This window comes from Lepisosteus oculatus, chromosome 1 (assembly GCF_040954835.1).
Source record: "Lepisosteus oculatus isolate fLepOcu1 chromosome 1, fLepOcu1.hap2, whole genome shotgun sequence".
NCBI lineage: Eukaryota > Metazoa > Chordata > Actinopteri > Semionotiformes > Lepisosteidae > Lepisosteus > Lepisosteus oculatus.
In genome coordinates this window covers 67,435,667-67,579,845 of record NC_090696.1, presented here as the reverse complement: position 1 = coordinate 67,579,845, position 144,179 = coordinate 67,435,667, and the positions used below count along the sequence as shown (strand labels likewise).

General features: G+C 42.4%; 2 protein-coding genes across 9 annotated transcripts; both read right to left on the bottom strand.

Annotated features, from left to right (window-relative positions):
• Positions 1-26,788: 26,788 nt before the first annotated feature.
• Positions 26,789-120,614, bottom strand: tbc1d1 (TBC1 (tre-2/USP6, BUB2, cdc16) domain family, member 1). Of its 8 annotated transcripts, none has more exons than XM_069191694.1 (23): positions 120,370-120,614; positions 119,341-119,448; positions 117,814-118,349; positions 81,753-82,274; positions 76,255-76,344; positions 74,897-75,001; positions 72,926-73,058; positions 72,352-72,443; positions 70,347-70,463; positions 68,894-69,013; positions 68,643-68,735; positions 67,470-67,732; positions 65,707-65,865; positions 64,351-64,479; positions 63,257-63,396; positions 52,478-52,663; positions 42,897-43,058; positions 38,710-38,868; positions 36,167-36,411; positions 35,299-35,458; positions 32,059-32,228; positions 29,443-29,619; positions 26,789-27,550 (listed from the first exon to the last, which is right to left on the bottom strand). In XM_069191694.1, the coding sequence occupies exons 3-23, from the start codon at positions 118,261-118,263 to the stop codon at positions 27,335-27,337; spliced, it is 3,888 nt and encodes a 1,295-aa protein (XP_069047795.1). In that variant the 5' UTR covers positions 118,264-118,349; positions 119,341-119,448; positions 120,370-120,614; the 3' UTR covers positions 26,789-27,334. The 8 variants fall into 8 exon arrangements, with proteins under 8 accessions (XP_069047795.1, XP_069047797.1, XP_069047796.1 ...); XM_069191696.1 differs by having other exon boundaries at positions 117,814-118,255; XM_069191695.1 differs by lacking the exon at positions 119,341-119,448.
• Positions 120,615-122,107: 1,493 nt separating this feature from the next.
• pgm2 (phosphoglucomutase 2) lies at positions 122,108-143,468 on the bottom strand. The gene is made up of 14 exons (XM_006629916.3): positions 143,019-143,468; positions 135,740-135,907; positions 135,509-135,615; positions 134,907-134,991; positions 134,339-134,422; positions 133,127-133,320; positions 132,237-132,426; positions 131,331-131,428; positions 130,280-130,460; positions 129,603-129,696; positions 128,611-128,740; positions 127,576-127,765; positions 126,080-126,213; positions 122,108-124,970 (listed from the first exon to the last, which is right to left on the bottom strand). Exons 1-14 carry the CDS (start codon positions 143,091-143,093, stop codon positions 124,868-124,870), a joined length of 1,833 nt encoding a protein of 610 aa, XP_006629979.2. The 5' UTR covers positions 143,094-143,468; the 3' UTR covers positions 122,108-124,867.
• Positions 143,469-144,179: the final 711 nt, after the last annotated feature.

The window sequence follows — 144,179 nt, the reverse complement described above, 5'->3', positions numbered from 1 at the left end:
CTTTAAGTACTGAGGCCATGTAGAACAATGTGCTTTAGATGCCTGAGCAAGCTCAATATAGACAATAAGCCGAAGAAACAGAGCTAGTCTCTGTAGGTTCCTATATGTTACGAAAATCCAATCTAGTCTTGGAAGACGCTGTCACACTTTACTTTTATTACCCTTTTTACCAACTAGACCAACTGGGAGGGGGCAGAAAATTCTGAGAAGCACCACTATGATTTATGTTAAGGAGGTGTTGTTAGCAACCTATTGCAACAGACATCCAGGATATCTCCCAGCTAAAGGCACTCTATGCTTAATGGTTCTATAGACATGACATGGATTGTGAAAAAAAATCAAGCTGTCAAAACGTCCCGGACCACAGGAATGCTGCAAGTGTTGAAGACAGTTTTAAAGTTCAGTTTCTGAGTTGCTCATACAGGAGGTAGAATATTGTGTTTAACCAAAGCCATGCTTCTTATCTGGCCAGATGGTAGCATGTGTGGGAAGAAAAGAAGAACCGCATGCAGATCTTGGAGGCATCGAGAGTGGTTGTGCGTGGAACTTGGCCCCCCAAAGCATACATGCAGGATATCAAAAGGTCTAGAATAACAAGATGAAGAATGATAAAGAGGGACAATTATCCACTAAACCATTCTAAGGCTATGGTTGTGTAACATAGGACTCATGGAAAGACTGGTGTTCTCTAATCTCTGTAGGCGCACAGATGCACAGACAAATTGCATCCCGCCCATCCCTCTAACCTACATACCATGACATCTGACGAAGGACACACAAACAGGATCAGACAAGACCCGACAGAAATGCTTTTTTTTTTTAAGTCTTTGTTCTTTATTTGAAAAATTTACACATTTGCAGAACTGAAAACAGATATGCTACATCATCCTTATTCCAAAATATTTACAAAATGGTTATTAAAATGTTGAAAAAAAACAAAAAAGACTGTTTTCTCCCTTTCATGTTTTTTCATCATCTAGAAATAAGGTTCGATTTTAACCCCGTCACAGAAAACGGATATATGGGCCACTGAAATATTGAGTGAATTGATATATGATTCAATTCAAGAGCAGTTTGGGCTCATTATTGTACACTACTACCATGCTTGATCTTAAAGCGGACAACAAAATAATAAGACGGCAATTCTTTGTGTAGCAGTGCTCCTATCCAGATGCCTCTATAGCTTCTCTACTTGCTCAAAACTGCATGGCTGTCTCATGACATTCATCTCAGGATAAACGGTTGGTCTATATCTAATGTGATCCATAAAAATCAAAGGTATCTGGAGATTCAGAGCTGTGGAAACTGTGACTGCTGTGGCAAAAAGTAGTAAAAAAAGACATTTCAAAGTGCAAGAGTTACAAAAGAGCTCTACAACTTCTGTTACAGAAATCCCACAAGTTAATTTGCATTACTGATATTCTGGTAAGGATTCTACCAAATCCTTGTATTATTGTTTGTGTTAGCTGATCTTTCCCAGTCCAGATTCCTTTTTTAACTCAGCGTGCATGATCGAGCTATCGGGGTATCGTACAGGCAAAGGTTACGTAGTGGAGTACCACAGGGATGTGTGTAAGGAACAACCATCCATCCATTTTCTAACTGCTTCTTCCAATTCAGGGGTACAGGGGAGCCAGAGTGTATCCCAGCAAGCAACAGGAGCAAGACAGGGTACACCCTGGAGGGGACAGCTGTCCATCATAAATTAGGAACATAATTTATGTCAATGATCTAGACTCTGGTACGGTTAGTAAACTAATTGATTGTGAAAATGAAACCAAAAAAAGAACAGTCCAGAGACTGGACAAACAGATGCCATTTTATAAAGACAGGTGCAAAGTGTTTAAGGTAGTGGCAGGTACTATAGCTGAAACTAACTCAAGATATCAGATGGAATACATTGATCTTGAAGAAACCATCTACTAAAAATGCACACAACAGGTGATTTGTATTGACAGTTGAAAGTGTAGAATTTAAATTAAGGAATATTGTGTTAAAAATAATCTAATTTAAGAGAGACATGTAAGAACTTAGTAGTTCAGGTGGGTAGCTGCGTCAGCATGCGTAGGCTGCAAAGGAACAAGTAATAGGTTTATTCCATGCTGAAAAGATGGAATGTGTAAGGAACAGAAAAAGAAAATGTAAGAACTTAGACCTCATTTAGAATATGTTATACAATTCTGGTTACCCTGATACAAATATCCATTACTGCTTTGGAACTCTTCCAGAGAAGAGCCAACAGTACATACTGGAGCTCAAAGGAATCTCCTACTCTGACAGGCTAGAAGACGTCAATCTTTCAAGGCTGGAACAGAGAAGACTGCATGGGAACCTGATTCAAGAATTCAAGATCCAGAAAGTCTTTTAGGTCAAAAGATGGTGATGTCTCAGTGCAACTGACAAAGCAAGAACTGTCTGCTTTCAAGATTGGAAAACTTTGAAGATGACTTTTGATATCCAAGTCATAACACAACTGTTCTACAATAGGGGATAATTTATGCTCCAGACTATTAAAAATGTCATTCGGCACTCTCAAAAAAATAAATAATTAACATTTTCTTTCAAGAAAGTATACATTGTACTTGGGGATTGGTTTACCACAGGAACAGTAAACATGGGCAGTACCTCATAGGTCTTGATACAATATTTTAATAAATAATAAAATGATGAAATATTTAAGTTTACTCATTAAAACAAATATTTCAGAACATTTGCTACTCATTTATTTTCCACTATTTTTGTGTGAGCTTTATGAAACAAGATCTATATTGTCCATCCTTCCATTTTCTAACTGCTTTATCTAATTCAGGGTCACAGGACTTAGCAGAGTATACCCTGGATGGGAACCAGTCCATCATATATGATCTGAATTGTTATTAATGGGACAAACCACTGTCCTCTTTATGAAGGGGTCTTAGTTTTCAGTTTTAAAATTCCAGCTGCCCATTTCCCTTTCAATAGCAATTACCACTCAACAGATTTTAAACTAAACCCCAGTTTAGTATAACTATGTGGTTAGGGTAGGTAAGGTACTGTATGTGGGTAGGTTAGGTGGCATATCTGAATTGTGCCATTTGTGTGGGTGTCCAGGATGTATCCTGCTTTATGTCCCTTGTCTGGCTCACTAACACCGAGTACTGGAATAAACAGCTATTTTATGAGGATGTGAACCTGTTTCCTTGTAGACTTATGTTGTTTGCTATGCCCTTAGCCTTTTAAACTTTGTCTGCTGCATGAGTCTGTGTGGGGTTGGCTGTGTTATGTCCTTACTGGAATTTCCAACATCTTATTTTAGAATTAACAGAATTGTAGTGCAGCATTTAACTGGGGAACAGCTTTGGCTCGTGAAAGTTTAAAACAATGCCACATGATCACACTGAAAACTAACTAACCATCTTTCTGACATCTAAAACAGCATCTAAAAATCTAGGGTACAGCTACAGTACTTTGTGATCAGTAGAGTAACAAACACCCGAAGGTTGTAGGAGGAAAATCAGAGCTTAGGTTTTCAGCACTGAGAAAAAGAGGTGCTGCTTTATGCAAAGGTCTCTGGGACAAAGTACTGTACCTAGCCAAGTTGCTGAAGAATATTCTTTGGGCTCATTAGAAGAGAAGGTGGATGAGAGTCTTGGATCAATACAGTAAATATAGCCAAAAACACTTAATCTTGCTTGCAAATATTTCTACATCTTTATACTGTATGTTATGGATTATAGATATCTTCAATGCCAATCACTGGGTACATTTATGATAAATTGTGAGGACAAAACAGGAGGAAGTACATACTGTAAACAATAGATCATCCTTGCAGTGTCATTATTCCCTAACACTAAATTTATCCAGTTGTACCCGGAAACAAAAGTATCCTTGAACATTTTTTCTTAATATTTTTTTACTAGGTGCTGGGAAGTATGGTTCTTTGCATGGCACAGTACACTGCTGACTGGAGAGAAAACGAACAGAAGAAACAATATCAAGGGGTGGCACTTCATCAAGATATCATGTTTTCCATCGTTTATTGGTGAAAGGTTTAATCTGTAAGGCATCATCATAATAAATGGAGGTGTTACAGATAGACGTCTTCACACGCGGTCATAAAAAATAAATTGCCTTATGTTTGTTACAAGAAGATTATGAAACCATATTTTCTCAAAAATTCAGGGATGGTTTTCATAGTCATACTGAAACATACATTATATTGTACAATAATAGTAATCATGATTCGGCATATATAATCATCTTTGTCCTGTACAAAAGAAACATCACAAAAGACAAAGCTGTGCATGTACAGATCAATCTTTGATGCCAGTATGAAGAGTGCTGAGAAAAACATTTGAAACTCCAGTGATGATGTTCAACCTCCCAGTGCTCGAGATAAGTTTTTTTCTTCCTAAGCATGTTGGCGCCAGTTGTTGAGTTTTGCAGACTGGGTGCTCTGTGTGCATACTCTATACTATTGCTACTGTATTGAGTGCCTCCCAAACACAGTGCATTTCTTTACTGTTCCCTAAATGACTTTCACAACCATAGCAAAAACATTTACCTTCTGTCTGAGCATCTGCTTCAGGTTCTGTATAATGCACAAGGTCAGCTGTGTTTGTGGAGTTCATTGTGAATACTGGCTGCTCAACTTAACATAGTTATTTTTCAACATGAAGGCTCTGAACAATTACGGCTTGAGCTTCGAGATACTGTACCTGGATGCTCTGTGGGAGTATTTGCATTGCATGACTGACACATTCAATTTTTATAACCTCTGTTTTATTGGACTCTCTGTCCAGAAAAATGAGTGTTGCAACAGAGACAGGCTTGATGATTTTGGGCCTGCTTTATTCGGGAAGAAAATCACCCCACAACAATCGCATCATGACGTGGCACTAAATTATAAGCAAAGCTAGCTCAGAGATCCTCTCGAGCCTCTTAATTTTATTAGCAGTGTTTAAACCTGAAAACATCACCAGTACAATGAACCCACGATTGATCTAGCTGCAAGGCACTTTCAGACTGCTGATGAAAAAATTGATTTACCTATTCCAGCAAAACACTGCTCCCATTTTACACAGCCTGCTCTTTTGTTTTGATATAAGCTCTCTTACGAGCTTGACAAGTTCTCATTAAACCTCACCACAGGTATGCTCCCAGTGTCAGAAATCAAAACTGTAATTTATTAAAACTCTTCTCCTTAATTGAGAAGCTGTTTCGTCTTGCGATGACAGAAAAGGGTGTGGGAGAAGTCTATACTACATGCAGAGGTTATTCCAGGAAATGTCTTGATGTTCCTGGTAGTCACCCATGTTTCTTTCTCTAAATGTGTTGTATCATCTTTTAAATATGCGTGAATTCATCAGACACACAGTATGTTTGTCTGTCATACCTTTGATGAATTGTAATTTAAAGTTGATTAAGCAGCAGAACAGTAGATACACATCAGGAGATGCAGAAGTTCTTAATTAATATGCAAAAGCAATACTCAATACAGCAATAAAGTAACCAAACAATAATTACATTTAATTTTAAATACACAATGTTCATACCCTGTACTGTATATACATTGAAAATAAATGCTGTGATTATTATTCCTCCATTTTAATTATGTGGTGGTTTCACAAAACTTCAGAAAGTTTATAGAAACTTCTGTATGTCACCTTTATTATTTAATTGTATCCAATATCCAATATATAATGTAATCTTAACATCCCTTAATGTAAATGCTTTGCTTTTAACTATACTGTATATCCTGACAATTTATCTTTTGTATTGCTTCCTCATATTTTCTAAAAGCTGTAAATGATGTGGCTACATAAACACCTAAGTATTTTTCATAAGTAGCATCTTCAAACTCAAAGTGTTTTCCATCTTATATTAGTAAATATGTTTGTGTGCACATAAAAATCCTTCCCTTGCTTGCTTAAGATGTCATCTGTCAGGTGTTTGCTTAGTCTTGAATTCTATTTAAAACTTTTTGTATTTAATTAGATCTTTGTACAGTGTTTGCAAATCCACCCTTTTGCTATAGTAATAGTATTTATTTTATACATATTTTATATTGAGATATTAATGACAAGTTTTGTAAATATACCAGAAACCCAGAAAGAAAATAGTTAGAGCAATGGTCCTAGTACAGTCTCCTGTGGTACTCCACTAACTACGTCACCCCAATTATAGCCCCGCCAAGGGTACAATTATTGACAAGCTTTACTCTCTGATTTCCATTATCCAGGTCTCAACCCAAACACAAGTATCCCTGCATGTGTATCACCTGTAATTTGAGAATTCATCTTTTTTGAAGAACTTGACGAAACAGCTCTTTTTATGCTCTGTGTGTATCCACTACTGTTGCTGCTCTTCAAAGAACTCTGACATGTCATAAAGGTTAGCTAAGCTAAAACAATGTCCATGTTGACTATCCTGTAAGATTTTATTTCCATGTAGGTGATGCCCTAGTTTAGTTTTAGTTTTATCCAATAACATGGCATGTAATAAAAAGTTAGTTATCTTTAAGCGGGCAATGCATCAGTCATTCTCCAGTCCTTACTGTAGGTAACAGCAACCCTGTGTTGAGCGAGTGTTGAAAGAGTTGTGTCTGATGGCCTCTGAATAACATCTCGTCTTCCTTAAGTATAATTGATAGCATACCGTTGTTCCTTGGAGATTTATTAATCTTGAATGCCTCTGTCACACAAATATGCTTACTCCTCCTTTAAATAATGAGTCTCAAGATACAGCTCTCCCTTTCATACAATTTTCTCAAAGATGTCTCTACTGATTATTTTAATATTGTGACACTCAATGCGGAATTGAAACCACAAATTGGGTTGGCCTGCTTAGGAGGAGATTAATCTTAGTATGTCAAACAATTAGTCCTTTATTTTAGTTATTTTCCCTTTTCCGTCTAAGCTATTTTTGTTTGTACAGCTACGTCATTGAATTTATGGTTTTCCCTTCAACAGCCGTGTTTCGTCCAATTTCCTTCACAGAAAACGTCTTTGTCAGGGCTAAAGTCATTCTAGGAACACTTTCACATGGCTCTCGTGACTTCATCTTTAAAGGGTCAAGAAGCTATCTGAAATAACGACGAGCTAACAGTTTCACCAACACAATGTGTCTGCATCATAACGGTCTCCAAAATGTTGTAAACCTAAGCTCTAAAATCATCGGTGAGACTTTAGGACTCTGTGAAAGATTTCCCTTTTAGATAGCGTGGCAAGGGGTTTCTACATGAACCATAATTGTCTCTTCCCTGGATAGCAGTGGCAATAACCTCTCTCAGTCAACACTGGTTGGCCAGGTGCGCTCATTTACCGTCTTCTTATTTGGTGGTGTCACAACCTGGAAAACAACCAAAGCTGCTATCAATTTTATCCTGTTATAAAGCCCCCTCTCCGTCTTATAGTGCTCAACAAAAACCTTTATCTCTGAATTGCCTTTTTTAACTCTCTGTCTTACTAAACAATGAGGGTCCATGAATAAACAACCTCTGATCGTCCTAGGAACTGCTTTAGGGAGCTCAAGTCATCAGGTGCAGCCAAGTTAGTGATTTCTCTGTGAGAATCCAAAAAATGTGATTCTCCTAAATGCGATGACCCCAGCCCTGGGGAGTTCACCGTGTTCCCAACTGCTGCTTTGCTACAGACCCCTGGCACAGCTGTCTGCCCAGCAGTACTGAGGAAGGCCTGTCCCATCATTGAAGACCCATCTCACATCCTTCATCAGTCTTTTGAACTTTGCCTTCAGAAAGACATTTGCGCTGTCCAAAGTGTATGAATTTAGCTTCATTCCAGAGGCCATCAGGGTTGAAAAATATGACCGTGAAGAAATCTTATCAATATGATGTCTTTTAGACAGAGACCAGTCTACAAATGTGCTTGTACCTTCTTAAATACTGTTCTACACACTGTAACTTTCAATCACTTCTATGGTTCATTTTTTATTTATGTATTGTCCCCCAAAAAGTACTTTGAATTAAATTGAAGCATAACCATGATGGGAATTATTGTATATCATTTTACCTAAATAAATGTGAGATATATACAGTATAACCATTCTGAAAATCAATATTTTATCACTAATGTGAACTGCAGAAACAGTCTATATACTGTATAAAAATCAGTGTCAGTCAGGCATGGAGTCTGAAAGTCTTAAGACAGACATGAGAAATCTTTTATTTTGCAAGGAAGTGTCAACACACATTTCGTGTGAGGGTTGGATCATCTCGGTCCTTACAGTTCCTCTTTGCTAGAGATATTGAGATCTTGGTTCACAGAGTGTGGTGAATCTCGTAAAGCCGATCAACAACAATACAGGTCTCTAGAGAAACTAAGAGTGAGAACTCAACCATGGTTAGAATCCCATTCTTACTTTCTGGATGTGTATGAATGACGAGTGCAGTTTTGTCTCCACCAGAATCCCGTCATGCCTCACAAAGACCACTACTACGCCAAAGACCCAGCCTCAGAGCATGACGGAAATCAGCTCATCTTGTCACCAAGAGGGAGATATCACCCTCTATAATTTGCTCTGAGCAACAGTTACATGACTATCCACAGGTCCTGGAATGCATACACATGTCCAGGCCAGTTCGAATCATAACCCTAACTCTACTGCAACTACAGTATAACTCCACCCCTAAATCCATGCATGACCATGAAATATTAGTTATGTGTACAGATTTTGGGAGTTGTGTGTAATCAAATACCCTTATATAGTTTTTAATTTGAGACTGTAACCTACTGCTGACCTAGATGATGCAGTACTGTTACAGAGGGCTTCGTGATCATGAATAACCCTTGTTTTCTCTAACGCAACTGGATACAATAGAAGATGTCCTGCCAAGACTTCACATCAATGTAAAATTGATGTGATAGGTGTGACATGCCATGAGGGAAAATGCTGTTCCTGTAGGGTGAGCTCAGTGTACCAACAGTTACAGCAGCTTGTTTGACAGAAACTAATACGTTTTTTCTCAGTCTTGTCTCCAGTGTACAGTGTTGTACTGGGAGGTACGGTCTCCAGTGTACAGTGTACCCCCATTACTGGGGGAAAGCACAGTTATGCTGGGAGGTATGGTATCCAGTTCAGATTTTCAATATATTGGAGTTCCTTAGGAGTTTCACTTTGTGTACAAGCTGAGTAAATCTTGCTCCTTAGCTCACAAGGATACATTTTCATAATTTACTGTTTGCGTCTTTGGTGAACTTTGCTCGGATAAAAAGGACTACCTGTAGCTTTTTTTACCTGAAGCATTATTTTCTAAACAGTAGCTTGATTGCTTCATACGTAGCCAACAATGAAGATCATTATGTACTTTTCCGTAAGATGACACATAAATTTGCTTCACTGACATGGTATTATTCCTCAAGATATAGTGATTACATTGTCTCGATAGATACCATTATTTATAAGAAAAACAGCCCAGCCCATATATTGTGATTGAACAATCAGGTTTTTTAGTTCCCTGTAGAACTGGTTCTCTAGTTTTAATTATTGCAGCACTAAAAACATACAAATGTCAATTTTCTTCATGTGTAATTATCCAATTTATGCAATGGAACAGGATGTATATCAAAGGTAATTTCACACTGTGCCTCATATTGAATGGCTTATTATATTAAACTGCTGAACATTACACATTACAAGCACAAGGTGCCTACGCTCATTAATCAGGTTGACAACAACAGAAAGTGCCACATCTTGCTAACAAAAGTCAGGAGCACATTTTCTAAAGAGTTCCATGTTGTGTGTTCACACAGAGTCAGCACTGTGGGCGGTTGCCATGGTAGATAATAACACTTGACCATTCCTGTCCTAGGCATCCCATTATGCCCTGCTACTCAATGCTGATTCCTGATAAAGCCACCCCAAAGCATGTGCTTCCATTTAATGATAAGGAGGGAAGACTCTTGCTTGTGTGAGCCAGTGTTGCCACCAAACAATTGGTATTCAGGCCAGTTGAACCTGCTTAGACCTTCACTATCCCATTGAGAAGGCATAAGACACCTAGACTTGTTTACTGCTGTTAGGTACCAAGATGGCTGTCCCTGCTACAGGAAACTGTTGGATTTCATTCCAAGTGTACAATTACTTATCTGACACTGCTTTTTAACTGAAATGTTTCATGTCAGATTACAGCAATTAAAAACATCTAAATAATAAAATTATTACTCGAGCTAATATGTCATTTAAATTGAATAAAAACATTAATGATTTGGGGGGTTGCCAATCACTCATCATTATTTATCCTGTTATGTATTCGTGTTATGAATGCCATAGGTTTCCCAAGTTATCTCAAAGTTCTTTTTCTGTCTTCAGACAGATAAAATAACAATAAATAAATGTAATTGCCGGTTTGCAGACAGGAATACAGATCTAAGACAGCACTGGTTTTACAAAAGGTTATAAGAGGTGCAGTGGATAGCATTTCTGCCTTGAAGCGCAGGTGCCCTGGGTTCGATACCTGGGGCTTTCTGTGTGGAATTTGTATGCCCTCCCTATGCACATGTTGGTTTCCTCTTGTTTCTTCCCACAGTCCAAAGACATACTGGTAGGACACTTGGTTTCTGGGAAATGTGGCCCTGGTGTGAGTGTGTGATGTTTGTGTTTGAGTGTGCCCCATGATCTCGGCCTGGGTGTATCTTGCTTTGCACCTATTGCTTTCTGGGATAGGCTCTGACTTGCCCCTGTGACCCTGTTCTGGAAAAACAGCTTAGAAAATGGATGGATGGATCTAAGGTTATCCTGAGGGGCCAGTGATGACACCCACCAGCACAGCTTGAGCTCTAAGATCCTGACTTTGCAAGGTTGAGGACTGGGTCATGTGACTAGGCGACTGTGACTGGAGTCCACAAACTATTACACACAGTTGGCCATGTGTGCAGCCTGGAACAAAGCTGGGATTGATCGGCCCAGACTCTCTTGGCTCCTGGTGATCCAACAAACCCTGAAACCTCCCAGGAGCCTGCGCTGATGGTGCTGAACTGCCTGTACATGGCTGTGGAGGTTGTAGCGTGTCAAAAGGTGACGTCACTTTCTCTTTCTGTCCTTATGGGTACTGAGGTCATTCCTGCAAGATGAGACACGCTACTGGTGGGCCTATGCTCAGCAGCTATGTAATAAAAAATGATCGATAAGTGTACTATGCTTGAAAAAAAAGGATATATAGGGTTGACATTTGCCAAACATGAACACGTGTCTTTTGGTAACTTCAGCCCCTACACCAGAAACTACTGCCCCGGGGGCAAATCAGTGTTATGACCCTGGCAACAGTATCTCTCTATTCCTTATTTTTACAGTGGCCTGAGCTGCTGCACAGACTTTAGAGGATTATAATACCTGAACAGAGACATGGGTATGGCGAACGCTGGCAGATCCTGGAGGAAGCAGAACCTGCATTTTTGTCCAGTCTCCCCATCTCTAAAAGTGCAATATAATTTTAGAAACCACAGAAAACTGTTGTTCCCAAAGTCTGCAAGGAAAAAGAAAATACCCCGCTACTTTCTGGAGTTGTCTCACTACCAACCAGTCAACCGTTTTACTTTGTCACCATTGTCACTCATCACTCCCGTTCTTTTAAATTTAGGCTACCAAGAACACCGGCACTCTTCTTTAGTAGTTCAGCAGCCAAGGAATAAAAATAAATCTCAAACACATCGCAGATCGTAATCACGTACTGTAGCAAAACAATCAACAATCAACTGTTGAGCTGCAGCTGTAAAATTCCTCTTATCTTAAATCAAAATATTGTTTTGCAAAGAAATCGCAATAAGATTTATTTCAGATTTCTAGAAATATATAAAGATATGTTCAAGATGGGCACTCAGTAATATTGTAGGCTGTTTCCAGTTACACACTGTCAAATCCTCAGCTGAACCCAGATAACTGCAGCACCAAACACCTAAAATCCCTTTCCAGCTCTGAAGCAACACATGAACACACCTTCAGTTCGATTCAAAATATCTGTAGGGTTTACCACAGGAAGCTCAAGGCCATAATAAATCATATAAAACACTGTCTTAAATACCTTTAATTATTTGCATGGTGCATTTATTCATGGACTTAGTCCAATTTAATTTTTGCCAAATTAGAAATATAATGTGTCTGATGAGGCTACTTGAAATCTAGCCATATTTCTCAGATATTTACAAAACCAGGCTTTCACTTCCATTTTTAAATCAATTATTGTGCATGATGGATCTTTGAAAAAAAACCAGTAAACTCTTCCTTTTAGAGGACAAAGCAACATTTTGCTGAAGCAGAAAAACTGAAAAGAGGTTTTTGAATATGCTATAGAACTGATTTATGCATGTTTTGTTTTGCACCTAGTGTTAAGAGATCATAGGACTTAATTACTAGTGCATAAAAAAGTTAAGGGTAACTTACTTATCATCATTTTTGATCTACCGAACAACTATATATCCACCTACGGATTCTTTGTAGATTTCTTAAAGGGAGTTGGCACTGCACTGTTATTCCAGAACACTCTTGAAGATACCTGTCCCAGAAGTATGTAGCCCCATTTAGCACAAGATTAACCCCAGGACAGGTTCCAGTTTAGCACAGGGCACATGTGTACATATACACAAGGACACTTTAGAGAGACCAGTTAACTTGGCGAGGTGAGAGGAAACTGCAGCACCCAGAGAAAAACCCATGTGTGGACAGGGAGAGAACACACAGGATCCACACAGAAGACACTCCAGTCCAGAATCGAAACAAAGAAACAAGAGCTGTAAGGCAACTGTGCTCATCGCCGTACCACCCTCACGCCTAGTATTACCTGAAAAGGGTGTTGCCCTTTTATCTTTCCCCACTTTGTTTTGACAGAATATCAACTCCTTTGACCTCGTCTTTAAAGTGCAATCTTCATTCCGTGCTTTACCTTATATATACCGTATATACTTCTTACGTGTCTGCGGAACAGATTTTTCTGTTTGTATTGGCAACTGCTGAAGCTTTTGTTCGTGTCAGGTGTCAAGGTGCTGAAAGGTTTGCGCTGATGTGAGGTCAGATTGATTACATGAATCAGCTCCCTGTCAGGCAAGCATTGTTTTTAATGAAGGATCCTGTTGCTTTAACTTGTACTCACCTCCTAAATGGTGCTGGTTCACTAACGCAAGGCTCTCAGACTTTTGTTAAAGCCATTTCAAATGATTCTGTTATCGCACAGACTGCAGTTCTTAAACTTTAGTGCTGTGGTACATCTACTTCTGGTTGACACTTTTCACAAAGAGTGTTTTTTATTCTGATCTGTCTTTTTTACAGAGCCATAACCTAAATTGCTTGTATGTAATGGTCATGAAAATATCTGTACCCTCATGTATCTGTAACACTGGATCGAATCCATTAAATTCCTGCACTACAACTAACAGGTTTCACAAGGGTACAGGCTAAGCAAACGTATTGGCAGGAGATTCAGGAAATCTTTTGCACAAATCAACTAATGACCCACAGAGATAAGTGCGAGGGACAAGCAGGGGTTAAAGGAGACCAAAGGGCTTGGTGAAGGGTGGGAGGCGAGTGGGCGAGAGACTAGCAGGTGAGAGCACGCTTTCAAACTGGAACGTGAGCAGAGCTCAATATTATCTACAGTAGGTGCTAAAGGCATTTTGCAGACATAACACTCGTAGTTACGGAAACCTGTTGCAAACACGCCGTTACAGACCGAGGTCCAAGCACTTCAAGCAAGTAATAATGTTCGGTTCACTAACAGAACTAAATGGATAAAACCGGGCAGACTTAATTCCTCAACAGTTCAACTTCTTGGTCAATCAAATTTAATTGCTGTGCATTTACTTTAGTCTCCAGAGCTACTCCTCCCAGTATGCAGAAAGTCATTCCCACATAGTGTGTTTAAAATGAAACATGTTATGTTTCATTTTAAACACACTAAAGCATGTCCATATATCTTCGAAACTTCAACAGCCCATTATACAAGCAGAGGAAGCCATCCAGTTCTCTGGTTGTGCTAGAATATGTAATCGAATAGGAGAGAGAATATGAGCTTTTTCCAGGAGGCAAAGTCATGATGCTTCGTGAGGTCTGATCTGGCTGATCCTTTGGGTTTTGTGGTCATCTTAAGAAAACCTCCAGGCTTATGGTGTCTTTTTGCTTACCAAGTATGCTCCATCAAAGAGTACAGTCTTTTCACAGCTGACGAGAAGTAGCACAAATCTTCTGTTTAACTGAAGCAGGACATTCATTGTTATGTTTTCTTAAATTAAATAAATCTGTTCATGATGGAAAATTAAAGTTCCTCTGGGAAAAGGAACAACTGACTCACTCAACGTAGCTGACAAATCCACAACCAACACCCTGGAGTTAAGCTTTATAGTTATGAAATGAGCCACTGTTTTTGTCTACAAGGTATTTTATTTTATTTATTTTTTTAAAGCGACCACAAAATTTGCCTATAAGCCCGCTTGAATAATAAAATCGGAGAAACTGAATACGGGAAGCAATAAAATAAAAAAAGATAACTCAAAGTATCTGTCAAATGTCTACAAAACACACCTCTTTGAACAAGTATATTTTAGAAACAATATCAAATATGCTACAAGAATGAAAAAAAAAAACATACATCCCCACCTCCCGGCCAGCAATAAACTTACGTGAGTGGTGTCATGTTGCCTGTTGCTCCTCGTCTGTATGTCCTTCTCTGTTTTGTGTTGTGGGCTTTTTGTATCCAGTCTGTCTTTTCAGCAATTATTTATGATCGACAAGTGCTTGTGGACATGGGGGCTCACACTGATGTTTTTTTCTCACACTGCTTGTCTTTTTTTAGGTTATATGTTATTTAACTTGTTGCTGCTGCTGCTGTTCTGTCTTTATGTTTTAGGTTATTCCTTTAATGTCTTCAAGTATAGGAGCGTAAAAGCAAATAAGCATTTAATTGCACTTGTGCATATGAAAAATAAACTGCACTGAACTGATATTAGTTCTACTAAAGCTGTTTTTCAGTTGACAACATTGAAACTGAAGGACCACAATGCATGAACTGTAAAGCACAGCAAATTGAGTTTTATGGCAAGACCTTGCCCAGTCTCTGGCTCTCCTGTGAAGAATCGACAACATACACAAACAGCGAGCATTGGATGACGTCTCCCTGTCACCAACAAATCTATGACTTCAACGATGAATAAAAAGATAGTGGGACATATCACTAGGACATGGTGAAAATCTCATGGAAAATATGAATGTAAAGAGCATAAGGAACATTTTTCACCCCACATTTCCACGATAATTTCAGCTTGGTCTTGGTTTTCCAAAACACTCTACATCACTGTAATCATGTATTACTGAAGTTTCAAAATGCTGTTGCATGCATCTAGTATTAGGGTATTAAGAACTCCTAAAAATTGACCGTTAGTAAACGGAGAGGAAAAATCCTCGCTATTTCAAATGCCTTGAACTGCAGAGTAGTACTGGAGAGGGCTCACAATGCTTTCAATCCAGACAAAAACAGCAAACAGAACACCCTTGGTGTATCATAGAAAATCAGCCACCAGTGCTGTCAGCTCCGTCACGAAAAGGAAGCTCTGCGATTTGACAGACATGTTGCGCCTGGACGCTGTGGCAGAACTGGACTAGCTTTGTTTTTGTACTTACGCTTGTGTTCAATAAAGAAAGAAAGTAAAAACAGCAGAGGAAAAAAAAATGCACTTTTGTTCGTAGACCAGAAGACATTAAAGGGACTTTAAAGAGGTGAGTCTGTTTTCACTCACACACAAAAAAAAAATCTGAAGGTAAATACAACTGACATGTTGAACACCCATTAAATGGGCACCCATTGCATGTGATATTTTTTAAGAAACCATAATAGAAAAAAAGTGATGAATATGGGGAAAAAAGTAAGACCATGTTGACATTGAAAGCACTTAAGGAGTTAAATTTGCAGCAGAGGAGAGGGAGCACAAATGGAGTTTTGGTTTTAGTTTGTAACTATGAACTTGAGCAGTCTTATTATTATGGCTAAATGCCTTATAATTATCGTCTCCTACGGGTTTCAGTACGTAAGGTTTATCAGCATATCTGATTTCTTCTGAGGAATACCAGTGGAGCCACTCTTTCACAATACTGTCTCTTAGCATTTTTTATTTCAGTAACAAAGCTAACATGAACATTGGCTCATTGCGAGGGGACAGTGGCAAGAAAGCGACTCTGTGCCTGGGAATTTGGTTCAGTCACCAAAGCTTCACCTTTGAATTCTCCTACAGGGCGTGAAAACCATTTGCCAGGAGTGCAGGTCGAGCCTTAGAGCCCCGATATTACGCCATTAGTCAACCACAACCGCCAGTGCCAGATTTCCCATTAGGCACTGTAGGCACACAGTGGCTAGGTGCCTAGGGCCTACAACATTTTTAGGGGCTACAAAGGAGGGAAACACTAGTGACTAATGAAAAACGTTAACAACATGCTTGCGATCGACTCTAGGTGCTCCAAATCAATAATCCTACGCTATCTAGCAGCTGCTCTAGAAACTAGAAGTATCGAAGGGATGGCTGCTCGACTCGCTCCATCAATCACCTGGTTTTGCATCATGTCTATCGACATAATTCAATTGAAGTTTACCCCTCTTTTGACAAATTTCGGAGTGAAAGTGCCTAGGGCCTGCGAACACCAAAATTCCTCAAGCAGTGGGAATTACTGGGAAAAGGTGGGATTGACTCACCCAGTGCTTGCACCTGTCTTGTCATGTTACACTCAGAGCTCTGACCTGCTCTTGGATTTGCAGTGTTACCAGTGGGCGCTTCATCTCTGTCTGATGGAGCGCACGCTTCAGAGAATGTGTGCACATTGGCTGCCTTCCTCCCACGAGGGTACGAGAGACAGGGAGAGCATAGGAAGAAATGCGAATAGATCTGCTCAGGATCAAAAGGAAAATCCTTCAATTTGCGCGCGTACATTTTTTGGATATTGATTCAATGTTTCTGAATGTTCGATATTTCGAATAACTGATCAATTGAATGACCGAATGCGATACAGGAAAGCGACTACTGCATAAGCATTCAATCGCTTTATCAGTGAAAAAGTTGAAAGGACTCAAGGAAGGAGGTGGTATAACACATTAAATGTCAAGGCTGAAGAAGAAAAAAAAGAAGAAAAAACACTCTTAAAGAAACCAATGTGTCCCTCTTACCAAGAAAACGCTACCTTTGTGTCATCGGTATGTTGAAGCAATGCCTCAGGTGGACTGGCCAGCAGTGGAGTTGAGTCCTCTTTAACCAGTGAGTGCGCACAGATGTGGCACAGAATCCCACAGACAGCATCTGTAACCTGGTGCACAACATCAGTAGCAGAAGCTCAGCTTGTATTATGATGGCCACACACAGTGCTAGCGGGACATTTTCACCGCTGATAACTGCTGTAAACCGTGTTAATTAATTCTCCCGTGTCATGACTGTCTAATAAAATATTGGCATACATACCTGTTACAAAAAGTGTCATTTTGTGGATATCTTTGTGCATTTTTAAACAGCTTTAAGGTATTTTATGCTTAGTTTAAATGCATATGGAAATTAAGACCAGCGATTGTTACTTTTAACGTAATCCCCATCAATGAATCTGGTATTATAGAACAAACGCATTGTTTAAAATAAAGTTGATTTGTTCCTTTCGGTTCTCAGTCTGAGCTGACCTTGCAATGAACTATCCTTCCTGGGTATAGAAATCAAATGTACTGTACGAGAAAATACAAACATGCCTAGACTTACCCATACCCTTGCTTGGGTTAAGTCCAGTACATGCCAGTATACAGTATGTTAAACTTGTTACATGAGGTGGACTCAGGTGGTATAAGAATCCTACAGTGTGAGATGCCCTTTACACATCACTACAAACCGTACTGTGGTACTGATTTTTACAGATAGGCTAACTGAAGCAAAGGACCAAAAGCGACAGCAGTGACTGTACTACAGCCACAGTCCGAGAACTGTGGAGAAGGGGGTAAACTGAACCAATTGTGCTTTAAGTGGATCAATTGAACTCTTTCCCTCAGGTATTGTACCTGCTGGAGATTTATCAAATCAAATCAAGCCAAACGTGATCTAAAATGTTCCATTTCACGCCACTCCTCTCAGGACAATGTGGAAGAGGTGTTAGTGGGGCCAGCAGGGGGCGCTCACCCTGTGGTCCACGTGGGTCCTAATGCCCCAGCATAGTGATGGGGACACTATACTGTAAACAGGTGCCGTCCTTCGGATGAGACGTAAAACCGAGGTCCTGACTCTCTGTGGTCGTTAAAAATCCCAGGGCGTTTCTCGAAAAGAGTAGGGGTGTAACCCCGGCGTCCTGGCCAAATTTCCCATTGGCCTTAACCAATCATGGCCTCCTAATAATCCCCATCTATGAACTGGCTTCATTACTCTCTCTGCTCTCCTCCCCACTAATAGCTGATGTGTGGTGAGCGTTCTGGCGCACTATGGCTGCCGTCGCATCATCCAGGTGGATGCTGCACATTGGTGGTGGTGGAGGGGAGACCCCATTACCTGTAAAGCGCTTTGAGTGGAGTGTCCAGAAAAGCGCTATATAAGTGTAAGCAATTATTATTATTATTATTACAAAAACACACATTGAAAACCAGATTAAATATGTTTTTTTTTAAAAAGAAGAAGGCAATTAAAAGCTAGAGCATAAAAGTAGGTATTGAACCGGGTTTTAAGAAGATTTAGACATTGAGTTTCGTATGGTCAAATGTGGGACTTCCACAGGTTAGAAGCATACATAGGAAATGCTTGGTCTCCCATAGTTTGCAACCCAGTCTGTGGCACATACAGCAGACCCCCGTGGGTTAAGACACATAGATGTGTTTTGCTTCAGTGGTGTCAGAGAGGGTTAGGCGCCACAGAAAGGGTGTGACCCAGATGTCCTGTCTGCACATCCGCAAAAGTCAGGCCCTCCCTTCCCCTTCAGTCTGAGGTGACAGCCCATTTCCCCTCCGGCCTCTGGCGGCACCACAGCCCCACCAAGGGCAAGACTCTTCACCTGCTGAATCCAGAATAGGCTACCCTGAATGAGGAGCACATGGGCTCATGTTTTAACCCAAGCTGTCAACCTCCTGAGAGCATGTGTTTCTAACATTGCAGACAGGACACTCATGCTCTGGTTAAGTGCTCTTAATAATCCTTTTCGCAGTAAAATAAAAAAAAGATCTCTTGCAGTAAAACAGAACATACTTTCACAAGATGAACGCTGGCCGGTCAAACAGAATCTTCCACATGGTTTCTTTGTTTTTGTTTGCTCCCTCTGTAATTGGCATTCCAGTGTTTGGGGCTTTAGCATGTAAATACAATTCCTGATGATCCTGAAGCATTTCAGAGTATATTTGAGCATTGTTAACGGGTTAGAAGCAGACTCTGTGAATACATACAGTGCAACATATGCCAAATATAGTATATGCAATGATTCTACATATTGTATGTATCTTCTTTTAAAACAAACAAAAAAAATGTTCAAAATGTTTCATTTGATTTTTTCGGTGGCAACTATGCAACATATCTTAAATCATGTCAATCGTCTGTTTTTTGGTGTAGCCTACTTTACAAAAAAGTGTGGGACTTCACTCCAGAACCAGCACCTTAAGGAACATTGGTCAATTGGGTTAACTTCTGGTCTGGCATAAACCTGATCTTATTTCTTTGGCTGCTCTCACACGTTTTCATCCAAGGTGTCCAATCCTCATCCTGGAGGGGTCGCTGTGTCACCAGCACCTGAACAGTTGGGAAGAGCTGCTAAACTGCACCAGAACTGAGCTGATGCATGTCAGAAATCTTGCTATATGTTTGTTTGTTTTTTTGGAAAAGGAAATATAAAGTATGATGTTTAGGAGACCGGAAAAAAAGAAGGCTTTCTTCACTTCAAAGATTTCAAAGAATTTCAGGGTTAGAAAAATAGCTCTGGACTGCACCCTAATTTGATTTTAAATGATTAACTGCATTGTTTGTTTTTTTTCCAAACCACAAAAGAAAGAAACATTCGTAGATTCACCACACTCCAATCTTCAGAGTTTTGAAGATCTAAATCTTCAGCCTCCTTTCGTTGCAACTAAAATTGAAACCCACTGCAGGCAACAAAGTACAGGATTTATTGAGCAAGACCTTAACTGATGAGTGAAAAAAGGCTTTTTTTCCCCCAGGTACGAATTCAGTTTTCTGGTGATTTTTGTGACTCAGTCAAAAATCTAAGTCACAATACAGTGAACTCAACGTAAAGGTAGTAGTGCTGGGGAACTAAGCTAATGGAATGTTACTACTGTTACAAACATCCAGAAAGCTTAACTACTGTAATTATTTAACTGTAATTGTATTACTACTGAAATAGTGCAGCATTATAAAGTAAATGAACAGTATAAAGAAGAAAATAAGAGAACACTTTGTAATACTACCAGGCAAGTGCTGAAAGCCATGAAAAATGTAAGCATACTTTTCAGGAGGGAATAGGACGAATATCAGCCACAAAGAAGGATAATACAGCTCGCATGGTATGTGAGAGAGCACATTCTTTTTCAAACTTAAATTTCTATCATTGCAAGCACAAAGCTCACCATGTTCAGAGTTCATTGACCGAACAGCTTTTCAGCAAATGCAGTTTGTTGGGGAAAAAAAAAACAAAGATCTCTACAATCACCATTTTTGAATTCGTAAGTAGCATATTCACCTCAGGATAAGCTTTTTGCTGAACTTTCTGAACTTTGGCTGTTCAGATCTGTTTGGGAATTTGCACATTTTCCTTATGATCTTTTGGATTTCCTTCCATCTTCCAAAGACTGCTAATTGGGTTAATTGACACCTCTAAACTGTTCCGATATCATGAAGTTTTGTGCCCGTGTCCTGCGATGAACTGGACTGCTCTTCATTAAGTAGTCTCGTCTTGTACCTGTCATGTTAGAAAAGGTAAAGCTTGAGATGAACCTTTCTGGAAATCGGCCACTCTCTGATAATGGATGGATCTGAAAGTCTTACATTTTAGCCAGTTTTGATTATTGTCTTTTTAATTTGAATACTTTAGCAGTGAAGCATATGCAAACTTGAACCAAGCTGGGATGAGGCTAATGGCAGCAAATGTTAAGGTCAATCGCTTTAACGATTTCTGAGACAAAAATATTTGAAAGAATTATGGAATAAAAGGCGAGATGACCATCTTGATCAACGCAGGGAGTTTGTTCACTTTAATTCCAGTGTCCCGGACATGATGCCCATTGCGATCAGAACTGTTCACTTACAGGTTTTGAATAGAATTAGCAGTATCTTGAAGTATCGTTGACAGTGCTTAAAAAACACCTTTGCATTTTTAATAGCTTTGTTTTCCCCGGAGGCCAATGGTGGTAAAACTATATTTGCATAAAGCCCACATGCCAAGATTTCCGTTTAGTGTACTTGAAGTCATAAAACAATTTTGTTTACAGTTACACTGTTTAATTTGAGTCTGGGCCTTACATCAGGCCAAGATGTCGTAAAATGTACACAGTCCTTGTTATTTCAGCTTTGTGTATCTGGGTCGGTCTCATTCTTTCACTTCCGAGAAATCTTTCATTTAGCTGTTTTCTGGCTTTCTTTTTTGCTTTCGGCAAAAAAGAGAGAATGAATATTTCTTATTGCTTGCTCATCTGACACCTTCCACATTCTATGGCTATGGATCTATTTAGGTTGGAGCTTTGTGGTAGGTGAAGATCTCTTCAGTTTTGCTAGTACTTAACTACACCAGGCTGCTGAGGGCTGGCCCATATTCTCACCGAGTTGAATTTCACAGCATAAAGGAAACAGGGAGGAGTAGGCTCCTAACAGTAGCTTTTAAAAAAATGGGAGGGGTAAAACACTTTTAAGAATACAGAAACATAAGGAAGGTTACAAACAAGATGGAACTATCCGATACACTTTGAATGCACGCAGTTTGCTGACAAAGTAATCTCCTCTGGCCATTTCCTGTCTAGGAATTCCATGAATCTAAACTTCTGCACTGTGAATAAGTCGTTTGCTCCAGACCCCTGTAGTTCTTAGTAGCAAAGTGCCTCCTATTTTCAATTCTTAATGCACTTAATCATTTTACACAGGAATGTAGACACCTGAAGCTGTAAAGGCTCCTGTTTAACCTGGAAAACATTAATCTAATGAGTCATTTCTGGAAATACACATGTGTGCTTGATTGTGCACAGCTCATCCCAGATTCAAACCTGGTCTGTCAGAGATCTCCAGCTCCAAATCCCACAGCACTTTCCGAGAACAGGGAATTCTGCCATAGGGGAAGGCTGATCCTCCATTACATGATAATTCAAGGCTCCTTTAAGGCACTGTACTATATACATATATGCAGTATATATCCTTTGTGTGTATATATACTTATTTAAATACTAGAAACAAAGAAGTAATTGTCTTTGGTGCTGGACAGCGTGAATATCCTTCCCCATATCCATGGGTCTTTTAAGCAAGTTACTGTACATGCTGGAAAGATTTGGGAATATACATACTGTAGGTGCTTATCTGTTTCGGAAGGTACATGCTGAATTATTTTAATAAGGAAGGTAGAACAGCAAATTCACTTTTTAAGCAGGTTATGTTTTTTTTTGTGCCAGTAGTGAGATTGTCTGTTTTTCAGTTCTGTGGTTCAAAGTATCATGCCGTATGGCATAACCATCTGATATAACAAGTCTTTCTGTGAAACAAAAAGCTGAGGTGTCCAGACTACTGGGGATGTGTTGTAAAACAGTGGGACAGCCACTTGAGCAGAACTTTCATACTGCTTACATTAAGACTGTGTTGACATTAGCTGTTAGTATCTCCTCTCATCCCTCACAGGTTCTGCATGAAAAATAAAAACTGATGCCTTCAAACAGATGCTTTAGAGTCCCTCAATACAGATGCAAAATGAGGTATAATGTTATCCCAAATTCTATCAAGCTACTCTATAAATAAGTTCACAATAAGGGAGTATAGGTTTATGGGCAAGGGCAATTAGTGGTTATGTGCAAAAATGAATAGTGGATATGCAATAATAATATAATATACTGTAAGAGCTTGGGGTGATTGTAAAGTAAACTTAAAAGTTCTGTGTAGATTCCTATACGAATGGTGCGTAATTATGTCATATGGATATGGATCTTTTATGTAATATTTATCTTTAATGTAACGTTTATTTACACAATTTGTAGGCTTTTTAAGTCACTGTGTGTGTATAACAGCTGCTTGGAGGCAAAACAAAATTACAGTATTATTGTATCATATCATACTCAGAGCTTTAAAAGAAAATCAGTCTGTACATGTAGGGTTTTAGAAAATAAAGTACCTGTATCTGGGGTATTGAGCTTTCTTGGTGTCATTTTAATTAACTGATCACTTATTTTTTACGATCACACACACACACACAATTAACTTTGACTCATTTTGTATCACACAGCACTAGCAGGCCATGTTTCTCAAGACCTGGCTGGTGTTTCCACAGGGATGTTGAAGTGTGTACACACCCAGTGCCAATTGGGTAAGAGCTGGTCTGCATCGGTAGTGTCTGAGAACTGTACTGATGATGCTTATTTGCAACACAGGCAGTGCATCTTAACAAAGATGTTTTGAAACATGCATTTAGCAAACAATGAATAATATGAATAGCTAAATAGACTACAGTATGATTTAATTGTAATGTTTGGCGCTTAAGCAGTAAGCAAGAGCCACATTAATGGTTAGGGTTCTGCATTCCTGTCCAACAGGTTTTAGGCTTAAATCCCAGGAAGGAAACATGGCTACAGTAACTGAGCACGGCAAAGCACCAGATTTTCCAGATTGCACCAGCAACCCAAATGTATAAATGGGGCACCAAAAATCAAAATATGGGTAAATATAAGTTGCTTTATAACAGAATGCTGTGCTGGAATAAGACTGAAGAAATTGGGGCTCTGGGCCCACAGATACTGGCCTCTGCAGTTGAAAACAATGCTGGAAGATGATAAAAGATCTTCAGCTGGGAGACTGGTAGGCTAAGCTATTGCCAACCATGGTTGTGAACCTAAGGTTTTTCTCATATCGTCTCAAACATTTCTAGAATAGGAATCTAGAATAAGACGCCCTTCCAGAGTTATCACAAAAAACAATGATCACAACTGAATTCGGAGAGCCCTGGTCCTAGAGCCTACAGTCTTGCAGAAATGACAAATACCCTGTGTAATATTTAAATACCCTTCTACGCAATGGAATGTTGCTTTGGCCAACTTGAATAATTGAGAACTCAGGTGGAATGAAAACGAAAGAGACAGCGTGCCTCTCTCTGAACAGCAGTATCAGGTCCCGATTGCAACAGGTGAACCTGGCTTCCTGTATCGCAGGTTTCAGGATGATCAATAAACACTGTTCGCACCCTTAGGGAGGACAATTAAGATGCCGTTTCATTTAAGAAAGTGACAGCACCATCAAAAATCAAGTTTGAACAAGAACGACCAGTTTTTGTTTTTGTTTGAACTTGTTGTTGAAATTGTTTTGTGATTTATTAGTTATTTTTAAATGCTGCTGCTGAAGAGACTGGGCCAACAGTACCACAGAAGCGAAGGCACTCCTACAGTACGTCTCAGAGCACTGCTAGAAACAGTTCAGCATTACCAGTGAAGAATGTGCGTAGCATGTAGGGAAGTACCAAAGACTCGTGGAAAGGAGTAAGTCAATAAGGAAAGGGAATTCTCCAATGATCCACGAAATGAGCTTTAGAAGTGGAGAAGTCCAGTTTGCTTTTCAACATTTCGACATCCAGAATTACAGTAGCCTTGGCGAGCGACCTTCATCACACGTTTTCTGCCCCAAGGCAGATGACAACTCTTTGAGTGGTACAGGACATCATTTTGCAAAATGACGATGTGCACTCCAGTACAGTTCATACCATCTTATTCCATGCTTGGCCAACAGAGGGATGTCCCAGTTTAGATCTTCAGTGCTGGTAATGTGGTGCATCTCAGGGACATCCAACATCACGGTATTCTTAAGGCATCTAGAAATTTCTGAGACGGGGGGGAAGGATATGCAAGGACACTACAAAACTCTTCCGTGCCTGTGAAGCACATTTTGTGGATTGTTCACAAATTCGCCTTACTAACTGACTAACCTTCGCATCTTTTTTTCCCCCACTTTAACAGGGAATGGACATGCTTCATCATGCAGAAGAGGAAAAAAAGACATGTTATGCCACCAGCTCGTGTGTAATTTTGCCGACGCCATTGTCATTTCTAGTAGGGGCTGCCATTTGACTTGGAGGGCTGAAATGCTTTGGCCCCAAATTCAGCTTCTAAAATCTCACAGTGGGGATAGTAAGATGAAGAAGGCAAATATTTTTATTTTACTATTCGTAGCAATCTGTACCGGGGTTCTGAGACTCAGTTCCTGGAGAGCTTTGTCCCTTCTGGTTTTTGTTACAAACTTGACAGTCGATAAAACAATTAATCTAATTATTTCCTACACTAAACATATTGAGAATTTAGCCTTGGGGCTTTTACAATTGATTATAGACAGACTTTGACTTTATTAAAGGCACAGTTACCTGTATATAACCTGGTTAGACGTATTACAGTTACACAGCTGGTCCCCTCCAGGGACTGAGCTTGACATCCCATGCACGATATGCAAAACGGATCTATGCAGATATATTTGGCAATATATATATATAAAAAGTCTAAAAAAATCCAAACGCCTCCTTTGTTATTGAGCAAAAACATTCAGTGTCTTAATACAACAATTTTAATAGAAAAAAAAGTCATCAAAAGCAAGCCCCGAGTAAACGGAACCTGTCTCTCGGGTATCACAGGCTTCTGTACCTGTGCTCTGGAAAACACATTCTCTAACGCGAAAAAACTTGGGGACAAATGTTTTATCCAAGAGTCATTAAGATGAACCACCCTTTAATCATGAGATTATTCTAAATTTATGGGATAATTTCATTATCTTCAAATGATGAAGAAAATATTCATATGATGGTGTGGATCACGGCTGCTCAGGCCTGGTCCTGGAGGTTGTGTCTTGACCCTTTAAAATCTTTAAATTAGTCAAGCTAAGCCAGTAATTAGATGGCGTGGCTGAAATGACTTGGGATGAAACGCTTCAGAACTGAAGTCCCTCCACAGGGCTAGAGCTGGACAGCTCTGGAGTTAATTAAGAGGACTCAAATCTCTGGCATACAAACACAAGACTGAAAAGAGTAGCAGAAGGATGTACAGATAAAAAAAAACACCTTCAAACCTGAATACTTGTATCAGGTCCCCTCGTAATCTTCTCTGTTCAAGACTAAAATGTTTAATTCCTCCATCCTGTCTGTGTAGGACATGCCTTTAAGCCTGAAATGGGTGCTCTCCTCTGGACTGATTCCAGAGCAGCAATAAACTTTCAATATCATGCTGAATAAAGATGTTCAAAGTGAAAGTATTAATGTTTCCATGACTACACGGTCTTTTGAAACCAGCATCATCAACTTTCCATTTCCAAGAGGGTGATTATTAAAATACCGGGCTCTTGTACACATTTTGAACTCCCTGTCTGCACACTAAAAATGAAGGTTTGGCTGATTTCAGAATGCAATCTAAATGGTCATTTTTATCCTTTTGTCTTCTTGTATAACAGGAGAAAGCCAAAGCTTGTAATACACAAACATTTTAGCAGCTTTTTTCTTTCCACACTGCAAAGCACTGTTACACTACTACCCCCTCTCTCTCTCTCCAGCACAACGCTGTAACGTTTTAATAGTTTCTGCCTTGTGAGCCTCCTCGAAGGTCAAAAACCAAGAAGCAGAAAAGAAATGCCCCCTCCCCACCCACAAAAAAAACACCCTTAAGACTGACCACAAACAGAACAGATCTTTACTGTGATTTCACTCACAAAGAATACAAAACGCATATAAAAAAATAGGTGCGAGTGCCAGATCACTTAAACTGGAGAGGCTGCGATGCTGCCAGCTCCCCTGCAGGACAGAAACAGCCGTCTCCCTCGACTGCACTGCTCCGCCTCCCCTCCTAAAGAAGTAACCGGCTTTCTTCCGCGTGCTATTGGTGTGCTTAGTGTAACAAATGGTTATATTCAAAGGCATTTCTCGAGGTGCGTTTTAAGGTTCGCCGGAGCTTTGCTTGAGGTGACAGTCTACAGCAGTGTTCGATTCGGTTGGGACGCTGTCAGCGGCGGTGAGGGAGGGGGCTGGCTCTCGCAGCTCAAAGTAATTTTTATTCGGCGGGCCCCGTAGCCGAGAAGCTGTGTCCCCAGAAATGGAAAGTGCACAACTTCCTGTCGTAGCGTCGCCATGGAAATCTGGGGTAAAAAAAAAAACGCCTCCCTCCCTCCCTCTCTCTCTCTCGGCAAAAAACAAGGACACACAAACACTCTGCCCAAACACTTCAGGACAGGTCAGTCTCCAGTTTCTCGGGCCCCGGCTGACCGGTGCTGTCCTCGGCGGTATTCAGCGTGCTGATGTACTCTCTCAGCTCCGCCACTGTGTCCAGCAGGGCGGCTCTCTCCAGCTCCAAAGTGCGCACCGTCTGCTTGAGTTTGGCCTCGCTGGTCACCAGGTTCTCCACTCGGGCCTCCAGGCTGTGGATCTTTGCGTGAGCCATCTTGAGGGAAAGAAACCAAACCCGGATCAGCCTCTCTGGGTGAATCTCTTCACCTTAAAGTCAAGAATTTCAAACAAAAACGCAGGAGAAAAGACAAGCCTAGGACCTAAGTAAACAGGGTGGTGACATTCGTCTGGCCTCGGTGACCTTAAAAGAAAATGAAGCGACTCTTCAGAGGATGCCCACTGTACGATGACACTGCTGCCATATCTAACAGAGCTGTCTAGATCTAGAATCATGAGTGTTACTAATAAAAAGCATGCTTAGTCTGTGTTTCTGTGCACTGTCGGTTTATCTGGGACAGATTCATCTAGCACTGAGTAAAAATCAAATTTGTACTACATGAATTCAAGTGTTACTTTCAGAACCAACTCCACCCTTGCAGCTGGTAATAATGAAGAACACATAATGCATACATTCGATACTAGGCCTCGGGACGTTTTCAGTTCGCTGTTTTATTGCATATAATTCAACTGGAGACATCTGAATAGGGTAAAACCTCCAATACCTAATGAATACAGTATCTCCGGCTTATCTCAGACAACGCCTGTATCTGTTTCTGTACCATGGCCTTCAGCACGTTTTATAACATATAGTATTGGTAGGATTTTGACATGCTAATAAGCCACAAACTGCAGGAAACACTGATATTTCAGATGGCTGCTTTTACCATGAGCTTCTATGTGGTAAGACATCTGTGTATTTTTTGTTACTTCATTACAGTGTTAAAAACATTCTTCACGGAAAACTTTGTAATCGAACAGTAGAACACATCTGAACTAAACAGCAAACGTCGGTTTGCTCTGTTTGACTTCAAAAGCTCCTTGCAGGAAACAAAGTACAAATAGCTCGCTAAGGCTAAAGCTCTGGCTCAAATCTGTACACAAATTTGATTAAGTACGATAATGAGAACAGGCACATTGGAGGTTTGGATTGTTATTCTTCAAAAAACTCCAAGGATGGAATCAACTGAGCAGAAGCTAGTCTCTTTTCAGGTGTCGTAAGGCTTAGTTTGTTCTACAAGGCTGATGCTAGGATATTAGCATGTCCTTTCCCTCAAGCTTGCAGAACCCAAAATGGCTCAAATAGTTTCACTTTCATTACCAATGCCTGATACCAAAAAACACCTGGGATGAAAAGCTCTCCAAGCTGTTTCGGGTTCTCCGGTGGATGAAGGTGGGGGAAGTGCAGCCGGAGAAGAACAGGAAGCTATGTACTGTATGTGAAAATTCCGAATGACATGAAATGAAAGTGTGAATGAGGGGTGTTTGAAACGGGAAAGCAGCTGGTCTTTGTCTAATATTTGCACAAATCAAAACCTTTAGCACATTCCGTTTTCCCTTGTCTCCTTGTGCTTGAAAAAGGCTTACATCAGGGGTCCCAGACTCACTTCCTGGGCAGCTGTGTAACTTCTGGGTGTTGTTCCAAACTCAGTTGACTCAGTGTTTTTCAATTAGACATGCACAGGATTTTTAAAGGCCTTTTACTGCTGATTACATAAGACATTCACTGCTTTACCTATAACTCACTTCAGAGCCTTGTTAGATTATACTGTAAGTAGGCAGCTAAATAATTAGGCCAATTATGTAACAGACAACATGGGTGGAACAAAACCCAAAAGACACCAAAGCTCTCCGGGAAGTGACTTTCAGAGCCCTGGTTTACAGGACGAAACCAGCCCCCTTTCTCCGGCCCTGTCGCATCGATCTGCCAGCTCTGTGACTCCACTCTCGAACAGATGCACACAGACTTCATACAGCTCAGCTTACACCAAGCTGACTGGATGGCTGTATCCAGCTCCAGACTTGCTCCACTTGGCAGCACATCTCCAGAGCACCAGCCACAGCTGCAGCACATTGACGCTTATGGCAGACACCTCCACCTCTTCTAACCTGTAGCTCCTCCAAAAGGTCCAGGTTTTGCTGCCGCAGGCTGCTGTTGGTCTTCTCCAGCTTCTCCATCTTCTGGTTGTCGCTCAGGGGTAGCGGCGAGTCCATCAGCTCATCCTGTAGGACGTGGTACTCCACCTCGTAGGCCTGGAGCTGCTTGGAGATGTCCATCTCAAACACCTGATGACAACGCAGCACACGCCATGGGTGACTACTTGAGAACACCTGTTGGATTTACTGTGTACCTCTCCAAACACAATGTCCCTTGGATGGAAGAACCAAACAAGTTTTTATTTGGAAGGAGCTTCTAGGAATACCCATTATATTTTAAATAAAAATAGTATTAAATATATTGCTTTTCTGCTTTGTTGTTACAGTTTGTACATGAGCCTGCTGTTGAATCCCTTTTCCCAGTAATTATACCAGGAAGCATAGTTAAGAAATAAAGCACATACAACACATACTGCATGATGAAATGACCCCATGATTAACTTTAGGCCACATCTTCAATATGTGGAGTGTTTTCCTGGATCACAGGCATGCAATCTAAAAGCACAAGCGAAAAGCGTTCCATCAGACAGTCTTTCTTAAGACTCCTGAGTCAGATCTGCAGAAGCACTATATTTTCCATTTAAGGATTAATCCCCTGAAAGCATGGCTTAGGACAATCTTACCTTACTTCTGATTATAATGTGTTTAGACGAAAAAGTTCCAGATTGCACTTCTTAAGCTGTTGCAAAAATCTGATTCTTGACTCTACAGACTCCTGCCGGAGACACACCCTACTCAGGAAGTGTGGAACGGTGTGTTTGGAAAGGGCTAGTTCCTGCATGCTTTCTTTAAGTCCACACCACATTTAGAGCACTTTCCTCCACGCAGACCACATCTTGGAAAGCACAGTATTGGAGCAGGAATTGAACTGCATTCATTTTCAAAATTCACTGATTTTCAAGGGCAGCTCCTCTTTCCTCTAGTTTTCTACATCGTGAACAAAACAATCACATTTACAAATGCTGCAGTCTAAGACTTTTCTTATGGGAAAAAAACACCAAAAATAGCTTTTGCTTTGGTTTGAAAATTCGAAGCTTTTCAAGCGACAAGCTCAAGGTTCTCCAATTAAATGAAATTCCAGACATTTCTGGGGGTATTCCCACAGCTTTATTCTATCAATATGTGGAGATGCCTGGGGAACAGGAGTGGGCAGATTACAGTATGTATTGGAGGACTCCTTGTTTCATCCTGTCTTTTCAGCAGTATCTGCACAGCTGTTTTGGGAAACTGTTCTGTTGTATTTGTCTTCACTCCCCCAGCTCTGTTTCTAAATTATAACTCTGTAATGTAAGGGCTTTACTGGTTGAACTGTAAAGCAGTAGGCTGTATTTATAAAACACTTCAAACGTTTTTGTGTGTGTGTGTATAAAACATGACATAACATTTTACCTGACTATTTTAACAGCAAAAGAACAAAAGGAGAAAAAACAAAAACGAGAACAAAAGAAGGAATTTTCTCCTGAAACGGGAGATTAAAACATTACGTCAGTTTGGCTAGGACAAAAACAAACATCCACATCTGTACAAGATCTAATCTAAAGCGGTATCTGACACAATAAAGGATTCTGCCCAGGGTGCACAGGAGAAGTGTTTCAGCAGTGTGTGTTGACAGAAATTTCTGTGTGCAGCTCCAGGCCTCAGACAAGCAGGAGAGTTGTGCATGAGGTCGCAGTGTCTCAACATGTCAGGAGCATGTCTCTTTTTTAGGACGCAGACCTGGGTAGTAAAATCGATTGGCGCCACATGAGCCTGTTTGTTGCACCGAGCTGGTGTAAGAGTTCAGTCTCACAACGTTGGGTGGCCGAAAACAAATAATAACATCACTGCCATTCAACGAGACCTGCCCCAACTCTTCCTTCATTCCCTCATCTGAGGGGAATATACCTGTGCTGATTTGAACTTAAGTTTCATACAGTATCTAGAATACCGATTTGTATCTATATACCCATTAATACTTCTAAACGATGTTGGGAACAAATGTTAGCCTCTCATAAGAATGACTCTTTGCTATTGTTTGTATTTAGTCCACATTTCATATAGTTGTGACTGACTGTGACTGAGCAGCACAGGTGAAACACTGTAGATTATAAATTGTCTGTTTAACTTGGCCAGTGCCAAAAGTTACTAAACAAATCATTAATGTCACCTGCCTTTAAAATGGGAGAAATAATGTAAATGTTCCTTTTAAGAGAAATACCTGTTTATCTAGTAAACTCTTAACAAGAGTTTAGGAAATACTGTTAATAAATTGGTCTTTCCATATTTTATTGCTATGCTTAATTTTGCCAAAACATGTTGTGCACCTTTGCAGAAACGCTTGGCATTTAAGTTAGATCTTAAGGTAGCAAAAAAATATACTGAACAACTGCAGATGTGCCTGTTTAGAAATGGCATAGCAGTAAGGCAGAACATCACCTGGGGCAAAAAACAATCCATTGAAAGGCTTCCCCAAACCACATCTCTTTCTCAGAATCGAACACGCCTTTGTTTATGAGTGTTATCTTTATATCTTGACTTAACAGACCAATTATGACTTGACTTAATATAACAACAGCACGCACCACCTACCTGGTTAATGGTCTTTTCCATCTGTACCAGGCCCAGATTGGGCAGAGTGGTTTTGATGAAATCCACAATGGCCTCCAGGTTGTCGTGTTGAAGGATGAGGGGCTTGTGGCTGCCCAGCAGGCTTAGCGCCACCTTGAAGATGACCTCCGCCCCCTGGAGGAAGAGCATATCTGCAGAGAACAAGACGGAGCTGTGGTCACGGCCCTGCCGCGGTGCCCAGCTTCACACAAACAGGCTGCCACGTGCTAACAATCCAGCTTTCTGTTGTGCTGCGCCTAATGAGCTCTTGCGAAGACAGCGACAATGAAAACAACATTCCTGCGGTATTAGCACAGAGTGAGAAAGAGGAATTCAAAGCGCCAAAGACTGAACACAAGAAGATGAGGCACACTGAACTGAATACAGAGCGACAACAGAAGTAGAAGGAAAAGGCTAACGGGTTATTCGTGCACAGAGAAAATGAAATGCACGGAGATGGATGAGGGAACATTTATTAGAGGGCAATGTGACCTAAACAAACATTTGTAAAAACCGACAAAGGAGACCTATAGAACAACAGAGCAAATGTATTTAGGTACATGGACGGCGTGCCACATTCCATCTAAACAAAGCGAACCATGGAGCAATTATTAACACACTGAATAGAGAGAGGCTCGAGAGTGACGAGAGGAATACTGCCTAAAGCACTCCCTCTCAACAGCCAACCCTGGTGACAAGAAACACAGCCTCATTTGGATTTAACTAGGCACTTTAAAGCTCTGTAAAGTTTTATAGAACGAATTAGTAAACAAGTGCTGCTGAAGATGGATGGATTTGACCCAGCTGGGACATCTTCTTTAGCAACTGTGAGATCTTGGCATCGTCGGTGTTCTCCGGTTGATGCTCAGTGGAAAGCAGATGGAAGTGCATTTAAAACCAAGAACAGGCTTCTTCAGTTCTTTAACCAGAGAGAATGGAACAAGCTTCCCAGCCGTACCCGGGTTTCTTTCAAGAAATTTCCTCAACTTGAAACAATTGGAGATCAACTTGGATCAATTAGAGATCACCCTGCAACTTAGCACTGGCAGCCCACTGGAGCTCAGCAGGTGTGAGCCTGGTCAGTACCTGCATGGGAGACCTCCTGGGAAAAACTAAGGTTTTTCCACTGGTAGTGGAACTAGAAGGGAGCGCTCCCCCTGTGGTCTGTGCGGGTCCTAATGGCCCAGTACAGTACACTGCAAAAAATGTCGTCGGCCTTCGGGTCAGACATAAAACTGAGGTCCCGACTTTCCGTGGTCATTAAAAATACCAGGGCATTTCTCAAAAAGAGTAGTGGTATTACGCCGGTGTCCTGGCCAAATTTCACCCTGGCCTTTACCAGTCATGGCCTCCTAATAATCCCCATCTATGAATTGGCTTCATCACTCTGCTCTCCTCCCCACTGAGAGCTGGTGTGTGGTGACGAGTCACATCATCCCTGTGGGGCTTCACATTGGTGGTGAAGGCGAGTCCCCACAAACTTTAAGGCGCTTTGAGTGGAGTCAAGAAAAGAACTACAGTACATAAGTGTGAGGAGTTATTATTATTATTATTATTATTATTATTAGGCCAAATGACCTGCTCTCCTTTGTGACCTTACTCTTATTCTTTTTTTTTTCTAGCACTACTGTGAGCACAGTAGGGCTTGCAGAGTGAAAAAGAGCACATTGCTCAACAATCTGGGGTGTGGCAGCTGTGGGGGAGATTGTCATGCGGCTGAACGGCGAAAAAAAAATGTTTTTCCAAATTTAAAAGTAAGTGAAATTCTGACGGTATAGAACTTCCTTATGATTAAAAAATTGTAGCCCGTCTTCCTTTTGGGCGAGCTGTCCTTGAAGTCCAATCTCTTGCTGATCAGTATTCAGCTAAATTAATTCTTTATAGTGTCTTCTGCACCGCCAGAGGCTGAACTTTTAACCCTGTGACCTACTTTTTAAAAGCTCTGAATTGTACAAGCTATCTGGAGTTGCCATGCCTCTAACTGAAGACTAAAAACACATCCTTCCTTGTTCAAGAGGAATGCAGTCAACAAAGGTCTATTGTCTAATTAGAAACAGCTCCAAAGTGTGATTTTCGACTCCCACAAATTGGAGAGATGCCAATGGGCTGGCACTGGCCAGCAGGATTAACACTGAGTGTGCCTGCCGGACAAAACGCAGGACAGGACCGAGCTGAAAGTGTTTCCATCACAAATCTGTTTTTGGGCTAAGACGCACAACAATGTTTTTCACCCTCTAGTCCTTTCGAGTTTTGGCAATACTAAGAAAAAAAGCCAACAAAAACAGTGTGAATGGGAGGTTAGCAAAATGTCTACATCAAAATCCTAAACAGTCCCTTTTAAAGACTGATTTCTTCTGTGACCACAACAGTCATCCCAGCTTTATTTACTCTATGCGCACACCCACCTGATGATGTTCACAGCTTTAGTGAAGCCCCAAACCACTATCAAGAGACTTTGACTTTAGCGTGAGCATTTCTGTATGCAGAGGCTAATACTGTATGGGAAGAGGATCTCTAAAACACTAGCACACAGGTGGAAGCCCTCTGACAAATTCATGTCACCTATTAAAGCTTCTGTCTGACTCTAACAACCACAGAGGATCGAATGACAGACATCTTCTGTTAAAAACTGTGCTCTGTGGCTTGCCTGCTTGTAATCCACACCATATTTATTGTGGTGGCTGCCCATGATCTGTCATGCACTGTAAATCTACTACAACGGATTTATACTTTGTCTTGCCATTCTGTCAGACCACTCTTGTTTAACAGCTCTTTCATAATTATCTGCAGGTTTGGAATCTGACAAATATCGGTGTCTGTAATCCATCGGTAATGTCTGTTGTGCACCATTCTCTGCAGCTGCTCCTCTTCCGATGGCTATATTCCATGCCGACCAACTGTTCCCTTTCATAAGCAGGTTTGGATGTCTTAAAACTGGCTGTTGGGGCATGTCAAGGAGAACCAAGCCATTTTCAAGATGATAAAAAAAAACCAACTCATTCAAAAGCAAAGAAACCCTTCTGCTGGATACGAATGAGAGGCGAATGAAGCAGCTTGAATGAGTGAATTATCAAGTGCTTCCTACTGACTAATGCTTCCTTGAGTTGCGTGCTGGGCACGTTTACAAGGAGCTGCACAAAACCGGGAAGACGATTTGGAGCTAAAAGCTTGAAAAAAAAAAAAAACGACTTGTGACAAGGAGGCCGTAAAAGCCTTTCTTACCAAAGACCCTGGCCACGAAGCCCAGAGGGAACTGGGAGGCGAACATGGTGAGGAACCACGGGGCAGCGTACAGGCTAGGGCTGATCTCGTACTCCTCCAGGTGGTTGTACAGGTCTCGGTGGTAGTCATGAAGCAGGCGTGAGAGCTGGTACATCTGGATCTGGGGAGAAAGAAACCCGAGCTGTAGAGAGCACTGTTCCCACAAGGACTAACACAGCAGAGTGCAGAAAAGAAAAGGCACGGTGAAACTGACTGGAAGAGCAAGGCACAACATTCGGAGGGATACTAAAGCATGGACACCAACCTGGAAACTGTGGAAAAGTCATCTTGTTGTTAAAACTAAAGAAAACTGCACCGGCTAATTGCAATGGGACACAAAATCAAGCTTTTAAATCTTGTTTGGGAAAAACAAAAAGCTTTAGAAAGCTCTTTCTTCATTTAAAACCTATTATTTCAAAAGGAAAACATTCATGGGATGTGTAGCACGGAAATAGCTGTTATAGGGGCTAAAATCTGATGAACAAGCTCCAAGCAGTCAAACCACAAAAACAGTTATACAAATTAACCCCTGTGCCTGAAACAAAACAATAACCTGTGTACAATGGTAACATGTTACTAAATTGGAGTGAAAGAAATTATAAGGGAACAGAGTGAAGCTCAATTCAAGTGTACTGCCACGTACTCCGGTTTATGAAACCTCCGGAGAAAATAACAATGATAACATTTTCGACATGTATTTTTTTTAGGTAGGATACAAATGGCACTCCAGGAACTAGCGTCCTGCCACAGTGCAAAAAAAATAACTAAGAAGAAGCGTTTCCCGACAGCAGATATACTGTAAGTGGAGGCCGAACGCTGTACCCTGTACCTGCAGGATGATCATGTCGGGCCTGTACTGCTTCCTCAAGCCCATGTCGTACATGAGGAACTTCAGCATTTCGAAGGCATCGTCTTCGCTCATGTGGAGCAGCAGGACTCCGGCCACGAAGCTCAGCCCCTGGCAGTACCCCACCTCTGGGTCCAGCAGGGAGTACGCCTTCAGCAGGTTGTAGAGGGACAGCTGTCCAGCCCCCAGCTGGGCAGAGAAGTAAGGGTGTGTTGGGAAGGTACGACCTGCAGAAACGGAGGGAGCGCTCAGGAACACAGACTAATCTCACCACGGCCTCTATTTACCCTAAGGCTTGGTCAGCATTTGTGTTTATTTACACAGTCTTGAGGAAAAGTCACTTTTCATACCGTTTGTAATTCACTGCAGTTACACATTACTTCTCAACAAAAGCTGAGACCACGCTGGCCTACTAATCCTCAGCACCATTCAGCCTCTTGTGAGACGCTGGCTAAGCTGCTGAATAAGCCACTGTTCATCTATTGATGTGACCCAGGCTTGAACTTGCGATGCCTGGGTTATAGATCTCAACCTGCTCTGAGCAAGCACTGTTAGTGGCTGAGACATTGGGAGATGGAGCTCGGGAGAAGTCCTGATACTTTAGTTCTGCTGTATCTTGCTCCTGTTCCACAGGCTACTGCTCTCAGTCAGAATGTGATGAAATTTGAAGACAGCATGATAACATTTTCGGTCAGGAATGTAACCTGTTTTTGCGGTTTTGTCTAGCAAATATCTATCTTAATCAGCATTTCGTGCTCTTGTATTAAGAGTTATGTTTGATACCCATAATAGAAACATAAAATAACACACAATTTTCCTTTCAGAAGGAAAAACTGGAAAGTTAAGCTCTGCCTTCATATATGCTGTATTTCTTTAGACACAAACTTTTGTGGAGTACAAGCAGGCACCAAATATCAACCAAAGACGTTATTTTCTTTGGAGGCGCATTTCATTCTTTTTTCAAGAACCACATGCGATAAAAATCAAAAGCATTTAAATTCACAGAAAGTAATCATTTTTTTTCCCAAAAGCATTCTTAAAATTCTTTCCGACGTCACAGAACTGAGCAGCGACGCTCGGAGAGATGCTACAACAGCTGCAGGAAGAGAAAAGACCTCTTCTCGGAAGGTCGCAGGTAGACAGCAATACTCAAGACATCTTTCACACAATCTGACTGAACACTCTAAAGACGATTTATAATGCGTAAGTGAGAGCTCTAGTCTTTTGTAATGGGTGCACCAAACCAAGCACTGCAGATAAAAAGCTCTCACAGGCCAGACCGACTGTCTCTCTGCAGTCTTATCTAGAGATAAGGAGAGGGGAGTTTGAAACTAGACAAAAGTGTTCCCTGGTGCTTATTTTACTGTGCATGACAAGAATCATTGCGGATATCTGATAAATGGCCTGTACAGAGCGACAGCAAAGAGTCTGGCAACTAATTTTAGCAAAATCTGGGTGGTCAGTATAGAACACAAAACAATACAACATTTACCCTCCAAGCAAAACCCATACACACCTTCAGTGACACACCCTCTGTTTCCACCAAAGAGCTCCTAAAATAAAGGGAGGTGGCTATAATTAAAGTACCACGCTCTAGGGATCTGACTGCACCAGCAGCGTGCTTTCATGTTTATTATGGAGATACGAGTTTGAAGAGAACTGAGAAGACAGCCCATCTGCTTAAGTCAGTGTCTACCTGTTTTAAAAATGTTATTAAAGTTCCTGGCTGAGATGGCAAGCACCAAGGTAGCAGAAATGTTTCACTGGCATCAACTTCAGTGTTGGCAAACGTGCAGGAATGCAGGCTTGGACATATTCATTCTGAAATCATCAAGACGGGGATGAGGAGACCAACTGCTTATGACACAAAGTAACGTTCGGAGTATTGATTACAGCAATAGGGATATGAATATGTTTTAGTAAGTTTATAGTTGTGGTTCTGGCAAAAACTGGCAGAGACAAAAAACACGGGCTGAGTCCCCCTAGAAATAGCACATCTTCTGACACAACCATTTTTTTTTTTACTTGTTTTACACTTTCTCACAGCATATACGCAGAGCACCAAAAGCCTGCCATGGCCAGGCCAGTCCCAAGCCCTCACTGAGCCAGCCCAGATCACCCCCCAGTGCTACCCAGGCCCCCTGAGCTCTCTCCTGAACACGGCTCGCGCACCTCCCCCAGAACATCACTCCTGAGCCCCGCTCCGGCCAATGCGTCTGAGAAGAACTGAAAATCACAGGGCATACAGATGGGACTGCATGCACGGGACTGGAAGGGAGGAGGAAATGCACCTCCTACACAAGATGCAGAGAATGGCTACATAGATCCACCTGCCCCAAGCTGATTGTATGACTTCTTCACTCTGCATGTCCACACATTTCAAGAGGTGCTTTATGACCAAAACCCTGTGATCATTCTGGCACTGAACCTGAACTTGACTTCAAACCTGGGGGGGAAAAAAAGCCAGAAGAGAAGACAAAACGTTCCAGGGGAACGGTGCTCAGGGCTGGGCGGCTCTGCCCTACCCAGATCGATGAGTATGGCGTGCTGCTGGGAGGTGAGCTGCTTCAGGAGCTCCTTGTAGGGGGTGCCCTTGGGTGGGAACTGGTTGGGTACCAGGTGGGCCACCTGGTATTGCTCCGCCAGAAACTTCCAGATTTCCCCACGGTGATGGCGGGGGACCCCTGTGGGAGACAAGGCAAGGAGAGATCTGATCCCAGCTCCTCTGAGCACCGAGCAGCGGATAACCAGCCACTCGCCAACAGCCCACAGACACCCGATTATTCCGAATGAGGCCCCACTTCTCTGTAACAGTCCGTAAAGATACACCTACAGCATTTCACAAGTATCTCACATCAGTGTAACAGAATCGTTCTCTAATTCTCCTTATGACTCCTTTTGACCTTTTGATTCCCTGTAAATATCTGGGGTATTACTGCATCAACAGTTGTTTTATTTGTTCTCCAGTTTCATACAACGTTAACCTTCCTCCTTTGCACGATTCCTAGAAGCCAGCGTTGGGAAGCCTCTTTTACTCTTTAGAAGAAAGGGGAAAAGGATCAAATGTTTTCAAAAGAAAAAATGTTCACTTGGCAGGTATTTCTCCCGTGTTTAAAATATAATAACCTTGAATTTATTGAGCATTTGAATAAAAAATACCAACATTAAAACCACTAATTTGTGCTAGTAACAGATTATATATACACAAATAAAGCTAGTGGCCCAAGAGAAACTGGCCATGTCTGGGCGTCTCACAATTTACTCCTGTGGCGACAAAATACTTTCTTCAAAATGGGGGGGGCTCCTGTATTCTTTTATGAATGAGAAACGAAACATATTTAAACAGAATTTCCTAATCACAAACCGATTGTGATGATGGCTAAATTGAGCGATTCAAACAGACCACTTCTGGAACAGGGCCAGTTCTGTGCAAGGCATGACCTACGTGAGGAGGAGCAGAAAGACTTTGACTTCTGTATCGAGATTAATCCCGTTGGTAAGATTGTTCCAGCAGTAACGGGAAATGAGTGATGAGGACCAGGTAAACTAGGCCACGAAGCCCTCGCCTTGTTCCGTGTCTGCACTGTGGAGGCCTGAGTGCCAGCCGCCTGAGGGAGCCGAGCATGGGTGTGAACAGGAAGGTCGACACGGACCGTGTGCTGGTGACGCCAGGTCTAGCAGACGCCCAGCCCGGCAACAAGGGGTCCCATGACACGGCAACTGCCCATCTGCTGACCTCACCACACCCTCCAACACCTCCCCCCCAACCATGACGGTACTCCACCCTCTGCTGGCTGATTGCTTTTGGAGCAGAAGAGACTTGTGTAAGCTGAGCTCCGGAGAAGATCTGAAAGATATGGTTACTTCGTATACAAGTGTAAACAGTCTGAGGTGGGGCTTCCCGAACCCAGACTTAATTGCAAGACAAAGTGACCTCCGGTTGTCATTTCTGCTGAACTCTGGGCACTTCCCTGAACTGAGGTAAATAATGGGAAATCAGACCCCTCAGCTCTCGAAACAAAGTGTTAAATAGCCTTTTTGTAAATTTATTATATTGGCCTCGCAGATCAAGTTCAGTGCTGACAGCATCATTTGAAATCGCCTTGTTCTATACAAACTCCATTTGACTTATCAAAGCTTTTTATTATTAACAATTTTACCAAGTTAATTTGAGGAAAAAAACATTATAAACTTGTTAAGAATTCTAATCTGTTGTTTTTACACAGTACAAGATAGGATGATTTGGGTTTTAGCTACGTGCTCAGTGTAACTTTGCACAGCTCCAGATCCTCACAAGCACACTGAAGCCCTCTCATTTAATTATTTGGTGGACACATTTATCCAAAGTGTCAGACTTTAGACAGCTGGTCGTCAGACTGGAGCTATTCAGGTGAAGCACCTCAAGGGTACAACAGCTGTGACTCCCCTAGGATTCAAACCCGCAACCTTCCAGTTACCCCTCCAGAAAACTAACCACTGCAAGTAACATTAATCACCCTATATGTATTTGAGACCCAATAAGCAAAATAGGGAAATTCATTACCGTGAAGGAGACAACACAATGATCAAATAATTACATAATAGGTTTAATTAACAAAAAAATCTACAGAATTTCTTAATCCTAATACTGGGGGACAATTTCACAGAGCAACAAGTTGATTTTTCACCAGCAGCCATATCACCCTGCAACTCACAACTGGCAACCCACTGAAGCTAAGCGGGTGTGAGCCTGGTCAGTACCTGGATGGGAGACCTCCTGGGAAAAACTAAGGTTGCTGCTGGAAGAGGTGTTAGTGGGGCCAGCAGGGGGTGCTCCCTCTGTGGTCCATGTGGGTCCTAATGCCCCAGTATAGTGACGGGGACACTATACTGTAAACAGGCGCCATCCTTCGGATAAGACGTAAAACCGAGGTCCTGACTCTCTGTGGTCATTAAAAATCACGGGGTGTTTCAAGAAAAGAGTAGGGGTGTTACCCCGGCGTTCTGGCCAAATTTCCCATTGGCCCTTATCAATCATGGCCTGCTATTAATCCCCATCTATGAATTGGCTTCATTACTCTGCTCTCCTCACCACTGATAGCTGGTGTACGGGGAGCATTCTGGCGCACTATGGCCACTAAGGTGGAAGCTGCACAGTGGTGGTGGAGGGGAGTTCCCATTACCTGTAAAGCGCTTTGAGTGGAGTGTCCAGAAAAGTGCTATATAAGTGTAAGCAATTATAATTATTATTATTTTATCACAAAAAAGTATTCATTTGTGTGCTGAAAAACCATTGAGAAGTCCTTAATTTATATGCTGAAACATCACAGTCACCTCAGCTAATAGCTAGGTAATTTCATTTCAAAAGAGACAAAATTATATGCTATGGTTTGTTTTTGTTACCTCTCAATTGTAAGCATGATGGTTCATATAATTCTTGATGCAGTAACTGGTACATCTACTGGGTCTGCTCACCACACAAAGGGCAGGGTATTTCATGAGTATTTCCATCATTTTCTTGTAACAGACAGGTTTTGTTGGAAGACCCTGAATCAGCACGTTCTCACAGTATTTGCCCAAGGGCACACTCTCTCCATGCAATTATACCATAAGGAACCAAAACAATTCATTGGACTAAGTCCTAATTTGCAAAAAGGTGCGATATTATTCCAGACATAACAGTTCTTCAGAATTTGGCTGGAGACCAGAAAAAAAACTCAAAGAACTGTAAATCTTTGTTCTCTTTGCCAAAAAGCATCTTAAGCTCTGGGATTAATTTAACAATAAAGAAACACCTGAGAGAGCCAGGGCACATGTTAACAGCAAATTGAGCCTATTCTCGCCATTAAAAGAAATGGGAGAGAGAAATACAGGTCAGATATCTCAACGTTTCTCCAAGACAGTCTGGGTTCTGGTTCCCAAAATATTAAATACAGGACCTTTAGGGAGGTGTGATGGGAAGCTGTTTACCTGAAATTTCACTCTAGTTTTTTTTCATGTTGAAAAACTCAAAAAAAATTCTGATTTCTGGCAAGTGTTAATCCTTCCACTGTATCACACTAACACACAAAGACTAAAGGAAGCTTCGTCCGACTTTTCTTTTCCAAATTTGCCAGCAGATTCCTGAAAATCATTGAAGAGTTGTAATATACACAAATATTTAGCAAAGAAGACGCACTTATTTTTTTGTTTTTCTACTTCACCATGGTTAGGAAAAATTAAGAATTACAGAGATGATCCCCCTGTGACGTTCCTTAGAGTGCGGGGCTGTCCGTGCGGAATGAAAAAAGGGAAGGAAAAAAAAACTTTAATTTGCTCAAGTTCATCTAGGAGGAGAGGCATATGAACAATTCACAGGTGGTGGAGATAAATTCCAGAGGGTGACACGAACATAGCACAGTGGTTAACACGCTGGAGCAGGGCTCAGAATGTGGTCTTTTCCAAACCCAATCTGCTCCACTGCACAACGTCCCTTCAACCACCTCATCACTGTGATATTATTTATCAGGCAAGTCGGCAAGGAAAGAGATAAGGAGCTGGCTGTTAAAAAAAAAAACACCCCTCAATTGGTTGGCCAGGAAGTGTTGAGTAGCTATGCTCTGAGGAGTGCAATACTGGAGTTCCCAGAATCCTTGAGTGACTCAAGGCTTTTGGCATAAATTTCCTTCATTGCGATCTACAACCTACAATCTTCCACTGTGGGCCACAACTCCCAGCAGGACATCTCTGTTACCTTGCCCCATTGCAGTGTGGATCTTGTCTCTATCAAACTTGATCTTCGATCTGCCAGGTGTGCTGAGCATCTTCTCCCAAACCAAGGTCACGTCTTTCAGGCAGGGCGTGATTTCTTCATAATCCAGCTTTAGTCGCCTGTTCCGGAGGTCACTCTCTGAGGCTGGAATGCACAAAACATTCAATTTGTGAAAATGCACCTGTGTCTTGGATTAGTCTACAGCCCACCAATTCATTACCCCAAACATGTTTTATGGATCAGAAAACTGTCAACCTGACCATTAGTACCTTCTACAGATATGAAGGGAAATTATTTGGAAGAGTGAATGCAATTGAATCGTCGGTAATACTGTATGTGCACAATTCACATAAAATGGAAGCCCTCTTGCACTGGATTTTGAGTTAAGAAAATGTAGGATTTATTGATGCTAAAAGGATGGACTCCTGGCCAATTAAGCATTCGTACATGTTCTTTCAGTCACAAGCACAAGGAATAAAAAACATCGATCACCCAGTTCAGAAAAGGGTACTGGAGATTGCGAGTTTGGATCACTTACAGCCTGAGAGCACCCAACAGAAGTGGGTCTGTACCTGCATTTCTCAACACAGTATCTATTAGGTACTGATCCTTGAATCACATGTGAATTTCTTCAAGAAATAAGTGTAAGGAACTATTTTTAAATCTACCATAGTCAACACGCAGCGCAAAGATTAGTAACCCATCCATTTTCTATCCACTTCAGGGTCGCCGGGGAGCTAGAGCCTATCCCAACAAGCACTGGGGTCCAAGGCTGGATAGACCCTGGACAGGATGCCAGCCCATTGCAGGGAAGACACAGAAACACACTCACGTCTGGGCCAATTTTCCCCGGAGCCAGTTAACCTAGCAGAAAGTTTTTGGACTGTGGGAAAAGCCTAAGGAACACAGGGAGAACACACAAACTCCACACAGACAGCACCCCCGGTCCAGTATTGAACCCAGGCTCCCAGTGCTGCAAGGCAGCAATGCTCACTATTGTGCCACCACGCCACTAATATTAGTAATAAAGGCTGTATGTAAAACATTATTTTGGAAAAGTACAGGAAAAGAAAACATTATGCATGAGAACCTGTTTCAAATTTCTAAAGGAGTGTCTGATAAGGTCCCTCACAAGCTGCCCACAGATATTCTCTTCGATTGCTGCTTGAATCTCGAACATTTGCTTTGTACTGGATAAAGTAGCCCACATATTGTACCATATTGTACATTATACATTCAAACACTTCATTTGACCGAAAAAGAATAATGACAGAGTCAAAGTACTGTACCTTATAAATGGGAGGAAAGGTCTTACAGACCATACTAGAAAATTAACAAATAGAAAACAAAAAAAAAAATCTAAAACAAGAATTGAAACAACTCAGCTACCAAAAGCATTCATTTCCGGTTTTGATAAGGACCACAGTTTACTAATAAAAAATACAGAGTATGTATTTTTCCTCCAATCAGTATTGCTGAATGCTCAGCTAGTGGCCTCTAGTGCTTTTCCTGTGCTCACCTTAGCTGTACATCAAAACCACATTGAGTCACGAGTGACACCAAAATGGCCAGAGCCCTACACCATATCTCTTTAAATCATGCTAATGCTTTTTTCCAGTTCTCATTGGAAAAGGGAATGAAAATGAAAATCGCAACATTCAAGTTAAGTCATCAACTGGCACAAAACAACAAATTTTTCAGCTACCCGACCATCCGGCTTATCGGCTGGTCAAGCTACACAATGCTTTTAAGAAAACAAAAGTGGAAGGGGAGTTTTCGAAAACAGAAAATCATTCTTTGGAATCACAGCCTTCCCTAGCGAATACCAGTCTTTCAAGTCTTTCTTGCACGGGATTAAAGTCTATTTGCTGGATGTAAATGTTCCTGTTCATATCTTTTAATTATCTATCTGTTAAAAAAGTTTATTACTGCTATACTGTTGGACACAATTACCAGTTACTGAAAATCTGCAAAGAAAGGACTCCTACCTGTATACTTACACCACAGGATTATGGGAATGTTTCCTACCAATTTAACCACATTAATCATACATCAAACCCAAACAGACAACAAGGCAGTAATATATTAATATATCTTGTACATTGCTTACTCCTATGATATTGCTATGAGTATACTTTTGAGTATAATGTCCCTGCACTCATAAGGCTTAACAATTGGTGAATGGAGACAAGACTACCTGCTGACTACTTCAAAGCTGGGGATAGAAGAGAGTATGATTATTGTTTCTCCTTAATTTGTCTTCATCGCTAAAGGTATTGGAAAAGTGAAACCACAAAAACAAACTTGGCATTTTGCACCACAGAGCACAAATCAAACCCAACAGACGCAGAAACCCTGGTACTCATGGAGACGAAAGCCGCCAAGAAAAAACAAGGAAAATGATCAAATCCGAAAACGGATCAAATGTTAGAAAGCCGAGAGCAGCACTAACCAGGAGCCCAGCGAGGCACGTATGATTTAGAGAGATGACAAAATCCACCTAGAATGGGCACTATGCCACATATATTGATAAAGTCCCGGAGGAGAGTGCAAAAAGACATCCAGTATGAAAAGATACTGCCACCTTTCCGTTTCAAGGACAAGCAGTGGATGAGATGAAAACCAGCACTGTGCTGTGTTTCTTGGATGTGGTTAATGGCAGTGGGGTTTAGGGGTAACCATTCGGAGCCCAGAGATTGAAATCCAAATACTGGGTTCAAATGCGAGCCGGGGACACGAGATGAACAAGGTACTTGATCCAGATTAATCCATCAAATCTGCACCACACTGAACTAACGGGTACCAACAATTTTGGGTGAAACTAACAGGTAATCATAACCTCTTGGTAAGTCGCTCTGGATAAAAAAAAACAGTCCGTTTAGCTACTGTACAATTTCTTTATTACAATTAATTCATAAAGTACATAATTACTTGCACCTGGATGTCATTTTTCATACCAAAGCACCAGAAACAGGTTCATAAGTAGGAGGGGATCTGTTTCTCCCTGTGCCGGCCACTGGCTATGTGCCAGTAGGTCTTATCCTTCATAAAAGCACCAAGGGACTGGTAATAACCAAGTAGTCAGCTTCTCAGGTTCCTGTCGCAGCCTAAAGAGCACACCTACAGCACAGCAGCCCCCACTCACCATATTTCCAATGGCTTGGTTGGGAAATTCTGCTCCAGATCAAAGATCTCCCCCATACTGGTCCACCAACATTACCTACAGTGGTAACCTGGCTCTCTTCAGAAGTCTCCCATCTCCAGTGCTGTGATCTGATGACTTCAAGTTACACATACAGTAATGCTGCTCTCAGTTTATGCCACTTGCTGTTCTTAGTCATATTTCAGAATACAAAAACCATCCAAGCAGACAATTCTGAGCACCAAGGTGGTACATCTGCAACTATGTCAGTATAGCACCCATAAACTAATGGTACAGTTTTAATCGCAGGCACTAGGGTCCTCAGCTGTGACTCCTCTGCCAATGGTGACAGTGTTAACTACATTATACAATCAGATGCATCAAAGCTCCGGGAAAACTTCGCACACAATCGAGAAGTTACAAAGTGATTCTACTGCGATTTTTGCAACACATTTACCATTTTAGAATTTGACGGTCCTGGTTCTGAGGAAGTGGTTTCTGAACGAGCCGCTCTTGACTCTTGAGGAGGCACGCACAACACGAAAACAGCCTGCTGCAGCTCTCCCCTGTCTGCCGCTAATAGCCAGCACCGCCCCGCCCTGCGGAGCCCAACCCGCCACCTGCGTGCTTCAAAACAGGCTGCTTCCTCATGATGCCACCACGGGCTTTTCTACAGAACTGGCGCACATGAAACTGTGGAGGAAGCAACTGCGCTCACAATTTATCATATTTTTTCACTCAGTTCTTTTAGTTCAAATTTGATATAATTACAGATACATTAGTGTTGTATCTACGTTAAAAAGAAGGGCTCAATTGCAATCCCTTCGGACTTCTCTCTTAGGCGAAACTATGCCATAGTATTTCAATAGCAGGGTATTTCTCTCACCGGTTTTCTTATCTGGAACCACAAAGCAGTTAATTCCCACAGAATTTCCCCTTCCCTGTACACTGAACAGCTACTGACTCATTTTGACATTCAAAACTCATTACGGTGTGGATTTGCCCAGGCCACTGTTACAGAAAAGTCCTACTGTTCAAGTAAATGAGGATACGCAGGACCTAACAATTGCCAAAAAAACATAATGGTATCACCACAGAGAGCTCAGACCATTCTACAGAAAGTTCTGAGTCCATCCATGGTCAGAATGAAACTTAACCAGTCGCAGTGTCACAAGATGCCAAAGCCCAGCTCTGAAGCACAGTACACTAAGCAGTGACAGGAAACAGGACCACTTTTCCCTTGGTAGGACTGTAGTCCACTCTGGTGCAATGGGGGAAGTGATCATTTAAACAGTCCATCACACCAAGCTAATATACCTTTGGTGACAGGAAGAAACTGGAACACCCAGTGAAGAACATGCCAGCTGTCATCCTTGATTTTTGCTTTTAATCCACAATCTAGCACGGCTTGGATTTTTTACTGACCAACAATGAGCGTCTTTTTTGTAAAACTGTCCCACTGACCTGAATCAAGAAGAACCAACACTGTTTAGAAGACCTTTACGGTCTGACTTGTTACGAGTGCTGCAGAGTGACGCTGTTCAGTATTCGACAGTAGATGGCCAGCACCTCTGTAAAAACAGGATGGTTGCAAGACAAAAGGCAAAGGCAAAAAAAAAAAACACAAGGAAAGATACAAGCTGGAGAGCTTATCCCTCTCGAATAAGAATGAAAAATCACACAGAGTGAGATGTCCTTTTCAGTGTTGAAATGTTAAAAACTTCCAGTGTCTGAACTTGCACTTTGCCAGCTAATACAAGTGTCATTGTCACCACTAGGGCACTGTCAGGGAACTTCCAGAGTTGCAATATCTTCCTGCAGCATTTCTTCACTGGTTGCAGTGTCTTGTAGTATGACTTCATTTTCCTGGTGTAAATGATTAAGAATTTACCTGGTTGTCAACCACCAATTTAAAGATTATGCCAGAGCATGTTATAGTGCTATACACATACACATAATATTTATCCAGTTTTCATCAGCGCACCACCTGCAGTCCGATGATTTGAAGAGGTCTTGAATGGAACAAAAGGCTGCCTTTTTCATGTGGGCTCACAGATATCCTGTATGTTGTCAGATCAAAGGGAAAAAAGAAAACCACCAGCCCACATACCGTTACACTTACTGTATACCTGTCCCTCAACGCCTTTTGCCCAAACCAAAATGCATGTTTTGCTGTGAACGTACCTGCCCTGCCCATTCCAGGCTTTTGATGTATTAATTCCCTGAACTCTTCAGGGGTCACTTCTTATTTTTATTCCATGTAACAGACGTCTTTTAATGTTCACCACTTTAAAGTCTTGTCATGGAAATTTTTATCCCCAGCAATTTACAGAGGATAAATTCAGCAACGGCTTCGGCATCAGCAATTGCTGTTACCAGGCCACAAACAACAGGAACTTGGTTTCAGATGTTGCCTGAACAAAGATGTTTCTCAGGGTGACACAATGTTAGTCAGTAGCAGGGCCTGAACTGGGAAAGTTCGGGTAGCAAAGCCTTTAACCTAACCACAGAACCACACTGCCTTCCCCATTCCAGATAATACAAAAGAGCCGTACTATTTCTTCTGTGAAAGAAACTGCACTGACAAACCTGGGAAATGTTGTGTAACACTGACTGTCAGTCAAAACGGATTTTCTTCCACATTCGTCCGTGAAACGATCTGAGGACGTGTAAACAAAACCGTCTCTTTTAATCAAACAAAAACATTTGCTTCCCCTACTAAAGACATATTACGCACAGACCAGAGAAAGCACAAAATCTTTTTTTTTCCCCCTCCACCTCTTAAAAACCAATAACAACAACACTGCCACTGTGGCCGCACAGTCAAATGGTATGCAACACACTCAGTCTCTCAGCTATTTTTAAAGTTCACCATCCTTCTCACCCTCTGATTATTGTCTCATCTGCTGTGTCACACCCTTCCTCCCCTCCTAGACCCACTCTCCACATCTGTCATCCCCTGCCCGGCAGGGCCCTCCTGTCCCTGCCCACGTCAACGGCTTCTCTGGGGTGCTATAAATACTCGCTTGCTCGACATGCTGGCAAATGTCAACAGGCATGGAGAGGGCCCGCAGCTCCTCTGAACAATAGCATCAGACCGAGAAAGCAACGAAGGGAGGGGGTGAGAGTGAGAAACAAGAGAAAGGGAAGGGGAAGAAACTAAGTAAATGCAGGACAGAAGAGCAACAACTGAACGAGGTACAGTACATTGACATGAGATATGTTCGAGGTCTTGGAGGTACACTGTATGTCTACAGCGTTTTAAATACAGCACGTGACTGCAAAGCAATCAGAAATCAACAGCACTCGATTTTGAATGATTTCCACAACCAGCAGGCATTTTTCTTCCTGACCAAACGTCAGCCTGACCAAATGGGTATGGGAAGGCTGAGCTCCCTTAACTAAGAATCAAATAAAGAGCAAACGGCTTAATCTTTTGTAGAATCAAGATGCTGGCTCATTTATTTCCCACACACATTACAAAGAAGAAAACATTTGCCTTCAGCTCTGGCATCAAATTGCACCGATAACTGAGAAGCCATGGAAAGAGTGACTCCACAGCGCCTTCGCTGTGCTGAACATTATGTATATCTGTGTCAGTTAGCCAAAAGCAGAACTTTTTGCAATAAAAACAAGTACTGAAAGCAAAAACTGCATAACGTGCATGCTCTTTTCAATTTTACTGCCACATTATTCCATTTAAAACAGAAAATAATTATAACAGCTATTTACATTTGAAGTAAATAGAGCATTGTATTCTAAGGGACACCAAAGAGGTTTTCAAACAGATCTTCATCCACCTCTGCAACCTAGGAGGTTTGAGGTGCTACTATTATCCAGCAGCCCCACTGCACTGCAGATCAGGCAAAGGGAGATCCTGTGTCCTGAGTCATGCTGGTAACAGATAAGACTGGAATTTTAGCCAGGACACCAGGGTTAACCAGAGGGCTCTTATGAACGTTGTATGGGATATTTGAACTCTTATCACAGACCACTCATCGGTATGTTTTGAATCGCTTATAGGACAGGAAACGCATCTGTAAAATACCACACCCAGCCCGGAGATCAGTAAAGAATTAACCATTTTCTAGGCTCTAGGCTGGCCACCGCAATGCAGGGCTTTACAAATACATATGCACCTGTTTTGGGACATTTAAAAATACTGTGACAAAAGTGTTTGCCAGCTTCTTCCTGTATCAGATCATCGGATCTGCCCTGACTTATGCCCAGATTTGTGAAGGACTAGGAATGTGCACGCAGTTTTGATTCATTTCATTCAGGAAAACACCTTTCTTTTTTTATATTGCACACATTCTAAAATTGCTCTGCCTAATTTACTCAAATTATTTTTTCTTGCTCTGCTGCCACATACAGTAATTTAAATGCTTTCCCTTGAGTAATATCTAATCGACCAGAAACTGATAAAATCTAGCCTCTAATTTTCACATCACTGCTCCTGTGACATGACTCAGCACTGAGCCGTGGCAGTGTGCTAGTGTCACGTACTCATTAAAGTACAAAGTGGAACTTGAAGGCTTCTTTTTCTTAGTGCTGCATTCTTCACCCTGTAATTCAACCCTTCAATCTTTTGGCTCATTGGCTGCCATTTTTTCACAGTGTTTTTTACATGTAGCAGTTCAGAAAGGCACTCCCATATTCCTGTAAAAACTGTCGTGGAGGTATTAGATATCTAAATGAGCAGTGGGCTAAATGAGCACAGTGCACTGTTTTCTTATTCAGGTTGTTCAAGTTGTACAGCTTTCTTAGAGTCATCTGTCGCGGGTTTTGCTGAAAAATTGCTTGTAATGCAAAACAATGCTTCCAGTAACCACAGGTGAGAAGCATACCAGTGAAGAACATTAGTGTAGTCATTAACCAATGAGCAGGAACAGATTAGAATCACAGGCACACAAATTATCTTGAAACGTGACCGAATTAAAAGCTGCTCTTGTGTTTTTGCATATGCAAAATGCAGAACAGGAACAGAGCTAAACCGATCCTCACTTTCGGACCATCCAGACCCCTCTATAGTAGCCAATTCATCCAAGGATCTCACCCAGTTGGTTCTTGAAGGAAGCCAGAATATCTGTTTCAACAACAGGGCTGGAGAGCCTGTTCCCCCAATACCCTTTGTGTAAAGAAGTGTATCCTGTTCTCAATTTCCAATGTTCTCCCAGTTAGTTTCCACCAGTGGCCTCTCGTGGAAGGAAGGAGCACAACGCCAAGCAGTTAGAAGTTTGATTGTGAGACTCGAACCTGTTCCTTCTAATGTAATTATGCTTGATACACTGTACTGAACTAAGTCCACTAGACTAAGGTGTCTACCCTTGGTCGCACCTCAACAATTGTGCACTGCCAACTTGATCACACTTAGGTAGTTATATGACTTAAGATCCCAACCCGAAACACCTGGGTTACAAAGCTCAAGCTGCACTCAGATGTTCAGGTGAGCTTATTTACAAGCCCAAGGGAGCTGATGCATCTGCCAACAGCTGGAGCAAAGTGTTCAAGAAGCAGAATCACTTACTGGAAAGGAGTGAATCTGCAATGTACAGACCACCCATTTGGTGTGTTCTGCACGTATGAAACAATACAGAGCACAGCCCAGACAAAAAAAAAAAATAGGGTCACATCTGCTGACTCAGTAGACAAATATTGACCTACCTCTGTGACACTAATTCCTACTTGAAGAGGTGTGATGATAACATCAGGTTCTTCGCTGAAAGTTTACTAGGGTGGAGGCAAACACCTGCCAGGCAGGACAGGTGTTGATACCCAATGCAAACATCACGTACTTAGAGAGGCATACACAGCGACAGAACATCACTGCAAGGCACTGTCAAATTCAACACAGCTGGGTCATACTTAGATGTAGTGGTACATTGATTAAAACAGGGCTAGAAAACTAAGCAGAATAGAATACAGAAGGTAGCTTCTTAGCAAAGTCCTTATGGAGTAGAAAGGTGATAAATGCGAGGACATCGTTGGGTGCTGTCCACACTGAGGGATGTCCAGGCTTTTCAAATGAGCTCAGCTTTGTTGTGTGCTAGTGCACCAAGTGCTCAAAACAATGGAAAACCACTCAATATTTGGTTACTGTTCTGCATTATTCAAAGGTCAATAGTTTATCAAAACATTTACCAGACATCCTGAGTGTTAATCCTGACTGACAACTAAAGCAACAGACCTAAAATTAACCAACATGTTGGTCCTGTAATACAGCATATTTTATCAACGTATCGTGAGTAGGAGCAGGATCTTAATATCGCACATGAATGGCAGAAGACCGAGAAGGAGGGAAGGAAGTATGATTTTGAGGGGTGGTGAGTGATGTCAGCCGTCTCGGACAGCAGTTTTTGCTAACTGACCCCTTGACATCACAGCCCCCCCACCCCACGCCCCCCCCGCCGGCGCAGTTCACCTTGCAGCTTCTGGTTCTCCTTCTCCATCCTCAGGAGGAGGATCTGCTGCAGGATGGCCTTCCTCCAGAGCTCCCGCAGCTCCTGCCGGGTCCTCTTCCGCTCCTCCGCCACCGGGCCCAGCAGCCCCTCGCACAGCCCGGGCCCCAGCGCCGCTCGCGGGGGCGCCTCCCCGGCATCGCTCCTGTCTGCGGAGGGAGACCAGCGGGCACAGGGCGTCACGGCGGGGGTAGGAGGGGTTACGAGCGCGGCCGGCACCCAGGGCACCGGCCTGGGGGACCTTCTCGCCGAGAGGAATGCTGTCATGCTGCCGTGACACCCCCCCGCGACCTCTCGAAGAGAGGGTCACCCCTTCATTTCTGCACAACACACAAACCCAGCTAGCAAGGAAAACATTATTTGAGTTTTTCTTAGTCTAGCACATTCCCCAGAGGAATTACTGTGAACTCCCTCCAGATCAAATTAGCCTTGTTTACGAGTAGCTTTAACAATATTGGACTGAACCTTAGGAGGATTTATCGTCCTTCAGAGCACGTTATATACGACGTACACGTCATATTAATAAAGAGCAGAGCAAAGCATTATAAAGGCCGGACGACTCGGTGTGAAGACCAAGTGAAGCATGGAGAGGTATGGTTAAGTGTGACACAAAATAAAAAGAAAAGGCGGGAAAGACACGGACAATGCTCAACCAAATTAGACAAGAGTGTACTGTCTGAAGGGGAATTTCCAGGTGGGGCTTGGGACAGTTTCATATGCAATGGCCTGCTTGCTCACTTCAGCTTTAAACTCTTACCTGAGGCTTCACAGGCGTCGATTCGCACAGCCTCTGGGACTATACATTGCATCAGACTAGCCTATTGCATCAGAAACAACGCTTAAAAGAACAACTGTCATAGTCTCTAAAACCCTGGTTTCTTTAATACCTCTGAGTTGGCATATAAGCTTCTCTGAACACTTAAAACTAACACAGCGTGTCTAACAGCACAAGAGCAGACTATAGTGATCTAGAGTGGTCTATAGCTATAGAAGACTATGGCTATTGTGATCTTTTGTCAATATTATGTACAGGAAATTCCCTCACACCTGAAGAAGGCTCCACGGCCGAAACGTTGTGATCTCTTTCTTCTTTTTTTCAGCATGGAATAAACCTATTACTTGTTCCTTTGCAGCCTACGCATGCTGACGCAGCTCCCCACCTGAAAGAAATTCCTACTACATCTTCCTCACATCGAAATAGGCTGGTAGTCTATTTTGCATCAGAAGGAGAACTCATCTTAGAAGCTGGTCTGCCTCTGAAACTTTAACGTGGCCCGACAGTGGAATGAAGTTTAAAATCATAATTATGAGGCTTTGTAAAAAAAAAAGTTTGCTGTCTGGTCTCCTTTAAATGTTCACCTTTCCCCTGTCTGCTCTAATGGGTTGTTGAGACATGTTCATCATGGGGAGCCCCTATTTTGCATGGAAAATATTGTAGGCAAACGCTTCTCTTTTCTCAGCCTCTAAGCGGACAGTCTGCAGTCTTTTGAAATTCTGTTCCAGCGGTTGGCAGATGAAGGGTTAATGCAGTTTCCCATCCTTCACTGTCTTGCCTGTTACCTCCACCCCTCTCCAAATCTCTTCTGAAATTCCTAGGTACTATAATCAGTGTCACACCTACACTAAAGGATATCAGGTTTCGAGGTTGAATTACTGTTCTGTGCACTGTATTCTAAACCAGTAAAATGCAAGTCTAAACAATGGGATATTCTTTCAAAACACCACTTGATTTCAAGTGACAATTGCAGATGCCTACGTTCCCAAATATATTTTATGGTGGCAATCTAGATAATGACGTTATAAATAATTCAATGTGGCATTTGTGAAGGAGACCAAATCAATTAATTTCCCAGTAAATCTTTGTTAATGATACCTGGCATGTACCCTCGTGCTTGTGATCGAGAACAACTATCCATCAAGGTGTGTAACAGTAAACTATCAAGATTAATAGCCGAGGCATTCAGCTAAACACGAGAGATATCGACAGCCTGCTTGGGACATTCCGAATGTTTGATTTCCATACGGCATGATTTCTGTGGCTGAATCCTGAGCGGATGGTTAGGGCCCACTGACTTGCAAGGAACAGCTGCTCACAGATGGGAAACACAATCGAGAGAGCCACCAGGCAGCATGCACCAAAGACAAACGGCACTAGGAAAGCAAAACACATCTATGCACATATAGGAACCAAAGGAAAGAAGAGAAAATATGGGACAAAAGATAGAGGCAGGATTACACCCGAGACGATAAAACAGAAAATAGTTTTTGAAAGCACAAAAGCGTCTTTTCTGAACTGTTCTGAAGCCACCCTCAGAACACAACCGCCCGGGGGCAGCCCTGTAATCAATCACCGCGTCCTTAACGATGCGGGATCACATTTCCTTTCTTCGGCCTCACCCTCCCATCCCGCACGGTGCCACCTGTTCCTGCGCCGCCGCTGACGGGGATCACTGGTTTGCCTGACGGGGGCCCGTCATTAACTCGGCGGGGATCAGAGGAAGAGCGCGGGGAGAGGCGGGGGATTAATGGCCTCACAAACCCAGGCACCGGAACACAACAGCCCCTTCAGAAAACCTCAGGCCGACGCCCTTGGTAAAACGTCAGTGCTTAAAACCGGGAGGCCCGATCTGATAACTCTGTAGCCGGAGGGCGTCGAAAAGGCCGGTGTGCAGGGCGTGGAGTCAGAAAGTCGCTCCGGCTCTGTCGTGGAAAGTCAGGACTCCCGGGAAGAGCTCTCAGCAGGGGAAACTGATCCACCCTGGCTAACAGCAGCTTGAATTAAGGGCAGTAAAAATCTTTTTACTTCCCCATATAAACCAAAGATTCATTTTCCATGCGTTAAAGAAACTCCTAAGTGTTTCTAGGCCTCCCAGGACGAAATGTAAATATTCCTGTTAGGCATTGGGCCATTTACCAATGGTAATCTGTGAATTTTTTGTAATTGGACATTATAAAAGCAATTTTTTTTCTGAAACCAACAATAAATAAATGAATAAACAGTAGGTGAGAGGAGTTTAGTTTATGTCTATACTAGAGCCTGAAGGTGGAGATTATCCTGGTTAACACGACTCCCTAATTAAACACTGGTGCCTGCAGGGGTCACTCCCGAAGCTGCTGCTCATTTCTCCAGCGGAGGCGAGTGGGACAACAAGAGAGCTCAGGGATTCCTGGAATCCAGTCTCTGCTGCCTCTCCCTAGGACGTGAACACACCTCAAAGTCTCACAAAGCATAATGAACCTGATGCCACTTACTGCTGTTGTTTGTCAACAGCTTGGCGATTCAAACAATTTGATTTAACGAAAGCAAACGCATATTAATTTAAGCTGGGCAGATGCAGTCCGTCACTGTATCGGAGTCTTGGGAGAAAAGTGCTAAAAGATCAAACATTGCATTGTGGGGAAAGAAAACAGTCCGGCGCTCTCAAACAGTTCAAAACATTTCAGAAGTTTTCCTGTTTCAGGTTTTTATACAAAATTGTAGTGGTGAAGCAGATATATATATTATATAATTGATCATGTTTGACACATCCTGTAGTGTTATACATTACCAGTTACTTTATTAACTGTGTAAATAACCAGTTCCCTGTGTGGAAGATGATGCAGCTGGTAAAATCTGAACTGGATTAACCAAGATAGAAAAGGAATATGATCAGCTGACGTCTGCAGAATTGTTCACTAGCACAAAAGCAGCCTTTATCCTGCACTAGAATAACCAAGCTTTATCTTAACATTGCATGGAAGGTAATATGGATGTTATTACCTTGGGAACAATTTTGAAAATAAATTGTTGCAATTTCAGATTCTTGAATTCACAGTCTAACAAAGAGCTTTGACTGAGCAGCCCTGTCTTACTTTAGAATCCCTTTCCCAATTTGCACTCTCTTGAACTTAATGCTGTTTAGTTGACTAACTGGTAGAACAAACAGAAAGAACAAAGATGATGGAAAAACACCCAACAGATTTCTTTTTTTTCTTCTTTTTTTGGATAACTGCAGTAGCTGATAGGCTTGTTCTCCATTTTAATGCAGTTTACATCACCGTAAAACCTCTTGAAAAGTAAAGAAATGCCCCATCTGTAGAGATACCTCACTGTACATAAAACTGAAGTTGAAGGCTTAAACTGACATATAGAACTTCTACAGTTATAAAGGTGTTCTGACTCAAGAGACTTAACTGTGGATACAGAGGCAGTTCCTGCCACAAGGGGTCACATTAATTTCATAGACTCTGTACCCACTCATCACAACTTCACTGAAGGTCAGTAGTTGATTCCAACCCCAAATTTTTTAAAACTCATCAAAAGCATGGGATACTTAGATAAAAAGCGCAAAGAATTATTATTATAATTAAAAGCATTGAAAAAATTGGCAAAAAAAGGCAGTGCTGGCAGCAGCCCTAACTGATCTTGATAAAAAAAAAACTATACAGGTCTGTAAGCCAAGCAGTAAGCTTAGCTCTTGAGAAGTGTGATGTCCGTGACATGTAGGCCAAATGCAGGCCGACCTCCACGTGACTTTCAGCAAGATGACAGACGAAGTTTAAAGGTGAGGTCAGAGTTAATTTGGGCTTGTTATGTACTGTAGTTATCTACGTACAAACTATAAAATTCTGAAACGGTCACAAAAAAGACACTTTAATGCCAAATTCCAACAGAAACCAGTACGGTTTATTTAATATGTAAACGATACCAGACTACCACTGTTGAAACTTGTCATCCAAAAGACTTTGTTTCCTTGTTTTGTTTTGTTAGTGAAATCGATGGACACTGAGGTTCCTATCTGCTCTCTTTGTTGAACTTTTGTCTCCAAGGCTGCAGTGAAACCAAAGGTTAAGGTTGCCTCTGGTACCTGGCTAATGAAAACCTCTCACAATATCTCAAGACTTCAACATTTCACAATTATGATGATATAACATTACCAGGAATATATATCTGTGTCCCTTTTTTTCCCCCAAAAGCAAAGCCTGTGTTCCTAAGAGCAAGTCTACCTGCCAACAAAAAAAGGAGGGAGCAATTTCTTTCTTAAAAAACAAAATGACCTACTTCTTCCAGCTTAAGGAATTCTTCAAGCCCGTCTGAAATTAAGACAAGTTTATACAGTATATGCCATCCACGCCCTTCTCAAACAGGGATGTTTGAACAATTCGGACCAGAATGGAATTCTATTTAAAAAAGTAGGTCAGTTCTTTCAGCATGACCTTTACTGGCAAACATCTCCTGAGATCTGAAAAATTATTTTTCTGCCAAAGCCAACTGAAACCACAAACACATCAAACCTGAATCACCGAGCCATGCAGTGAAATAGGTTCTAATTCTTACAATTACAGGAGATTAAAATTGAGGATTTATTAATGCTAATGATAAGTGGCTCTTAAATTCTATAATGCAGCAATTTCAGCATTTGAAAGACATCTTTTCACCACAAACGTCTAATCGTGAGGTTGCCATGAGCAGACAAGCCAATGTTATGATACAGTGAGCCGCAATGTCTACATGCGGATCAAGTTCAGTTCTGAATCCGCTAGCTGACAAGTCCAGAACATGACGGAGCACTTTTTCCCACTTTCCAGTCACGTACAGTACAAAGACCAGGCAAACATATCTCTGAGGACAAGCAAACACTTGCTTCAAGATCAAAATTAAGATATAGCCAACACAGTCGGGACACGCTTCTGGTGTCAGGAAAAAAACCTTCATAACTAAGAAGAAAAGGTATAAAACCAAAAACAAAAGCAATGTATGGAAAACTTTACAATTTCGTCAAATGACTAATTACAACAAAGAAATTCTTTATTCCTTGTAATGTACTTATGAGCTCAAAAGAACAATAAAGTAATGCATATTATAGTCTCTAATGTCTTTAAAATAAATGCCCATGTTTTAGACAGTTCGGTGTAAAAGTCAAGTATCCTAAACACAATAAGTATGCAAACGAGCTTGTCAGGCAATTAGAACAGCGTTGTCAACTAACAATGCAGGACTTGATGCTCTACTGAGGGAATTTTAGAGAGGTGAAGTGTTACTATGGGATATTGCGAGCTTGGGCACAGCTCACATTCCAGTGTGATCGATTAGGATTGTCTTCCCTGTCTGCTGAACTTCTCACGAAACCGGCTTCCAGGGAACTCGCGCCCTGCGTGCCAACGAGCCCTCAGAAAACACGCACTCCGCTGGAACAGCGGCTGAAATTAACCGTGAGTACAGCAGAGTGGCACAAGACGCGCTGCCAGAGCGGTGTAACACTCCAGGCGTTTAGAGTTTTAGAGGGAAAAAAAAGGTTTAAGGAGTAGAATGCAGAGTTGAGATGAAAGCATATAGTTCTCAATATTTGGCTATTAATAAATAGCTAGAAAGATAAAAATGTGGTGAATGGGTCTCCTTCTTTACTGAAGTAGAAACATATTTCCATATATAATTTTCTTCACCCAGAAGGGTTCAGTGTAGGTGAATGCAGGCTGGACAGTGGCATTCAGAGCTGGCCGGCTGGGATTTTTGAGTCTCATTAAAAAAAAACAATGATGAGGGTTCCCTTAATGTCACTGTACCCCTGGCACTTAACCTGGGGGCGGCCCTAGTCTGCCTCACACCACCCTCTTCCTAATCCGGTGGCTACTTCGGCTCTTGTTCCGACAACCTTGTTCTCTGCCGGATGTGGGCGATGACTGCCAACATCCACGAGACAAGTTCCTTCGCAACCGGCGACACTCAAGACAAAGAGCAGCAATTCACAAATTAAGAAACACACACAAAAAAGCAGCAGCAAAATCACGATCAGCAGGCAAAAATCACCCCAGTGAGTGTCTGAAATCTCCATTGTAGTACCGTTTTTCTGTGTGCACCAAGACAGAAAAGCTGCCTTTCCAAACATAAGCGGATATGTTGATATTACTACAAAATGTTCAGCAACTGCGGTTGACGACAAATGTCAATTGGGCAGATTTCCTCTGTCCACTGTCAGACTCCTTGTTCTCGCATGGAAACACAGGCACAGGCTGGGAACTGCTAGAATAGAGACTAACTAAGCAGATCGGAAATATTTGTTTCCTCATTGTAAGAGCACAAGAAGAAAGAAATGCTGTATAATGCAGAATATTCAGTAAAATAGTACTTTTTGCATTACATTTCCGCAGCTCTGACATATAAATCATTCCACATTTCAAAACATCATTAACCTCAAGTACCTTCTGGAATGTGGAGAGGTGGTGATATAATTATTTCCTTACCAGGGGCCTTTTGTAATCAACCAGGTTCCAATTAATGGATGAAATGTATGACGTTCCTACACTGAAATCTCCCCTTTTCTAAATAACCCTGTGCACCTGGGGCAAACAAACAAGTGAAACCTCATTCTCCTCTTTGTGCTCTTTCTACTCATCATACTTAAAAATGGCTTGCGATTTCTTGTGAGAATTTGTTTTCTGCCTGAAAGGAAAGATTTGAAGAAGATCTGAAGTCCTGCGCTCTTCTGAAGGAATATTACATCCTTTAGGAAGGAGCTGCACTTTCAATGAAGTGTGATTCCAGACCAGTGAGCAATGTTTTATGTTTAGCAAATACTGCAGGAAATCCAAGATTCAGGGACATGCATTTCTTAATTTCTTAGTAGCTCTTAAAACAAATCCAGAAAACCTAGTTTTGCACACATTTGAAAAATCCACCCAAATAGAATTAAATTACTATTAAAGTGGCGGTCATGTTTCCTATTGGTTCATCAAAAGATTGGAAAAGACTTCTTAAATATAATGAATTGTCTAAAAGTTTGTTTTCAAATGTCTAAGTCAGATGTTCTGAAACATGCAGGCAGAAAATACATTTATGAACCTGACACCTACAGTTGATGATATCGCCTAGTACACTGCTCCTTTCATTCCCAGGAGTTCTCCATCACATGAAGGAACTCATCTCTTAAAATTAAAAGTCACTGTCTTAGCATGAACAGGGATATGATTTCATTATTGGATTTGGTTAGCAGTGAAACAAGCCCCCCGAAATTTCTTGGAAATGCCTCTGTTTGGGTATACAAGTACCGACAGGACCTATTTTGGCAGGGCCGCGATTCGACATTTCTCCTCACCTTTTAATGCTGAAGTCAATACAACACGAGCAAGCCACATTCGTACTGAGATGAACTGTAAAACTGTGTAAAAGGTTTATGCACAGTGTTTCCAAACAGTTATTCTGCACTTATGATCTTGATCTTGCTGAAGGAGTGAAGCAGACAGTAACAGTTCAGGAGTCGAGATGCCTTTGGTGACAGCTGCACCCCTGCCCCAACCCTGCTGCAGGCTCTGTGCTCCCTGCACACCCCTGCTGCAGGCTCTGTGCTCCCTGCACACCCCTGCTGCAGGCTCTGTGCTCCCTGCACACCCCTGCTGCAGGCTCTGTGCTCCCTGCCCACCCCTGCTGCAGGCTCTGTGCTCCCTGCCCCCCCCGCTGCAGGCTCTGTGCATCCTGGCCCCCAGCTACAGGCTCTGTGCTCCCTGCACACCCCTGCTGCAGGCTCTGTGCTCCCTGCACACCCCTGCTGCAGGCTCTGTGCTCCCTGTCCCGCCCTGCTGCAGGCTCTGTGCTCCCTGCACACCCCTGCTGCAGGCTCTGTGCTCCCTGTCCCGCCCTGCTGCAGGCTCTGTGCTCCCTGCACACCCCTGCTGCAGGCTCTGTGCTCCCTGTCCCGCCCTGCTGCAGGCTCTGTGCTCCCTGTCCCGCCCTGCTGCAGGCTCTGTGCTCCCTGTCCCGCCCTGCTGCAGGCTCTGTGCTCCCTGTCCCGCCCTGCTGCAGGCTCTGCGCTTTCCTCTTCACCTGTGCCCTAGAGCTCACCTGACCTCTTCATACAGTTCTTGTTATTTGCAATGACAACGTACAGTATTCTAGCTGTTCCACAATACCGGAAAACCTTGCACATCTACTTTTGTATCAATTACTGCCTGAGAGAATCAAGAAATACCTATTATTTATTATTATTAATAATAATAATATATTATAATATTTATTATTAATCTTTATGTATTAACAAAACTTTAAAACAAAAGCAGCCAAAAAGGGTTTTCTTTCACTTGGATGTATACTAACTATATCTAGGCATTCAGAATGTAGCAAAGACTACATTAGTGGAAATACACGTTGAGTACTAAAGCTTATGACCCTAGATTCATTTCACCGTCTTAGGCACACTTCAGTTTGCCCAGAAAGATAACATATCGACAGTGTAATGCTGACTCAATTGATAAAACAGACGACGCTTCATAGGAGAGTAACTTCCCATAGAAAAACATTGTATTACTAAAGTGTGAAAAGTGTATGTAAAATAATTCATAAACTGTTTTAAAAGACACAGAGCAAATACAGACATTGCATTTGGCAAAGAAAGTTGTTTCGAAGAACATACTGTTTATTTTAAACTAGATTTTACCTCAGTGTTTTTATACGAAAAGACAAAACAGAGTTGAACAAAGGTGCCACCTAGTGAAAACAACTGGCAACGCATCACAACCTACATCAAACTCAGAGGTGGTGGTTCTGTTATCAGGTGAACTGAGGAGGTCAAGCACAAGAAACAATATTAGCATAAGCCTTGGGCACTTCGATGTCTACACTGATATTTTCAAATGAGGTGAAGAGCAGGGTTGTCACGCTCAATTCCTGGAAGGCCTGAGTAAAAATATGGAACCAAATGAAAGATCAGTTTCTCAGCAGGAAATCCCACTACTAATCAATCAATCTATTCTACCTTTTATATCCTAGAAAAAAAAAAAACAGACAAGGAGAGGTCCCTCCTTCCCATTCCTGAGAAGCCCTGACATTTGCATATCTAGTTTAACTTAACAGTTTCCGTAAACATATGGTTGCTGAAGGCTGTTCAAGCCGTCCAACCTTATTCAAAACAGACATACCCCGCCTCTATAAAACAATATTTTTATTGAGTAAAGACTCAGTTAACAGTTCTGTCCCTTTCAATAGAAAGGAACAGAATTCCATGGAAGAGGATTTCGCACTGCAAAAGAACAACAGGAGACACTAAGTATGTACTCATCCCTCGATTTCCAAACACTAAGTTCACAAAACCTTGTTGCAAGTACCAGCTTCGTTTCACACAGGTACGAAGGTACAAAGAGACTTTCACCACAACCAAGGTGCGTCCTTTGCAGCCACACGAAAAAAGTTATCTATAGTGTGAACTCCCACAGCATAGTTCCTCAATGCGTCTGCATTCTACAATTTTATACATCTTATTTATCTTATTAACTACTGTACTGGAGCAAATATGGTAATTAACTTTCACAAACCAGCAAAAGTGTTCTTACTTTGATGATTCATTGCTCCGTTAGCATAAAAATAAGTATTATTGGGTGATATTATAGAGTTCAGAAACAAACCGGAAGCTTTTGCATGTAAACGAATGGGTTTTTACACCTTACAAACTTATACGCCTTCCAAAAAGTTTTGGAATCGTTTCTGTGGATTGAGGAAAGGGTGATATCAAGCATCAAAAAGAAACTCCGCTTAGAAATGCAACAAATTCAGAAAGAAATGTACAGGTCTTCTGTCCAGACCCAACCCGCTGATCTCGGTGAGGCGCCGTGGTTCCTGATCTGTCACTGATGGCTGTAAGATCTTGGCCAGGTTAGAAATCGCAGGGTGTGAGTGCCATTTTTTACAACACATACGCTGCCTGGGTATGAACAGTGACGGATTTGTTCTGCTGCTTGGCTGTACAAAAACAACGGCAGCACTGGCGAAGCCTTACCATCGTATCGTCCGGAGGAGTCGCAGCTCTTCTGTGGTGTGGCCACTCGCAAGAAGATCTGTTGCCGCCAAGAGTGCCTGCGGATCCTCATGGGGCTGTCGGAGCCATCGCGTCCTGGGCTGGACCTGATGTCCAGGTCACTGCAACAAGAAGCAGAATCTGAACCCTGGGGGCTCACCAGCAGCCCTAGCTGGACAAACTGGGCAATGAAGGAGAGTCAATTCAGCTGTGAACACAGGACGCGCCAAGGTCATCTGGAAACCAGGAACAAAACGCCTTTGTTGTCCCTTGCTCCCCCTACTTCACCACCCATTGTCCCTTCCTGGACGGTTTTTAATTATCCACAATAAAACTACAATCTCTACGGCAGACGAACTCTTAAAGCTCAATCGTGAACGGCACAGAGACTTCTGTCACAAGTTTGGATTTCCAGGACTGTCTCGGTTTCAACTATTCGCAAGAGTTAATGTTTGCCCGAGAACCCTGCCCAGCGACTGGGTCAGATTTTATACGAAAAAAACAGAGCTTGAGCCTAATCCATCAAGGCAGAGACGCAATAAGCTGAGAAAACATGTCTTTGAACTGTGGGAGAAACATACACATGGGGGGAGTGGACCTGAGGAAAACATGCAGACTCCACCCTGAAGGCACAGAATCTAGCGTTAGACTAAGAACTGCAAGACGGCCCCCATACTGCCTTACTTCATACTCATTTGATCAATGTACTCATGGATTTCTCTTTTGGTGCGTTTCATTCTTTGACATTTAAGTGGTTTCTCCTATAATTGAGGGAACGCCTTGGCTAGGTCACTTGTACATTGATGAGCGATCTCTGGTCCCTCCAGAAAGCAAATCTAACGTGTTAGACCTTCAAAATAATTAGTGGTTAAAGAACTGAAAATAACAGAAACAGATTAAACTGCACCATTAAGTGTACTCAGAATGGACAGACACCTCAGAACCAGGAGTCAGCATCCATTTTATTTTCAGAGGCACCAAGTAGAGAGCACACGGGAGAGAGTTTAGATACAACACATAAGGAGATCCAAAGGAGTTGTATTCTCCACGAAGGCTGTTTCAATCAGCTCCCATACCTTTTCTTCTTCTTAAAGTCACAGGGCTTGTTCTCATCTACCGGAGCCAGAAATTTCAGAAAGTTGGGAACAGAGGAGGAGGAGTGCAGCCGAGCACGCAGGCCGGTAAGGTGAGAGGTGCTGAGAGCACTGGTGGAGAGAGCGCAGGTCAGAAAGACAGAGTCGCACGAGGAAGACAGGCTCAGAGAGCAGAGCAGACATTCTGTGCATCACTTTTCATGCAGGAGTGAAGTCTGAAATACCAGCCCTGCCCCTCAGAAGAGATGGAGGCTATTGAAGGTGACCTGTTCTTTACTGCACATGTAAACACTGTAAGAGACATGTTGGCGCATGATGGCTTTTGTTTAATGTGGAATGGGATAAAAACCTGAATTTTCAAAAAAATAAAAACAGCAATGTCCTTAATAGTTTTTTCTTCTAAATTGCAATGCCAGTAGGGATTTTTCTGTTCAAATTATGTTTTAATAACAGATTTTAATGTACTGCTTAGCTTACAGAAACTCCTAAAAGGTATTAGGTGGAATGGTGGAGGTATGAAAATGTCAAAAAAAAACTGAGATGGATGTGCAATGGAAAATCACCACCTATCTAGACACATCTAGACTTGGGGAAGATCAATGTGAAAAGGGAACTCAGTTGAAAGAGTGTTGATGCAGTTATTTTCTTCTTTCAGTCGTTTAAAGCGAAAAGCTGCTTATTGTGATAATTTGCAATAACACAGTTAAGACTGGAAAATATGCAAGTTCTCCTGTCATTTTTGTGCATTGAAACCATCTAATTTTCTTAAAGCTTCCTGTGCTGCCAGAAGTGCCCACTGGTTTCACTCCTGATTTCAGCATTTTAAAAGACAGAGAACATCTAAACAGAAAATGAAGGCTCTCAGTTGTTAACTATCAATTGAGAACGTGTATACTACAATAACATGTATTGGGAGCTATATAATACAACAGAGTAACCATATGTTACATGTATACCTCGGTGTACATCAATTGGAAATTGGAATTATAATGCTTCAGGTTTTGTTCTGCACGCGCAAGAACATCTTTAACTGTACAAAGTCTTGCAATCTTTTAATCCATCTTTGTTCATTCCCTGCACACCGCAACTATCTGAATGCAGCAGAAAAATCACACAAAAAAGTTGTCTAATCCAGGGAACAGTTTTTCAGACTTGAAATACATGATGTGTTTTGACAGCTGGGTAGTAATACTCAAGACAGCATGTAAAGCTTTTGCTGTACAGCCTAGACAATTGGCATCAGACAGCCAATTTTAGCTAGTCGTAAAAAGCCGTATATCTCTTCTGAAAAGAGGGGTGAGAAGGACAGGCATCTAGACTACTGGCGAGCAGTCTCACCTCCTCTTCAACATGCGCCCAGTTTGCTCCCCGCCAGTACTCTGCTTTAGAGATTTGAAAAAGTTGGGGGAGGAAACGGAAGGCATCAGGTGTGCCGGAGGTGAGGGCGGAGGTGGTGGAGCACAGTGGTTCTTCTCTTCAGCGTCTGGTATGTTCAAGCTAACAGCCCCCAGCAATTCAGAGAGGGAGGAAAACCACACAAGGTTTAGAAGCCTAGGAAACATGCAGAGCTGTTGCGAAAAACGGAAAACGTTCAGACAGGAGAAGGTGGCGTGACACAACAGAGAAGAAATTTCATTGTAGAAGCGCAAGACATGAATGTAGAAAGTATTTCTGTTTTCAAAGATGGCAATAAAAAGATGACTGTTCAATCTACTGTGTTGTGGAAACACCTCCACTGCCATTTATACCCTGATGGTCCAATGGCTTATTTTCCATAGATCAATACTTATTACTTACTGTACATCCCTGTTTCACTGCTAATCTGCATATCCCTTGATGCCTACTTGCACAATTTTTCACAATTAGAATTCAGATTGACTCACAAACATGAGTTTCTATGATTTTTTCCTTGGGATGTCCTATAAAGCACAGGAGACTCATGTTTCAGAGAAATTACCACCCCTCATTCACCATCTGGACAACGAGCTGGGGTTGATACGTTTTAGATCTCTTGACTTGACATGTTCCAAAGAGCATTTAGTGAGAAATACGTTTCTGTGTTTTCAATCACATAACACTAGGTACGGCCGCACAGAAAAGAACACAAGGAATGTGGGATTTGTAAATAAATGGGTGGTGATATTTATTCTGTTGAGGTGAGGAGCAAGCTGTAAATTATAGGATAGCTTATCTTGTATAAATCAGTTGTCCTTGTTCTTTACCCTCAGACTTTCCCTGCATCTATGAAAAGGTGTACTGACAGGAAAACTGACAGTCCAAGACTTTTCTCCAATTAACATCTTATTACTGTACAACATTGCAGAAACTACTTTACTAGAACAGTTACTCCTCTCAAGCTCACGTTCTGTTCTATGAGGAAATACAGAAAGATTTGAAAAATTCACCAGAACATTTACTGCCACTTTCTGGAATGAGGGAGTTTAAGCTGCATCTACTGTACAACTGATTACAGTAATGGAACAGGTAAAAGTTGATTCCACGCTGAAAGGAAAAGAAAAGAGACAACGTTTTGGCTGTGGAGCCTTCTTCGGGTGTGTAACTTTTTTCTTTTCCTTTCAGCGTGGAATCAACTTTTACCCGTTCCTTTGCAGCCTACGCATGCTGACACAGCTCCCTGCTCAAACTAACAGTAATGCATGGAAAATGACTGAATGGTAGTGCCAAACTACAGACACCTGACCACAAGGGGTCACTCGTGAGTGCGGCACCAATGGTCTACTACACCCAAGGCAGCCCCAAACGCGCCCGGTCAGTCATGTACCGATTCTCTGAGTCTCTAACCACAGCTGGCTAGTGGCTTGGATCGGAACCAGCAACCTCCAGGCTCAAGGTCCCATCCTGCTTCTTCAGGAGATTTTAAGAGAAGGGCCGGATTCTAATTTCTGGCCTGAGAACCCCTGTCCAGGCTCAGACCTCATAAGATCGGGCTTTGCGGGAAGATTTTGCCATGGCAACATGGAGGAACCCTTTTTGTGGCAGGGATGTTTTGACAAAAAGGTAGTTCTACCCCCCTTTACCGTTTCCCCAAAAGCTGGACCGAGCTGTGGGAACGGAGAGGGTGGCCTTTCGGGGGCCCGTACTTGCGCTGGTGGGGCGTCTCGGTGCCGACGGAGTGGTGCCTCAGGAGCTTGGGCTTGGCCACGCTGGGGGACTCCTCCAGGGCCTGCGAGGGCGGCTGGTGGGAGGCGGGCAGGTGGCTGAAGGTGTTGGCCCTGCGCCTGAACGCCAGCCTCTGCAGGTCGGGGGAGGGGCTCTCCAGGAGCTTGAGGTCCCCCGTGGAGCTGTGGGCCTTCAGCGGGCTGGCCGCCACCGGCGTCACCGTCGCTTCAGAGAGCGAGGGCTCCTGAGGGCCGAACATCACCACAGACTATTAAGAGGCGGCAGCGACAGCGGAGACGGAAGAGCCACAGTAAATGAACGAAGGGACCAGATAATGAATTTAGAGCTGGACTCGAAGGAGAAACAAGAACTGCAGTGGCTGTTCAGAACCAGATCAACATTTCAACACTTAGAGGACTGTGGGAGAAACAGTAGGATTTGGTAGGAATACTGGGAACTAACAAATAACAGGTAGTAATGTGGCAATTATGTTATAGCCTAGTCAACTACCTGCTATATATATATACACACATTCTCAAAATGATACAAGGTATACCAGTTTCTTGACAGGACTATCCTCTGCATTAGAGAAGCCTATGGTTATGGTCTGTGACCCATAAGAACAGGATCAAGACTCTGCTTTTACTAGGTTTGCCCGAGATGCACCCTAGCCTGGAACAAGTCAAATAGGAAAAATTCCAGGTACTGTGCCAGCAGATCCTGAAACAAGCATGCCTTAAAAACACAGGATCCACAGCCAAACAGGACTACTTCTGGGTAACAGTCCGAGCTACACAAAATGTAACACAGACTGTTTAACAGAAATGAACAGAAAAGGATGGTACTCACAATCGTTTACCTCTTTTTATGAACACCTTGCAAAAAAATAACGATTGTGAGTGCTATGCTTTTCATCATTCTCATTAGCTCTTGCCATTTGAGGATCTAGCACCCATTACACATGATCGGAATCGCACCGAGCCGAGCACACTCAGAAACACACTTTTATAAGCTCTTACAGAACCCAGCACCCAGTTCTGAACTGGCAGTGGCTTTCTTAAGTGTTGCAGCAAATGAAAAGTGACATGAAAAATCGACTGAATTCATAAAGATGGAAGCACCGGAAACCCCAATGCAGAGGACTATCCACTCACCCTGCTGTTGCTGCTCAGTGTCGTAAAAGAGGAAGAGCTGCCAGCTTCTACACTCTCGAAGCTCTCCTTCTGACCTCTGTACCTGCTGTTTCCCTAGGAGGAAGCAACAACCCAGTTAGTTGATTCACAGTGTTAACACTCACTGGCCACTCACAGAGACAAGGTGACCGCCACCCAGTGTCAGGCCCGCTGGTGAAACAGAATCAGAATGAAACCCAAGACACCTGCAGCACACTGTCTCCAAAATTTACCTTCCAGATGCCCTCCAGAGACTCCGTCAGAGACTTCTTGGCCCGGGACTTCAGCTGTTCCAGGCGGATCCGACTGCTGCTCATCTCAGTGGGCGGATCTTCTGGCACATTCTGCGACGACTGAAAATAATCCCACTCTTGGGGGTTATCATTAGAAAATAAGAGAAAGAATTCTTTTCTCTTTTAGATATTTAGATGTATTTTTCCCCAATCCCCCTACACAACTCCCCAGGATCCTTCCAGCTATTGTCTGGCATAAAACTGAAAAATGTATACAAACTAAAGTAGAACAATTTTACAATAACATAGAAAACAAGTTAACAGTAAAATGATTGACAGCAGCTGAAATGCATGATGTTAAAAAAAAGAGAGAAACAGCTGAGACTTTCTTCATTGATATTCAAGATTGAGGCAAAAAAGTGTTTAGCAGTATTGGCAGAAACCATGTGATGCCATTAAAGAATTTGTGGGAGATTTGACTATAGAATTAATAAATATGCAAAAACAACATTCTGAGCATATGAAAAAATAATGGTTAGTACTTTGCCAGAAAAAACTAAAAGATATTAGCAGTGAAATCACTTTCATCACTCTGCATAGGATAGCATGAAGGATAGCTCTGTGGCTAAGGATCTGTGCCTGTGGCTGGAAGGTTGCCGGTTCAATCCCATGACCAGCAGAGGAATCCTACTCCGTTGGGCCCCTGAGCCCTTGAACCCTGAGCAAGGCCCTTAACCCCAGCTGCTCCAGGGGCGCCGTATAAATAGCAGACCCTGCGCTCTGACCCCAGGCTTCTCTCTCTCCCCGTCTGTGGGCCTGCGTGTCTCATGGAGAGCAAGCTGGGGTATGCGAAAAGACAAATTCCTAATGCAAGAAATTGTATATGGCTATTAAAATGATCTTATCTTATTGTTAAAGAGCAGCAAAGCCGATGAATCTAGATCACACTAGGATTGTCACAGAGCATCTGCCCAAACATTTCTGCTCCTTCCCATGGGGCTATAAGACAGGAACTCCAGCTCAATCATTTTTATTTTTTTTAAATTAAGAACAAAGCATTCCTTTCTTTATTTTTAATGGGTTCATTGGTGTTCTTGGGTGATGAAAGAATTAACATGCCCAAATAGATATTTCTCTAGCCTCTTCGCTTAATAGCTCTCCTCCCTGCTCTTATGTACTAGCGATTTGTGAAAGCACCCAGTGGCAATTTGGTGCCCAGTGCACAATAAAAAAAATCTATTGTATGCATTCCCACACTGAGGTCAATATTAGGCGGAAGTAATCATTTTTTGAGGCTGCAGCAGATTGCAGGACTGAAGGTGATGCCGCGCTTTTATCCTTTAATCTATTGAATTCTGCAAGGCAGAAGCACATAACTCTCAGAGATGGTGTGAGGAGCGCTGTTCCTCTTGTGTGATTCTAGCAGACCCTCAGAGCTCCTCCAGGCACTAACCTGCTTCAAATCCCCATTATTGCTGTGCACATGGGTCCTCTGTCTCTCCTCATAGAGCAACCTCAAGTTTGACATCACCAGCTCGTTTTCCTCCTGCTCGGACTTTGGTCTTGCTTTCTGAAGAGGAAAGACAACACAATTAATCCTGCGTGCTGTTTGGTGTGACCCAACCGTACACAAAAATGGCCACTCTCGGAAATGTGCCGAATGCACATTAGATAGATAGATAAGACCTTATTGATCCCAAAGGGGAATTAAAAGTCCCTTTTAATTCATTAGCTCATTAGCTGTACAGAATTAAAACCTAAACACGGTACACACCTCAGTAGATTTGTAACTTTTTGTTCATTTTCTTTATCTTTTATCTTTATCATTTCCTATCTGAAAAATTAACATAATCTTGCCATTTCACAACCAGAGTCACTTTCAAAGCTTTTTGTTAAACCACACTCTTTTTAAATACGTTTTAAATGCTTAGAAACGAAACACTGACAAAACATCCCCCCCCCCCAGCTCACCACTGGGGCAAAACCCTCTAATCAGGGCCAACCCAAAACTGATCAGTACCCTTACTATATATTTAATATTTTTCACTTTGTTTCGAATAAATGCATCTTTTTTTGTTTGAAGAACCTGAAGTGTGCCAGTCTCCTCTAGAGGTCACTGTTGCTCTTCATTGCACTGCCATCACACAGCTGTTAATACCCCAGAACACCACCCTCGCTGCATTACTTAGCCTAACCAAATGGTCAGGCCTGGGTGAAGCTCCCCTCCACTTCAGCTGCTTTCCAATAACATCATCTGTCCATGATCAGAAAGCCACCCATTGCTGGAAAGGTTGGTGGCAACACGAAACCTATCACTGAAACACACGGCACAAGGCAGGACGTGCACTGAAGGACACGCGCACACACACACAGGCGCATTTTAGAGCCGCCAGTTAATCTAGCCAGCACCTGGAGAGAACACACACAGACGTGGCGATAACTTGCAAACTCCGCACAGATGGATGTCCCAGGCCAGACTCAATCCCCAAGACTCAACCTGTGTGGTAGTAGTGCTGCAAGCAAGATCATGCTGTATACAATTAAAAATGGACACCCCACGATCGCATGATTGACTGCACTGCGAACGGGCAGGTTGCGTGTCTTGCACGGCGCCACAAGTATGGAAAAGCAAACAGAGCTGGCTCTCTTCAAAGCCTGGTCCCTGCATGCTTTACGCGGGACTAACAATTCTTCAATCAGCAGGGGGAGTTCTCAAGACCCGGAGCCTGATGTTGCAGCCCCTGACAGACAATTACAGGAAGGGAGAGGTCGATCCAGTTGTCGCTGGGGCCCTTTCTGCTGGGGTTTCTTTCTTGCCATACTTCCTGCCTTTGAAGCGGTAATCAACTGTCATAAAGCCCCTGTGCTCCCTTTCTAATGTGCAGAATGTGGGATAAGTATTGACAGTGATAGAAGCTCAGGCATTTTTACAACATACAGTAACAAACGCTGTATTGAGATTCATTTTATCTGTGCTAAATGTAACCGAAAAACAAGTTTCACTTGGAAAACGTTTTCACAGCTGTTTGTTCAAATTTAAAACGGATCTAAACAAAGTGAAGACTCTTTCAGCTTCGCCAACAAAAGCAAATGAATTAAAAATTAAAATCAGAATTGGCTGGTTCCAAATAAGCACTTGCACAAGTGGTGCTGTTTAAAATGGGGATGATTAAAAACTATTCTAATTGTGTTTTAGTGCAATGGATGCCATCTCCCCACCACACATCAACAATCTCGAAAAAGGGCGATTGAAGGTACAGAGGAAAAAACTGAACTCAGGTTTGATAGTGTCTCCTGGACATTTTAGATAGGAGTCAAACTTTGGTTCAAATCCTGTTAAAAATGAGTTAATAACATGAAAATGAAAATATCAAAACCAAGCTGCATACGAGACCTCTGAAAATTTGACACTAATTCAAACCTGAGCTATCAAACTGTGTGCAAACCACAAACCTCACCTGAGTTCTTTCAAAGATCGATGCCTGATCCTTGTTGTTCAGTGTTGCGACATGTTTCTGCAGTTCAAGCTTGGCTTTGGATGGATGAAGACCTAATCAGTTGAGAAGAGATTTTGAAATTTACGAATTAAATCAAGCAGGACCAGAACACTGATATAATATTCCGACTGTCCTACAAAATCCACGGCGCAAAGTTATCCTGAAATCTGAAAAAAAAAATGGAAATTGGCTGATAAACTCTTAAATAAAGGAAAAGGAAACAGTCTTAAAATATTTTAGAATCACTAACACTTACAGTAAATAAAACTTTCCAATACTCATTATTTGTAACCCAATACAGCCCCTGTTTCCTGTACTTCAACCAGCTCTTTGCCTTTGTAACTTAGAACAGCACATGCATCAAAGAAAAATCACGTGGTGTCTACTAACTGAGCCGCTGCTTGGTATTTGTGAAAGCGCTAATTCAGTCTTTTTCTCCCAGGAGGGCTGTTTGGCTATATTCATTTTCAACTCTTTGCAAAGCTTGGAGGGAAGTCTGGGCCTCTTCCTGGGTTTCCTGGGCCGACGTCATTACCCTCTATCCTCGCGCACAGCCTGTGGAGGTGCTGCATGGGACAGCTGGCGCACTGCGGGGCCTGCGTCCTGGAACTCTGCTGCCCGGCCGCCACGCTGAACGCCTGCTTCAGGGTCAGCATGATCTCGTCCACCTGCAGCACGGGGACACAAACGCCTTCACGGGCTGCGCAAAGACGCCCCGGGCCGGAGGAACTCTCCCTCCACAAATTCTCAAAAACCCCCCAAAAGGTGCTGAACTGAAAATACTGCGTTCTTGAGCCTGATACAAGTGGAATCTGGCTTATTTTGATCATTTGATCCTATTTTGCTTTGTTGATGGCATTATGGGATATGTGTGAATTATAGTACGCGTGTGTGCCAGTCATAGATATGTTATGCAAAGGAATAAGTAATAGGTTTATTTCATAGCTAAAAGAGAAGAGTGAAAACACAACGTTTCGCTGTGAAGTCTTCGTCAGGTGTGAGCATAGGTATAGCTATGTTACTGCTTGTAAGATGCCTTGGCCACACCAACAAATATTCAAGATGAAGTGCACGTAATACTGAAAACTGATAGATTAATATCCAAATATATAGATAAATAGATTACATTTGTGTACTCTCCAGATCCTCATCAAAATTTAAAAAGACACTAGGAGACAGTGTCACTATACAAGCCCTGTAACATGGTTTGTACACGAATAAAGGAGGTTCAGCTGAGCTGCGGTTCGTTCTGCTGTGCCTGCCCGGTGGAACTCATTGGCCGAAAGCCCAGCATGTGGGATGTCCAAGATTCCATTCCTGTGACTGGCAGGTACTGCAAGTCTGTCAGTTACATGGCCGCCTGGTGCATAGTTTTACCATAATGCTGAAGAGACTTTCTCCATTGTGCATGGAAGCTTCAATTATAAAATTACTATTTTGCATCTTGGGATTGTTGATTTTAGGCCCCGCATCTCAGTTTCGCTGTGATTTATGGGACTATTGTGAGATGTTCCTTCTGATCACATCCTGACTTTACACCAGCACATCTGCTCTGCTGCGGACTGAAACAGCTTCACTTCTGCGCACATCATTCAAGATGGAGAATACGCCCTAAAGCTCAATGAACATTTTACTTTCACTGGTTTGGCAGTTCTCCACGTCAGTGTGGTCAAGGTCCCTAGGCTGACAATCAGGCTTTTATTTAATTAAAAAAGATGAATGTTCTTCAGAGAATAACAACTAACGATGGTCCAAAAACAGGCGGGCAGTTTTCAGACATTTTTACACATGAAAAAAGAATGCTATTTAAAGCATTCTTTTTACAATGATAATGAAGTCTATATGGTATGATGAAAAGCAATGCAAATGATGAAAAACTGGAGATGTTTGCTTTTAACAACACCCAACACGGATATTTCACACCAACTGACAACAGTAATCACAAGAAGGATTCTGAGATCCATAATAGCGTGTTTTAAAAATTAAAAGTGTAGTTTAATTCCTGGCATATCTCTTTAAGTGACTTCAAAAGGGCAGCTAGTTGATTTAGAACAAGGAAATTTGATCCACATGCAGCTCAGACTGTGGGGGGCCCATTGAATGATGTTGGTACCACAGCTGGTTCTACATTGGCTTATATTATCACCATCTATGTCCATGATGGAGGATATGAGAAAAAGCCTTTGCTGGGGTATATGGGCAGTATCCATTGAATCCTGGTTTCCATGGTGTCATTCCTAGGTGACCTCTAATTCATTGCTACTGCTACACAGTACAAGGTTTTCACAATACAGCTGCCTGAATTGGTCAGCACACTTTGCAAGTTCCCTGTGTATTTCATAAGTAAAACTGTACAATGCACATCCTATCAAGATCCTATCAACTCGCATGTCTTCACGAAAAAGAACATGTCATGTTTCGCATTGGTTGCCTTGCACTGCGGTACACAAAACACTGGTCAATTTAATTCAGGCGTGTTGTCCAGATGGCCAGCGTGATCTCTTACCAGTGCTTCATTGGTACACTGGAACACATAACAGACAAACTGGCAGGTCCCGTTTTCTAAAGACTCCCTGCAGATGAATCCAAAGTGGTCCACATGCCGAATTCCCTGTGGCGGGGAAAAGGAAAGTCCTTCATCACTACCAGAAGTGAACCAACCTTGGTCTCGGAGAGTCTCAAGCCCAGAATCAAGTCCTTAACATAAGTCATCTTCAGTTGGCTATTTTTATATGAAGATAAGGAACCTTGTTTAAGCAGATGATCAATTAAACAATTAGTTCAATGGAGAGAAACACTGGTCCTTGAGGGCAGAAAGATATTCTGACTTTGATTCTAAATTATCTCAAAACTACTTAATCGAAACACCCCCCATGACCATAAATAACCATAGGCTGAATTGTTCCAGGCCTTTAAAAGTAGCCTCTAAGTCATCAACTTATAAAACCTGCTGAGCGTGGACTCTGCAGAATCTGAGATTGACCCTCCTGCTTTACAGAAAGGGTGACCAGCCAGACCCTGCAAGTCTAGCAGGCTTTCTACTGTATGGATCCTTTAAATGTCCTCCTTGAACACCTGAAGGCTTGTGACACACATTACTCTTAATTAAATCATTACCTTTGGTTTTAAGCTGTTCATTGAGTCCTTAAACCCCAAAAGCTTCTGGCACTACAGCTGCTGAAGAGCGGAGTTGGATAATCAGGTTACAGAGAGCCCTGATTTTCCTGATAAATGCCTATAGAACAAGTTATTCCTGCCTGAAACTCAAGGTTCTGATCTCTGCTGGAATGAAAACAAGTAAGTCCTGGATGAAGACTCTACTTCACAGAATCAGCATTTCCACCTTAGAACTAGTTTAACTAACATTAACCTGGTTAGCTTAACATTAACCAGTACCCTAAATCAGGATGTGATTAAATGGGATCCTTTAATAGTGTTTCAGTTTCAAAAACTGAAAATTTCCCCCTTTGCGTGTTCACAGGCAGTGTTTTAAGTTTGTTTGCAGGTTCACATGTTGTGGTTGTCTATAGCCAGCAGGTGTCTCCATTGCTTAACCCACCAAACAAGACAATTTCACCACCAGACATTAATGCTTAAGATTTGTCAGTATAAAACGATGACCAAGAAGACAGGGATGAGATGGCAAGCAGACCCATCCAGCATAAGCATGAATGAACTGATCTCAGCACAGATATCAGGTTTGTAAACTAGACTTGCGTTTTATCTAGAGGTATTGGAGAAGCTTGGAAGGCAAACATGAGGGTGAGATTAATCCTGTGTGCACGAGAAACAACAACCATAACAATAATAACAAAACTACTACTATTGAAGTAGCAGTAGTATTATAAATACAGGATTACGTACCTGAGAACAGAAGGAGATTTCTCTGAAGCTTTTTTCTATGGCAACTTTCTTTGTATCTGGACTCACGATGAAGATTTGGGACTGGCCAATCTGCAACAAATCAAATGACAATTCCCTGAGAGACAGAAAGCACTCAGTGTTTATCAAATTATGACACCTCTAATGTCTGTAAAACAGATCATGGTTCCCACTTTTTGGAAGATCCATAAGAACCTAAAGGTTATAATCAAGAAGAGGACATTCGGCCCATTTAGTAGTAAGTGGTAAACTGATTAAAAGTTTATCCAGCTGTTTCTTGAACGAAGCCCAAGTATTGGGCTTCAACAACAGGGCTGAGCTGCTCATTCTTTGCACCTATATCCTGTTAGGTAAAGAAGTGACTCCTCTTCTTGGTTTTAAACGCACTTTTCTGTTCTTTCTGCTTATACCCTCTGGTTTATGTTTCACTGTTTATCTGGAACAGTTCCCTTGGTTAACACACAATAAACAGAAGTGGTTACCAAAGAGGGGTTTCCACATTATTGTTTTATTTCAAAACATGTATGTTTCTTTATGAATTTTAAGTTTCTCCCGAATCCGACATTGAAAGAAAACCATCCTATATCCATAGTCGGTACCCTAGAGGCTTGTGGCTTCAGCAACCAACACTTTAACCAACTCTGAAAAGGTCAGCTGGCACGGTGAGGACTCTTGGCCTTAAACTTGGTCTAAACCCATTGGGTTATTGTCCTTCTTGCAGCCAAGAGGGACAGAACGGCCAAGAAAAACTGATCTTCTGCACTCTGCAATTAGAAATTGTATACCTGGACTACAGCATTTTGATCTTAGACTCCACTGACCACGACCCAGCTACAGAAAAGTATTTTGAGGAAAAAAAAGTGTTTGACACCATCAGGCTCTGTTCTCTGTAGCATCTGGTAGACAACCAACATCAGGACTCACTCTCGCTTTCCTTGTCTCAGCTTGTTGTACCTGTGCTTGGTCATCATCACTGTTGATTCATCAGTTAAAATCTAAGATTTTTTTTAAAAATCAGAACCTTTGGCATGGTTTAAATTTATATTTTGCTGATTTCTACAGAAACACTGTTCTAAATGACAGAAGAAAATTAGTCATTTAAAAATATATAACGATGGCATTGATTTTCAAGAGGGCACAGACTGACTTTTCCTTTAACACCACATATATTATAGCTTGTGGAAAATTTCAAGAAAAGTGTTTCAATTGCCAGAAAAAATTTCAAAGATAAACATAAAAAATAATGGCGTTTTTAAATACTGTCTTTACAAACTCATCAGGCTACTTTTTAACTGCAATATGAGAACTGTTGGTGTTTCAACAGCAGTACACTGGATTCAAAGTTCAAGAGTTTTCCTGGTTTAGGGCACTTTAAATTCAAGGTTAAATGTTTGCAAGACATGGTTTTGGCTTCCTACAGCTGATAATGGAAAGAAATGAGTAACTGTAGCAGAGAGATCAACAGCACAGAACAGCGTATCTATACCTGAGCGTCACCATTCTGGAAACCAGAAAGTGTTATCATCATACAGATTACTGTTTTGCAGAATCAAGGGACTGAAGTATCACTTTCTGAATAACCGAAAGCTTGTGTTCATCACACAGAAAACTCGATGAAGTGATTTTTAGGTCCCCTCTGTTGAAATGTTCTGAAATGTGTTCTTATTGATTGGCTGCGTGATACAAGAAATCTTCCCCATCTCCACTTCTAGTATTTGTTTCTTTAAAAAATGCAAAACATTTTGTAATTACCTGATGGATCTTGTTCCATTCTAAGAACCTGCTGGGGCTTGACCTCCTTATGTGCTGTATAGCCACCCTGTGAACCTTTTTAATTTACAGCTGAGCTTGCAACCCTGTTTACTTACACTATTTATTAAATTGTTAACTATAGATACCTTTTTTGATGGTAGATGGTTTTGCCTTAAATATTTCCCTTCCATTTCCTACCACTTTATCCAACACAGGGTTGCCAGAGCCTATCATACCATGCAACAACCACAAGGCAGGATACACCCTGGATGGGACGCCAGTCCATCACAGAAATGCCTCCCTTCTAGAAGCTAATTCCTCTACAGGCAAGTGGCGAGCTAATTTACTCAGTCTCAGTCACTGCTTTCTGACTTTCTGTGCAGGGCTTTCTCACACCCACACAGGTACATCTTTTCCAGAAAATCAGAAAGCTCTTTTTGACCAATTCACACACAATCGCAAAGCATATAAGGCTAGATGATAGTGAAATACTGTCAATATGGCATACACCTCCTAATCGTGCAGTTATCACCTTGCAGCCTGAACTCTCTCCTGAAATCTCAGAAGCTAAGCCTTGTTAGCAAAGGAGCTGTTCACATCGGTCCAAAATGTCCAAACTAACACTGAAGTATGGTGGCATTGACACTGATGTCAGAGGTACTGTCCTTCAGATTTGACATGAATGTCACCATTTCCAGAAGACTTTGGCATTAAAGATGCCATGACACTGTTCAAATGAGCAGGGGTGTTAACCCTAGTCTCCTGGCCAAATTCCACTCTGGGATTGAACCGTCTGGCCAATCTCACCAGTTATTCAAATGGTGAAGCCATTTCTTCTTGCTCCACCTTATCTCCTGCTTCATTTAGTTTATACACTATATAAATATACTGAAAATATAAATATGCATATAAAACAAAACTAAAATAAAAAAGGATTTTATTACATCGTAGTTACCTGCTAGTTTATTACCAATTCATTGGGCTGATACATTAATCAAACTACATTTGCACCCATTTATACAGGTGGGCATTTGACTGGAGCAATTCGGGTGGCACACCTTGTTCAAGGCTATAACACAGCCATGCACACCTTTCCAGAGAAAGAGTTATTTTTTATAGGAAGGTTCTGCAAAGTGCTGACAGTTAATCAAAAGAACAGAAAAAGCTATTCAACGCAACAAAATTAGCTTTAACACTAGGACTTGGCTGCCTGATCCTGTAATCATACCTACTCCCTGTGTAAAAAGTGGTTCCTATTTTCAGTCCTAAAACATACCAGTTCTTAAACACGGAAGCGCATTCACTATCTGTGCTTTCATAATTGTTTTCCCAAGCCACAGGTAATTTAAGAGACCTGAAATATGTTTCGCTTACTCTGGTTGCTTAGAACATCCAACACTTCATTAACACACAGACAATGTGGGGAAACAATTAAAAAGAAGCAGAATATTAGTATTTATAGCTAAAAGAATAACATTTAAATCAAGAGATGTAATCTTCACACTGTACAATACAGTATTAAGACTTTTTAGAATATTGTGTATAGTTTTGCTAGCAATTTTGCAAAAACAATACTACTCTGGAATCAGTCCATCCAGAGAAGAGAAACCAGGCTTCAACGAATGTCCTACACTGAGACACTAAAAGAAGTGAATGTTTTAATCCGGAACAAAGGAGACTACAAGTGGACCTCATTCAATTATTCAGAATTGTCAAGAGAAATGAGAAAAGATATCTCAATTGACTTATTCAAAATCAACACTGAAGCACGATGAAACTACAGGGATTACATTATACACTGAGAACAGGAGCGGTTTCTTTTCAGAAAGGGAGGTGGAAGTAGGAGTAACCACCCAGACATGTTGTTCAAATTAATATCAAGAAACAGCTGGATGAGATCCTCAGATCAATTGGCTACTAAAAACCATATAAGCTAAGCGGTTCAAATGGCTTCCCTCATTTGTAACCATTCCTAAGATCCCCTGTTCTTAATGGGACTGAGTAGTTAACACTGAATATTTCAGACTGGCTGCAAGTTAACAATCACACTAATCACAGAGGCAGGGGCTACAGTAAGCAATACAGGCAAAAGAAGGACAACACAGAGCAATTTCTCAAACGAATCCCCAAGGAGAGATCTACAAGTGAAGAGCTGTGGCAAAAAACTTTCTCAAAGGCCCACGTCATGTACTATGGATATTTTTGTACTGTCTCTTTCGTTTCAATGCTTTTTTTATAGGTTTGAGAAAAGTCCCAGGACAGACCTCCCACATTCAACTTCTAAATGAGCAAACAAACTTAAGCAGAAGAAAAATAAACTGCGCCATTCCTACAGTAAAAAATACCAACTGTCACAAAAATCAACAAATTTAGACAAACCATGATTGGAAAAGACTCATCCCATTTCCTTCAGCTCACACTTAAGTTACTGAAAGACTCTTATTGTGTCCTGAAATCACAAGACTTACCCATTTATTACATTCCTATTTCAACAATTATGTGCACAGAGGTACAAAAGGCAGACTTTAATCAGTTCAACAACTGTTAATAATTGAATACAAAATAATCACAGAAGAAGGTTGATATCCTGCAAATCCTGGTTTTGTGACCTATGGAAGACCTAAATGTCCTGTATCCTTGCAGGACATTCCAAATGCAACCACTGCCTCCGCAAATTGAGGTTGAATAGACTAAAGTTTCTCCCACCAAAACATTGATCATGTTATGAGCAACCTCAAATACAGATGATTCATCATGGGCTTCAATCCAATACATTCAACATTACCAGATGACACTCTACAAAACCTGCATATTATCTTAAAATTGCTGTTCACTGGGCCATGTGAAAGAATACTGGAAAATGCAAATCATTCTCATGCCATTGCAAAAATGGTTGTTTCAGAACTCATTTTGCCATTACTGTTCAATGGACCAGACCCTACAGAAAGACGAACTAGCAGTGTCCCAGTAAGAACGCTGCTACTGTATACTTAGTCAGAAGGCCATAACATACAGTACTCCTGTGGAAAGAACAACTGATTCCAGAAGAATTAGCAACTGGTTTCTAATAGTCTGAACTAGTTTACATTTCATTTGAAATCTACTAGTATTTCAAATATTACCAGAAGAATGCTGTCTTTAAAAGTGATGCTGCAATATACTGGACTTGGTTTGAAATGTTCTGAAATGGATGGAACTGGTGACCAGTAAATTTCAAGGGTGCAGCTAGATCTGACATACTGTATAGATGCCGCTACCAGTCCCTTTTGAATGCTGCAGGTTTTGAAAAGGAGGACATTACCCATCCAGTCCAAAAGTACATATTTAAAATGACAAATTTAAGCAATTTACAAGGTTCACCAATAGTTTATTCTTGTGCTGCACAGTCGAAGTGTTAACAGGGGGTAAGAACAACACATAATAATTACTTTGGATAATTAACTAAACAAACCATCAGAATCACCTGAATTAACTCAAAAGAGACGATGATTATAGTCAGTGAAGTCATTAGGTTTCTGTTAGGGTTCTTAGACATGATAGTTAATTGAATCGACCTATTTTGCAACAAACATGCTGCCATAATGAAAGTGAGGCACCTCTGTGTGTATACAAGAACTCCCTCTGCTGAAACATTTTCTTCACAGTACGCCTATAAGTCTGGTTCTGGGATGGACTTTCCTCTTTACCTCTACGATTTAGTCATAGCAAGCATAAAGGAAACTGATTACCGTAAACAGCATAGTTCTGTTTTCCTGGATGTTTGTGGGCTGAACACCACAGGGTCCATTCATATTCCTCTTCTGCAGCTCTGGAGAAATGCCATTCTCATCTAGCGCTTGCAGGGATGGAAGACTCGCCTCTGTTCTGAAGAACACAGTCCGCTGGCAGCTCTGATTGGCCGAACTGAAGTCACCTGACTTGCTGCCTTCCTCCTCACTGGCCGAGGACGCGAAGAACAGGGAGCGCTTGACGCGCGCCGAAGAGGAGCCCGCGGACGAAGTGGCGGGGCTGCCCGGCTCGGATCCGGCCCCCCCTGCCTCCTCCTCCGCGGTGCGGAGGTGATTGAATTTCTCGATGCACTCATCGATCAGCGCCGGCGGGGCTTTCTTGTGAGCCACCGCCACTCGCCCGCAGAACAGGACTTCGAACTTCTTGGCGAAGGCGTCGTCGGGGTCGTGGAGCCGGGGCTGGGCCTCCTCCTGCCGGGCGTTCTTCCCGGCCTGACGGAGGGTGTTGATGATCTCGGGAACCTGTGGGGGCACCAAACCAACACCAGAAGACAATTAACATACAGCGGTTAATTACTTAAAAACAATAACTTACAAGGGAAGGCCTTTTGGCCTGCCAGGCCTCTTTGGTTACTTGTAGCTTTATGCTCTAAGGGTGTCATCGAGCCCTTCCTTTGGAAAAAATCCAAAATAATCACCTTCCACAAAGCTGCCAGGGAGTCTATTCCAAACACTTTCAAATCGTTGTGTAAAGAAGTGCCACCTACTTAAACCGGCACTGAACATTCTTTCCTTGTTCTGCCGTTTCCTCATCGAGATTGCAGTAGCCTACTTGTTGAGATGATATATGTTGCTTTCTTCCAGAAATTCCAAATTTCAGGAAGAAGCAACCTTTTCAAGTTCTAAATACTGCTTCAGTGTCAGATCTAAAGTGCACCTCCAGGAAGACAGGCAGACCAGTGTCTGTGGCTGGGGCTTTTGTAGGGTGTTGTAAAACCAGCTTGTTTTAAGCGTGACACTTTGTGATGGCCTTTTAGATGTGGTATCATCATGCTGAACAGATTTTCAGATTCTCAAAAACAGCAAGGTCTCACTTTTTACTTTATTGGTAGATTTTTTTTTTCCCCTAAGCTTTTGATTTTCTATTAGACAGAATGGTGTTAAATTATTTGAAATACTTTTTGATTGACCTTACACACAGTCGTTCTCTTAAAATCATGCTGAGAGACAGAGCTGACCGGACTTATACTCTGAGACAGATTGAAATGGGTTGTCAGTAAGGTCTGTAATGTAGCATAAAGCTGGAGTTTCTCTCGTCACCGACACGTACTTGTAATCAACACACTGGCACACGGATCACGAAACGCTCAAGGCAGGATTACAGAGCACTAACATAAACCTTAGGACTTTAAAATGTAAAATAAAACATCCCCTTTCTCCATCATAAACAAACTGTTTACTAAAATATTTGTCCTGTCTTTATTGTTTATTGCATTGGAAATGTTTTGCAATATTTTCTTTTATTGTTTTTTAACCACAGGGATAATGATTTGCACAGCTATAACATACTTCAACTTGAATTATGTTTGTTATGTAATTGTAGATGGAAGTTCAAAGTTAATGTGTAGTCTCAATAAACTGAGCTTAATACGCCCATACCTTCTATCATTGTGCTGCTCTTAGAAATCCATATTTCTTGTTAGCCAAGCTTTAACTTGTATGCACGTACTGAGTATTAAAATTGCTTCAAATTAAAATTGCTTCAAACATCCAGGCAGGCCTTAAAAACCATTTGGCATAAATACTCAGATATGGAAAATCTGAAGTACCTCCCATGTGACAATGTGCATTCAGCCATAACATGACATTCACTGCTGCTGTCCAAAGGCTTTACAAACCTAGGTCTACCCATTCTACACAACATTGAGAAATAAAAACACTATTTATATAAATATAATGTTACAGCCTGGTATTTTGTGAGCAAATGTTCTGAAAAGTACCTATAATAAATAACATCTAGATGTGTCTAATAAGTATTTCAATATCTATCAAAACAAATTACTTTGTATTGTACATACAGGTGGATGCTGCACATTGGTGGTGGTGGAGGGGAGTCCCCATTACCTGTAAAGCGCTTTGAGTGGAGTGTCCAGCAAAGCACTATATAAGTGTAAGCAATTATTATTATTAATTATTACATATACTACATAAATGCAGATATCACTAGGCAAGCACGATTTAAATAAAAAGAGTAGGCTAATGTTTTTATCTGCGCAAGATTTTTAAAAATGCATGCTGTACCGAGTTTTACTCGCCAAGATTGGAGTTCTCAAGAATGAAAGAGAGCTTTGATTGTAAATGGTCCTAAGCTCTAAAGGGGATGCTGAATTGAGTCAAGACTTCATCAGTCTTTTCAGTTCAGCAGGGAACAGCTTGATTTAAATATTAACTAAAAAGCCAGGCTGTGAAAAATTAAATAATAGCATAACATAATAGTAATACTCCCTTGTGCATCTTTGACTTTTAGATGTTCTGTGGAGACAAGAGCCATAGAAAAACCTAACAAAACACACTCTGTTCTGCAAGCGACAGCTAGTTCTGTTTATGGCCCCAGCAAATTTAAGTCTTCCTTCAAAAATATTTAGACAAGGAAACATTGGACAGGGCCCAGACAGGTCTGCACAAGCTGAGCTGCTGTCACACTGTTCCTGAATGTTACCAATGTAGTTTTGAAAGCTTAGAAAAAAGATGTGTTTTCTTATCAACAACAGGATACAGGCATTTAAAGAGTGCTCTGTAGTAACCTCAGAATATTAATCTGGAAATGCATAGGCTACTGTGTTGCATAAAGTCTCTCTTGAACAGCGGTCAGTACTGTCTTGTATATCTCGATATCCCTCTGCAAGCAAACTTCTGTAGCTGCTCCTGTGTCTCCAGTTAATTGTCACCCTCTACTGGAGGAGTAAAAGTGTATGTCTCAACCTCAGCAAAGACGTTGATGTTCAGTGACTGTGGAGCTGAACACTTGCAGTATATCTGAAAAAAATGATGATGCGAGAAAAATATCACACTTCCTAAAGTTCCCTTGGCCCCCAAAATACAGCCATGAGGTTAAAAAATGTCTAAGTATCGTGAGAGTCCTAACCCTAACCCTCTCTGGGGTTTAAACCGAGCGATTCTGCAATCTGTCTCTGAAGAACTCCATTCATCAGACATGAAAATGTTCCTTAAAGCAAAAAAAAATTAACCTAAACAATCAAACCCATTCATAAAAAACACTTGTAAATGTATGGCCTTCATTAATGTATGTTCTCCAGGCAAATTTTCATTTACTTGAAGAAAGCCGTTAAAATGGTTTTTAAATGAGCATGCATTTCAGCCCAGTCTGGGGTTAGGATTATAAGAACCACCTCATTATGACTCTACTTACATCTGCTTCCACTTGAAATGACAAAAGTGCTAGAGTTTACCCCATGGAATGTGCCTTCTTAATACCTTTAATTTGACTCAGTTATGGAATACAATTCTTGAAATGTGCAATACAATATCGTCAGCCAAATATATCCAAAAAACTGAAGACAGGAGAAAAGTATCACTCTTCCAAAAGAATCCTATTGAAATTTTTTTTTTTCTTATTTTCATATATTTCAAATTTTCCTATAAGAAAAAAGACTATCTGATTTCAGTTCACCCCTCTGGTGCACACGCAGTCAACTCTCACACATAGCAAGCAGACGTTTATTTTCTCTCGCATGGAAAGACAAGAATTCTATAATAAAGTTAATTGTTTAGTTTTCTATAGAAAATTCATTAGGCCCTGGAAGGAGGTTAGAAAGGAATCTTAGGCTAAAAGCAAATAACTTAAATACAGTATAACAGACAAACCAGAAGCTCTTCAAAATGTACACAAGTTCTAAAGGTTCTTTTTAAAAAAACAATGAAAAATCTTGCTTTGCTCCTCTGCCAAGAAGGAATTTCAAAACCAGTTTGGCCTACATTACCTCCAATTTGGGTGCAGGGGGCAGGTCTGATCTTTAAAACTGTACTTCTCTCAAGCAAAACAGACTTGCTAAATCCTACTGAAATTACTCAGTTCCCCTCTCAAATGTGAAAAACCACTCACTTGCTGCGAAACGGCAACCTGTATGTGTTAACAGCCCTGACTGCACAGAAATAATTTCAATCTCATTTACAGAGAGACAAAATGCTAGGTCAGTTCATGTGTTTCCATGACAACAGTTAACAAAGCAGTCAGAAAATCAGAGAGCTGGTCAGTATCACAGTTTTTCAAGAACATTTAAGGCAGCAACCCAGCACAGACAGCATTTTTGCCTGAGGCACGGAAAGCTTTGGCTTTTAATTCCCAGAACAGTCACAATCTCTGTAAGCAGCAACAAATAGTTGTGGTCATTTATCAGTGGCTGGCAAAATATAACCATACCCATGCCATTCTGTAGTTTTCTGGCATTATACATATGCAGTTAAACCAACTTTACTAACAATATATACCTACAGTAATGGTGCTTTGCATCTTAAAAAAGAAAAAAGTTGAACAAAACAATTTCTAAAAGGGGTGATATAAACTAAATTATAAAACAGCTCAACAAATAATAATGTACATTTTAAAATATTATTTAAACAGACTTTGGAGACACAGGACTGCAAACAGCAAGGTGAATTAATAGACAACCCCCACTAGGAGAGTGCAGTTAAATCAAATTCTACCACACGTTGTGAGAAAAACCCACAGGCACAAAACCAAAATCATTCTAAGCTCTGACAATCAAACCATATACAGTACAAGCATTAAAGCCACTTTCAGACCAAGTAGAGTTTATTAGTTTTAATGTAAAGTGAGGCTGCATGCAACAGCACACTGTGCGAAAACAATGAAAATGTGATGGCAGACCCTGAGGTATCCGAGTACATTTGCACTCCATTATATATGGTTGCAACATTCCACTCCTGCATGTTGCACAATATGTTTGAAACACTCTGGTTGCATCTCATGAAGACTAGAAATGATTGTATTCCAAAACTCCCAGATCCTGTGCTCAGTGCTGAATGCTACACATGTAGGTGTTACACTGCTGCAGTTCTAAGTAACTAAAAGGAAACATTTTGATTGCTGACATAATAATTGAATAAGTTATTAATAATAATATTAATAAATTAGTATGTAACTCAATATTTTTTTCCTGTGCAAATGTGCCTACAATAAAATAAATTAAAAAGTAACTGAAGGCAAGGTATGGAGAAGAGAAATCAAAACTATTATTTTCACTTCAATTTATTTTGGACTATAAAACAACTGAGCGAATAACACCGTTAAGCAAACAGCCCACGGTGGTATCTTGGAAAACCACACCTCACGGCCACCTAACTATTGGACTAAAATGCTTATGAAATGCCTAAATACTTCTGCATTAACATTCCACTAGTGCTGCTTTCTAATAGCATTGCCAAATAAGTGATGCTGGGAACTTCTCTAACTATTTAAAGTCTAGCACTGCCCTGCAATACATGAAAAGCCCAAAGCTTGTTATTATTCAGTGTTAGAGGTTTGGGCTTTGCTGTGCACAGACTCTACAGCCTAGTATAGCTGTTGACCTGGCACTGTTCCTCACAACCCCATTCAGCTTCCTCTACCAGAACAGCTTACAATATATTTGCATCATTTATTCTTAGATTGTATTGAACACTGAACATGAAATAAGATGACTAATTTGTTCGAATTAGGGCAATAAGCGGTGTGCAGTGTACAGCACGGCCATACCCATTCAGAATCGAAATAAATTATATTTATCGGGGAATTAGACAGAAATCAATGCCACTACAATTCTCTGTTCAACACATGTCATCTTCTTAGCGTTCTCATTTTACGCCTTGAAAAGTAAAGCATTTGGGTGCATTTAATATAAAACATTTTATTGCATATTTTCAAAGAACAAATGTGTGTTCTCTAAATTATTTCAAATGGCTTTGGGTTTTATACAGTATATAGATTTCTGGTCATTGCTGCTCAAATCCTGTGCGTCATGTGCTTATTCTCAGGGATACATCCCATCGGACCTCCATTTACTCCACGTTAAACCTTCATCTGACATCAAAGTAACTGTTAAGGACTGGACAGCTTTTTAGATAAATTGTGTCCAATACAGCTAATTTAGTTAAGTTACATAAGATTGATGATGTCTCCAGAAGATCACCTCAAACGGAATAACTGCCCTGTACTGCCAGACTAAGACTGGTTCTGCGATTTTCTCATATCATTCCAGCTGAGATCAATGGTTCCGAGTTCTGGCTCTTGAGAAGCAAAATCCATCAGGCTTTTAAGGATTCTTTAAAACCATCTCCAGCTTAATACCTTACGACTAGGGGTTTAACTGAACTGCTTTAACCATTCTGCCTCAGTAGACAATTCATTAAGAGCTAGAATATCTAGCAGACTGCTGCCCAAACAAAACTCCTGCATTTAGGCTGTTATTTGCCCTTATGGATATATAGTTAAATGCATAGACATTTTTCATAGAAAAAAAGTTAGAAAACTGAACAATTTTGGTTGCCACATTATAGGAAAAAACTGTAAAAAACTACAGGAATAAACTGTAGGTGTTCTAAAATCAGTTGAGAGAAAGGCAGAGTAACCAGACAACTTCTGAGGCTTAAGAGAATGTCCTACATTGAAAGTCTGAAGGAACTGAACCCTATTAGTCTTGAAAAGAGAAAATGACGAGGGGAACTGATACAAGTAATCACAATCCCCAAAGGCATTGACAGTATCCACCCAGCAGATTTCTTCAGAATGAATAACGAAAGACACACCAGTGGACACGGGTGGAAAGTGCGTTAAAAAACAAGACCAGCAGGCACTTCTTTAACCAAAGCGTAGTGGGAATGTGGTACATGCTACATACTTTAGCCATGCCGTTAAATCGGCTGCATGAGATCCTTGGATCAACTAACTACCAAAAGGGCCTACTGGGCCAAAAGGCCTCCTCTCCTTTCTAATCTTTCATACGGTTGTTATGACAACCGAGACCAGCACAGCTACTGATGACACTCCTTCACGTGGAACAGGAGGAAGTGAAGGGAGGAACTGCAGTTCACCAACAGGTTTCAGAGCACAGTGCAGAGCCTGCCTCCTTCCCCACTAGAAGAACCAGAAACCTGCTTTGAGACAGTGCTTTTACAAGCCGTTCTTGTAGAAATAATTAACCATATTCTAGTGACATTTCTGGTTCGAATTACAAGAAAAACTGCAAAGACAGCACATCCACAGGAAGAGGCAAGGGGCGAAATCTGCTCTGTTAACCCTGCACAACACTCAAGCGTGCCACATCTGTACACGAAAACAGGAAACAGCCTGAGGTACAGGCAACAGGCCTTACAACGGAGCTGTTATTACAATGCAAAACATTTTGCAAAGGAATGGATATACAGTAGCAAAACAGTCTGAAAGTGAAGACACATTTAAGACTTCTAAAGTTGTTTTACGCAATAAGATTTAAATACCATGCTGTAGGATTACTACATTAACACATCTAAAAAGATGTGTCTTACTGTGATTATACCAATTTTTAATATACTGGGCCAGAAATGAAGGATTTAGACTCACTACATTTTGTAGCCAGGATGTTATCAGACATTTTGGAAAACCTGATAAAAGTCCATAATAAAAATACATTTTAGAGGGAATAAAAACAATGCCATCTTTTATCCCAAGGTGATATAAAAGTCCTTCACAGCAGCGTTTTGTTTTCTTTAACTTCTTCTGGCCTACAGTGCACCTGCAGCAACAAATGGGCACTGCATCCTTTGCACTAATATAAAAGCCTGTTCCCCTGTGTCACCATCTCTCTCTCACACACGCGAGCTGTGTGAACAGCTGAGGGCAGCAGCTGTTTGCTCGGCTGATACAGCAGACAGAGCCAGGATTAACCACTCCACAGTGGGCTGAAGTGTCCTTTCAGGGCCAGGGAGAGAGAGAAAAGCTCTGCTGAGGTGACCTCCTCTTTCATGTGACTTTGAAGAAAAAGGTCTGCTGTTAACCGGGCCTGACCCACAGCATTTGAATTTATTTTGAATAATTAAGTCAAGACCACTCAACCTGACCTTCAGTCCACCTCGTTTTTTTACCCCATGTGCTACCTCAACAGAACTCCCTCTGTGCCACCAGTCTTGGCACTTCACACAAAATGTTTGGAAAATTCCCATTTAATGCTCGTTTCAATTCCCTGAAGAGGATAAAGCAACCTCAAGGTCAGCCTCAGAGCATTGCCAAAGCTGTGCAAAACTCCATGTCATTTTTCATGTTCCTTCAGAAACATTTTTAAAATTATATTTTTTTTTATCTTTCGGCACAGAGAAATAAATTAAAACCAAAAAAGTTGGCCACGGTGCTGATATTTTTACTGAACTGAGAGAAATGTTTCACAGCGGTTTCAAGTCGTATGGAGACAACAGACGGATATTTCCAGGCTGATTCAGTGGAATCTCTTAAGACCAGGCTTCACGTGGTGAAGACTTCACAAAAATGATAATAATAGCAACTGCGTGGGGTTGGGGGACTTCTGGCTTCCTCCTGTGAAAAAACTCCATCACTACAGCTGTAACATGTCACTGGACAGCGGAATTCCTAAAAAGCACCTTTTTAGATGTTTTGTTAACAGACTAATTTAAACGCAGTAGCTAATATTGAATCCTGCTGCCTGTTCTTTAGATAGTACTGGAAGACCTTTTGACCCCCCAGCTGTCCTCTATCCCCTTTGATGATCCATTCAAAAAGGATATTTTGAATATTACATTACCCATCTTACAGGAATCGCACTGTCGTCCCAAAAGACTCTATTTGCATTATGTCACACTATAGTGTGATTTGCAGGTGTCTGGTTGAATTATTTAAGAAGGGAATGTTTGTGACTTTTGGTCTCGGTTGACTAAAGCAGATTCTGAATTATCAGTGATTACACCAGTGACTAAAAGTAACTCCAGTAACTCGTGTTTTCTTTCTTCTCTTTTCAGCATGGAATAAACCTATTACTCGTTCCTTTGCAGACTATAAAGCATACTGGTTTGTCTAAGAAGTTATACTGACAGCAAAGTTTCCACTTCTACTGATCGGGGAAGTTTGTTTCCAAGATGAGTGGTGCGTTAATAGAACTTTACAAATGAAAAGCACGAAAACGTGCCGGAATGGAGCTAAAATCTGGGTAAAAGAGAGCACAGCCCAAACTGCACTTAGCAGATAAGGCCCACTAAGCAGAGTGATGTAATGTTTTTTCATAGCTTCCATAAACATTCCAGTGCATGAATGACAATTGCCTAATCACATGTAGACTGCATTTCTCTCTCGAAAACCTCATAACTTGCACGCCTCCACGAAGACAAGTTGGAGGACTTGTCTCAGCCTGCCTTTGCACAGCTGTGCCGAACACCTCCCGATCACACAGTACACTCTCCGAGTCCTGCAGGTGAACCTCCACGCCTCGACACCTACAAGCCTGTAGCTTGTGCTCCTCTTCACAAAGGAAATAAAACATCGCCATTTTAGAAACTCTAATGGAGAAAAAAGCAGGACACCAAAAAAAAAATGGCCCAAAACACATTTCTTTTATTAGTGGTCACTGGAAATTCTGTATGTCACCTGACGGATAAGACTTCCATGAGAACGGGTTATAAAAAGGAAGCCGATCGGGGGTAATTTCACTCCTTTCCCCATGGTTTTCCCCCAGCATTTGAAACTCTGTGCCCTCCTGTGGTTTCACTCCACCAGACAACATGACATCCATCCATCTTCAACCTGCTGTATCCAACTCAGGGCCCTGGGGAAGCCTATCCTGGGCAAACAACGTGTGCCAAGCAGGGTATGCTCTGGATGGGGCGCCTGTCCATCACCGGGCACACCCAGCTTTAAACGGATATGCACATACTGGCACCAGGGCCCATTTTCCCTATTTCTGGGAGCACATGGAGGAAAACTGGGTGAACGTGGAGATAACATTCCTCCCCTGCTCACACGGCACCCCAGAAAAACTGAACCCAGCACTGCGCGGCAGCAACGCCAACCTCTGTGCCACGGTGCTGCCCAACAATAATAATAATTCATAATTGCTTACACTTATATAGCGCTTTTCTGGACACTCCACTCAAAGCGCTTTACAGGTCATGGGGAATCCCACTACCGCCACCAGTGTGCAGTCCCCACCTGGATGATGCGACAGCAGCCATAGTGCACCAGAACGCTCTCTACACACCAGCTATCAGTGGGGAGGAGAGCAGAGTAATGAAGCCAATTCATAGATGGGGATTATTAGGAGGCCATGAATGGTAAGGGCCAATGGGAAATTTGGCCAGGATAATTTGGCCCCCTGCTGGCCCCACTAACACCTCTTCCAACAGCAACCTTAGTTTTTCCCAGGAGTCTCCCATCCAGGTACTGACCAGGCTCACACCTGCTGAGCTTCATTGGGCTGCCAGTTGTGGGTTGCAGGGTGATATGGTTTCACCACTGACCATAACACACTGTCTCTACATCCTGTGCAGTACAAGCAGTTCTGTGTTATCTCAGTCTACTGAAATCATAGGTCAGCTTAATGACAGCAATAATTCCCCCAAATTAATCTAGAAGGGTGAACACGAAACGTGACATTCCCGGTCAGTCCCTCTGAGGCTGCCGCAGGGCTCCGTGCCTGTCAGCTCAGATGGGGGCTGACGAAGGAGCAACACAGAGGGTGGACAGAGAGTGCGACCCCGGTTCATCACACGTCTGCTTTAGCGGCATGTAGCCGCATTTAATTGACAATTATGCATGCGTGTGTACATCTCCACCAGAGAACTGCCGACAATAATACCATCCTTTTAATTAGCATAACACAACACCCTTTAAAAAGAAAAAACAACAGCATTGATTATGCAGTGGGTGTGAAAATGCCGCAGGAAAAGGCAAATCAGACGGCTTCGTCCGGACAGGAGTTCAGAATACTAACAAGCTGATCAGAAATGCTTCTGAAAAAGAAGCCACAAAGTGGTTTTAAAAGTGGGTTTTAGATGAGCTCTTGCTCGGGACAAATTTATGGTTTATCTGTGGGATTATCATGCTTAATCGAAATCACTTTAAAAAGCTCTTTTTTTAAATGAAAGAGATGTAGTTTCATGCTGATGTAAAGGCTGCGCAAACGTACAGACCCGAAAAGAGACACTGAAAACACACAACCAAAACAAAGCACCCAGAAAAACTACAACTCTTTTTGTAATACAGTATGCACTGCTGATGATGCAGTAGACATTAATGGCTCTATTTTCAATATAATGGATTAGCAGAAAGAGTTATATATTTTACAAATATATTTATACATATATAAATGTACAAATATTATACATATATTTTGAAATATATGTTCAGAAAACAGAGAAAAGGCGAGAGAAGCATACTTATTATTAAACAAGTTGCTTTTAAATTAGACTCTCTCTTCACTGAGTGCATTTTATGGTTTTGGATATTCAATCGTAACTTAACCCACTTTATACTGATTGAATGATGCATTTCCCTTCACAGTATTGACAGCATTCATGGAATTCTTAATGGCTTCCAAGCTTTTACACAAAAGCTGGGCAGGGGCCGGTTTCATTATCAGCAGTTCCTCTGGTCCTCAGTCTCACACACTGACGCACACAAAACAAACTGGCTGGTTGCTCAAACCACTTCCCCCAGCCACAAAGTTCCCCTGTCCTCGTCACAGTGGGCTCTGAGGCACAGGGCGACACTCACAAGATGACTACATTTTTTATAGCCCTGCTAGTGAGGCAATACACCATTCCTCAGCACCACACTGCACTACTGAGATCCCTCGGTTTTCCTCTGCTATTTGAAAACTGCCTGACTGCTTTCTTATCAAGGGACACCTATTTATTTTGGCAGGAGGGAACTGAGAGGCACTTGTGTCTCTTCCACAGCTGCAGGAGCTCATTATTGCATTCTTAGAAGTACATCGAGGAATAAAAGCTAAAAAGACAGAGTATATCTATAAACACTAACAGGTTCAACATATTTGTGTTATACTGAAGATGTCTGGACATGCCTGCTATAGTAGTAGCTAGAAAAAGCAAGAATTATGTGCCTGATAGCATGACTTTTATGTATGTCCTCTAACCTTGACGCCACATATCATGTAGAGGATTATCAAAATTAGAGGATTAGCAAACACCGTGGAAGTTCAAAAGGATCTAGATCAAATTCAAGACATCTGGCCGATGAAGTTTAATGCAAGTGCAGGATTTGACAATAAGACAGAAGACGCTTGTGAAATACTTGTTTATGTTAGCATCGATTTATGTCTTCTAGTCAATGTGGAGAAGGGAAGTCAAAAGTAAATAATACAGATCAAGGGATGTGATATTGAAACTGTAAAAGGCACTAGAAAGGCCTCAATTTTGGTCACCACATTACTGAAAAATTAAATTAAGAAGATATTGCTACTTTGGAATCAGTCCAGAGAAGAGCAACCAGATACTTTACTGGGTTTAAAGCAACGTCCTACACTGAAAGGCTGAAGGAACTTAATCTTTGTAGTCTTGAATACAGAAGACTAGGAAAAGACCTGATACAAGTCTTATAAACCTTCAAAGGCATTGACACAGTCATGCAGAAGACTTCCTCACAATAAAACGTGCAATGCAAAGCACAAGAGAAGTGGAAGCTACAGTATGTGTTAAGTAAGTGCAATTAAAAGTGAGAACAAGGTTGTGGAAGTCTGGGACAAGCTACAGGTGGACAAGATCCTACTAACTGCCAAAACGACTAGATGGACTGAGTGGCCTCGTCTGATTCTTAACCTTTCCCACATTCAGTATCTTAAACCAATCACAGTGCTGCTTAATCAATCCACCGAGATGGTGCATCCACTGTCTTTGTAGCTTCTTGCAAACTTTTCACATTTGTGGAAGTACTGTCCTGACCTGTCCCGGCGGTTTTACCTTTAATTTTTCCTACCCCCCCTCTGGACCTGTGCTATCAGACGTTCATCTGCCACTGCCAATGGGACCACTTATCACACTGGCTGGTATTTCCCCGTTTCCTCTTCACCATCTTCCTCTGCCGTGAAAGGTGGACAAGAGGCAAACCAACCTAAATGACCACAATCCTCACCTTAACTCAGGGAGTATTCAGCTGGGCCATGTCATGGCCTGGAGCGAAGGAATCGCTTTTTGAAACGGGCATGGTCTTCGAAAAGTGAGCACGGCTTTGCCATTTAACTTAACTGCAACTTCTTAAGTCTTTCACACATTGCTTTGCAGGAGGCTGGCACCAGAGGTAAGCCTCTGGTTTAACACATAGAGCCCATGGGAGCAGTATGGCATTGTTGAAGATGGACTATTTCCTTAAAGGGACTTCATACAATGTCTCTCTACCACACCAGGAAATATATTGCAGTTACTACACCTTGGCTTACTTAAGTCATCACCAGTTCTCTGGGACTATATATAAATACAGTCTCTCTGGGAAATATAGTAAATGAAAACTTTCTACATATTAATCTAAAGCCAGAGAAACTCCAGAAACTCCAGAGACTTGAAACATCAGTCCTTGTAAACAACAGCAATAACTGACAACAGAGTGGTTTGCCTCACAATAATGGGAAAATGTCACTTACTGCAGCCATTGGTTAACATTGCGCAGGTTTTAGCAAGTAAAACTTTTTAAACCAGGCTGACCTGGAGAAACTTTAGGACTCAAAGCGCGACAGGGCAGTAGATGTCAGAATGTAAAGAGAAACAGATTCTGCAGTGATTTCAGAAGATTTGCTAAACCACTGATGCACCACCCTGTACATAGCCGCTGGCTTAGTGATTGAAAAATGAAGTGGTATGGGCTGAACCCATACGGACAGGCAGAAAACCTATCCACAGAGCAGCCCTCTATTCGCACAACACTGCTGGCAAATCAAGTGTCTCAAACTGTCCATCTGTGGTAAACCATCGGTTTTTATCACCACTTACCTAGAACTTCATGCGTAAGAAGCAGGAGAGTTGGAGTTCAAATGACATCCCAAAAAGGTATACCAATGCTACACTTTAATGTTTTACCAAAGGAGACAAACACAGGATCTGATGTCTGTGTGTTTCCCTTTTCCACTTCCTCCTCAGAATGTTTGGGAAGCCTGATCAGAGGCCAGTTCTGCTGTAGCATGGTTAAGGCAGTTTCTCGATTTACTCACTCTTAATTTGTGCATTTTTTAATGCACCTCGAAAATACATAGAACTTCTTAATTTAGGACACTAATCGTTTTTCGCTTTAACATGTTTGGGTGCAGAATATTTCATCAACGTGCCAAAGTTCAGGTGTAAAAGTCCTTCATAAATCTGAAATGATTTACCACGCTACAATGCATCACACGTTTTGCACAGATAAATGAGCCGAGTACTGGACACCACCTAGCTGGGATGGTAGAGTTTACGTATCCAGTTCATATCTGAAGAAAGCTCCATAGCCAAAACGTTGTCTCTCTTTTCTTCTCCTTTCAGCATGGAATAAATCTTTACCTGTTCCTTTGCAGCCTACGCGTGCTGAAGCAGCTCCTTGCTTGCAATTCTAGTTACTTGGAAACAACAAACTAGTAGTCATTTCGGGACATTGGCTCTTTAAATCACATGTAGCTTAAAACCAGAGAAAAGGGCTAAACCTGATCCCATTAAAGCATCACTGTACTAATTTATCCCTTCAGTTTACAGGATGAAAGTTTTAAGCCTCAGGAAATGCAACCAATACCATTTATACAGTCGTGGTGAATGGAGTATTCAGGTACAGACAACAGTTTGCACTTGGGGTGTGAACTCATATCACTACTCCATACCAGGCAGAGGCTTGAACAGCGATTTCTTCAAAATAATTAAGCTTTATTCTACATACAGCTCAGCAAATCCACCTGTTCTCTCCACTTTCTCAACTGCTCATCACTTTCAAGTGCAATATATGCTGGGTTTAAAATTCAGAGCAAATTGCCCCTCCTTGTTTGTGACATTTCTTGTTAATATTTTATTAGACGATAGAGCACAAGTTCATTTCAAAATTTAGTAAAAAAAATGTTTCCTTCATGACATCTCAACCGAACTCTTTGCAAGTTTCCTAGAGCAACAATCAAGCCTGGGTGTGCCGTACCTCTTCATTGATTCCTGGCATTAACTTCATTGACTCCTTCCTTCAGATATAAGTTTACAGCCCGTTCGAAATATTTACTGTTACATTCATGACATACTTCTTTGCTTTTCAGGCACAAACCGAAATCCTTACAAGGGCCAGTAAACATGATCTAAAATGGTAGCAAGCAACAAAAGCTGTGCGTGAAGCATAAAACATCTCAAAAATCATCTTTCAGCCACAGGCGTTTTTCGGTCTCCCTCCATTCCAACTCTGTAAACAGCCCATGTATCGCTGAGTACCCCAGCTGTGTCTTAAACACTGTCGCCTTAGAGCGCCAATCTCTCACTCTTCCTTCCATCCCTGATCTTTGATCTTTCAGGCCACCTGCTTCTAGATCAAGGGGGTCAATGATTAGATCCATTAAGTCATCGTGGGTTGGGATGAGCTACCCTGTAGCTCTCCAAGGCCCGGGCAGGAGATCCCTGATTCAGAGCGAGAGAAGAACTTTCCATGGCCGACACTTCGATCCGAGGCCACTTGTGAGCTCCGCGCCTTACACCCAGCTGCAGATGCTGGGGAAGAACATGCAGGAATAACCAATTCAAACGCTGCTTCCTTCACTGTTGTCCCTGATCACAGACACGTGACATCGCAGAACATCCAGCGGCACGCTGGAGCAGACTTCTGGTCAAAACACGGTCTCTGCAAACACTGAAAACTCCCAGGTTATATTGAACCCCCCCCTTGGTCGAGCACGCAATTTTATTTTATTAGCAGGTGGAGGGTTCGTTAACATCAGGAAAATGCAGGATTAGAGTTTGAGAAGGAATACTGTAACAATAAAAGGCACTATTAATTAAAACTGCATCATGATTAACACAGATGTTGTCTCCTCTTGGTATTCCAACGGTACACATTCCCATGAAATGATAATGCATTGACAAAGGAATGCATTATCAGGACGCTGTTTATGCCTGTCAAAGTTCACAGCAACCACAAGCCTTTCCTGGAAACGCAGAGAGCAATACAGCACTACAACTGTAAGACACGAATCCAGTCCACTGCTGGTGGCACAGACACAGGGACGTTTAGGACTAACCGAGCCAGTATGTCTCTGGGAGGTGAAAGAAAACTAGTGCACACCACAAAAGCCCACACAAACACAAGAGCATGCAACTTCTATGGAGGAGGCAGTCTAGTTGAGAACTAAACCCAAGAGCTGTAAGACAACAACAACAACAACAACCCTCCCCCCCACCACAACTGCGCCACCCCGTCAGTCATTAACTACATAACTATGCAACACAAAATCATCTCAACGCAGTTTATTCAAGAATGGCCCGTTAAATTTAACGAGGTTGTACAAAACTTCATATTCCAAATGGCACATACATTTCTTGAAATGCAACCTGCAATGCAAGGGTGACTACACGGTGACCTTCTCTGGTTTTTGAAAAGAGATAAATTAGTTCACCCTATGCTACGACATCACAAGGTTAGCATCTAAAAAATTAATATAGTTTATTATAATCATGACATTTCTCAACAGGGCAGGTATTCAGGCGTTTCTCTCATGTCCAGTCATGTTCTGCTAAGGGTTGGGTGTTGCACTAAGGCAGCCTTACTTAAATAACTTCACAAATCACAAAGTTCCAAACACAGAAGATTCCCCAGAATAAAAAACAGATTTAGCTGTGATGAATTATAAGACTGTTCATCAGGATTAATTGGGCTAAAACACTAGGACACGTCAAAACTTCTTACACGCACGACTGTACAAGGAGTTGGTTTTTTTTTCCCAGGAATAAAGCCCTTCATATTATTTACATTTTAAAATCTTTTGGGTTTAGTACAAAATTCGTACCATTTCCCATTAAAAGCAAGAACAGAACTGACCAAACCTTAAGAGAAAACGGATCTATTTTTCCAAGCCTACGTCGTCTCTTGTGAGATGATCATCTTTACATTTTTGAAAAACGTATAAATTGCAGCACATTTTGTACTTAAAAGACCTTGAAGAAACTGTCAGTGGTCTGTGTCATGTCTTTTACACCATCACACACATGGTGCATTTATCCCACATAAGGAGCACGTCAGGATGTACCATCAGCTCGGTAAAACGAGAGTTCTAATGAAGAAATACAAGGTTCTGAATGGCAAAGACTTAGAAAACAGGCAGACAGACTACTAGGCTGCAGCAGAGAAGGACATTTAAAGCTCGGGGCAAATACGTAGTCGGTTGTGGGCTCAAACGGAACAATGCTCTTTCACTCTGAGAAAGTCTTTCACTTAGATCGCTCCAGTAAAAACTCAGCCATCTAAAATGTTGGGAAAAGTGCCACCAAGTGTAATTAACAACAAAAGTTCTTTGCTCTTTAGCCATGTCACTGCCGATCTCCCTATGGATGAACTCCGACTTCCATTAAAGGAGAAACTTCCATCAGCAGCTTTTCCCTGCCTCTTCATTCCTTTCTTGTGTCACATCCTGTTCCTGTGTGTACTTTGCGATTATCTGCTGTTGATCCTGCCACACTTGTTATTTGTAGTTCACAAGAATTATCTTCAGCGAAAGCCTGGCCCGCCAGAGTGAACGTTTGGGACAGCTCAGTGGAAATGTACCGGGACACACGGTGTGGAACAACTGTTGAAAAACCGTGCTAAATCTATAGAGGACAGTGAATGAGGAGACATGGGACAGCCACAGGTATTCTTCGAGATTCAAGCACAGTGCTGTCTGTCTGTGCTTCTATTACTCAAAGTAAAGATTAGACAGTGAGGCATTTCTTCTAAAGGAGGTAACTAACAATGCTGCTAAAAAATTCTATAATAGTGCGTATTATAAGAGAAGATATATCCACGATGAAGTCACTTACTGAATTAAACAACTCTTTAAGGGTTTTCATCAAACACTGAGAGAAATGGCCTAACTGCCCATAAGGATTTCCGCATGAAAATCAGCTGGGGCGGGAGACAGAGAGGAAGAGCATAGAGCTGCACAATAAGACTTCATAATGCTGTAACTACAATAACAAACCCACAGCCCACACTCTGAACAGAAGGTAAAGTGGACCAAAATTGAACCCAGGACCCAGGAGCTGTAACACCGCAGCAGTAACTGGAACACTGCTGGCTGGTCTCACAGACTCCCCTTCCTATCAGTTGGTCATAAGGGTGAGAACGAGACAGGAAGTGTAATAGAAAGGCATGGTGGTGCTGAGGTGGTCTGCTCAGGACATCAGTCAGTAAGTGTTCCAGAGAATTCAGGCAAATTACTGTGTGGACGTCTGTTTCCAAGAACTTAACAACATTGTTCTGAGTAAGATCACGACTCTTTATTCTGTTTTCAGTCTTTAAAAGTAAGTATTTTAGAACCGAAGAGATCATAAAAAGGATCAAACAGTGGAAGGGCCACAAAACCGAACAGAATGTGTGGAAGCTACAGTATATAGAGAATTCGGCACTAAAAAATGCATACTAAAAGGAAAAGCTAAGATCATACAGCATAGGCTTGTCAACTTCGCATCAGACACCCTTTTCAGATATTCGAAAATTGTACATGGGCAAGACATTTAAAAGCATCGTCGCCAAGTCTTTAGTCCTAGATAATGTCTTAAACACAGCTCTCTGCTAAGAAAACAGCCGGAATACCTGTGAATTCCCCAGCTGATGTAACGCACATTTACAAAATGTCCCAATCGAAATGGCCTCATTTTGGACAGATTAAAGTTCCACACTCCGCCATTTCCCCCCAGACATTTATTCCTTAAAAAAAGCCCCGTTCTGAAATTAGATGAATCGAGATGACTTACACGCATCACGATTTCCAAGAACTCCCTAAACAAAAGTTGCAGCCTTTTTGAATTAAGGACCGTTCAATAACTATCACTTGATTCCTTATAGTGTTCTCGGGGGGGAAAAAAAAATCTTTCCCTAGGTAAGGAGAGACAGTTAAGGCCTTTCCAAAGTTTAAAAGGCTCCTGGGTTTCAGCAGCTCTAAGTGAAGGGCCTGCAGAACTCCCTCAGTCTCAGATGAAGTTTAATCTCATCACATCTCCATGCCACTAGAATCAAGTGGATTGGCTGTGAATATCCCACACGCGCTGAGGGAGGTTCATATCAGGTAACAGGTAACATGACATGGCTGAGGAGCGGCACCCTGGTTTCATTTCCATGATAGCTGCACTTGAACAATGCTGGCGGACATTGGGCAGACTCCTTGCTTTACAGTAATGCTCACTGGCGCGGGCAGTCAGAAAGTCCTGGGACAATGAGGCAGGAGGTTCTCCTTTGCAGACCTCTAGGCACGACTGTCCTGCAGGCAGCCCAGGTCACTACCCACATGCTCGGCTGTGCCATAATCTACCACCAGGGTTCGATTTACAGGCCAGCTTGATTTATAATGGGCGTTCTGTTCTCCGGCCATTCAGGACCCATGTAGTTGGTTCCTCGTCAGCTGGCAAATCACCCTATTAACAGTCAACAGCAACTCTATCGCCCTGCAACTCGACAGTGGTGACCCATCGCAGCTCAGCAGCTGTGAGCCTGGTCAGTACCTGGATGGGAGACCTCCTGGGAAAGCTAAGGTTGCTGCTGGAAGAGGTGTTAGTGAGACCAGTAGGGAGCGCTCACCCTGCGGTCTGTGAGGGTCCTAATGCCCCAGTATAGTGATGCAAACACTTTACTGCAGAGCCCTCGGATAAAATGTAAAAAGGAGGTTCTGACTCTCTGTGGTCATTAAAAATCCTAGGACGTTTCTCGAAAAGAGTAGGGGTGTTACCCCCCGTGTCCTGGTCAAATTTCTGTCCCAGCCTTTACCAGTCATGTCCTCCTAATAATCCCCATCTATGAATTGGCTTAAGCACTCTGCTCTCCTCCTCGCTATAGTGTGTGGTGAGTGTACTGGTGCACTCTGGCTGGTGGGGGCTACACATTGGTGGAGGGGAGTCCCCATTACCTGTAAAGAGCTTGGAGTGGAGTGTCCAGAAAAGTACTATAAGTCTAAGGAATTATTATTGATTATTATTAACTGTCAACAGCAGAAGAGCCAGAGTCCTGAAGATTCCCTGCTTACCTTTACCTCCCATTGTTCTCTACAGAATGTCACATAATACTTCATAATAATAATAATAATAATTCATAATAATGCCAATTTTAGACAACAAGATTGTCTGCACATCAGGACTTCTTCTGTCCTGTGCCAGTTCTTACAACTCGCAGTCCTGTGTTTAAGCCAAACAGGAGACATATTACTTGTCTTCAGAAACCAAATTTACACATTTCCTGGACAGCATCATTTAATGTGCATTTTAACAGTAAAATACAAATTTTTCCTTTTTTCCTTTTTGCATAGTTCCCTTAGCGAGGTTTTCCCAGCATAGTAAATACACATTCAGAACTGACTCTTCTATTAACTGGCTTGTGAATTCCCCCAACACATCACCGTAGATGTGACCTTACTTGAACAGAAAATACCGCTGACAACTCCCCCGACAGCACAACACATTCAAACTTTCCAGATTTATACCAGGGCCTCTTTTTAATCTCCCCCTAACCGTCTAAAATAAACAAAGAATGACAATCTCACAAGTTATCTTGGGAAAGCAAAAGCTCTTTTCAGTTCTTTTTTTTTTTGTTTGTTTAACTGAACGAGTGCAGTCCAGGACAACCGTTAAAAGAAAGTTGTTGTGTTTTTTTACCTCCTGTTCCGAGTGGGAGGGCACGTTGGAAAAGCACGGCACAGTGTTCAATGAAACCTTACCTTAGCCACCCAGCTGAACAATGGTGCCATTTCCCAGCCCCGGCGAAATTTGAGTTCCCTCCGTTCGGCGTTGTGCTCCAGATTGCCCTCACCGTCTCTCCTACGCCTAACTTCTCCTTTAAAAAAAATCCCCTCTGGCCCCTTCTAGGCAGAAGCCATGCAGGAGGACGGGGGAAGTTTCCTTTCTTCAGAAACTAAGTGAAACGCAGGGAGCCCCATCCACCCAGGCAGCATGCTCACTTTACAGGCTCTCACGGCGGCTATGATGTCATCAGCTCCCTCTTCCCAGCCTCCTCCTGCCCCCTAGTTTCACAGCCTCGGCCTCTCTCACTGGAGCTCAGAGGAGAAAAAATGCGAGAGCTTAATAACATTGCCCTCCCACTCTGGGGAAAAAAAAACCCAACACACACACACACGCACACACCCAACTCAACAGTGCTACACAGCGGATGGCACAGGAAGCTTGCGACACACTGCTGGTTCTCAGCCGTGTATTAAAGAGAGACGTGCTGGCATTAATTAAAATCAGGATAATGAGGTAACGCTAGCCTGTTGGTAAAGGAGTACAAGCATTCCAGCTGAGCTTCGGATAAAGGTCGTGCAGATGAACCAGCCAAGCAGACTCACGGGAATCTGGCCACAGGACAACTTTAAGACTTTGTATCACAGAAGGATCTTTTTCTTTAAAGTTGCAGTCCTTGTGGGTGCAAATGGTTTTGCACGGCTCAGCAGAGACGCTAGTAAGTTGTGCAAGGCATTGTCTCAGCAGTTAGATTGAAGGCGTCTCCTGCATAACTCATCCTGCATCTGTGCGCCTCTGTGAAGCTCGGTGCACTGGATTTTTGCTGCTTCCTGGAGTGTTTTAGAACACTCTGCTAGGTGCTGCGCACTGTGCTGCGTAACTACAGTTACCTACAAGCTTAACCCATTCTTTTACAGAGAATGCAGTGTGAATGGCCATCCATGATGATGACAAAATGAGAAAATCAGAATATTACATTTCCTCCCACCCCCATCTTACATTCCAAAAAGTATCTCACAACTGCTTTAAATCTAAAGCCGGAAGAAGATGAGTAGAAGACAAGGTTAGGGTAATGCCCACCACTATTCAGCAGTACAGATTAGCCTGGGACCAGCAGAAAGGTCGTTTTCATTAAATCGTCACCAGCCCCTGAACCGAAGTGCGCAGGTTCTCAGAAGGAGCTCCTGGAAATAACCAGTTCTGAATCACACCACTCTGTAAATTGACTTTTTCTCCACTGTGTCTGTACCACAGACAGTGGGAGCAGCTCATTGAGCCCGTTCCCCAATCCCGTCAAAGCTGGGCAGCCTTATCGCACAGCAATTATAACAAACTGAAATGATACAACACGAAAGGCGCCACATACTGTACATCAAAGACTACATTAGCTAGATCTGTAGGAGATACAGATGTGACTATGTTTTGTAGCTGGCATGTAACCAAGTATACAAAAACATGAATCTTTCGTATCACCTTTGTCTGGGGGGTGGCAGGACTTGCTTTATTTGTAAATGAATGGGTTTATGAACATTATTACTTTAAGTTTTTGGTAATGCCTTTTCATAGACCTCAAGCAGATAAGCAGCCCAATACACAGTACATGAATTAGAACCATAATCTCTACGCAGTTTGCCTACAGAAGAAAATGGAGCCCAAAATCGACCATAATCCTTGCAAAAAATATTTCACCACAATCAAAAGCAGAGTATTATCTTGCACCATACAGTTAGGGAGGTAAATACTAGCACCCTGTGTCTTCAATTCACTAACTCGCTTACTAGGATGAGGTAATGGTCAATAAATTCAGAGGCATCAGTGGAAAAAAAGCAGAACTTAAACAGTTAACACTTAAATTAGCAAAGAAACTTTTTTCCAGATGCAACATGTCAATATTTATCAATGCAAATGGACATGTCATGTGTTATTTTAAGAGTCAGTAACGGCGAGTACAATTTGTATTCTCTTCAATGTAGTTCTGAGGGCTTCACGTGTAGTTTTAAGTACATAAGTAAACCCTTCAAAAAGAGCTAGAATGGTCAGTTCAGGACATTGATGTCACCGGCGATATCTGCCACTGGATTTCTGTTGACCTCCACAAGCACTTCATGGCAAATTTAAAGTGCAGAGAGTGGAGGACTCACTGGGATAAAATCAAGGGGAAAATGTCATCAGCTGACTGGCCATTTCTTTAAATAGCAAGAAAATGACTCTGCATCACAGAACAAAAAAGTTGGACAATTTTTTTTCCGAGCCGGGAACTTGCCATTTGACAGAGAACGAAGTCATTGTAACACAAACAAAAGTACACTAAATCTTCATTTATTCAGCATTATTCTGTGTTTACTGCACTTACTATATTCTTGTTGCGGTACAAAAAGTTCAAAGGTTACTTTCTTGGAAGTGGTCACATGGGACATGTGACTCCTCTGACACACACCAAGAGTTTACCACAAGTCTTCCTTACATTAGGTCAAAGTTTAAGTGACTCTGAGATGAGACAACATATTATTTATGTGCTAAGCCAGTTCACAATGTTATCACATCCCGAGAGTGATTCACTCCCTTTCGATATCTATTGTTTCGTCAGGCAACACTGCACAGTTAAGGGCTCTACTTAGAAATGAAGGTCAAGGACAAATATTCTAAAAGAGAAGTTGTCTGCATGCTTGCGAAAGGACAAAAGCAAACCAAAAACACACACAGCTAATGTCCTGCGTTCACCAACATCACAAGAGGTACAAAGGCAGGGCCAGTGCTGTACTTTTTAATATCTAAGCAAAGCACTAACTGAAATATATTTAAAAAACATGACTAAACACTCAGAGAATCATTCCTTATTCAAATTAAAGTCATACACAGAAAAGAGGAAGGGACAGAAAACGCACCAGTCTACAAAGCAGTTAATGAATGCTTTGCTTTAAGCAATCCTATTGTCCGTTTATAAAGCATGCCTTTACTAAATACCAAAGAAGCTCAAAACAGTGGGTTGTTGAAGAAGACTGTTTACACAATTACCCCTTAAACTTCCAACACATGATTCTAATGTTGACGTTGTGAAGTAATGGGCTCTCGGGGCATTTCTGAATTAAATGAGAGGGTTGTACCCGACCACAGGATCAGATGACAACATCATCAAAAGCCAGTATCTGCCACATTCTTTTTTTTCCCCGCTATCAAAGAATGTAGCGCAAGCTGACTAGACTTTGTCATTTAAATGGGGAGGGGGCTCACAGATGTCATTCTTAAAGGACAGATCAGAGCTTTAAATATCAGGCCTTTCAACACACGACCTCAGGGCAGTATTGACCAGTCCTGGGCTTCTGAACAGTTTCTCAGGGAGGGGAGCAACTCTTGAACGTCCATTAGTTCCCACTGCAAGACTTCGATCCAGCCAGTGACCATTCAACTCACTGACCCATACTGAACGCAGCCTGTTAACGAAGCCCACTGAACTATCAAACTGAATAAAAGACTAGCCTAGACCTCCGATTGAGAGCCCCCTGCACAGTAAACTAACTGCTTTAGAAACTGAATCTGATTCACGTGCTAGAATCTTTCTAATGTACATCATCAACTTTCCTGTAAACACCCGTTTCACAAAGTATCGTTTAAAAATCAATCTGGCAGAGAAAGCTGCAGTGAAGTGGGTACAATTCTGCTCTCCTGGAGCAGGACAAAGGAATCTGCCACCTCCTCTTACACATAATCCCACAGTACACCTGGGATAGCGCACTTATATCTACTGAGGGGCTTGAGGCACGCGTGCCTCCATGTTCTACTATCCCAGGTTCGAGTGGGGAGCTGCAGAGAAACTTAACAGAAGCGAATTCCAACCCGAAGGGAGGATAACTGTCAGACATGTCTTTTATTCTCCTCTCTCCCCCTACCGGTGCTTCACAATCCTGCACCCTTGCTCTTTCCCTCTTGCCTGGAGGCCAAAACCTCACCTTTTGTTTCCTTTCCACGTGGAATTTACCTCTGCTTGTTCCCCTATATCCCGCACGACGTATAATAATAACACACAACAGATCAAGATGCTCGCCAACGCTGAACTTCGGGATACATATCGAACGTTCCAATTCGCTTTCGCAACACAAACATCAAGTGAAAAAGGAGCTATACATTTGAATTTCAACTTCAACATAGTGGTTTGCCCGTCGTTCAGCGGTGAATTCTAGAACAGTGGCCTTCACAGTGCAATGGCTCTCCCACCTGACACCCTGCAGTCACTTCTCACACAGCCCTTGCGAAGGCTAACTTGCCTCACTGGATTCGGGTCCTACAGATGGCGACACCAGCTTAAATTATCCTAGAAGTGGAGGATATTTACACAGACGGCACTTAAAAAGCTAAAGTACACTTCTCCAGTTTAAGCAAGCGGTTTCACTGCACATTTCACATTTCTTATTTTAACAATGATGAGCTTCAGGTGTACTGTATTAAGCCCCCCCAAAAAAAACTACTACACTACCATCATAGCAATGTTCACATTTACTTAACAAGGGCACAGAGGGATACTGAGTAAAATGAGAAATGGACATTCTTTTCCCATCAGAAAAGAAAGTTTCCATCTTTCACTGGATGGAGTTTAATAATTAATGGTGAACGAGTCCATACTTGCCCAGTTAACTTCTATGGACCTTTACTTCTAAGGATGGCTTCTATGTCTTTTATAAAGCCATTTTTACACCCGTAGGCAAGGCCACTATTAAAAAGTCAACAAAAATAAGAATTATGCCACTGGGTAAAACTGACTTCTCCAATTTCAGTACCTGTTTCTCAGTTCACAATAAGCACTTCATTAGAGCCAATATTCCCTCAGTATAGAAACTGTTAGTATGATGATAGAGATAACAGCAATGATTGCAGGACAGTAATTGTTAAATAAAGCAGACAAGCGTTAGTAAATGTGGAACTTGATTATGCATAGTCAATCTGAACTATGTAAAAAACAGAATTTAACCCTGTGCAATGAAATCTGGAACAAACTGACAGTGTATTCACCCCCTCCTACAGCTACAGCCTAGCTTTGAGGGAATAAACATTCTAGTATGCTAATATAACAGGTTTGGATAATGTCCATAAACATTTTGAGTGCAGAGAAATGTGATCAAATGTCTTTAAAAAAAAGGTTTTCCGCTATCCAGAGCTGACCTAAAAACGTTCTTTAAATTCAATTCAATTTTCCCATTCAAAGGGCTTTATTGGCATGACCGATTAGTTACAGAATAGCCAAGGCAATAAAAAAAAATACGAAGCAGTTGTTTTGAGACGAAAAGTAAAACAATGCCAATCACAGTTGGAAAGGACAAAATCATTTCTAATATTTAAGGAGCATAACGTAAAATCAAAGTACAGTACTTGACATATGTTCATAAATGTCACCAAATTCTTACTCTCTGATCCCCTTATCGGGACAGTTAAATAAATGTTGCTCAGCAATACAATAATCAACACTTGGATAAAATGACGATGTGGGCTCAGTTCGCACAATACAACTGAATTCGTCTTTGCACCTGCATATTGTTGAAGCCCAACAATATCACACGTATTGCGTAGAAAATCCAGAAAACAGACAGGTTTACAGTTTGACAAAGTGTAAGACTGGATAGAAATGCACTTGTTACTACAAACAGCCTAAACCCCCCCCACATCGTTTAATTTCCTTCTGTGGTAGTTTGGGTTTTATATATTAATGGCAACAATTCCGCAGTCATTAACTAAATGGGAGATTTCCAACACTAAAATCCCTCGTTCAGCTGGAACCGACGTCCTGTTGGATTTACATCCTATCAGTTCCATATAATAAGCAGTTTAAACTTTTTAAACGCCAGTGCAATTCACAATGTTTAAGCTGTAAAAAAAAGCACTCACGACACTGGTCTCTTCTTTTCTGACATCTCGTTTCAGAAGCTTCAATTTCTGTAGTCTTGCTTTCATCGCCCGGCCTTCGGACGTGTGGTGTAGGATATCAACATTTACAAAGCATTCAAGAATTATAGTACTAATTCAGGCGATCTTCCGCAAACTTGTATCGCTTTCTTGCTTCTCGACCAGCCCACGAACAGTGATAAAGCAATCCAATGAGTTCGGGATAAAGAGAGGCAGACTTTTGACCCTAGGATCCGCTCCACGGAACAGCTCACTGGAGCTCAGACACTTTCGTTTGAGATTGTATCGGGATTTGGGTAAACAAGACTTCGTGGTTATCTGGGGAAATGGTTCCCCATTCTCTTCGCCGACTGAAGTGGTGCCACAAAAATTCCAACACACGTTTTATTAATTCCAAATCCATAAAGCTGGACAGCTTGCTTATAAATGTGTTTTATATGCCGTGTGTTTCGTTAAAATTAAGCATCTTGATGTCTGAGGTTTTCACTTAATGAACAATTTGAAAGGGGTTTCACAAAAAATCCCATACAAGGTGCGTAAACAATATGGTGAATGCATTTCCACTGTCTTCTTAAAAATTCCCTCGAGCATTCATAGGATATCTATCGCAGTTTTATTTTTCTGTATTCTAGTCAAAGTGAAATGCAGTGCGTCACGCATATCCTGAAGGATCACTTAAATGTCGATTCGAGTTAACGACCTAAAATACTGCATCGGGGAAAATGTTCACTCTTCGTCACAGCTTTGATTAGAAAAATAAGGGGCGCTTTATCAACACTTCTGAATAGGAAAAAAAAAGACAGCAACCGAATACAACGCTTTAAGATAAATCTGTTTAGGGCATGATCGTCTTCCCCTACAAACAGATTGTAACAACTACAGTAAGGAGATCAGCTGATGCCACCTAGCGGAGACTACGATTTAACTGCAAATATTAGACGGCGTTCTCACTGAAAAGTTAAATATCCATCAACGCTGAAAATACGTCTGGATTTGACGGCAGGTTTACCAGAACAGTCTACCGCATCTGTGATTTTGTTGTTCATAACAGCATGACACTAACCGAAAAGACTAGGCGCTTTCCAGATCGGGGTTTTAAAAATCATTTTTAAAGTTTATTGTTGACATTAGCAGGTCACCAGAGCACTTCGTCTGAAATAGTAATAGTAAAGGGAAACACGTAGAGAGACCCTTAGAGGCTGCAATGAAAGTGCAAGTATAATTGCTTCAATATCATTTCTCAATTGATTATCACGATTTCCCTCCTGGATAAAGTTACAAAAAGGGTTGTATAAAGGTCACTGACACATTCATTTTCAAATGTTACAAAAATCACTTTTTGCCACAGCACACCACCACCCTTGGTCCCACAAATAATCAATACTGCTCCTCCGGCACAGTCGGGGTTCTCCTTTGATTCCGAGTCAGAGGGGACAGCTCCTCTCCCTGTTGTTTGAAGCCTTGTCCGTGCTCCTTTTGATGCCACAAGATGAAACAACAGAGACGACACTTGACAGGAAAAGAAATGTGACTAATACAGGTGACATTTTTACAGAGATTATAGCCATATTCCCGTTCCTACAATGCACCCCTTCAAACGGTCTCTCCAGTCATAGACACTGTGAAAGGTCTTATGAAGGCACAGCAGCTACAGCCATGCATAAGAGGCACATTTCAAAACACCACAGTGTCAGAATTTCCTATGGAACCGAACACAGTCATCATCTTAACAAAATGTGCAAGTCTGCTCTTGAATTCAGTGAAACACAATACTGATATTATTGAATTGCACTTTGAAGTATTAAACTTTAAAAGGCAGTTCATACTGTTTACTGTTTCATCCCCTTCTTTATGTATATATACTGGTATTCTCAACGAATGCCTTTATGGATTCCAGAAGATTGTCCGTTTTTTTTTTTTTAATAATTCAGGTAAAGCCTCTTGAGATTCAGTTGGGAGAAAGTAAGGGGCTGGTGCACAAGACAGGTGTGTTAGACGTAAATGAAAAATCCGTGCATGTCTTTGTCTTCTCCTTATGATGATGGTTAAGACTGCCCTAAACATATCTGGGTCAAATGTCATGGGGTCAAAGGTTATGTTGTGCTCTGTCTCCTAGCTTATGAATTTGCCCGGTAAAGCAATTAGCTGGCGAAAACGTTATATTGCACTCAACAGTGTATAATCAAAACCTGAGCTTTGATTGCTTGGGCTTGAGATGCAAATGATCTTGGAAGAATAATGCATATAAGAAATGAATAAACAGCTACAGTGGACATATTACCCAGACATGCTGCTCAAGTTGAGTCCCTCTGATCTTTCCAGAAAGTATGGGATGAAAACCTTGGGTTAGTAAGCTCTGAACAGCCACAGGAGTAAAATACAGCTATTCCACCTATGTTCATAAATAAACTGCTTTGGAAAAGGTGGGAAAAAAAAATAGGCAGACAATTGGTTCCCAAAACTAAGTCTGTGAACCACCCGTGGGCTTGACACTGAATGTCTGACAGTTGTAGTACTGGTCAGCTCACAAGAGCTCACATTAGAGCTTAAGAAATGTCATTCTCTAAAAAGTAAGCCACAGGTTATTTTAAGCTTCTTGCTTTTGTTGCAAAGGTGAACAAAAAGCCTGGGCTAGTTATCTGTGTGATTATCTAAAAACCTCACCCTCGCTGTTGAAGTAAACATTTATTTGTATTTCAGCTCCTTTTGTTTTGCTAGCATGCTTCCTAACAGAAAACCCCCAGGGAATTAAAGCTCTTTCTGAAGTTTCAAAGTTTTCACATTTAGTTTGTAGCTGCTGGAATAATTGATGAAGGGGATTCCAATGATAAAGGGTCTGTTCTCTCCAAGGAGGCCTGATGACGCCATGCACTACTCCAATTGTTACCTCACACAACCAAGATGGAGTGACTTCCTCACAAATACTGCAGGCTTCCTCTGTTACGCTCTCTACCCACGGAAATCCATTCCAGTTGACATTATAAATGCTTACACTCCAGACTGAGTTTATTCCAAACGGAAAGCTTATCTTTTAGAGTGTTTTATGCCACTGCAATGTAACACATTCATAAGCTCCGCCATCTTGTTTTCAGTTCTGTACAGTGTTCTGGAATACTTGACATCATGGATGTCACAGACAGCAAAGACAAATGTATTCAATATCACCATTGACTTTTAAAACCATGCTGGTGCTGAAACTAGTAACCTCCTCACTAACAACTCATTATTGGGCTTAGAAACAGTCCTTTTTCCCTGTTGCTACAGTAGTTCTCCGTTTCACGCATTGATCTATCAAACAGGCCTGCTAGCTGCCTTCGCTGTTAAAACCCTGACCTAGTTGTGAAGTCAGAAAGTACAGGACTAAACATATCGAGCTGCAGCCTGTCTTACAGTAGTCGTGTAAAATCCTGGGTTCGATATAGGGTTTCTGACATTCATGTAAAGGAAAACAGAGCTTTCACTGGCCGATTACCAAACTTTATTGATAAAAACAAAACAAAACTAGCAGACCAAGCAAGAGGAAGAAAAAGGATAATGGACACAGCGCGAGGCTGCATTCTCTCCTCAACCGTCCACACCACAGATTAAAGAAAACTTCACTCGCACCACACACAAAACACTGCACATGTTAACCCAAATATGTCTCACAGTAGATATGGCCGCCCACGAGGTAGGTTCTGCTCCTGCAGCGCTCTGGCTGCATCTCAGAAGACCGGGAAAGCCATGAGGATCCCAGCAGGGCCTGGGACAGGGGATCAGCAGCGCCAAGCATGAGGGAAGTCAAGGTATGCGTGCGTGTGACCTGTCCTGTCCTCATTCATCATCGAGCACCATGGAGCAAGCAGAGTTCCACACGCTGTACAGAGCCCACTTTGTCCCTGGTCTGGATTCTGTTTAGACTATACTGTTCATTTGCTGCCAAACAAATCAACCCAGTGGAACGTGCTGTAGAATACTACTTCTACTTAACTGTAGAATAAAGTGTTGAGAAAATAAGTACATTCACTTTGAAAGGAAATCAAAACATTTCCATATCTGGATATGGAATTGTAGCATCTCAGATCACTCTCTGACAGAACAAAAGCTCTCTGCCAGGGTACATAAGAGACCAGTGTTACCCGGTTATTGTCCTGAAGGAGAATGCAGAGTTAAAGACCAGGATTTCTTTTCTACTGTAGGAAACAGGGACGACACAGAACCTGGCCTTATACTTTGACTAGAAAGAACACAGGGTGAAACCCAACAACAAAAATGCCACACTGCAATTAACATACTGCCATTAACCAGCCTGTTCTAATTCACACAATTGTTATTTATTATTTATAAACAATTACATATTCTGAGTTATTTAAGACCTGAGGGGGAATAGTCAATATATCAAATGAGATGAAATCGGTTTGCTTTGAGGCATGGTTATGGACGTCTGTTTCTGTAATTGCGGTTTTTAAGCAAATATCAGGGAATGACCAACTTCTTCGTTTGGTTTTGTAGACAGTTATGTGCAGACATCACACAAATGTAGGCACAAGTAAGCTTCCTTCCTTTGTTTCCGAATCTCATTCACTGACTCATTTGAAGTTATGGTAAATGATAATGACAATGACTGTCAAAATACCACAGGAAGCCATCGCCTGGGCAACCAGGCAGTATTTCCTGTTGAAGAATTTGTTTAAAACCCATAAAGAAAACCTTGGCCATTATATCGACTGTTTCTGAGGTGATGCCTGAGTCACCTACACAGATGGGTTCTGCAATGGCAATAGAGAATTCCAAATGCCTTAAGCCCTAACAGACCGTTTTTATTCATCACAAACGTATACAGGACCAAAACATTACAGAAAGGATTACAAGTTTGGAACCTAGTATTGTCTTGCACCAATACTCACAGTACTGAAACGAATAGGACCCCTGCATCACACAAAACAGTGGGCTCCCACTTTCCAGAAATGAGGGCCACATACAGTGCCTTGCGAAAGTATTCGGCCCCCTTGAACTTTTCAACCTTTTGCCACATTTCAGGCTTCAAACATAAAGATATAAATGTTTTATTTTATGTGAAGAATCACCAACAAGTGGGACACAATTGTGAAGTGGAACGAAGTCTATTGGATTTTTGAAACTTTTTTAACTAATAAAAAAATGAAAAGTGGGGCGTGCAAAATTATTCGGCCCCCTTGCGTTAATACTTTGTAGAGCCACCTTTTGCTGCGATTACAGCTGCAAGTCGCTTGGGGTATGTCTCTATCAGTTTTGCACATCGAGAGACTGAAATTCTTGCCCATTCTTCCTTGCAAAACAGCTCGAGCTCAGTGAGGTTGGATGGAGAACGTTTGTGAACAGCAGTTTTCAGCTCTTTCCACAGATTCTCGATTGGATTCAGGTCTGGACTTTGACTTGGCCATTCAAACACCTGGATACGTTTATTTGTGAACCATTCCTTTGTAGATTTTGCTGTATGTTTGGGATCATTGTCTTGTTGGAAGATAAATCTCCGTCCCAGTTTCAGGTCTTTTGCAGACTCCAACAGGTTTTCATCCAGAATGGTCCTGTATTTGGCTGCATCCATCTTCCCTGTCCCTGCTGAAGAAAAGCAGGCCCAAACCATGATGCTGCCACCACCATGTTTGACAGTGGGGATGGTGTGTTGAGGGTGATGAGCTGTGTTGCTTTTACGCCAAACATATCGTTTTGCATTGTGGCCAAAAAGTTCGATTTTGGTTTCATCTGACCAGAGCACCTTCTTCCACATGTTTGGGGTGTCTCCCAGGTGGCTTGTGGCAAACTTTAGACGAGACTTTTTATGGATATCTTTGAGAAATGGCTTTCTTCTTGCCACTCTTCCATAAAGGCCAGATTTGTGCAGTGTAAGACTGATTGTTGTCCTATGGACAGACTCTCCCACCTCAGCTGTAGTTCTCTGCAGTTCATCCAGAGTGATCATGGGCCTCTTGGCTGCATCTCTGATCAGTCTTCTCCTTGTCTGAGCTGAAAGTTTAGAGGGACGGCCAGGTCTTGGTAGATTTGCAGTGGTCTGATACTCCTTCCATTTCAAGATGATCGCTTGCACAGTGCTCCTTGGGATGTTTGAAGCTTGGGAAATCTTTTTGTATCCAAATCCGGCTTTAAACTTCTCCACAACAGTATTACGGACCTGCCTGGTGTGTTCCTTGGTCTTCATGATGCTCTCTGCGGTTTCAACAGAACCTTGAGACTATCACAGAGCAGGTGCATTTATACAGAGACTTGATTACACACAGGTGGATTCTATTTATCACCATCAGTCATTTAGGACAACATTGGATCATTCAGAGATCCTCGCTGAACTTCTGGAGTGAGTTTGCTGCACTGAAAGTAAAGGGGCTGAATAATTTTGCACGCCCCACTTTTCATTTTTTTATTAGTTAAAAAAGTTTCAAAAATCCAATAGATTTCGTTCCACTTCACAATTGTGTCCCACTTGTTGGTGATTCTTCACATAAAATAAAAAATTTATATCTTTATGTTTGAAGCCTGAAATGTGGCAAAAGGTTGAAAAGTTCAAGGGGGCCGAATACTTTCACAAGGCACTGTAAGCCTAGATAAAACTAAAAGCACCAAATCAGCAGACGCTCATGGATATGGAATTAATTTATTGACCTGCCAATGTTTCAAAATGTAACCTTCCTATTGGGGAAAAAACAGAAACTTTAATAAATACCCTTCTGGATTTTGTATTAATCAAAACCTCTTATCAAGCCAGAAGTTAAGTGAAAGATCTCAACTTTCGGAGGCTCTTCTCTTAAACATTTCACAGTGCACCATCCCTTTTTTTTCTCATCATGTCTGAATATTTTACCCATCTAAGCATGGGAAATCCTGTTTTTTACACAAAAAGAAAAATTCAGAGCATCATATTCGTATTGTGTTGCCTACAGGGAACAGTATTTCTTGGTGTACAACCTTTTTGTAAAGCCTTAGGATGTGTACATTATTCTATTAAATATTATTGTTTTTTTTTTGCTATGGTTACGTTCCATTTCGTGTTTTCGTGCCGTGTTAAATACTGAGCAAATCCAGAAACGCCCACTTGATATGCCTAAACTTCTGGATACTGCAGCAAAGTGGCTGTGCTGCTCGTCTGCCCAATCAAACCACTGAAGCAGGAGCCCCCGAAAGGTCTGTCAGTCCAACAAATCAAAATGTGATCAGAACGAGTGTCTTACTTAACTGCAAACACGTCCTCGAACCATCTACACTACACTGCATTGTATGCACAAATTTCAACATCTTTTAAAACAGACCAAAAAGTCAAGAGTCCTTAAGTAGAAAAACATGCACGTTTAGGTAATGCACATAAAACACCAGTGATGACATACCCCCCCAAAAAAAGATCAGTCAAAACTGATCAATCAGAAATCACCGTTGCGGTGCCCCCACTAATTAATTCGGCAATGAAGTGAACTGTAGAGGCTGCAAACGGAACACCGCCTGCACCGGATTTATTATTAGCATTATTATTAGGAAAACAGTCCAGCAGAGGGTGAGATGCTGCACAGGACTATTAAAAGCTCATTTGGACAGCTGACCAACAGCTGTGTTCTCCTTGGCATTGCCATCCCCATACTCTGTCTTACAAAAATAAATCAGTCAGCCCCGCATCGCTGCACATCGCCCGCTCGCTAAATCTCAAAACAAATACTTATGAGGTCACTAGCCTTCCACCAAGCTTTTTATAGCCCCTCTCCAAGGACCGGCTGGGCGCTAACCTTCTCCATGGCTCCTGCTTCAATGCAGGATCTACCACTCATTCCTCCACCCTGCTGAGCTTTGACCTTTTCTTTGAAGTCAGCTCTGCAGTGGGGACCTGGAGCACTCTCAGCTCTCTCTTCAGTCTTTCTGGAAGGTTCTGATCCCTAGAAACCCTGAGCCGACAGCCAACATCGCCAACTTGAAAGCCAAAGACACCACGACACAAATATATACAGTACACGCAGATTGAGGATAAAAACATCCCCAGCATACGCCTTGGACAAATTTAGCAATTAAAAAAAAAAATCATATTTTAAAAATGCATACACATATATTTATTTATGCATGTGCCAAATGAACCATTAGATGCATTTCAATGTTTAATGGATGTTCATGTAATCAAATTTAAAATACAGATACACTTCACATTTATTAACTGTTACTATGCAAATGTTTCAAGCTGAGTAAAGAGATTAGGGGTCTGTTAAACACAAGTGTACAGAGGTCAGATATTAGAAGGCACATTGTTTTGCACAAAGAGCTGTGGGTGTTTGGAACAACCTACCCCAAACAGGTTTTTGACCGTGATAATTCAAGAAATAGCTCTTCTGAACCGAGTTATCTCATCTGCAGGTTTCGGATAGATGGGTCTGTGAAGGACCTACATGTCTTTAAATCACTTGCTGTATCTACAGCAAGAAGAGAATACCCAAAACACCTTAACACACACCAGCCGTATTCTATATCATGTTATGCGGGCTAAGCACCATCTTTTAATTTAATATTTTTTCATTTTGATACTATCTTACTTCATCTTATCCCCATTCTCATCCCACTGACAGGTGAATCAGGACGCTCTTGAACCTGTACCATCAACTCTCATCTCTCCAAAAAAATCCTTGAACAAGCCCATTTTTTTGTCTCCTGGGACTGCAGCTTTCCCTCACGATGACAGTAATTCACACGTCAGGTCACACACGCACGGCGAAATCCGTTTGCCCGACTGAAAGCTGATGAGCCTTGCCTCGCTGGTTTCTCATTTTCTCAGTACTGCTCCAGAATCCTGGTCAGGGAGGCAGAAATCTACACCTTATCAGAGTGGAGTGCAGTACAGCTGAAGCACAGCACAGCAAACTCGATCGTGCGGAAAACAGGAAAGTGCGCAGTAGCCGCGTTGTTGTGATTTGAATGCGGCAGTCTGCAAAACAGATCGGGTAAAAATGTTTGAACAAGGAAAAAAAGAAGTAAAATAACACTCTACGATCTTTGAACTTCCATTCCAACCAAGTTCTTAGTCGCTTAATTGAAATACTTCTCGTCTTGTGAAGACCAGATCAACAAGATCTTTAGCTATGTGTTGAATACACCTGTATTTTAAGACTGAGGATCTCCGAGGCCCGAATTAGGGAACACTGTACTGCTGGACCCTGCTGGGTGACGCACAGTGCCATCTCACAGCAGGGATGTGTACACGAGCTACCTTGCGGAGTAGGCAGGCGAGGTGTGGCGCGTCAGGCCCTACCTTGGCTTGATCAGCACAGCGGAAGACGTAGCAGGTGGTCCTCTGCTCTCGGAGGCCAGGGGCCGCCTCCCGGATCAGGCAGGCGAAGTAGCTGGGATCGTGGCTGTTGTGGATGAGCCTGCACACGTGCTGGGGCCGGTGCTCGAAGACCACGCTATAGCGCAAGGGGTCCCACTGCTGGCCGTGGCCGGTGTCCAGGACGCAGCGGATGGAGGCCGGGGAGACGTGGAGGGCGACCTGCTCGCGGGCGCCGAGGCGTCGGATCTCGGCCACGATCCAGGGGAGCATGGGCAGGGTGGTGAGGGCGTGCACGGGCAGAAAGCCCACCATCTGGAGACTGTACTGCACCCGGCCCTCATGAGGGCCAAACAGCTCGTCGCCCCTCCTCTGCTTCACTTCAAAACACAGCCCACCCGTGTCCTCCATGTCCCGGAGCCGCTGCCTGGACATCACAGAAACACGGAACCCGTCACTGACCGCCCGTGACGAGGAGAGACCGGCGACCACCGTGAGGCACAGAGCACACACGAGCAAACCTGCCCAAAGAGAAAACGAACACTGGCATTTCTCTAGCTCCGTCAGCCTACAACCTCCACATGCAAGATTGTGTAGTACAGGTTATTCTTTTTGGTGAAAGCGTGCGTCTGTCTGCGCGCAGATGTCCACACCCGTCTGCATCTGACATCTTGGCCCCCTGCATCTCACAGGGCCTGATGCAGGCTCCTAAAGAGGGCTGGTGTGCATGTTGTTGCGCCAAAGGGTTGTTGGAGAATGGAACAAGCTTTCCTATTATGTTGTCAAAGCCGATACCTGGCTTTGCTTTAGGAATCAGATCAGTTCCGATCGACTGGCAATTAAACAAGCTACACGGACTGAGTGGCCTCCTCTTCTTTGTACCTGTTCTGGAATGACTTCTGATTGAACTGAACAACGGTCACTGTTTCTCTAGGGCTGAACAGGATGCTCCCACTCTTTTTATTCCCCCCAAAAACAAGTGCATGGACTTATTTTCTCCCCAGAGTAGGTTAGCGTTTCACCTACCCATGTAACAGCTTGCTTTTACTAGGCCAGGAGAAACCGAAACCCGCAATCAATCACCCAATCCATAAATCAAGCAGTCTGCTGGGAGCAGAGCAATGGCTGGCATAGGTTTGTGCTGCAAGCTAAACGATACTCACTGTTTAACTGCAACCACTCTCTTACAGCAATCTCTTATGGAAAACAGGGAATATTATTACTGTTTTCTCCCCGAGTTAAGTCAATTGAAAACACATTCTCATTTTTACCGTGATTACAGTACCTCAATACCCTTTTAAAAAGGCAGGGTGTTTACTGGATTTATATTTGGCAGTCTCCTCTGGGATCTGAACCCACAGCCCACAGTCAGGTTTGCTAACCATTATCTACACTGCTACCGTATCAGTGCAATACAGCTGAAGCACGGCACAGGAAAGTGCAGTTGCACCGTCGTGAAAGCAAGGCAGGCAGGTAATGAAAGTACAGGAAAACTTAGCAGCTGAGAATTACCGTGGTAAGAATTTTAGGTGGGCCGAGCTCTTCAGAAATCACAACGAATGTTTACCAAAGCCGGTTTCCAAGAGATCTTAAATGATTAGATGATTTGAATGTGGCAGTCTGCAAATCAAATTAGGGAGAAATGTTTCAATGAGGGAAAAAAAAAGACTTAAAATAACACTAATAACGATTACAGTAATATATAACGGTGATGCACTGAGAAAGCCAGTGCTATTTTATGTCATGTTACTACCGGTACATCCAGGCTACATTAGGCCTAACGCTCATTTCAGTTAACATGGACTATTACTATTTTTAACTTCCATATTTCACCGTGACTTCTTAAAGGCTAACTCTCACAGACTTCCTTCCGTCTTGTGGTACTAACTTCTCCCGAGGAGGGGTGTACATATATCCTATTACATTCGCTCTATTCCTCCCGCGGAGCTGTGCCAGTCAGTACAGTAAAACTGCAGACGCAGAAGGTTAAGACCTAAACGCTTCCCCGCGGCGACAATTTCTGGATTTGGCGGCTCACACCAGGAGGCACGGCAAGGAATAAACCCTGCTCCGGTTCTCCCGAAAGCGACGTTTCAACGCGCCTGCAGGGAGGGCGACCTTGCAAAGACTTGTTTAGCTTCCAGAGAAGCGGCGCTCATGTCCTGTCTGACGCTGCCTCCTCGTTGTGCATCGCCAGCATCTGCTCTCGCCACAGAGCACCCAAGACGGAAACTGCTGTAAATAAGATCGCCCAACTAAAAATATAAGAACTACTTGTTTTTTTTTTTTTTAGAGAAACGCGTTGTTGGTGATCTTGAGAAGTGTGGTACTTTATGGTCACCCGACCAGCCAGCTCCCACTATGTTTTAGCTTACACAAGCCATGTACCAGTGCAACAGTTGTGCGAATGCGATTGATAAGGGCCGGTAGAAATGTTTGCTTAACCCAGACAGGCGAGGGTAGTGAAAAGATAGTCCCATGCGTGAATAAACGGCACTGTGCACCATTACGCAGCGAGATACCGGGAAAAGACAACCTTACCTTATCTCGAGGTCGGGTGAGCCCACCGTGAGGTAGCAGGTGAAAAGCAATAATTTGCCTTTTATGTGTATCGGCTCTTATTCCTTACATCAGCCGGTTTTTTAATTTGTTTTAACCTTATGTGGAATTCCGTTTCCTAGATAACGCTTTCTTCCAGCATCTCCAGAGCAGGTACAGCAGTAACAGGACCGCACTCTTGCCAAACCCGGTGCACTGCGCAGAGTCTCACCTACAGTACGTCGCCTCTCCTGCGGCTCAGAGCCGCCCCGCCGCCCCCCCACACGCTGACTAATCAGCGGCGCGCTCCTGACCCCCAAGCAGGCGGCCGCTGCGCGTCTATTAATACCGCCCAGCTGATACCTGCGGCCTCTCCCCGCTGTGCAACTGCATGCAGAGTTGTAACCTTCCAGTAGCAGTAAAGGAAACCCGCCGTGCAGTAAAATGAGTGACAATCTGGGCATAACGAGAATATTATATTTGAAGTCTTCTGTTGCTTAGTCGTGTTAGCTTGGACGCTTCTCGCTGTTGGCGCGCTTGCTTGTGCTACTGTACCTGGATAAACCCGTACATCCATATCTCTCTCATCCAAATCTGGGGAGACGGAGGCCAGGAGAGGGCCGAGCTCCGTGTATAAACCGGTATCAACGCCACATCTTCACCCCACATTGAAATAAATACTCTGGGTACCTCAGTTATCTGGTTAAATTGCAGTCTCCCTAGTCTTTTTTTTTCATTTAAACTGTATACTGCACTTGGGTGAACTTTGAGCAAATTAAATACACGCATAACGTACATGCAATGCACGTAAGTAGGAGTTGCAGAAGTGTTTCTTTTTTACACCAGATTGTAATTACCTTATTTGGATTCTAGTAGTTTTCTCTCTGTGGTCTTTAACTTTGTCCTTCTGTACTGCTATCCCCGTTTTCGTCACTTGCCCCAAAATCACCGAGATTCACGCCGTAGCCACCACAGGAAGGATAGCAAGCGCTCACTTCGTTTCTTGAAATAGGCTTTGCAAGTCTATGAGAGCTACTGTAGCTTGTACGAGTGCACAGTGTTGTAGGAAATGTAAACACACTGTAGCAATAGTCAATGAGTGAAATGAGCGCAGGGCTTCGTGAAATGATTTTGACGTAATGATCGCTTGGTTCCTTGTGTTAGATGGTCAGTACTGTTCCATTACTCGCATCTTAAAGTAATTGAAAGCCCCGGTATCAGATAACCTTAATGCCAGTTTGATAATAAATGTCACCCCTTTGTAGTAATAGAAATGCACAGTTGCATTCCATCTTATAGAGAATAGAAGCGCTAAGTATTAAAGTATCTAGACCAGTCTAGATCTCTTCCAGATCAACATCGAAACAAGGATCCAAGAAGAATCTGGTTTAGAAGCATTCATGACAAACATAAAAACAAGAGACACTTCTTGACACAGAGAAGGAGTCTAGACAAACTCCCTAGGCAGGTTGTTGAAACGGACTCGGAGCAAACCTTTAAGAAATGGCCAGGTGGGATTCTGGGACTGAAAAGATACTCGAGGCCACCTGAGCTAAATGGCCTTCTCTGGATTGTAGCCTTCTTGATGTACATACATTACCCCCATAATACCTTCGACTAGTGAGCCAGACTGGCTACTCCAGTGCAGAAGAGCAGCACTGTTTATATGAAAAGACTCACCCAGGATGCAGTTTGTCAACAGTTACAAAACTAGCTTCTACAGAAAAAACATAAAAAGGCATTTACTTGTTAATACCGTTCTTTATTTAAATATCTCCAATGGTTTGTAAAAATGGACACAAAGAGCAAAAATAAAATTGCTTCACAGCCTCTTTCAAACCAAAAAATGTTGCCTAATTTCTTTCACCAAGTAATGAACAACCACTTACTGATCAGTTGATGCCATATCAAATGCTTCCACATCTATCGTATACTTGTATATTTTACAGAATTCTGGTTTATCGTTTGCAAAGACAGAGGGACCTGAGGAACACGGGTATTCTAATGGAATGACAAAGAAAAAACAGTAACAAAGCACAAACAAAATCTTTTCTGAGCCGTGTTTTCTCAATCATTCAGAGTGAATGTGCATACACCCAAATGCATCTTTTTCCCCCCCATGCAAAATAGTTTAATTCATACCGATATTGTCAACAAAGAAGCTGGGAAATGGGGGTTAACCCTGCAAATTTCACTCAACACCTTTAGTCTTCCTTTCAGCTCAGTTTGGAAATCTGGAGTTATGAAAAACGTGAAGCAGTGAAGAAAAAACTTGCATTGCCATACTGTAATAATTCTAGTTACAAGAAAGCTGAAAAGCTTGAAACGTTTGTGACATGATCAAAACTTGACTTCTTACTTTTTTAAAATAAATTACACTTATGTTTTTTGTAGAGAAACTGACAACTACACTAAAAGAGTAACCATGTATGGAGCACATATAGCTATAGTCCACCAGTAGCAATATTATCGGTGTGAAATAGGCCCTTTACTACCGCGATAGAAGTGTGTTCATACTCCTGTCCTTTACTGGAAGAATAATTTTTCCTACATTCCATTCCACAACAATCTCTATAAACTGCTATAATACAACACAATTTGATAAATTTCCATTAAGGGACAGCATTCAGGTTTTCATTTTTATTTTCTGCTACAGCAACCATACTGATTATCAGCTCATTTCTGTACTATGTGTTAATGTTGTGTACAAACAAAAAGCAATCTAGACGTACAATCATCTTTAAAGTCTCAGATCTGAAAAGCAAAAAAACACCTGGCATTTATCAGCGAGTTGTAAATAGCACTGCAGTGCAGTATACCTTTCAGTACATACTCAGCAGAAAAAGTCATAATTCTACCCTGTTCTACCATTTTTAAATTTTGACGGGTCCGTTTATAGGCAAGGCATTCCAGTGCATGAAACCGATGTAGCAGGTTAAGACAATTCTGCCCTGAAGTGAAGAAACAGGACGTTTCTTTCTAGCATTAGAAAAAAAACAGGTCCCATTTTCCCTGTGGATGAGCAGTAAGGACGAGACCGTTTATCTAATAAGATAAGATCACTTTATTAGCCATATACAATGTCTTGCAATAGGAATTTGTCTTTTCGCATACCCCAGCTTTCTCCCTATGAGACACACTGGCACACAGTTGGGGAGAGAGAAGCTTGGGGTCAGAGTACAGGGTCAGCCATTTATACAGTGCCCCTGGAGCAGTTGGGGTTCAAGGGCCTTGCTCAGGGGCCCAACGGAGTAGAATTCCTCTGCCAGCCGCGGGATTTGAACCAGCAACCTTACAGCCACAGGCACAGATCCCTAGCCACAAAGCCATCGCTCCATCTAACACAGCATGCTTGATGGTGACAAGCATAAAGCCCTTTTTGGGAGGAAGGGATTCCCTTAATTTCTAATTACCCTTTCCTTAAATTCTAATTACAGTTCTCCATAACCCCAATACAGTTAAGTCTTATATAAATTGACCCATATCACCTGTTTCTGAAGGCTGGGAATATTTACTAATTACTGGTCAATTAAGCAATTCCTGTGCTTAAGTAATCTTTAAGAAGAGGCCCAGCAGCCAGGACAGGAAAACCTGTTTGAGAATCTCGGACTACAAGGTACTACAAGTAATGAAATCATGGACTTCAGGTTGAGCTGAGGTTAATCAAAATCCATTTCTGAGAGGCTGCAGGGCCTTCTGATTTTAATTCCAACCATTCGCTTTCAATTTACTAAATGGATCTAATTCTGGTCTAAAAGTGACAACATTTGTTCCAGGGTTTTACAATTAGTGCTTTACGATATTCTGCTTCGGTAGCTCCGACACCTTTCAAGCCTGGACCAAAGTCCTAAATTTTTCAAATGAATTAAAGACACGGACAAAATAACTGAGATGGGGTGGAAGTTCCTGACAAGGGCTGCCAGGAAGATACAAACAAGCAGAGCTGAGATGTGAGACAACTAGAATCTGTGCAGCAAGAAATTGGAAATTGTTCTTAACGGTTCTGAAGGATGTTCCCGCCTTTGTGATGTAGAAATTGCTCTGGATATTTGAAACAAACATAGATGAACTATTCTTTATAATGCCTTTGTTCAGTGCTCCATGTGTGCAATGACTTTATGGAGAACACAAAAAAACTGCCCTTGAAGAATGCCTGTGAAACTTGATTTACATTACTACCAACAGTAATATTAATAAAAGTATAACTATTCCCTTATTTTGCTTCAGCAAGTTTTGAATATAATGTTTTATAGCACAAGTACAGAAGAATATTCTTCAAAATGCTTCCATATTACTTCTGTAGTTTTACTGTATGTTAAAAATGAACATTTTATTTTTAAGTGAAGGGAGAAAGTACTATTATGGTCAGACTATGGCAATGTTAGCTGTGTGTATGTTTAAGTAGGTACGCGACAGTGTGCACAGTGTTTAAAAGACTTAAAACCATTTCAAAGGAATATCTGTTAAGGCTTGTTTTGCGGCTCTGTGGAATCACAGTACTTTATTCCGGCCGAGGCTGGAGCTTGTTCTTCTTTGGTTCAAAAAAGTGCTCCACCATCGCGTTCACCAGGCCGTTGAGCTCCTTTTTCAGCTGCTCCGTGTCGCTGTGAATAGAAAGTCAGAAACATCTTTTGATGGGCTCTTGACGTGTTCGTGTATAGATCAGGCCACAGCAGGAACAATGAATCAAAGCTAAAAGCCTTTCCTTTACAATCTAACATTCAGCACCACCTAGTGGTAATAGCCTGTGGTGCAATATTACAAAGGGCAGACCTACTGTAGAAGCCGACAGTAGTTAATTTATATTTAACCTAGCAATTACAAGGCCAAACAGAGCTGACTGCATAATACGGGCAGGGAGTCCGATGGCCAGGAGCACGTCAGCCGGTATCATGTGGAAATACCAAACTGGAAACTCTCTTGTCCTCCTGACGCCCGATGAAAAACAACAGCTGTTGTTACAGACAGTCATATTAATACAGGAATCTGAATTAGCTCTGACTGATCCATAACAAGAATTCTGCTCCCAAATCTGCTTGGCATGCAAGTCAAAGGGAGAAGCCGCAGAAAGCAGTTTCACCCTGATTAGGATTCAGCAGAGAGCTATAGCTACCACTAGTCAGAGCTAATCCCCAAAGCCAGCAGCCATATCACCCTGCACCTCACAACTGGCAACGCACTGAAGGTCAGCAAGTGTGAGCCTGGTCAGTACCTGGACGGGAGACCTCCTAGAAAAAGCTAAGGTTGCTGCTGGAAGAGGCATTAGATTGGCCAGTGGGGGGCGCTCACGCTGCCGTCTGTGTGGGTCCTAATGCCCCAGTATAGTGACGGGGACACTAGACTGTAAAAAGGTGCCGTCTTTCGGATGAGACGTAAAACAGAGGTCCTGACTCTCTGTGGTCATTAAAAATCCCAGGGTGTTTCTTGAAAAGAGTAGGGGTGTAACCCCAGCATCCTGGCCGGAATTCCCATTGGCCCTTACCAGTCATGGCCTCCTAATAATCCCCATCTATGAATTGGCTTCATCACTCACTTAAAAAAAAGTGGATATTCATCCATCCCATGCGTGCTTTTAAAAACACAAGGTCACTTTGCAAAACTGACCAATAATTGGACTACTGGACAATCAGGAGACGTTCCGTGCCATTTCTGCCTTCTGCCTCGATTTGGGAGAGACGTGGGGATGGGTGTGGGCGTCGTTCTCTTTACTGACCTGTTCCCCGGAGGAGCACACAACTCTGTGTAGTACTTGATCTTGGGTTCTGTTCCGCTGGTCCTCATTGTAGCGACTCCCCCATTAGAGAAGGTAAATGTTATCATCTGGCTGCTTTTACTGGTAGGAAGCACCTAGACAGTGAGAGCAGGGGTTTACAGTGTGATGTCATAATAAGAGCAATGGCTTATCAAGGGGAACAAAACTGGTAGCTCCACCACTGATCTGCAGTTGACAGCTGCCACACTAACTAGGCCAAGAAGTGAAAGAAGGGATTGTGTGGATAAGGGTTATCCGAGGCATAGCAGGGTAGAGCAGTGGTTAGGGCCCTGGACGCAAGACTGGAAGGTTGTGGGTCAAATCCCGAAAGCAAGGTACTCTACCCAGACTGCTCTAGTAAAATACTCGGCTGTATACATGTCCGGAAACATGAGCCACTTTTGATAACGGCATCAGTCCTACAAAATACATAATGCTGCTTGTGCATCCAACACTAAACCATACCCTAACCTTCATTGTAACACTAAATACTATATTGTATACCAAGAATGTTCAGGCTGCATCAGTGTGCAGAAAGTGCTCTACGATTGACATTGGCCAGACGGGAAGAGTCTCAAGTGAGGATCAAATATATCTTTTCACTGGCAGTTCCCCCCTTTCACCTCTCTTTGCCACGGTTACACTGACATTTCTGTGTCCTTTTACAGGAATGGCAGGACTCCTATTGCAGAAGGAAATCAGACACCAAGATTATCCTTAAACTAGGATCCCACCTTCCACTTCCTCATTTCCTTTTATAACCTCTCCATCCATTTGCTGATTTCAGATTCTTCCACGTCTCCTGGAATTTAACCCCCAGACGTCCGGTGTCCTAGAATTGAACTTCCATTCGCTTGAAAGCTCTCCTGCTCCTTGCTCATACTCAATCGCACCTTTTTCCAGTGCTTTAGTTCCCCGCTACCTTCCTCTCTCACCCTGCACCTAAAGAAGGCTTAAAGGTCAAAACTGTATTTTTCTTTGAACTTTTCAACGTGGAATTAACTTCTACTTGTTCAGCATACTAAGAACTAGAGGTTCTTCACGTTTATCAAGTAGGACAATGATAAAATCCTGACATTTATCCACCTAGAATAGCCATTAGGAAAAAAAAAAAGACACTCACTAAAGGTGAAAATACTCATAAATAACTCAAGGATTTTGAAGTGTTCAGTTAGCCAATTAGGGCTTCAGCTAACACTATTTTGTGTTTCAGCTCATTTGGGCGGCTCAACAAGGCTGCTGTTAAATGTAACATCAGATAAAAGAAAAACACCCTCACCTCCTTGTGGTCTTTGTGATCATTTTGCATTTCGCAAAAATTCAGGAGCTCAACAGGAACAAAGCCCAACCAAAAAAATATCGTCCAAAAAAAGTTCTAAAAACAGAATACTTTCTGGCAATACAAACAGAGGCCACATTTCTAGGATACATAGTATGAAGGAAACTGTGCGACTCACAGCTTTCTTGTCCAGCTGGCTGCTGTCGTACCCAGTCGTTAGATCTCTCACTCCAGTCACTTTGAACTTTCCACATGTCTGGGGGTAAGTGCCCTCTCCTTCATAATTGCGCAGCCGTTCAAATAACGCTTTGATCGTGGCTGCGTCATGGCAGATGAAGTAGGAATTTTCTGAAATGTGATAGCCATACCTAGGTGGGAGAGGGGCAGAAAACAGGCAGCATTACAATAAAAGCTCCACCGTTCAATTGTAAATGTTGCTCTCATTGGTTTTAGCTTCTTTTCGGACAGCAGAAACTAGTCAGCCCATCAGTCAGTGTAAGGAAAGTTGGTTATTCATGTGGCGTAAAGGTGTCTCGCAAACAGCGAGAACAAACTTGAAAAAGAAGGGAACCAGTAGCTCAACAGGAACAAAATAAAAGCAAAAAAGTTTCTGACTGAATGAAATTCTGCTGAAACTGGAGAGCCCCCACTTATCGATTTACCCAAAGATATAGAACAATTCCACAATTCACAATCACACGGATCTAATAAAAAGGCACTTTCAATCAAATCAAGTAATTTAAGGATAATTTAGGATTACAATCGGAGCACTCTCCAGCCCTCAAGGTCCAGAGTTCCTTCCTTGATCAGGCAAAAACTTACAATTTGCGCCCGTCTTGAAAAACAGGTGAGCTATAAAACGAACTTGATCGGAGCTCTCCAGGACCAGGGCTGGAGCCCCATGATCTAGACATGGTCAATCAATTAGCCAATTAAACAGATCCCAGACCAGACAGTATAAATTAACTCCATGGATGGAACAATACCATTTGTGATCTTGAAGCAGCGAGTTTGGTCTCCAATTGCCCGTACAAATGGGTTTCAGCTTTGCCGTAGGTGTAAACATATGATAGTTATAGCAAAGTACTGTATGAAGAAACATAATACTAGATTATTCAGAACCTTGCCAACTGAGGCAATATGTTTTGTTGTATACTTATGGTAGCTGTATTATCTTTTCAACAGGCCCAGGAAAGCCTTAATTTAGACTTACTCTTCATAGATCGCCTTTAGTTGCTGGGATAGGGTCAGGTGTTTAGAAGCCATACAGCAGGTGAACTCAGCCATAATGGCAGCAGCACTGACGCCATCTTTGTCAAGAACAGCAGGGCTGCACATGTACCCTGCAGGAAGACAAGAGAACGAAAGAGCACAATGTAGTGCCAGTATTGTCTTCAGTGGGTTTCACTGTAACTCGGAGCTGCAGGCTCAAATTAGTCAGTCCTACCAAATCAGCCTGCCTTGAAATGGTGTGTCTGCAGAACAAACCAAAGTCAGTTCTTCTACAATTGTAGGACATAAGCAGTGGAATCAACAGGTAGATAGCATACAAAGCAGTCATTTTATTAATCGAGTAATAGGTTTATTCCATGCTGAAAAAAAGAAGAAAGAGAACACAACATTTCGGCCGTGGAGCCTACTTCAGGTGTGAGAGAGACAGGGCAGTAGCCCTGTCTCTTTACCAGTAGCCCTTTACCTTTGCCTACTGCCCTGTCTCTCTCACACCTGAAGAAGGCTCCAGAGCCGAAACGTTGTGCTCTCTTTCTTCTTTTTTTCAGCATGGAATAAACCTATTACTTGTTCCTTTGCAGCCTACGCATGCTGACGCAGCTACCCACCTGAACTACTACATTTTATTAATCTTCTCCATCCTTTCTCTGCTGCAGATACACTTCCTTAATTACCTACAGTTACCACTAGGTGTCTCCCCTTGTCCGTGTAAGGAAACTGAGAATCAAATGCCAGGAAAAAAATGGGCCACTCAGGAGATAATGGCTTTGGACCCAGACATTCATCCCTGATTTTATAGCGCCGCCAGGAGTGGATCACCACAGGCCCCGACACTGCTGCTGTTTCACTCACACTTGGGCTTGCAGAACTCCAGAGATGTGATATGTATTAATGAGTGAAATATGGATCCATTTCAACTCGCAGCAGAAAGAGGAGGCCAAAGCAGCCCTGTCAGCACAGCAGAAGACTGCTTACCTATCGCCTCTTCGAAAGCAAAGAGAACCGTCTTCCCCTGGTCCAGAAGCTGCTTTGCTCTGTTTCCCATCCATTTAAATCCAGTTAATGTTTCCTGAAAAAGATCAGACAACAAACTCAGGAAGTGAAGAAGATGCAATACTATAATCAGTCCTGGGCCCTGAAGGCTGCTGTCCAGCAGTGGTTAGGGTTCTGGACTCACAACTAGACGGTTGTAGGTTCAAATCCCAGGTGAGACACTGCTGTTATACCTTTGATCAAGATACTTCACCTGAAATGCTCTACCAAGATAACCAGCTGTACAAATGGGTCACTTTGGAAAAAACCATCAACAAAATCAATAGTAAGAGAATAAAGCACTGGAAGCTGAAATAATAGAGAATGAACAACGGATTCAAATAAAGTCATTTAGAGTCCACTGTGGAATAAAACCAGAAGACACAGCAGGAGCATCAGTGCCATGGAATTAAGGGTAAGTAAGTAAACAAAATAACAAATTTGACTGAAGTTCAGGAAGCAGATCTTCTGATTCATTCTGTTCAAATTACCGGTACGTTTCACAAACTGACACTCTCCTCCTGTGTATATCTGAGATAAAACATCACGCGTTTTGTCCTCTGCCCTTCAGTACAGTCTGATTTCTTGGCCAGTGCTCTTGTTCCCGTTAACGGCAGTACCTCGAAGTGGAAGCCCTCCTTGAGCGCGATGGCCCTGAGGATTTTCGAGGACACGGTGCTGGCCAGCATGTAGACGTCCTTCACGGCGCCCGGGTCAGCGGTCCGCTGCTTCCAGCAGCTGAAGGTCCACCAGCCCAGCAGGGCTCCCAGCTCGTTTCCCGAGAACACTCTCCACTCCCCGCTGCGGAGACAAATCCATGCCCAAACCAAGAGATTACGTCAGGGCCTTCCCCGCCTGCCGGCTGATCGCAAATTCCTAACTAAATTCCCCTCATCCGCTTTCCAGGGGACCTTTTGTGCTCCTCAACCACTGAAGCTCATTGCCCGCCGTTTAAAATCTGAATCCCTCTTCACTTGAGGTGCTGACACCAACGCTAGGACACAAATCCCTTCTACCATTAAGCACACAGTCCAAGCAAGCTGCTGAATTTGAACGATTATCTCTCAAGCTACGTGCGAACTTTTGTTTAAATGTCAAAGTCATGACTGCACTCGGCCTACCTCTCTCCCATTATTCATTATTCATTTAAGAGTACTACACTGTGCCTCCTCAGTGACCTGTGCTGCCCCAGATGTGTTAAAAGAGGAGTGTCCCACAGGTGGGCTTGGTCATTCGTCATTCTCTCCCGTGTGCGATAATGGGTTTCACAGCCAGGAGCCAAGAAGTGAAAAACACAACTGCCAGTTCAAAACTGGGTGGACAGTCATCAATTTAAAATAAAATATAATGATGTTATTGAAATGGTGTCTCATAACAGACATTTGCTATGGTTGCTCATGCAGTGTCTGTGTCTTCACTCTTATCACAATCGATTTTATCATTTAACATTTCTGGGTGCTGTGACTGTGAACTGCATTACACAAAAAGTTATATAAGTCATGGCACCAGTCCATCAACTGAGTTTCAGACACCGGATTAATTGGGAAATGATACTGGCATGAGTTGATGCAAGCATCGATCCCTCCCTCTTCGCATACACACAAATCAATCAGAAAAACGAACAACAGGTCATAAAACAGGTACAGTTTGCACAGACTCTGTAGTCAATACCTCTGCTGCTTCTCAGCTACGGCAAGCCGATCGGCATCAGGATCGTTAGCCAGAACCACAGTTGCTCCCGTTTTGTCAGCCAAGGCAAACGATAGGGTCTGTGGGGAAAAAAAGGAAAATCTCCTTTAATTACTCACTCTGCAACTGAACTGTGGGAATTGGGCTCATTTTTGCTTGTTCCGGACAGGAATCACAATGCAAAGTGGATTTTTTGAAAACAGGACAGCAGAGGGTTAACTAGCTCAGCAGGCCTTAATGGTACTGAAAAAGTACAAGACGGACAATACCATGAGTCTGAAGATACAAGAGTGGAATTGCATGAGAGTTACTGTAACCTAAGCAGAATATTATACAGTCTGCAATGTGGTACAAATAATAGTAATGATAACTGTAGAGTAAACGAGGCTGGTTTACACACTAGTGAAATACGAAAAAAAATGTTCACATTGATCCAGATACGTTAACATAATAAAATGCATTTGCCAGTGAAAGACAGGCCAACTCATTCTTAATTCTTCAACTACTCCAGGGAAAGCAGAATGTATATGAATATTAACGGACACTAAGCAAAAACAGACTTTGAGGGAAATGATTATGAATATTCAGGCCCCAGAAGGGATGTAGGATCGACCCCAATTCCAACTGAATGCTTGGGACAGACATTTTGGACAGTTGGATGCCAATAAAAATTCACTGCAAAACTGGATTTGGGACAGAAAAACGGGAGGCTTTTCTTTAAACAAGATGGAACGATGCCTTAATAATAAACAAACTTTCCACAGGCAGACTCCCTCGGATTGTTCAAACAACTGCAGTGTAAGGTCCTGGTCTGGATAAGACCACCAGCAATCAATCGAGCCTGCGCCTGCTCTGTAGGCGGAGTGGGAGAAAGGCTTCGGCACGCACCAGCACACCCTCTCCTTCCTCCGGGTTGGGGTATTTGACGGTGGTGAACTCGGGGTCCGGGTCTTTCTGCTCGGGGACTGCAAACGGGGGGGTCAGGCCGAACGCCCTGAAGGCTGACTGGACAAACTTGTGTCCGACCCCGTGCACCGACGTGTGGACAAACTTCACCTTGGAGTCCTTGTTTGTGTCCCTGCATTGGAGATAGAGTACGGGTTAGTGGGACACCCAGCAATGAGAGGTTGGATTCTCTCGCCGATGGGAACTCCTCCCATTATGTATACCTCTCGGTTATAAAGGCCTGGCACCCTCAATCTCAAATCAACCTGTTAGTCTGTTACTAACCCATGCTGTAACTTTTTATTGCTTGTTAAACTGCAGCAAAGTGACTTTCATGTGTTTTCTACATTTACTGAACACTCATTCTGGCAAACTTTTTAAAGAAATATATCTAAGTCGGGCCGTGGAAATCTATTATTGTAACTCAGCTGAAGGCTCTGTAGACGTCTTGTCGGAAACAGACAAATTGCAATGATGCCCACTTTAAAAATTCTTAATGCATGAACCGTGAACTACTGTATGAATACAGCATTAGAATGTTTTCTTTCCTTGGATTCAAGGCCTGAAGTCAATGGACAGGTGTAGAGCAGGGCTGACCACATCAGATCCAGCGCATATTCAGAGTGACACACTGCTAAAAGGCGTTACAGTGTTGTTAGGAAAATCTAGAGAGATCTCCTTAGAAACTTGTAATGGCTCTGTAATGTAATGTTTGTAATGTCATGTTTTCCATGCTGTTGTGTTAAGGGAAAGTCCAGAGGTCTAGTTCTCCACAGGGAGGAGTGGACATTCTGCGGTGAATGAATTGGAACACTGACAGCAGGCAGACTTGCCTGTGGAAGCAGTGTTTCTGGATGTCCTGGAAATAGTCCCTGTTGATGTCAGCATATGGATCCTTTAGCAGAGGGCTGCTCTTCAGCACAGACTCATCCCACACTTGTGGCCAGGGCTCCAGGTTCTCCTCGATCGCACCAGAGATCCCTTTGTCATGGGGTGATATGATCTGAGCCCCATTGTCCCAGTAGACCTAGCACAAGACAAGCACACATCACGGGTAATCTGCCCACGAACCTGCTTTTCACCCTCCTCGTGCACGTGCTCAGCCGGCCTTAATTCTGACCCCCCTGAGATCCACATCTTCACAAATCTTTCCTAAAACGGAGAAACTCCGACATCTAGACCTTGTTCTCTGACATGAACTCCAAAAATGAGATGAAAGACAAAAAGCAAAGCAACCTCACTTCCGACTCATCGAATGAAAAAACAAAGCCTGTTGTCGGAGTTGTAGGACATATTTTCAAGAGCAAGCAACAGGTTTCCAAACAAATGCATATCATGAGACACCACTCAATATTCTGGATACAGGATACAACCAGTTCAAGATGTGACCTAGCACACACACATTGCAAGAGTTTGTCCTCACAGCTGCTGTCACACAGCACTTTGCAAGCAGGAAACTCCTTCAGCTCACCCACAACAGCCATAGTTGCACCACATTCCTATTAAGAAGTTCAACTTCAGAGCGTTTCCCCTTGTAATGGCAATTAATAAAGTCATATTTTTGGAAAACCATTGCCTGCCCGTCTTTCGGATGAGACGTTAAACCCAGCTCCTGACTCTCAGTGGTCATTAAAGATCCCCGGGCATTTCTCAATAAAGAGAAGGGAGTTATCCCGGTGTCCAGGTCAAATTTCCCCCCTCGGCCTTTACCGTGGCCTCCAAATTGTTCCCATGTATGATTGTCTTGCACTTGACCTGCGACAGACTGGCATCCCATGCAGGGTGTACCCTGCCTTGTGCTCGTTGCTTGCCAGGTAGGCTCTGGCTTCACCTTATGGTATAAAGTGGTTTTGGCAAATAACATGACAGTAGTAACTCTCTCAGGGTCTAATAAGGAAATCAGAGCTGGGTCTTGAACCAAGAACCTTTGGGTGACCGGTTTTCTAAAGAATCTGTGAAGAACACATCCGTGCTATGTGAATTGCAGGGCGAAATGTAATACAAGCTTCTGCCTTTACATCTCAGGGTTCTGAAGAGTGAAATACCTTGTAGCCATTGTCCTGTTTGGGGTTGTGCGAAGCAGTCACCATAATCCCAGCACACAGTTTCAGGTGAGACACAGCATACGGCTAAAAACAAAACAAAAAAAAAGACAGAAGTGTATGGTAAGAGGGAAATCCAACATCAAATAAATGAAAACATTAGCATTATAAGTATCTCTCTAGAGCCGAAGCCTTTGAAATTCAGGACCCCACGGGGAAAAGGAGATCCTGTACACACTCTGCTCCAATGTGCCCACCTGTCAGAGCCATCCAGCATTTGATATGCAGCAAGCACCACAGTGCTTTTACAGCACTGCGATATGAGCACATGTAGTTTACATGTAGAACCAACCTGAAGATCCCAAAACTGCGCATTTCAAGTTATCGATAAAATGGATCAACAATTGGTGTACTACAGTGTTTCAACTGAAACGGATACGAAAGCATTTAATTCAGTTAAAGACTTCAATAAGTTAACAAGAGACGATCAGGTGTAATGAACATAAACAGTCTCTCTTTCTCAGGAACAGACTGCTAGTGGGTCAGATCGGAGAAACACGGCGGGACATACCACAAAAGGCGTAGGTGTGATGTCCGAAAAGAGGTACACTGGAACCCCACGGCTTATGAAAACTGTAGCAGCTAAGTTAGCAAACCTGCAGGAGATATTGCGAATTAGAAAAATTCACAGTACAAAACAAACACTACCTCGCCCGCTGGAGTTTTTGACCAGGGTAAAAGACAGTAAGGGGAAAGCAACCAGAAAAAGCATAGGCTCAGTGACCACAGCTGACTGGACACATGAAGACACGGCCGCCCAGAGAGGAGAGGCTCAGTAACCACAACCTGGACAAAGACCTGGCTGCCTAGAGAGAACAAGCTGTACTCTCACTGCCAGCACACAGAAACAGAGACAGAGCTGTGAGAAACACTGGTCTTAGACAAACATTCCCCCCTAAAAGAGCAAATCTAATCCCACAGTGCCCACTTCTGCCAGAATCAGAACGTGAGGGAGCACAAAGGAAACACTCACAGAGAGTGAGCCTCTCAATTAAGTCTTGTTTTGTAAACGTCTGTAATTTTGTAAGACCATTCACCACAATAAGAGGGCTTTATTGTCTGGACAAGAGCCCAGAGGTACTTGGACAGGTGAGGGAGGGTGGAAGATGGTACCTTCGGCTGCTGCCTCCGCTGGGGGGATGCGCCCGCGCGTCGAACCCGACCACCACCCCCCTGCTCTTCAGGTCTGGGAAGCTCTTCTCCAGGTAACCGCAGAAGCCCTGCAAGCACACAGAGCGCCGCTCAGAGACGGTCCCGTCCCCCGGAACAGGACCGGCAACGCCGTGGCTTTTCCTCCGTGCCCGCCCCAGCATCGCCCCCTAGTGGAGACGGGGGACGCGGTACCTGAGTGGTCTGGACGATGGTGAGGTCGTTCATGCGGGAGACTCCCGCCCCCATGGCGGCCCGCAGGCCCGCGGTGCCGAACTCCATGCGGGAGCCGAAGCAGGCGCGCAGCTCCTCCAGGTCGCCCTCGGACGCCAGCCTCCGCACCGCCTCCGACGTCTTCGGGTTCTGGGGCGAGGACACAACAGCCCGTTTACCCAATCCTCTCCCTCCTCGAGAAAAAGCCCCACTACACTCCTCCCTCAGCGCCAGTGTGTTTACTCCCTGCTTCATAGCGCGGAAACGTCCACTTACCCATCATACCTGGCACAACAGGATGCCACCACACCGACTTTCCTAATAAACCGCAATCTGATCGAGTGTTTCTTTTTTCCTCCAGCTTGAACAATCACAACGCTCAGAGCAGGGTGGTGCAATTTGGCCCAGTGATGACAAAAGACATGAAGAAAGTGGAAAGGACAGGGCACTCGCCAACTTTTTAACAACATTTTCTGTGCTTTTAAGGTTTTCCTCACCACTTTGTTTGTAGCTCGTAAACACCGGCAGAAGGGGATCAGAAATATAGGAAATAAGATTAATTCCCACGGCTAAAGTCTCCTACTACACACCTACACTAGACACCAATGATCTTCACTCCTGATCCTGGAGCAGCGCAGTCCACCAGGTTTTACAGGAAACCTATAAGCCTCAACGATAAAGACGTGAAACCAGAGGCAATACAAACCGATACTTGAACAAATGGTCCCAGTCGTTAAGAGTCCAGGGTGGAACGAAAGCCAGGAGACACAGCAGCCCTCGAGGACCCGAAGTGAACACTGGTGCTCTGATCATTCCTTATTCCGCAGTTACAGCAGAGAGGAGAGCGCTCCTTTTCAGATTTTGCCAAAAAATATATCCGATTAAGCAGCCCGAAATTTAAAAAAATAAAGGTGTAACAAGCATGAACTACAAGGAGAAAGCTGGAAAAAAATGAAAGATCTGTTCCCCTTCTGCAAAAAACAAATATGAAAATGCTACAGTGCCTTGCGAAAGTATTCGGCCCCCTTGAACTTTTCAACCTTTTGCCACATTTCAGGCTTCAAACATAAAGATATAAATTTTTTATTTTATGTGAAGAATCACCAACAAGTGGGACACAATTGTGAAGTGGAACGAAATCTATTGGATTTTTGAAACTTTTTTAACTAATAAAAAAATGAAAAGTGGGGCGTGCAAAATTATTCGGCCCCTTTACTTTCAGTGCAGCAAACTCACTCCAGAAGTTCAGCGAGGATCTCTGAATGATCCAATGTTGTCCTAAATGACTGATGGTGATAAATAGAATCCACCTGTGCGTAATCAAGTCTCTGTATAAATGCACCTGCTCTGTGATAGTCTCAAGGTTCTGTTGAAAGCGCAGAGAGCATCATGAAGACCAAGGAACACACCAGGCAGGTCCGTAATACTGTTGTGGAGAAGTTTAAAGCCGGATTTGGATACAAAAAGATTTCCCAAGCTTCAAACATCCCAAGGAGCACTGTGCAAGCGATCATCTTGAAATGGAAGGAGTATCAGACCACTGCAAATCTACCAAGACCTGGCCGTCCCTCTAAACTTTCAGCTCAGACAAGGAGAAGACTGATCAGAGATGCAGCCAAGAGGCCCATGATCACTCTGGATGAACTGCAGAGAACTACAGCTGAGGTGGGAGAGTCTGTCCATAGGACAACAATCAGTCTTACACTGCACAAATCTGGCCTTTATGGAAGAGTGGCAAGAAGAAAGCCATTTCTCAAAGATATCCATAAAAAGTCTCGTCTAAAGTTTGCCACAAGCCACCTGGGAGACACCCCAAACATGTGGAAGAAGGTGCTCTGGTCAGATGAAACCAAAATCGAACTTTTTGGCCACAATGCAAAACGATATGTTTGGCGTAAAAGCAACACAGCTCATCACCCTCAACACACCATCCCCACTGTCAAACATGGTGGTGGCAGCATCATGGTTTGGGCCTGCTTTTCTTCAGCAGGGACAGGGAAGATGGTTAAAATTGAGGGGAAGATGGATGCAGCCAAATACAGGACCATTCTGGATGAAAACCTGTTGGAGTCTGCAAAAGACCTGAAACTGGGACGGAGATTTATCTTCCAACAAGACAATGATCCCAAACATACAGCAAAATCTACAAAGGAATGGTTCACAAATAAACGTATCCAGGTGTTTGAATGGCCAAGTCAAAGTCCAGACCTGAATTCAATCGAGAATCTGTGGAAAGAGCTGAAAACTGCTGTTCACAAATGCTCTCCATCCAACCTCACTGAGCTCGAGCTGTTTTGCAAGGAAGAATGGGCAAGAATTTCAGTCTCTCGATGTGCAAAACTGATAGAGACATACCCCAAGCGACTTGCAGCTGTAATCGCAGCAAAAGGTGGCTCTACAAAGTATTAACGCAAGGGGGCCGAATAATTTTGCACGCCCCACTTTTCATTTTTTTATTAGTTAAAAAAGTTTAAAAAATCCAATAGATTTCGTTCCACTTCACAATTGTGTCCCACTTGTTGGTGATTCTTCACATAAAATAAAAAATTTATATCTTTATGTTTGAAGCCTGAAATGTGGCAAAAGGTTGAAAAGTTCAAGGGGGCCGAATACTTTCGCAAGGCACTGTATAACCATCCATATAGCACAGTATAATTTTTCAGTTTCCAATACTGTATCTCTCATTACTGACAACTGTTCTCCATTAATAAAAATGTGAATATATTTAATACATGGTATAGGTAACTATACACATAATTAAAAATATATGAACATCATCCCACAGTTTTATGAAGAATAGAAAGGAAATGTCCCAATGACTCCTTTAAACCTCATCATGATTTGTACGCCTAGTTAAAAGTCTTTCAAGTTTAGTACAGCACAAGGAATGAATGAAAAGACTCAGGAGACACACCCCCTTTCTCAGGCTGACCCCTCAGTTCACGTGCAGTGCAAGATCTGATTAAATCACTACACATCTGCCCTGAAGCCCATTCAGAACAGCCTGTCTCCAGGAGTACACTCAGCGTAACCAGCCTCATGTGAGCCGAATGAATGGAATTCGAAACCTTGCGTTTCCGAAGGCTTGTGAGCTCTGGGTTAATTCAGTTAGTTCCAAGCCTAAGCTTTCAATTTACAGGAACTGGTTGCGTCTCATTTCTGCTTAATGTAGCTAATGCTCCTCACGCGTAAAGAATAACTGTGAGAAAGCATGTAATGTTATTAAAACAACCGGCCTTGTGGGCTCCAGGCATGCTGATAACCCTTTCTTCTGAGGTCATTTACAATTTTCTTTGAGATTTTTTTTTTACATAAAGGTCTAAGTTGACCTAACAGTTTAACTGCCTTATTTGTAGACTCCGCAGGTGGTTGTAAATAAAATGTGTTCTACTTTATCTTTAATATGTGAGAGAAATATCCTGTTTTCCTTTTACTGAAAGCTGATTTCCTCACTGAATCTATGTTACAAAAAAAGAGTTTGGCTCACTGGCATTAGGCAGCCATGATGATGTTAGCTCTGCGCTGGAGATCTCTGGCTGTCTCCCACAGGTGTCCACAGGCCTTTTCCATTTTGCCTTTTTTACTTCTGGAACTTTCCCCAGCCTGGACGCTTGGAGCTGGAGACCAGACTGTTTGTTCCTAGGGGTTTGCAATAGAAATTAAAAAGCTTCTCCTGCAGTTTTTATATATCTATTCTACTTCCACTATTTTTTTTGCTGTTCCTTCATCCCCTTATCCATTTTATTTCATACTTGTCTTTTGAACTGGCCAACATTTGAAGACGGGCATTTGTGAGACCTGGGACAGACGGCGACTGGGATCTGGGTTTTGTTTCCGTTTGTTTAATTACGGTTAGAGCTGTATTCTGTGATATGTTATTCAACAATATGTAATTCAATAATAAAAAAATAAGAAACTATAAAAAAGGATCTCAAAAACAGTACATGCGCAGCAACAGGTGTTAAAGATCAGTTCATTCTTCCTAGCACTGTCCTGGGATTACTGCCATCTTCACAATCCCCGATAACCTTAGTTCTTCTAGCAAAGCCAGGGGTGCACATACTGTAGTAGTGATAAGGCTCATGCTTATAACAGAAAGGCAGAAGGTTAAAGTCCCTGCAGTTGTATACTTCCACACTTCAGCAAGGTGCTTGAACCGGATTGCTCCAGTTCACACACCTACACACCTGTACAAATGGGGACCAGCACAGTCCGTGGGTAACCCTGAAACACACGCATGTCTCATGCAGGGGGGTGAGTAATGGAGTCTTGTGCTCGCATAAAGCTTAATGCTACCAGGATAAATTCTGGCCTGACGAGCCTCTAGGCTCAAGTACAGACATTTCTTTTACTCTTTTAATAGCAGACCAGTAGACTGCACGTGAAAATAATAAATATTTTATAAATGGGACTGCAGTCCATTTTTTTTTCTGGTTTATGGGAAAAGCTGCACAACTTAGTGGATGACTAAGCATCTGAGGACACTAAGTATATTGTTACTGTTTATTCAACTGCCTTAGCCCATTTCCTTGAGTCACCCTCTGTCCTGGCATCAGGCATGGTTCTTTGCCCAGATAAACAGTTCAAATTTTAAGTACTTATTTTTTCCACACAAAAGCATGCAGTAGAGTTCATACGAAACAAAGTACTCAGCATGTTCTGCGGTTGTTTTTGTTATCTTAAAAGGGAACTGCAACGCTTTTTTTATATAGTTTGAAAAAATCACTTTGGTCAAATGTACACAGTAACTAGAATCCTCAAATTTACATCACAAAAAAGACTAAATTTCCAGGTACGCGCAACACCAAATTCTGCGATTCAGAACGAGGCAACGAAACGTCCAGTGACATGAAGCAGCCCCGTTACATTGTAAACAAGCAGGCTTGTGAACACATCCCTTTTAATCTAATAGAAATGGCCTTTACTTCGAGATGGTTTTGCCGATAAATGGAACTTACTCGTTAAACCTGCAGGACATGATGACTTACAGCATTTCCACAATTCTAAATTTGTGCTTAATTCTAAATTTGTCAAATTCTTCTATACCGTTGATGAATGTATTTTGTTACCGAGACTTAATCACCGGGTCTGTGAAATTGGGTTTGAATTTGTTCCACCTTCCACTCCTAATCAAGACCACTTCCTGAACATCACCTCACCTGCACCCGACATGAATAATATTCCACAAAGACACCTGCAGCCCAGCCGTCTGCTCTGTTGCATATACTGTACGAGCCAGAGCTGTCCCTTATTTTGGATGCCTCTCCCAGACTAACCTACTGGACAGCATCTCACTCCGGCCAGCAGCCATCTCACCCTGCAACTCACAACTGGCAGCCCACTGAAGCTAAGCAGGTGTGAGCCTGGTCAGTACCTGGATGGGAGACCTCCTGGGAAAAACTAAGGTTGCTGCTGGAAGAGGTGTTAGTGGGGCCAGCAGGGGGCGCTCACCCTGTGGTCTGTGTGGGTCCTAATGCCCCAGTATAGTGACGGGGACACTATACTGTAAACAGGTGCCGTCCTTCGGATTAGACGTAAAACCGAGGTCCTGACTCTCTGTGGTCATTAAAAATCCCAGGGAGTTTCTCGAAAAGAGTAGGGGTGTAACCCCGGCGTCCTGGCCAAATTTCCCATTGGCCCAAACCAATCGTGGCCTCCTAATAATCCCCATCTATGAATTGGCTTCATTACTCTCTGCTCTCCTCCCCACTAATAGCTGATGTGGGGTGAGGATTCTGGCGCACTATGGCTGCTGTCGCATCATCCAGGTGAGGCTGCACATTGGTGGTGGTGGAGGGGAGTCCCCATTACCTGTAAAGCGCTTTGTGGAGTGTCCAGAAAAGCGCTATATAAGTGTAAGCTATTATTATTATTATTATTATTATTAAAGCTCACTGCTGACATGTAGTTTTTACACACAGGAAAGAACTGGCATCTCGCATTGGATAACAAAACGTCTTGTTTGGGCCGGTGTTGTCTGGCATTTCTCATCAATCGTCAATGTTCTGTTTATGAAGTTTGGCCTGTCCTGTCCTGGTGCACTGTCGCTCACACATTACTTTATTTTATATCCGGGGCAGAGCAGTGGCTCTGTGGCTCAGGATCTGTACCTGTGTTTGGAAGGTTGCCGGTTCAAATCCCGCAGCCGGCAGAGGAATCCTACTCCGTTGGGCTCCTGAGCAAGGCCCTTAACCCCAACTGCTCCAGGGGCGCCGTGCAATGGCTGACCCTGCGCTCTGACCCCAAGCTTCTCTCTATCTGTGTGTCTCATGGAGAGCAAGCTAGGGCATGCGAAAAAGAAATTCCTAATGCAAGAAATTGTTTCCGGACCTGCGAATAAGAATTAGACAAACATTTGGAAAACGGATTTCTCGGTTGCCGTCTTACACAAGAAATCTGAAATTAAATATAGACCTCTCTTAAGTGACTTTTCGGGGAAACAACACTCACGCAACTTAACCGATACACGGCCCCTTTAACAAAAGAGAGTCGCAGACGCGTTTTTACACAGCCGGTTCTTGAGCTAAGGCGGTCAGACTGAGGAACTGCTAAGCCAAATAACGTAGATCTGCTGCAAGAGAGGTTGGACGAAATGATCATAAAGTTAAGCAAGCTGAATTTCCTGAAAGCGGTTCCTGTTAACGATCCTCGGGTACAACTACCCCCTCGTCTGGTATCACGGATGACGCCGACGTCGTGGCGTGAGCCTACACACCACGTCCCCCCGTAGTGTGTACATCACGGCTGGAGATTAACGTTCAAGATCCGCCTGCTTTTAAGCGTCCAAAATGGACTATTCGTGCTAAATAACCTCAGATCGGTCAATCAGACGTTTCACGGCGAACTCGTGGACTCCCGGCTTTCCAAGATACCAAACCGCTTCCCAAATCCGGCCCCAACCAACCACCTGCTACGATGCAGTGGGACAAATTAAAACTCATGGACTTTTTGTTGTTGTTGTTGTTGTTGTTCCATGCGTGTTCACACAGCATATTAATCACAAGTGCGTCCCAAAATTACAGCAACTCAGTAGCAATGGGGGGAGAAACTGCGAAAACGAAATGACGATAAAACACCGATAAAACACCAGGGAACGTGCAAACAGGAAATTTCGCACGAGCTTCAGGCAGGGTTCGCGCCGCAGCGACAGTCGCTCTAAACGAGCCCACTCGCAGAGAAAGCACGACCCAGGAGAGCTACCGGGCTCCGTGTGCCTTGACAGCCCCTGACTGACCCGGCTGGAGCCGGTGCCGAACCTCACCTTGTCGAACCGCAGCCATTGCTTGATCGCGGCGTCCAGCTCCGCGTCGCCCGTGCTGGAGAAGTCCTGGTCCATGTCGCCGCGGCTTCTTCTGCGGGGAAGCAGGCTCGCCTTCGTGGGGCTTTCCTCTCGTCTTCTACAGAGATGCACGTCGGACTCCTCCTCCCTATGCCAACCAGCCAGCCCTGCCTCCGGAGTCCCGTTTTCTTGCGCAATGAATGAACTTTGACGTAAAGAGCGCCGGGCACGGCTGTAGTGAGCTTAGTGAGTTACAGCAAGCCCCTCCCCTCACCCCCAGAAGAAAACTCAGGAGAAACCGCGTTTGCTGTATTTTACCCCTTCCTGGAGGGTAGTTAACGACAAGCCCAGGGACACACGCTAACGAAAGGTTTTTACAAATGCATGCCTATCCATGCATGTGAGTCAGGGCCAACACCGCCGGCCTGCTGGTTGGGAAGACAGGAACAGCCAATCAGTGGTTAGATGAAGATCAGGGACGAGATATTCATTCACAGTTTAAAGCAACGTGCGGTTTGTAAGAGAGACGAGCAAGAGGCGTGGTTATAATAGCGTGACTTTGCTGCAGTGCAATACTTCATGACCTGCCCTCAGGATTTAGCAGTTTGCAATGTATTATTATTATTATTTTTATTATTGACCACATGTCTGTGGCCACCCAAACTTCTGAGTGTCCCGTGAGTTTAATTTCCAGTGCACTAAAACTGGAATTGTACTGCAACACAGTACTATTCCCGTTAATGAGAAACCGTAATCCTGGGATCATGGTGGGCATTGGCGTACGCTGGTGGAGTCTGTGTGAGGCAAAATTAATATAACTACAATAAAAAGCCCTTGTGCCCTAAGACTGCTTTTAATCACGCACTTAATACAACGCCTTGCAAAAAAAAAACAACAAGATTGGCCCAATTTCAAAGTTCCCATTTTGTCCAAATGAAACTGTAGCGCGACAGGTTCGGCGAGGATGGAGACAAGAATTCAGGTTCTTTTCAGCATGAACTATCTAACAGTATCGTGGCAACCTCACACCGTCCACAGCCTTGGCTGCCTTTCCCGTCCTGCCCCTCGCTGGACGCTCTTCAGCCTCAACGCCATGCGAGGGCGCCACAATATACTGTATACACTTGTTTAATAAGAAGTCCC

Coding starts and splice junctions, on each gene's coding strand:
- pgm2 (XM_006629916.3), bottom strand. CDS start 143,093: ATGGACCAGGACTTCTCCAGCACGGGCGACGCGGAGCTGGACGCCGCG. Junction 134,992..135,508: donor AGCGGAGGCAGCAGCCGAAG/GTACCATCTTCC, acceptor TATCTCCTGCAG/GTTTGCTAACTTAGCTGCTA. Junction 124,971..126,079: donor TGTGCTCCTCCGGGGAACAG/GTCAGTAAAGAG, acceptor TTCTATTCACAG/CGACACGGAGCAGCTGAAAA.
- tbc1d1 (XM_069191694.1), bottom strand. CDS start 118,263: ATGTCCAGGCAGCGGCTCCGGGACATGGAGGACACGGGTGGGCTGTGT. Junction 69,014..70,346: donor ATAATGGGGATTTGAAGCAG/GTTAGTGCCTGG, acceptor GATTATTTTCAG/TCGTCGCAGAATGTGCCAGA. Junction 63,397..64,350: donor GACTTTAAGAAGAAGAAAAG/GTATGGGAGCTG, acceptor TTCTTGTTGCAG/TGACCTGGACATCAGGTCCA.